The 141605-nt window shown below is 43.7% G+C and overlaps 7 protein-coding genes across 16 annotated transcripts; 4 read left to right on the top strand and 3 right to left on the bottom strand.

Moving 5' to 3' along the window:
* The first annotated feature begins 7178 nt into the window (after positions 1 to 7178).
* Positions 7179 to 19450, top strand: CD160 (CD160 molecule). Its single transcript, XM_032415413.1, has 4 exons — positions 7179 to 7238; positions 14109 to 14253; positions 15159 to 15485; positions 18975 to 19450. Exons 2-4 carry the CDS (start codon positions 14187 to 14189, stop codon positions 19172 to 19174), a joined length of 594 nt encoding a protein of 197 aa, XP_032271304.1. The 5' UTR covers positions 7179 to 7238; positions 14109 to 14186; the 3' UTR covers positions 19175 to 19450.
* Positions 19451 to 29280: 9830 nt separating this feature from the next.
* RNF115 (ring finger protein 115) lies at positions 29281 to 94269 on the bottom strand. 2 transcript variants are annotated; one of them, XM_032419961.1, is made up of 9 exons: positions 94030 to 94269; positions 76232 to 76290; positions 72526 to 72583; positions 56402 to 56613; positions 36789 to 36860; positions 35532 to 35604; positions 34496 to 34589; positions 31461 to 31576; positions 29281 to 30577 (listed from the first exon to the last, which is right to left on the bottom strand). In XM_032419961.1, the coding sequence occupies exons 1-9, from the start codon at positions 94129 to 94131 to the stop codon at positions 30446 to 30448; spliced, it is 918 nt and encodes a 305-aa protein (XP_032275852.1). In that variant the 5' UTR covers positions 94132 to 94269; the 3' UTR covers positions 29281 to 30445. The 2 variants fall into 2 exon arrangements, with proteins under 2 accessions (XP_032275852.1, XP_032275858.1); XM_032419967.1 differs by lacking the exon at positions 94030 to 94269 and adding an exon at positions 75307 to 75358 and having other exon boundaries at positions 76232 to 76282.
* On the top strand, positions 85171 to 87044 carry LOC116641967 (protein S100-A6-like). Its single transcript, XM_032419975.1, has one exon. The coding sequence runs from the start codon at positions 86665 to 86667 to the stop codon at positions 86935 to 86937; it is 273 nt and encodes a 90-aa protein (XP_032275866.1). The 5' UTR covers positions 85171 to 86664; the 3' UTR covers positions 86938 to 87044.
* Positions 94270 to 94373: 104 nt separating the features above from the next.
* On the top strand, positions 94374 to 105372 carry POLR3C (RNA polymerase III subunit C). 3 transcript variants are annotated; one of them, XM_032419951.1, is made up of 15 exons: positions 94374 to 94620; positions 95541 to 95707; positions 96856 to 97111; positions 97222 to 97407; positions 98610 to 98698; positions 99240 to 99344; positions 99477 to 99569; positions 101778 to 101858; positions 102119 to 102170; positions 102520 to 102580; positions 103023 to 103173; positions 103927 to 104028; positions 104156 to 104205; positions 104629 to 104778; positions 105202 to 105372. In XM_032419951.1, exons 2-15 carry the CDS (start codon positions 95561 to 95563, stop codon positions 105281 to 105283), a joined length of 1605 nt encoding a protein of 534 aa, XP_032275842.1. In that variant the 5' UTR covers positions 94374 to 94620; positions 95541 to 95560; the 3' UTR covers positions 105284 to 105372. The 3 variants fall into 3 exon arrangements, with proteins under 3 accessions (XP_032275842.1, XP_032275831.1, XP_032275835.1); XM_032419940.1 differs by having other exon boundaries at positions 94451 to 94620; positions 99459 to 99569; XM_032419944.1 differs by having other exon boundaries at positions 94451 to 95108; positions 99459 to 99569.
* Positions 105373 to 107682: 2310 nt separating this feature from the next.
* Positions 107683 to 112684, top strand: NUDT17 (nudix hydrolase 17). Of its 4 annotated transcripts, XM_032419912.1 has the most exons (8): positions 107683 to 107889; positions 108070 to 108256; positions 108489 to 108514; positions 108670 to 108762; positions 109027 to 109125; positions 109354 to 109490; positions 109883 to 110035; positions 112545 to 112684. In XM_032419912.1, exons 1-8 carry the CDS (start codon positions 107698 to 107700, stop codon positions 112546 to 112548), a joined length of 891 nt encoding a protein of 296 aa, XP_032275803.1. In that variant the 5' UTR covers positions 107683 to 107697; the 3' UTR covers positions 112549 to 112684. The 4 variants fall into 4 exon arrangements, with proteins under 4 accessions (XP_032275803.1, XP_032275808.1, XP_032275822.1 ...); XM_032419917.1 differs by lacking the exon at positions 108670 to 108762 and having other exon boundaries at positions 112545 to 112630; XM_032419931.1 differs by lacking the exon at positions 112545 to 112684 and having other exon boundaries at positions 109260 to 109380; positions 109883 to 109954.
* PIAS3 (protein inhibitor of activated STAT 3) lies at positions 110051 to 124550 on the bottom strand. 4 transcript variants are annotated; one of them, XM_032419894.1, is made up of 14 exons: positions 124487 to 124550; positions 117202 to 117619; positions 116963 to 117047; positions 116707 to 116757; positions 116368 to 116458; positions 115720 to 115854; positions 115415 to 115520; positions 114551 to 114624; positions 114257 to 114417; positions 112781 to 112914; positions 112532 to 112700; positions 112232 to 112365; positions 112009 to 112046; positions 110051 to 111427 (listed from the first exon to the last, which is right to left on the bottom strand). In XM_032419894.1, the coding sequence occupies exons 2-14, from the start codon at positions 117614 to 117616 to the stop codon at positions 111161 to 111163; spliced, it is 1860 nt and encodes a 619-aa protein (XP_032275785.1). In that variant the 5' UTR covers positions 117617 to 117619; positions 124487 to 124550; the 3' UTR covers positions 110051 to 111160. The 4 variants fall into 4 exon arrangements, with proteins under 4 accessions (XP_032275785.1, XP_032275793.1, XP_032275766.1 ...); XM_032419902.1 differs by lacking the exon at positions 124487 to 124550 and adding an exon at positions 120291 to 120318; XM_032419875.1 differs by lacking the exon at positions 124487 to 124550 and adding an exon at positions 119579 to 119693.
* On the bottom strand, positions 123686 to 139926 carry ANKRD35 (ankyrin repeat domain 35). Its single transcript, XM_032419862.1, has 14 exons — positions 139825 to 139926; positions 134635 to 134765; positions 133758 to 133846; positions 133339 to 133403; positions 132456 to 132513; positions 132194 to 132264; positions 131780 to 131886; positions 130918 to 131105; positions 130010 to 130047; positions 127861 to 129843; positions 126204 to 126293; positions 125159 to 125224; positions 124487 to 124587; positions 123686 to 123949 (listed from the first exon to the last, which is right to left on the bottom strand). Exons 1-13 carry the CDS (start codon positions 139861 to 139863, stop codon positions 124525 to 124527), a joined length of 2988 nt encoding a protein of 995 aa, XP_032275753.1. The 5' UTR covers positions 139864 to 139926; the 3' UTR covers positions 123686 to 123949; positions 124487 to 124524.
* Positions 139927 to 141605: the final 1679 nt, after the last annotated feature.

Here is a 141605-nt window from a genome sequence, read left to right as displayed (position 1 = left end):
GGTTTTTTGGTGGAAGTTGACAAGCCAGTTCTGAAAAATAAGACTAAGGAAGCCCTCCTGGGTCATAAGACAGTAGAGTGATGGCAAATACTACAAAATGGCATGGGCACCAGATGGACAAATGGGCCAACGGAATAGACTAGAAACCCCCCAAACAGACCAATACAAATAAAAACAGTTGATTTATGACAAAGAACAGAGGGAAAGGTTGGTCTTTTTCAATAAATTATTCTGATGTATTCCTTCTGGTTCTGGTTTACTTCATTCAGTATAGTTGTGAGATACATCCATATTGCTCTGTGTAGCTAGAGTTCATTTGTTTTCATTCTGGGCTTCCACTTATGTAATGCCCAAATATCAGGCAGGACTTTGGCACCACCACACTATCCTGACTTTTGAGATGCTGGCAATGTTCTAGCTCTTGAGCTGAGTGGTGGTGAATAGGTATTTATGATTAAATACTGAGCTATGTGTTTTAGCTTTATGCATTTTTCTCTATATACTTCACAATAAGGTTAAGAAATAAGAAATTTTAAAAGTTATGATATGTGTAAGGCATACTGGGGTAAACAGAAAAAGCTCTGCAAACCTGAAGGTGACCTACCCTGAGGGTTTCAGCTGCCTGGCCTGTCCAAAATTGGAAGGGATCAATATCTTGGCATTACCTCTGCACCTTGGTCAGGAATATTTGATCTCCCCACCTCAGGGTTGTTGTTTTGTTTTGCTTTGTTTCTTCACTGTAGTAAAATACACAGAACATAAAATTTACCACTTTAACCATTTTTGAGTGTATTAAGTACATTCTCATTGTCATGCCGCCATCACCACTATCCATCTCCAGAACTTGCTCATCTTCCCAAACTAAAACTCCATACCCAGTAAACAACAAATGCTCATTTTCACCTGCCCCCAGGCCCTGGCAACCACCATTCTACTCTCTGTCTTTATGAATTTGATGACTGTATTTATCTTACATAAGTGAAATCATACAGGATCTGTTCTATTGTGATTGGCTTATTTCAGTTAGCAAATGTCTTCAAGGTTCATCCATATTGTAGCATGGGTCAGAACTTCCGGCCTCCCGATAATAGTCATCCTAATGGGTGTGAGGTGACATCTCATTTGAGTTGCATTCCTCTAAGGATTAATGCTGCTGAGCATCCTTTCATGTGCTTATTGATCTTTTGTATATCTTCTTTGGAGAACCGTCTGTTCAAGTCTTTTGCCCATTTTTTTAATCTGCTTGTTCGATTTTTTGTTGTTGACTTGTACTGCCTCAATTTTTTGGCTATGAAACAAAGACCCAGAGAGGTGAAGTGACTTAGCCAAGGTCACCCCTTGTAGGTTCTTAGCTACAACCCAATGCTTTTATTGCCAAGGCCGAGGCCCTTTTCTACTACACCAATCTGCCCGGCTCAGTACAAGATAACAGCCTCCAATCCTCATATTTGAGATCCACCCCTGATATCCCCAAATTTTTACTCCAACTTCAGATCTGATTATCCCTTTCTTACCTTGTCTTTTTTTTTTTTTTTTTTTTTTTAAGATTTTATTTATTTATTTGACAGAGACAGAGATAGCGAGAGCAGGAACACAAGCAGCGGGAGTGGGAGAGGGAGAAGCAGGCTTCCCCTCAAGGAGGGAGCCCAATGTGGGACTCGATCCCAGGACCCTGGGATCATGACCTGAGCCGAAGGCAGACGCTTAACGACTGAGCCACCCAGGCGCCCGTTACCTTGTCTTTTTAATAGCTCATTAACTTGGAGCTTAGCATTTTCAGCTCCAGTGGGTTTCTGTCCCTGTCCTGAGTCAGTGTTTATGACAGTCCCCCCACCCCCGCTTTGACTCCCCATGTTCCTCTGGCCTCATCCACCACCTGAAGAGGCAGTCTGTGTAGTCTGCATACCTGCGGAGGAATTTATTAGGCCAGGGTCCAGATGCAGAACTGAGATAAATGTTTTACAGCAGGTGCAAGGCCACTCTCCTCTGCGGCATTGCACATTGGGGCCCCACAGGATTGCTGATCTGAACTTTCTCATTTTTCTCAGCAACGAGGTGGCAGGTCAGGGGAGGCATGAAGACCCCTAGAGAGCTGTGAATTATTAACACTTGCAAGCTGGTTGCAAATGATACTTTAGCAGTCATTCCCTCCCTCTTTCTTTTCCCAGCTGAGGGGGCAGAATACACACTACTTTTCCACTAAAAGGAAAACTGAGGTGCAGAACAAGAACAGGCCTGGGTTCCTGCCAGAACCAAAGTCTGGGTCCTCTCAGAGTAAGGATTTGGGTCTCCATCTGCCTCTTCCTGAGAAATACAGAAACAGAGGATCAGTAGTCCTTGTCCCCCCCCCCCCCCCCAGAAGGACAAGCTTGGGAACAGGAGAACAGCAAGGAAAGTACCAGGCATCTCAAGGTCACAGCCTCAGCCTGACTCTACCCCTCACAGAGAGACTGGGGATCAGCTTATCCAAGGAAGAAGGGCCAGTGAGAGAGAATCAAGACCAGGAGCAGCCTAGTGACCCCACGCCTGTGGCATGATAGAAAAGACACCCTTGCCTCACTGGCTCAGTCAGTTAGGCGTCCGACTCTTGATTTTAGCTCAGGTCCTGATCTCCAGGTTGTGAGTTGAAGCCCCACGTTGGGCTCCACACCGTGCAGGAGCCTCAGGGCGGAGCTCAGCGCTGGATTCACACAGCTGCCCTGAGGAGGTGAGAGGCAGAGGAGGCCGGGGCATCTGTAGCTGGAGGGCCATGTGCTGTGTGACTTCAGGGTCCAGGAGGCAGTGGGACCGTGAGTTGCAGTGTGAACTGTGTGTTCACACGGCACAGTGTGGATTTGTGGTGGTGCTGAGAGGACGCACCACCCACAGGGCAGACGGAGCTGCGACTGTAGCCATTTCTGCCATCAGGCTGCATGTGTCCCGGGGAAACTCGGGCTACCTCTGTGCAGATCAGTGGGTGGAGCGTTCGGTTCACTGAGCCAGCGGTCCTGCGGGCCTGGTCCCCTGTCAGCACAAGGCCTGGCCTGGCCGGTGTCCTCTATGACCAGGGAGAGACCAGACAGACTCTAGCGCACCATAGTGACCTGAGCAGATTCTCTCCGCCTTCTATTTACAAAGACAGAACTTGGGGCGCCTGGGTGGCTCAGTCGTTAAGGGTCTGCCTTCGGCTCAGGTCATGATCCCAGGGTCCTGGGATCGAGCCCTGCATCGGGCTCCCTGCTCAGCGGGGAGTCTGCTTCTCCCTCTCCCACTCCTCCTGCTTGTGCTCTCTCTCTCTCTCTCTGACAGATAAATAAACAAAATCCTTAAACAAAAATAAAAAGACAGAACTTCAGGTCAATATTCCTGGGGAACCATTCACTACAGACTGGAAGTTAGAATTGAAACTGAGAGACACATTCTTCCCAAGGCTTGTTCTGTCATCTTGATACTCAAACCCCTGAAGCTGCCACCCGATCTCCCCAGTAAAATGCCCTGACTCCCTCCTCATATACTACCAAGGACCCTGGGCAAGAGGCCAGTGGGGACAGTGGCTGGGGATGGGGACTGAAATGCCTACACAGCTTTGCTTTAAGTGCCCTCTGGCCCGGAGGTTTGGTTTCCTTCCAGAGAACTGTTGGCTGCAGCCGAGGGGTCAGTTCACCTTCTCCAGGGGAGATGCTGGGTCTCCCACCAAGCCCCTGGAGCCAGGAGGGGCTGAGGCCAAGGCAGAGAAGGGTATAGATGCTTCAGCCTCTGACGTCCTTCCTCACAGCCACCTGGGCTCCTAACCGTCATACCAGTCATGAAACAGGTGTAAGCCCCAAGTCCGATCAAGGATCAGAGGTGCTCTCCCCAACACCCCCACAAACTCACACACAGTAAGAGCCTTGTGTGGATGCAACCAGGCAAGCTTCAGGGAGAATGTGACAGCATGACAGAATGTTCCCTCTGCGTGCAGATGTTCACCTCTGGCATCCTCATTGCCTGAAAGCCCGAGATGGTCAAGTGAAATGTGGAAATGAGTCACAGAAGCTAATGCGCTCTTTGATTGCAGTGACTAGGCGAGGCTCTGACACTGCTAGGCAAGTGGCCGGTCTGAGCCCCACATGTACTCGACAAGGGGATTTGACCAACTGGACTATGTTCAGAGAGGGTGACGAGACTGAAGGACATACTGACGCTGCACCATAAGGAATAGTTGAAGGAGCCGGGGACACTGAGCCCCGAAAGGAGAAATGTTAGCTGGTATGATGAACTTTCTTCAGAGACATGATGGACTTCCGTGTAGAAAAGGAAACTCGGTAATGACAATAACTAACATTCACTGAGTACTTACTATGTGCCAAGTACCACGCTGTTTTCCATACGTTTTCTCATTGAAACTAGCCATCAGTCCTATGACAAAAGTGCTGTTATCATGCTCATTCCACAGAGGAGGAAATTAAGAAAAGTCGAGTGACTTGCCCAAGGCCATCTCATAAACGGTGGAGTCAGAAGATGAACCTTGCAGTCTGACTCCTGTGCCTGGGACTGAAGCACCATCCAGACTCGTGTTCTCTGTGGGGCCCTCAGCAGAATGGGAAGCGATGGCTGGAAGTTAACGGGAGGCAGATCTGAAGGCAACACAAGGAAGAATTTTTAAGCCGGAGGTGTTCAGACAGAATACTGGATGGGTACTCTGGGTGGTAATGAGCCACACACCACGAGAGAGATGAAAGCAGAGTCTGCAAGAGGTATGGCACAGAGCAGTTTGCAAGGAGCAACTTGGCGACATCAGCACCGAGGAGCTTGGGAGGGACACAAACACGTGCTTGGACCCCCTGCAAACCTACTGAATCAGACACTCCGGGGCAGGGCCTAGCCATCTGCATTTTAACACTTGTCTGGTGACTTTAATACACACTCAAGTTTGAGAATCACTGGCATAGAAATTTCTGCACCCTGCCAGCGACTGGACTAGACCTCACAATTCTACAAAGTAAGATATGACTTAACATCTAACCAGATCTTCTTTTAATGTTGAGCACTTACTAGTAATTCCCAGAACACAATGTATCAGTTGCTACACTGTGTAATTGGCCTCGGGTACCTTAGAGATCCAAAGGCTGACAGGATAAATATTTGGGAGGCTGTGGGCCAGGGGCTGCCCTGGAAGCCTCCCAACAAGAGGCAGCCTACACTCCAGTCACTTCAGTTGCTTCACTGGTTTCCAAACAAGCCCGTCAAGTTATCCCTACACCTTGTTTGTTCCTATTGTTCCTACATCTGAAAAATGCTTACCCCTGCCTTTTGAAATCCTACCTTCTTTCAAAGTTCAATTCAAACATCACTTCGTCCACTAAAGTGCCCAACAGTGTCTGTCCCGGGGGCAGTCTCCATTTCCTCTCCCCCTCCTTCTCTTCTTCTGGGCTTTCTCTCACTTCTGTGGTGCTTACAGCACTGGGCACATTCTGCCTCAGCCTGCACCTTGGCCCTGACCACAAAGCGTGCTCTCCTTGAGAACAGGTCAGCTGGTGCGCAGTCATGTCAACCCCACAGGGCCTAAGACCCAATAACGTTCAGTGAGGAGGGAGCAGAAGCAGCATTTTAAGGGAATCACATACGCAGGTGTTTGCACGGTGGGCAGATGCACCCTGACTGGTGAGAAGGAAGTCCTCTGCCATTCAGTTTCAAGCCTGAGGTCTTTGCAGAATTTTGAGGGTTTTGCAACAACCAGTGTGAACACACGTGTGTCTGCTGGTGCTCAAGGGGCCCCAACCTTGCAGATCCACAGTTTTGTTATCTTCGACTCCTCTTCCTTGTTGCATAGGCTCCGGCTGATGAAAAAGACTGAGGGGTGTCATGGCCAACCTTCTGGGTGTCCCACATAGACAAGTGTGAACAAATCTCCATCTCAAGGAACGGAGAAGTCATAAATCTGACCACCGTTGTAGGGACTGGGATAGCAAATACCAGGCCCCATTCAGCAGCTCATGTCTGTGGGGCTAGGTGTCCTCTGGCTGTTGTGGACTGGTCCTGTGCCCAGGATGATGGTGAGAGACCTGCAGATGGGAGGAGAGACTCCCCTCCCCCACCCCCCAGCAAATGCCCGTCGCTGGTTTCCATCCCCCAGGAATCCACACATTCTGTTGTGAAAGCTGAGCAGTTTAACAGAATAAGGAGATGGAGCTGATGCCTGGCTCACCTGATAACGCCATAATGGCTTTGGTGGGGCCCTTGACAGGACCTCAAATCCCAGAGCACTTTTCTGGTCTAAGGACCACAGAGAACTACAAACCAGGAAATCCCTGTCCACACACGGGTGAGTGACTCTAGATTTGTCATGAAAAATTTCCCCAACCCCCCTTCTTCTGACACCCCTTGGGCTCCTGGGTAGCCTGGCATTGGTTGGCAATCACGCTGGGTATTTGTTTCAGAACCATGGGGCTTCCCGTTGTGCTGGGTCCCCTCTGGTATGGGGCCTGGCCCAGCCTTGCAGAAGTTAGAACCCAAAGCTTCTCACTCTCAGACCGATGCTCTTTCCACCAAAGTGCACGACACTAGAATTCAGGGGTGATCACTGCAATCTCCCCAGCCACCAGTGACCAAGGAGGAACAGAATAGAACAGAATGGAAATGGGTTGAGGGGGTCAGAGATGGGGAAACAAGGTCAGCCATCCACCGGCTCATCCCTCCGTACAGGACCGTTTGGGCTGCCCCTCTCTGTCTCCCATGCCCCCCCCCCAGTCCCCCTCACAGTCCCTCCCTCCTCCCCCTTCAGCCTGGAGCTGCTTCTCTACTCTGTCCTATCCTTTCTCTCAGGAAAAGACTTGATACCCTTCTTTATACTTGAGAGCACATGCTCTAGTCATTCTATCATCAGTCTTATCCTCATTATGAATTACCAAGTGAAAAATCTTTGTCCCCCAAGGTGAAGAAAACAATTTCAAAGAGCGCTTTTTCTCAGCCCCCTCAGCAGATAGAGTCTGTCTCTAACACACACAAAAGGAAGAGGAAAAGGAGAAAGCAGCAGAGGATGAGGTGGAGAAGAAAAAAGTTCACGGTGGGGGTGGATGAGAGAGAGAGGCAGGAAGACCCCCGATTGCTACAAAAACCCATGCTGTGGTTTTCAAAGACCATATATACCAGTAATGAAGGTGTGAGCAATGACGGAAGTGGGAGACAACCAAAGAACAAGTCGGGGCTGAGAGCTCATTCAAAGTGCTTTCACCAGGGCCCCCAGGCTGAGAGCAAGAAAGAAGAACTTCTGTCCCGAGGTAATGAGGCCCACTGGGGAACTGGGGTCTGGGAGCTGGGATGGGACAGTTGACAGAACCACTCAGGTAAGGACAGGCTTCCAGTGAGGTCCCTGAGAACCCCTGATTTTTGCAATGCCCTTTACCCTCAGGACCCTAGAAAGAGAAGTGTTACTGTACCAGCCGGGCCCCCATGCTCGCTCTTCCCCAGTAGGCTTCCAGGGATACAGGCCCCATTCGGACACTTACCTCAACTGGAAAAGAACTGTACTGTGTGTTCATGGGAGGGAAATCCAGGCAAGCTCCTTGAAGTAACATACCTGACCGAGCATAAATCTCTTATGCTGTTCTAAATCCTCCAGGCCACTTTCTTTGTTCAGTGTTCGTGGGGGATGAATGACAAAGGATCATTCTTATCAGTAAAAAAGAGATAGTCACCAGAGGAAAGTTACCAAGTCTTGGATCCACTCTCCTCTGGATCCCTCCAAGCCTGGCCTAGGACCAGCCACTGGGCTCCATGGGGCTTCAGGCTGGTCCTGTGAGGCATCCCTGAGGGAAGTTTACATCCCACATCTATGCTCTGGGGGTGATGCCAACAAGAGAGGCTTCGGGCCAACTGGCATATTTTGGCAGAGTAAACTTGGGAATTCCAGAGTGAAAAGAATGGTTTAGAAATAGTTTTTCATGGGATGCCTGGGTGGTACAGTCAGTTGGGTGTCCGACTCTTGGTTGTGATCTTGGGGTCATGGGATCAGCCCGTGTAGGCTCCACGCTCATCGCAGTCTGCTTAAGACCCTCTCTCCCTCTCCCCCTGCCCCACCCCTCCACCCTCTCTCTCCCCCCGCCTCTCTAAAATGAATGGGTAAATCTTTAAAAAAAAGAAGAAGAAGAAGTAGTTTTCCTTGTGGCACCTGGGTGGCTCAGTCCATTAAGCAACCAACTCTTGATCTCAGCTCAATTCTTGATCTCAGGGTCATGAATTCAGGCCCCGCATTTAAAAAAAAAGAAGAAGAAGAAAGAGTTTTCCTCTAAGTTCCAGAGTTATGCACTTCAGTGGAAGACCTTTCATCTAAAAATCAGGAGATCTGGTTGCCTCAGTTTCCCTAGTTGCAAAACAAGGAGCCTATTCTGCAGGAGTTCTGCACTGGGGGGTCCATTCATGGGATTCGTGAATCTGGGGGAAACATATCTTTACTTCCACCAGTTTCTAGCTGAAAGTTAGCAAGCATTTGCTTCAATTATGAAGGTACACAACAAACCACAATAGAATTTGCCATCAATAGAAATCAAAATATTTTCAAATCTCATTACAGTTGTTACAGGTTTCTCAAAATGTCACATACATTCATCACTACTATGAAGTTACGATCATTACAGATGCTAGGAAGCACTTATACTTCTCTATCACATGTTCTAATGTTTAGACAACTGTTCTGATATAATTTGTTTCCTTTGTTATCCTTTATATTTTATTTTATTAATTTGTAAGTATTATTCTGAGAAGGGGATCCACAGGCTTCACCAGATAACCAAAGGTGCCTCTGGTGCATTAATGCTAAGGTTGAGAAGCTGGGCTCTATGTGTCAAGGGGGTAAGAGCCGCAAGGCTGAGAAAGCAGGCAAGTGCTCCAAGGGCCTCCTGCAGCTAACTTCAATTTACTTACTAATCTGTTTCTACTTTCAGGAAGTTGGGGTTGTGGTGGTTGATGAAATCCCATCTCTGGGTCTGGGGCATCTTTTTCAGCTTGATGGGAGATCTGCAAATGGGTATCTGTAAACAAATATTTGTGAAGCTGATTGTTAGCTTTCCAGCTCCTCTGAGAGGTTAGATCTGGGCTTCAGTAGCAAAGAGAAGAGCGTCTTCCTTACAGTCTTGTACCCACCAGCAGTGGGTCCACTCCGCAGAAAACGTCGGGCACAGATCCATGTGTCATTTAATTATCGCAACATTCATGGGAGGGAGCTTTAAACACAAGAGGAATGTGAGGCTGAGAAAGGTTAGTAACGTGCCCCAGATCACACGAAGCTTGGATCTAAGTCTGAGACTCCAGGTGCCTCCCGCTTCATAAGGTCGGCGAGATGGAGGGTGTTTACCTCCAGAGGCACATCCTCAGAGTCCATAGGTTCCTGGGCACCCAACATAGTTCAGGGGCCCCGGGGAAGGCTGAGAGGTGACGATGCCAACCTAAGCTGGACCTTCATCCTTGCCGACTCCGGGGCCCGCCACGTTTTATGAGGAAGAGGAGACCTGTCTCTAGCTCATGGACCCAGAAAGTCCCCCCACTTCCCTCCCCAACACCTCTTCCCGCTATGGAGGGCCAGTTGCGCCTCTAGTACAAACTACGTCCTCGGGACCCACCAGACCGGATCTTGCACCGCCCACACCTCCAGTACTAGTTCAGGTTTTCCCCAGCTAGCCTGCACGCCCTACCCCGCGCCCCGGCGGCTCACCGTCCATCTCCGGCTTCAACTAGAAGGCAGCGCCCTCTAGTGATCATAATGCAGAAGCGGCTGTGCCTGCTCCACCAAGCCCTGCCTGCATCACACTGGGGTGCATCTTCCTCCAGGCACCAAGGTCACCTACTCCAAGAGCATCCGTTCCCCAGGGCCCCCACCTGCCCCAGGCCTCCTGAACGGCCCACGATAAACTTACACGCTTTGCTCCAGCTCGGCCCTAGGCACCACGAAACTCGGCCACTTGCATCAGCGCCTGTGAGCCTGCCCGCCACTCTGCAGCTCTTTGCTTGGAAGCAATCCCTACCCTGCTCCCTCCCATCCCGCTGCACCAGTCCCTCAGGGAACACGCCTAGAGAAGGGACATGACCTTCTCAACATCCTACAGCTAGCTAATGCACAGCCGGGGCTGGAAGACAAATCTCCCCAGCCCATTCCCCACCTTACCTCACCACATAGTCAGCAAACATCTGTCAAGACCCAACTGCACTCCCGTCCTGCAGCTTTTCCAGACCTCTCATTCAGAATTTCTCCTTTCCTATTCCTTGGTATACTTTATGAACTTATTACTGTTAGCACAGCCCTCCTTGGATTGCAGCTGTTCCTGAATTGCTGGAGAGCTGTGAGAAGAGGCACAAAGGACATGACAGACCTGCATAACTTGGGAGTTATAATCCTAGCTCCTTCACTTAGAAGCTGTGATTTTAAGCTACTCACATGCCTCTCTAAGCTTCCATATGCTTAGTAAAAGTGACAAATTTTTAAATAACTAGAATAGCTGCGCTTTATAAGAACTAAACACAATTGTGGATGTGGATGTGTTTGGGACGTAAATTGCCACAAATATGAGGAAGCATAAAACTAGTCATGGCTAACACTTACTGAGCCCTTACTCTATGCCAGCCACTATACTGGCATTCAACTGTGTAGTAGTTTACATGGGTTGCCTCTTTTAACCCAAAGAACAACCCTGGGAAGAGAATACTATCACCACTTTACAGCTCAGTAAGCTGCTTTTCAGAGAGGGTCAGAAACTTGCCCAACATTATGCAGCTAGTTAGTGCCAAAGCCAGATTATAGACCAGTCCTTCTAACTAGAGGCTGCATAGAATCACTGAGAAGGTCGGCCTCTGTTTTAGTCACCTCTCTGTGCTCTATGGTGCCTGACACATCATAGTTGTTCAGTCTTTGTCAAATATATCCATTTATTAGGGGCTGAGCATTGTTCCTGTCCCAGGAGCCTAAGAAACTTGCCTGTCACACAACTAGTAAGTTTTGAGATACAAGCAGTCTGGCTCCAGAGTCTATGCTTTTAAGCACAAACCTAGGCTAAATGAATAATTGCAATTCTTCTTTATCTTCCTTTTTGAGTTTACCTTTTTTAGTTAAATTCAATTAATTAGCATATAGTGTATTATTAGTTTCGGAGGTAGAGGTCAGTGATTCATCAGTCTAATATAATACCCGGGGTTCATTATATCAGGTGTCCTCCTTAATGCCCATCACCCTGTTACCCCATCCCCCCACTCACCTCCCTCCAGCAACCCTCAGTTTGTTTCCTATGATTAAGAGTCTCTTATGGTTTGTCTTCTTCTCTGATTTCGTCTTGTTTTATTTTTCCTTCCCTTTCCTATGATCCTCTGTTTTGTTTCTTGAATTCCACATGAGTGAGATCATATGATAGTTGTCTTTCTCTGATTGACTTATTTTGCTTAACATAATGCCCTCCATTTCTATCCATGTTGTTGCAAATGGCAAGATTTCATTTCTTTATCTTCCTTTTCAAAGATAATACTTTGTAGCTAGACACAAAAGCATATCACTGAAAGTTCAATGTTTTGTTTCAAGACTCAGCAGGACTTTCTGGTGGAGACATGGAACAGCATGAAAGTAGGACAACATAGGGCTCCTGGGTGGCTCAGTCATTAAGCGTCTGGCTTCAGCTCAGGTCATGATCCCAGAGTCCTGGGATTGAGTCCCACATCGGGCTCCCTGCTCTGCGGGAAGCCTGCTTCTCTCTCTCCCACTCCCTTTGCTTGTGTTCCTGCTCTCGCTGTGTCTCTCTCTGTCAAATAAGTAAATAAAATCTTAAAAAAAAAAAGAGAGAGTAGGACAACACATAGGAGAGGGAACACAAGGTCAAGGCTAGGGCAGCAGCACTGGGGGCCAGACCCACTGGGAGATTTCATTAGGATTGCGACAAATTTAGGGGCGCCTGGGTGGCTCAGTTGGTTAAGCGTCTGCCTTCGGCTCAGGTCATGATCCCAGGGTCCTGGGATCGAGCCCCGCATCAGGCTCCCTGCTCGTCAGGGAGCCTGCTTCTCTCTCTGCCCCTCCCTCTTGCTCATTCTCTCTCTCTCTCTCTCTCTCTCTCTCTCGCAAAAATAAAAATACTTTTAAAAAAAGTAATACATTCATAAGATAAAATTTATCAGGCGAAAGAGTATGCAATGAGAAAAAAAAGCCTCCTTACATTCATCTGCCTCCCAACCCATAGGAACTGCCCTTCCCCCCAAAAGTTCACCACTTTTAATATTTTCCACTTAACTCATGGATACAAAGAACAGAATGGTGGTTGCCAGAGGAGAGGAGCCTGAGGGGTGGGGGAAATGGGTGAAGAGGGCCTGGAGGTACAGACTTCCAGCTGTGAAATGAACAGGTCATGGGGATGTGGTGTACAGCATGGTGACTACAGTGAATGGTACTGTAGTGTGCATTTGAAGGTTGCCGGCAGAGTGAATCTTGAAAGTTCTCATCAAAAGAAAAAAATTGGGGGGTAAATTTTCATGGTGATGAAGGTGACTAGACCTCCTGTGGTGATCATTTCATAGCGTATACAAGTGTCAAATCATGACTTGTACACCTGAAACTCATATCATGTATGTCAATTATACGTCAATAAAAAGATCAGAAATAATCAAAATCCTCACTGGTAGGAATCTATGAGAATAAATTCACATAACTATGATTACTGTGCAGCAATTTTTAAAGAGGGAAAGCTGTTTATGTACTGATATGGAATGGTCTCCACAGGACACACTGGTAAGTGAAAAAAGCAAAATGTAGAACAGAGTGTACCGTATACTATCCTTCATTGTTGTTATTGATGTTTTTTATAAAAGGAAAAATATGGAACCTCTTAAATATGCATAGAATCTATCTCTAGAAGCATCCACAATAAGGCAACATTGGTTGACTCTGGGAAGGGGCAAGAGATCACTGGGGGTGGGAGCAGGAAGGAAAGTTTTAACTGTACACCTCTGACCTTTGAACTCTGTGAATGTAATTACCTATCCAAACAGTTATAAACTACAAAAGTGTTTAAATATATTTTTAAAACACTTATATAAAGAGAGAGGATTTTTAAAAAAATAAAAATATTTATTTTATATGCATAGCCCTGCAATTTGCCTTTTTTGACATAATGGTATATTATTGATCCCCCTTCAGGCTCATATTTAGAGAACTCATTCTTTTTAATAATATATAATATTCTACTGTATGAATGAGTCAAAATTTATTCAACCATTTCCAACTGATGAAAATTCAGGTGTTATCTTGGTTTTGCTTTGGGTTCAGTTTGGGTTTTTTGACATGAGAACAATTTTTCTTAGCTAGGATTAGAAGATATAAACATAAAAAGGTAAAACAATAAAATGTTGGGAAAAAGTGTAACTCTAGCCTGAGGGAAACTTTCTTAAACAATACAGAGTACTACAGATGACTTAAAAGATAGATGCACTGTATTTAACTACAATACAGATGTGAATTTTCCTGATGGAAAGAAACATCATTTCAAGAGACAAACAATGAATTGGGAGAAAATATTTGTTAAAAGAAGAAAAAAAGTCAGGGTAACATCTCTAATATAGAGAAAAACTGATTTTTTAGAAAGTTGACTTGGGAAAAAAATGCAAAGAATATGAACAGGCAATTCAGAGAAGAGGAAATACGAATGACCAATAAATGTATGAAGAGATCCTCACCCTCACTAGTCATGGAAATGCAAAATAAAACAACAGTGAGATCTAATTTTTCATTCATCAAATTGGCAAAAATGTAAAAGACAATATTCAGTGCTGACAAGCACATTCTTGCTGAATATCCGAATCTCAACCATATTTCTGGAAAGCAATCTGATAATACATAGTAGAAAAAAATTTGTGTTCATATTCTTTGACCCAGTAATACAACTTAATTTAGAAAAAAATATTCTGCAAATATAGCCTTTAGTGTCTCTCTCTGTCTCTTCCCTCTTTTCTCCTCTCTTCTCTCCAGTACACCTCACTTGATTAACTGTCTCACTTCCCAGCCAGCTGGACTCTCATGCCCAAGCCTTCCTCCACCTGACTCTAGCCAACTTAAGCTAGTGCCTGGAACATGGAGATGGTCTTGGAGCCCTGGGAGGCCTTGTCTAGGAATCCTCATGTGCTTTCAGGAAAGTGAGGCCAAGGACATCATTGGAGCCAACATTTGCTTCAAGTTCCTGCAGCTGCTGACAACGTGCAGGACACTGATGGCACCTGGCAGAGGCTGCTTGGCCCTGGCCATTCTGCTGGCAATCATGGACATCCAGCTTGGCGGTGAGGACAGCCCCTCCCCAGATCCCCAGAGCAGAGACAGCCATCAGGGAAAATCCTGGACTCATGAGGAGGGATGGATCCCAAGATTTTTTTCTGGTGGGGAAGAAAAGGACCCACTCCCTCTTGACACTAATGAAAGGGTGAAAAACATAGTTTTTCTTTTTCTGTTAAAACTAGTACCCTCCCCATCAGACATTCTGCCTCTCCTATGTGTTACCAAGAACCTGGTAATCTGGCCCTCAATCTAAGATTCTTTCAGGATCTTATACATTCTAAATTTATGAAATCTAGGTTTGAGATTCTGATATTACAACATGTGTCAACTTGGGGTGCCTGGGTGGTTCAGTCAGTTAAGCATCCAACTCTTGATTTCGGCTCAGGTCATGATCTCAGGGTCATGAGATCAAGCCCTACTTCGGGCTCCATGCTGGACGTGGAGCCTGCTTAGGATTCTCTCTCCACCCCCCTCCCTCTGCCCCTCCCCTCCCCACTATCTCTCAAAAAAAAAAAAAATATATATATATATATATATGTATATATATATGACATATGTCAACTTTAGCAACCCATTTAACCACTGTGCACCTCAGTTTATAAAATGGGAACAACAGTACATGGTTCTAGGGCTATACCAAGGATTAGATGTATATAAATGCACTTTAATAAAGGTCCTATACAAGTTCTATTTGGAGTAGAAATAAAATATAAACCATTTCTGAATTAATGAATAACTGGGATTACAGGTCTCCCTCAGATATGGGTATAGCCCATAGACTACTCTTCTAAGAGGTGGTATTTAATGTCTATTGGGCAGCCCCCACCTCTGCCTCAACATTTCTATGTGAGTGAACTTAGTCTGTGTGAGCAAACTTCCCATGGCTAATTCTTCCCCCTTCCCATTCCAGGGTGCATGCACATCCAAAGCTCGTTTCACCAGGAAGGAAAACGACTAAGCTTGATCTGTACTTTGCAGTATAAGAAAGAAGAGGCTGAGGGGGTTATAGTGTTTTTGTGCAAGGACAGGTCTTCGGACTGTTTCCCTGAGACCAGCTTAGAGCAACTGAGACTTAAACGGGATCCTGGGAGAGATGGTGTCAGTGAAAGATCATCTAAGTTGGTGTTCACCATAAACCAAACCACACCATCGGACAGCGGGACCTACCAGTGTTGTGCCACAAGCCAGACGCCAGAAATCCGCCTTCAGGGCCACTTTTTCTCTGTTTTAGTCACAGGTAAGCTCTGATACCCCACATGCCAGCAGATGAGATAATAAGCAGGGTTGACAGCTAGAGACAGAAATAGTTACTTCAGGTCCTGGACAGGCAGTCTTCTTGGGGGAAGAGTCCTTCCCATCACTCAGTCATTTCCCACCAGTCCCACTGCAGTGGCAAATGCTCACAGCATGAATACAAAAGTAATCTCATTTCTTTTATTTTAAAAACCTTACTGAGGTAAACCATTTCATTTTTATTGACACTGAGACTGAGTTACATGGAGGTAAAGCAATTTGTTCAATTTGTCTCACTGACCAGTGCCAGTAAAAGCAGATAAAGGTCTGAAATTCAGGCTTTCTGCTTCTAATTCAGAGAGCTCTCAGAAATGTAGTTCTATTTCTAAATATAGACACTGAGCCTTCACGCTGTGACAGAGATGGATTTGAGATAAAACGGATGGTTGTCTTAATGAACATTTAGTTGTAAGAAACAGAAACCTACTCAAGCTGCCATAGGTTAAAAGGAACAAATAATAAAGCAGGAATAAAGGAATAAAGCCCTCATGAGATCTGGTTTCTGGAATCAGAAACCAGAAAGCCAACAGAACCTAAACAGTTACAGTCTCAATCTCTCTGGGGCAGTAAGGCCTCTCATCCCTGCATATTTCCTTTATTTTGTGCCTACTCCCCTACTCTGTTACTACTTAGACAAAACCTAAATACGGTCAACTCCAGACTCAGCTTTATATATGACTTCCTCATAGGCCCAGCAGAGAGTGACTCTTGTGTTTCTATATTCCCAAAGGAACAAGCCTTCAAAACTGAGAATTATGTTCTAATTGTATTCTATACCCATCCAAACTACCAATCGAATGTGAGGAAAGAATAAAGACAGACATGCAATGACTCCAAAAAAAAAAAAAAAAGATTGCCTTCCATGTGATCTTAAAAAGCCACCAGAGGTGTGCTTCAGAAAAACAGGAAGTGAATAGGTAGAGTGGATAAAATGGGATCCAGGAAAGTAAGGACTCTAATAGGGGAAAGGAAATAAGGAAATTCTAGAATGAAAAATGGCCAAAACAGGCAATTAGTCCAAAAGGAACAAGAGAAAGAGGGCTCTGGAAGATCTTGAGGAGGGGAAAACAGAATTGATAGGTCATCTTTCTGAAGGTCTGTGACAGATTGGATGAAGGATTAAAGATATGGATATGGAAAATTCTGCCTGGTTAAAAAAAAAATAAGGTGATCATCATCTCCAGGGAAAACACCAAATTTTACAAAAGGAAACCTAATCATGGCACACAACTTGGCTCTGTAATACGTAACATTTACAAAATCCAAATTACATAAACATTAATTTAACTACAATGTGTAATATAATGATTTGTAAAAGATGCAGAGAAGGAAAGTGGGTAGAGGTTTATCTATCTATCCTCATCTTCTTTTAACAGAAAATCAATAGATAATGCCTAAATTTTATCATCAAGAAGTGGTAATATAAGCATACTATTTAGGAATACATCTGAGTTGACAGTGGTTGTCCTGGGGAAATAAGCCTAGGAGGAAAAAAAGACACTGCTATTATTCTTTATGAACTTTCAAATACTATATTTTAACTTCAAGAAAACTAGAAATAAATTACACCCCCTCCCAAATAAAAACCTAGCCCAGAGCCTTTTAACAAATATTTTAATCATTTCCTATGGCTAGCAGTTAATCCACGTTTTCTATGTCAGTCTAGATTGATTTATATGTTCTTCCTTGCTTCCTGGTGTCTTCCTCTCTGACCTCGCTACAGCATCTAGCACTTCCATTCTCTCCCATCTCTATTGGCTTCTGCAACTCTCTACTTCCCTGGTTTTCCCACCTTTCTGGCTGTTCTTTCTCTCCTTCTCTGCCTCCATTTTCCCCCTCCCACCTCTCAAACATGAGAATTCATTCCCCAAGACTCACTCCTCACCTCTGATCTTTTCCCTATTGTTTCTCCCAAGTTCTCATTCACCCTCATGATTTTACCTGCACCTTCTTGCAAACTGACCCACAAATCAACTTCTCTAGCTCTAACCTCTTCCTAAGTTTCAATTTAACATTTTCACTGACTGGGCTCCTAGCTTCTGACTGCCCTGCCATCTCCTCACTCAAATCTGAGACCCTGGTTCTGCCCATGATTTAGTCAAAATCTTGATTTTTTCTCTTCTCCATACATTACTAAGTACAAGTAGTTCTTCCCCACTTTTTATTCCTTTCTTTCCAAAGGGGTTTCCCAAGTCTTCATCATCTCACACTTAAAATATTCCCAATAGTCTCCTGGCAAGCCCCTTGAGATCCAACCTCGTCTTATTCATCGTTGTTATCTCCTCCCACACCTACCTCAGGGCCTGGCACTGAGCTGTTACCTAATAAATGATCCATCAACTCTAAATACTATCTCTGCCTCCAAACCAAACAGCCACCTGACCTCTTTCTAAAATGCTAATTTGTACATGCCATACCACCAGTTTTAACGGCTTTTCACTGTCTATGGGACAAAGTCTAAATTACTTTTGCGTCGCACCGGAGGCTCTATAAAATTTCATTCTATTTATGTGAATACTCTGTTCCAGTTGATCTCACTAGGGGAAACTCTTGTCATTCTTCTCACACTTCTCATATTGATTGTGCATCCCACAGACACAATGCTAAGCTTGGAGAAGAGAATGGGGGGAGCAAGAAAGCCCTTACTCCTTATAAACTAATCTATATATAGTCTATAATCTAGTCACATTCTTTTAATATGCCCTAAGCATTTCTACTTGTGATGGCGCTCCATAAGACAAAACGCCTTTCTCATCCTCAGTATATTTAAGTATTAGAGTCAGCACATACGGATACTCACCAAAGGCAGAGATGATAAAAGTTCCTTTTGGAAGGTGAAACTAACAAAGCCAGACAAGTAACATATAGTATCAGTAAACAATGTCTACCATTTACTACTACATTTACTACCATGTGAGCCAAGCATTGTGCTGAATGATGTATCGATTATTTCATTTAATCTTCATGGCCTTTTTGAGGTTGCAGCTGTTGTCATGTGAAAAGTCAGTCTCAAAGGTAATTTGGGGTAATTTTATTCAGCTAGTAAATGGTGAATAAAAATCCAGATCTATTCCAAAGCCCAGATTTTAACTTACGCTAAACTGCTTGACACACTCTGGAAGATGGTTTTTAAGTGAGGGGGCACCCAAGTCCAAGGTGACTAAGCTATTTTAGCTGTCTCTCTAACAAGACTTTAAAGTTCCTGTTCTGTTCTGTTTGCATCCCCAGTGTGACACATAGATTCTGTATCTATTTTTCGCTGTTTAAGTACCTCATCATCACTACCCATAAATGTTAAAAAATACTTATTTGGGCAATAAATTGTGCTGAGCGCTGTCCTTGGAGATCAAAAAAGATGTTCTGAGATGATGCAAAAGGAGGTATTAATGATTTCTGAAACCCTCCCCTGATAATTAATTCTCTTTTGAACCAGAGACAGGGAACTACACGGTGAAAGGATTGAAACAAACAGGATACCCCGAGTTCAGTCACAGTAAAGGCACTCTCAGTTCAGGCTTCCTGCAAGAAAAAGCCTGGGTGATGCTGGTCACCAGCCTGGTGGCCCTTCAAGGTATGTTCAGAAGAGCCTTAAGCACCCCAAGTAGTGAGGGTGCTACACCTTTGACATCTTGATTATCCTCCAAGAGGAGACGTAGAAAGGAAGCCTAGAGTGGGAGAGTGAAGTGCTGCTCAGGCCCTGGCTGTCCACAGGAAAACATCAAACCAACATGAGGGCAAAACTGGTCCAAAGGGACTCAAGACTTTATAATAACCAGAGGAAGATGGATGAAACACCTTTTCCACTGGATAGGAGGTCAGACCTGTTAGGAAAGCAAGCTTGTGGGAGAGGCAAATAAATAAATACAGCTGCCTCTACTCACTGGGCCAACAGAAGACTACAAGTTAAGGCAACAGATATTTGCCTATGAACAAGGCAAGAGTCAGACCAGGTCTGGAGGTGGGTTTTAAAAATGCAGCTCTTGGGGCGCCTGAGTGGCTCAGTTGGTTAAGCGACTGCCTTCGGCTCAGGTCATGATCCTGGAGTCCCAGGATCGAGTCCCGCATCGGGCTCCCTGCTCAGCAGGGAGTCTGCTTCTCCCTCTGACCCTCCCCCTCTCATGTGCTCGCTCTCTCTCAAATAAATAAAATCTTAAATAAAAATGCAGCTCTTTGGCAAAGGCTGATGGGCAGATTGAGTATAGACACTTGTGAGTCCTCTGAGCATCACATCAATATAGATCATGGGTTTCCCTATTAGATAACAGAGATTGAAACTCATGATGATTTGCCATTACATTTTTGCATAATCAGTAACTGATGCAGCTCTTTGCCTGTCCTTGGCATTTTTTTTTTTTTATTTAATATTTTACTTATTTGAGAGGGAGAGAACACAGAAGGAGAGGGAGAGGGAGAAGCAGACTCCTCGATGAGCAGAGAGCCCAATGCGGGACTCGATCCCATGACCTGAGCCAAAGGCAGATACTTAACTGACTGAGCCACCCAGGCGCCCCGCCTGTCCTTGGCATTCTTTTTTTTTTTTTTTTTTAAGATTTTATTTATTTATTTGTCAGAGACAGAGAGGGAGAGCACAAGCAGGGGGAGCAGCAGAGGGAGAAGCAGAATCCCTGCCAAGCAAAGAGCCCGATGCGGGACTCGATCCCAGGACCCTGGGATCATGACCTGAGCCGAAGGCAGACGCTTAGCCGACTGAACCACCCAGGAGTCCCTATCCTTGGCATTCTTAATTCCATTTTTTTTAAAGCTTTCCTCTAATCAATAACTACCACTGTTTGCATGCCACCAGAATATAAGCTCTATAAATGCAGGGGCTTTGTCTCATTTACCCCAACAAAAAGACAGTACCAGGCACATAGTAAGCTCTTAATAAATTTGTTTAAAGAATTTGTATGATGGGTTAGGTTTTACATACGGTGATTCTTACCCCATATAACCCTTCCAGGCAAACATTCCCTGATTACTCATCAGTAAACAGACACAAAGAGCTTAAATGTTGCTCCAGTTCACAGGAATACAGGACCTTCTCATCCCAAAACCATGTGCTCTCAGTAATTACCTACTATATGCTAAGTATCTTCTCTCTCAACTCCTTCACCACCCTCCCCATTCTGAGATTGCCTCCTCCCAAATAGGATCACCTAACACTCCCTTATTCCAGCCTTTTTTTTTTTTTTTTAAGGTTTGTGTGTGTGTGTGTGTGTGTGTGTGTGTGTGTGTGTGTGTTTTCAAGATTTCATTTATTTATTTGACAGAGAGTACAAGCAGGGTAAGTGGCAGGGAGAGGGAGAAGCAGCCTCCCGCTGAGCAGAGAGCCCAACGTGGGGCTCTATCCCAGGACACTGGGATCATGACCTGAGCTGAACGCAGACGCTTAACTGACTGAGCCACCCAGGTGCCCCGTTATTCCAGCCTCTTAACTGCAAACTATCAAAAGAAAACAGACCTTACCTATGATCCTTGGTAAGGACGTGCCATATATAAGCCTATGACAGTTGTGAATATCAAGCAGTCTGACCCTTTAGACCTAATTCTTTATTGAATCTAAATTCCCTCAGATAGTTAGCTACTCTGTTAGTAAAATAAATTATATTTCTTCATACAGAAACAACTACTCTGAAAAGGAAATTGAGTCTAACCATGCAATCTATGACCACTTACTACCTTTGACTCCCAAGTTATGCTAGAGCAAAAACTCTCAGCTCTTTTCCCCTTTCCAATCAGGTAAAGGGAATGAACTTTTGATAGTTGATGCCTTTTATCCTTCTCCCCTCAAATGAAGGCTTAGCAGAACTATGGAAAGGGTAATGTTCAGTAGAATAAAAGGACACACATTTTGTCAGGCCCAGAGAGATCACGTAGATCAAGTTAGGATGCTTATATGTTATCAAAAGGATGAGGAAGGGGCGCCTGGGTGGCTCAGTTGGTTAAGCGTCTGCCTTCAGCTCCGGTCCTGATCTCAAGGTCCTGGGATTGAGTCCCACATCAGGCTCTCTGCTCAGTGGGGAGTTTGCTTCTCCCTTTAATAAATGAATAAAATCTTCAAAAAAAAAAAAAAAAAAGGATGGGAAGTTTCCTGGATCTCTGGGCCTCCCTCAGCTCATGAAACCACCTTCAGTGAGTATCCCTGTCCTATCACTGTGTCAGCCTTCACATGGAAAACCTACCTGGAATTTTTGGGAGGCATCTATTTCTTCTTTGATTGCCCTACCTTCCCGCAAGGAGACACTGAAGGTTGGCTTCCTCCCCACTTCCACCAGCCCAGTCAGATTTGCTAGAGGTCACAACTGCAACTTTAGCAATAAGATACAAATGATTATAGAGAAGGGTCCCTTCCTTCTTTCCTTTCCATTCCCTCCCTAGTCACCAGGGCCAAACAATGAATTATCAGGTATCTAAGTTGTATGACAGTAATACAAACTTTCCTTTTTCTTTCTACAGCTTTGTAAGACTTGTGCCAGAAACTTTAAAAAAACAAGTTACAGCAAGATAAACCTGACTCTCTTTAGCTTGCTACCTTTCACATTACAACATACACAGAGAAGAAAACAGCACAGGGGAAGAGATGCTAAATATGCCAAGAACCTGGGAAATGTAAGGTGGGACAAATAATGTATTCCTTGAGCTCCCCTCCTCACTGCCATAACAAACCTGCCTTTCTTCCCACCTCTGTAACCACTTAAGAAAAAAAAAAAGAACAACTTTTACAAAAGTAGCTGGCGGACAGTTCTCACTCAAACATTGGATAAGTATGTGGTATGTGTGTTTTTGTACTGAAGAAAAAGTTTTCCTCCCCCTTTCCTCCAACACAGTAAAATAAACAAGCAAGCCAAACAAAATGAGAACACCAATTCTTTTTGAAGAAATTTTTATTTAACACTAAAAAGAAGAGAGAAGAAACAAGCAAAGATAGGTAGGATAGGAAAAGAGAGACAGAGCCAGTGACTGACTTGGCATGAAAATGAAGAAATGGAGAGACCCTGGCATTCAACAGCATCCCCACAGCGTGGCTGGAAGAAGCAGCAGCTCTGTGTGCCCAGGTGCACCACAGAGCACAATGCCCAGCTTCAACTGAGTACTTGTCAGTCTCTCTGGTTACATCTCTTTCCTTTGAAATAAATGCCCAGAGCGATATTTGCAGCCTTTTCTTTTCTCCTAAATTCACAAATCCTCTTGTCTTTCTCTTTGGACAGATGACCTCTTGTCATAGTTAAATGGGGGCAGGGTGAGGAGAGGAGGAGGACGACGACAGGATTTACCTTGATAGGAGGAACTACATGAATAACGAGGTTAAGAACACAGACAATTTAACTGGAGCTAAACGGCAAGCCATCAAAAGGAAACAGACACCTTACCTGTGATCCTTGGCCAGGACCTGCCAAATGTGGGAGCGAAGGTTTGTGGGAAGAGAGAGAGAGAAAAGGCTGAAAAAGATGGGTTAGACCCTTATTAGTGATGGCGTAGACCCTCAACCTAAGGACTTTGGATTTTGTGCCTTATGGAGGTAAAAAAGACGAGGCATGGAGTCAAAACACCTGGATTCAAATTCTGGCTCTTCAGTGTACCAGCTGTGTCCTTAGGCAAATGAAGTTTTGAGATGCGATTTCTGTTTACTTATCTCTAAATGGGATCTTGCCTACTCTATCTTCTATTTCTATAGCATTGCTCTGAGGATCAAATCTGAGACTCTAGATTTTAAACCCACAACCATTTGAATTCTGACTCCAAAGTCTCCAAAGCTTTCTCCATTAAATTATGTTCACTTAAATCTTTCTCTACCTGTTTTATGTAGGTTTTGTTTCTAACTAAATTTTAAGCTCATATGGGTGGAGATGTCTTCTGCTTTTTACTATTCAAAGAATCTTCTGAAATTTCCCAACATTACACAATCACTGGAAGTCTCATGAAGAAGCCACATCCTACTACAGAAAACGTTTCATCCATTGTGCTATACTAATTACAGTCCACACATAAAAAACTGCAAAAGGATACATGACCGCTGTCCAAGCTTGTTAAGACATTCAAGAGCACTGGACTATTAGCTCTAAGTAGAATAAACAAAGCAACAGCAAGTCAGAAGTCCCATTTCTAAAGAATTCACATTTTAGGGGCGCCTGGGTGGCTCAGTCGTTAAGCGTCTGCCTTCGGCTCAGGTCATGATCCCAGGGTCCTAGGATCGAGCCCCGCATCAGGCTCCCTGCTCCACGGGAAGCCTGCTTCTCTCTCTCCCACTCCCCCTGCTTGTGTTCCCTCTCTCGCTGTGTCTCTCTCTGTCAAATAAATAAATAAAATCTTAAAAAAAAAAAAAAAAAAGAATTCACATTTTATGTATTCTGCTTATCTCAAGACTTGGTCAAACAGAAATGTGAAATATTTATAGCCTGGCTTTAAAAATTATTGATATCACTGACTTCAAATAAGCCTACAAATTTCCATGCATGAATAGGTAGTTTTCTGACACACATCTTAACCTCAATCAATAGGAGTGATTCACAACCCATGCATGGAATCTGAACCTCTGTGGGGCCATGGAGCTATTATAAGGAATCTGTATAAGCACAATCTTCTGTCTGAATAAATAATATATCTTACAAATATTTATATACTACATTTCAACTGGATGTAGATTATGGTGTTACTAATAAAGACAAACTGATTTAAAAGCATTACTGATGGGTGCCTGACTGGCTCAGTTGGAAGAACATATGACTCTTGATCTCGGGGTCATGAGTTTGAGCCCCACATGGGGTGTAGAGATTACTTTAAAAAAAAAAATTTTAAGGGCGCCTGGGTGGCTCAGTTGGTTAAGCGACTGCCTTCGGCTCAGGTCATGATCCTGAAGTCCCTGGATCGAGTCCCGCATCGGGCTCCCTGCTCGGCAGAGAGTCTGCTTCTCCCTCTGACCCTAACCCCTCTCATGTGCTCTCTCTCATTCTCTCTCAAATAAATAAATAAAATCTTTAAAAAAAAAAAATTTTTTTTAAAGCATCATTGAAATCACAGCAGCTTTTTGTTATGTATTTTTTCATAAAAAGATACTAAAAATACAACTATCATCTTGTTGTGAGGAGTCTAATAATTTTTGGACCTTAAAAACAGTACACCTTATTAGAAAAGGTAAAGAAACACAAGCCTACATCCCATGAATCACAGATATCCAGCTGAAAGAGGAAAGGCAACAAACATAGACTCCACTTCTGTGGACACCAACTAAGTGCAATCTGGCAAAACTTCATAAGGTTTATATGTATATAATCTTAGAGCTGAATGCCTGTAATTCCATATCTGGCAGGTATGAGAGATCAAAACCTCATGTCCTTTGGTTAAGACAAGGGCTCTACTTGGATCCTAGAAAGTATCTCCAGTTGTACACATTGTATTCTACACATTCTACTTTAAACCCTTGGAGGAGCCCTGTGGTTCCTGGCCTAAGTGCTAAGACACTGACATTACTGTTTGCTACAATTTCCCCCCACAAGGTGGCCACTTGTGATATGTTCTCTCAACTTCCTGCCTCAGAACTTATATGAGACTCATTCTGGAAACTTTTTTTTTTTTTAAAGATTTTATTTATTTATGTATTAGAGAGAGAGAGAGAGAGAAACAGCATGAGAGGGGAGAAGGTCAGAGGGAGAAGCAGGCTCGCCGCTGAGCTGGGAACCCCTGGGACTCGATCCCAGGACTCCAGGATCATGACCTGAGCCGAAGGCAGTCGCTTAACCAACTGAGCCACCCAGGTGCCCTCATTCTGGAAACTCTTAAAAAGAGTCTGCTCTCCAAACTCCCAAATCCCTGTTGGTTTGTTCTGATGAACAGCACTCTTAATCTTCCCACCTCCCTACCTCAGAAGCCAAAGAGGGCTTTCCCTCTCATGCTACTATTTATTCATCAGCCCTGTTCCTCCTCCTAAAATCTGTCTTCCTTCACAGACTGTCACTGGCCTGCCTAGACCAGCTCTAACACCCAACTCTAAGGAACTCCCTCTTCCAAAAGCCCAAAAGGCTATTCTATTGTTGTTTAAAACATACAAACTAGGGTTCCCTCCCAATTAGTTTTTGTTAAGACTGATATCATTTGTATTCCTTGAGGAAAGAGCACGTGGATACCACAGAGTGAAAGAAACTGAAGCATGCAGAGGTCAAGAGAAAAGTCAATTTGGTAACAGTAATTTCTAAAAAAATAAAAAATAAAAATAAAAAGCAACAGATAATTGCATTTGTGTTCAACTAATTATACTACAGAAACAGAGGATAATAGCTATCCTCAAAGCCATTTTTTTCCTCAATCCTTAGAAATGACTAGGCTTTTACCTCCAGTGAATCCCTTAGCCACACACTATATAGCACGGTGTCTGGTTGGCAGCCAACCCAACAATGCCCCTAGTTCTCAGGAGAGAACTATGGAAACACAAGGGCCTAAGGTATGTACAGTGAGAGAATCGGACTGAGGCTCCAGCCCTCTGCTGTACCTGCTAACTTTACCCCAGGAGCCACCACATCCCTTTCTTCCTCTACTGTGAAATGTGCATATATGAACACACACACACACATTCTCTCTCACACACACACACACAAATGTGGAACACAAAGACATAAACAAGGAATTTTTTCTATTAGCTATTAAACCAAAGTGAGAGCTGTTGGGAAAAAAAACAAATTCTTCCCCAGAAAACTTCCTTCAAACTTGAGAACTAATGGACCAGAGAGAGTATTGCTCAAAGAAAACATCTAATAAGCACTTGCTCAACTGTTGCAAATGTTGACAACTAAAATTTATAATAAGCTAAGGAAGCTATTTAATTTATAGCCATCTCCACATCTCCTACCTAGAGTAATTCCCTTTTCTTATAAATTAGAACACTGTAAGGAAAAGTCCAGGAGCTACAGCAACAGGGACAAAATGCCATTCTGGATTTTCCATGTTTCCCAGCTTTTCAGAGAACTGGCAGTAGGAACTTTGAGGGAAAATGAATTTTTAAGGCCAGAGTTATTCTTTCTTCCTGCTCCCAACTCATTAGCTTAGAAATTGTAAAGATGTTGGAGATCTCAGCTAAATGTTCACCACTCTGCCCTTCCCACCAAACTTCCCAGTTCTATCCAGCCAGATAACACATATGAACCTGAGTTAGACTAATCCCCCTGTGTGTGCACTCTCTCTTTCTCTAAAAAAAAAGGAAACAATCTGTTTAGCTCTGCATGGAATCCACAGGCCATTTAATATGAATATAAAGGCCTCAAGTATAAGGGTTCAAGATCTGAAATTGCAATTGTTTCCTATTCTCTGTGACAATCAGCAAGAGTTAAATCATCTCTCCTTTGACTCCTCTAAAGGCTCCAGATTCCTGAGTCTGTAAATCTTCCAAATGTAAAGGAATGAAGTTATAAAAGTCGGGGTTATGTAGCCCTCTGCCTTGGGCACTATATCTAAAACTGTTTGAAACATTTAAGAGCAAGGCATTCCTAGAAACTAACCCTTAGCCCCAGCCATGTTTCGGTGTTAGATCAATGTATCTACAATGTTTCTTCCTAGAATGGGAGGCATCTCAGACTTCCAGGTTAATTTACATTAAGGAAGAAAAATAGGTATGTTGCACACAGCAAATTGGCCCTCATCCCATATATATTTCTTCTACTTTTTAACCCTATTACTGAGGTCTCCAAGCAAAGCAGACATTTCTCATAGAGACACACTGTTTATCTGGCAAACTTAAGTGGGATGGGTATCACTCTGCTGTGTGCATTTCTTTTTTTTTATTTAAATTCAATTAATTAACATAATGTATTATTTATTTCAGGGGTACAGGTCTGTGATTCATTAGTCTTATATAATACCCAGTGCTCATTACAACACATACCCTCACCAATGTCCATCACCCAGTTACCCCATCCCCAGTTATCCCAACCCCTCACCCCCCCTGCCCTCCAGCAACCCTCAGTTTGTTTCCTAAGATTTAGAGTCTCTTATGGTTTGTCTCCCTGTGTGCATTTCTGTTTTCCCTCCTGTGATGGTTAATTTTATGTCAACTTGGCTGAGCCAAGGAGTAACTGAATATTTGGTCACAGATTATTCTGGGTGTGTCTGTGAGGGTATGTCTGGTAAGATTAACATTTGAATAGGTAGACTAATTAGAGCAGACTGCTCTCCTCAATGTCAGTGGGCCTCCTCCAATCAGTTAAAGGCCCAACTAGAACAAAATGTCTTGATACTCCAGCTAGCAAGGGAGAACTCCTCTTGCCTGTCTGAATTAGGACATCAGTCTTTTCCTGCCTTTGGACTCAAACTAAAACACTGGCTTTTCAGGGCACCTGGGTAGCTCAGTCAGTTAAGTATCTGCCTCTGGCTCAGGTCATGATCTGAGGGTCCTGGGATCAAGCCCTGCACCAGGCTCCCTGCTCAGCAGGGAGTCTGCTTCTCCCACTCTCTCCCCTGCTCTCTGGCTCTCTCTCAAATAAAATGTTAAAAACAAAAACAAAAACTGGCTTTTCTTGGGTCTCAAAACTTCCACCAGCTTTTGCATTGGAATTTATACCACTGGCACTCCTAGTGCTCAGGCCTTTGGAATCAGACTAGAACTACACCGTAAGATCTACTGACTGGCTGACTGGAGATCTTGAAACTTCTTAGCCTCCATAATCATGCAAGCTAATTCCTTATAATAAATCTCTTTACACAGACACACACAGACACACAGACACACACACCCTTATTGCCTTATTGATTCTGCTTCTCGGGAGAACCCTAGTACACTCCTTAACCTAAATTAACCTGGAATTCCAAGATACCTCCGAGGAAGAAACACTACAGAATCATTAAGTGGAAAAGGTACAGGAAACAGCAAAAGGAGCCTCATGTCCTCTATCAGAGCAAAAAAAGTGAAGAAAATTTCAGATAACTGAGACTGACACTATTTGCTATTCTGTGTTTTGAAAAGGTAACTCCCTATCCAGTACTTTCTTTCTGACCTTTTGTGAGCTACTCAGATCCTTTCTGGTTCTCTAGCTTTCTATTTGTAGTAAAAACACAACTGTTTGTCTGGCATCTCCAGGCTCTAACAGGGAAACAGTAATTTCTGGCTGTCACAATTTTTCTGAGACAGTGGACACTGTTCTACTTGAAAACTACAATGTGTTCCAACTTCAGCATGGCCTTTCTCCATCTATGCAGTGCCAATTAAATATTCAGAATATACCTCTCACCCCTCCCCCCCACCTAAGCTTCTTGACCCCAGTGCCCCCCACCCTCAAAACCAATGTGTAGTTTCAGGCTACACATCGATACCCATAGTAAATAGCTCACATTCTCCAAAGAAATGATCTCTGCAGAGGTATAACGTGAGAGGCAGAGGAGAAAACATCTTTTATTTCCTCTGGGCCTAACATGAATCATACCTTATGGTCACAATTTTAGAGGCAGGCTGTTAATTCAGCAAGCCACTCTCCCACTGTCTCTCTTCCCTCCCCTACTTCTTTATCCTCTGCCAAAGTACAAAGATATCTCTAACCCCCTTCCCTCGCCCCCAAAACCAGTGTATGATAGTCAATAAAAACCGGGAAAAGACTCCTAGCCAAGAAAGACACTCATAAAGAGTGGCCTTCTTGTTTGAATCATTCCAAACTATGAAGGGCTGATGTGACCAGACAAATGGAGCCCCCGTCACCCTCTATGGTGCGCTAACAGTGGTTACATGCCCCCATCATTTCCTTTTGAGACTCTAAAGTTCCAACAACATTCTTGATCTTCTTCATTTATTCAACTTTAAACACTTAAATGCTTCAAAGAGCATGTGCATGTGCAATGAGACACTGTTAGGCTGAAAATAGAAGGCCCACCTCTCCAAGGCCAAGCTGTTTCGGGCATGATCACAACAATCAGTTTGATACCAAGTACAACCAGAACCAAGCAGAACAGAAAGATTTCAGAGATGATAAAAGGGCTTAAAAAATTAAAATGAGACAATGTGAAATCTCAATTCCTGAAGACCAATGAATTACTAAAAACAGTGAATTGGCTGTAGAAGCAGTAATAAAGTAATTCTATTTCTGAGGGAAATTATTTTAAGGTCCCCATGACAAAAGGCAGTAAACAATGAGTTGGGGGTCATTAAAGAAACCTCAGAACCAAAGATTTCAAATACCTGTCCTTCTGTGCCTGTATGCTGCCCAACTCATTTCCAAAAGGGAACCAGAATCAGATTCCCAACAACGTAAGATTCCTAAGATATGTCATGTTGGCTTCTGCAGAAACTGCACCTTGTGAAGTAGTCTTTAAAAATTAAAATGAGAAAATCAAAGAATACAATGATCAGCCACTTTCTCCTCCCCACTGTAATTTTTCTTTGATTTTCTGAGGATTCAAAACAAAACAAAATCATTAGTCTCAGATTCCTGAATTAATCTGATCTTGCTTTGTGGCTTATGTGGCCAAGAGTAGATGCTTTTGTACAATTAAAACAGAAAGACTTTATATCAGCAGGACTTTAGGACTGTGGTTCCACTGCATCTACTATAATTAAATACACTAATGGTAGGGTGGGAGTTAGAGAAGGAGGTGGAAACATCCACTACAAGAGAACATGACAGATAGTGGGACCCTAGCTAGACTTTAAGGTAAAGTGATTCTATTCTGGCAGGGGAAACCCACATAATCAAGTTTCACACTTATAAAAGTATCACTCTGAATTCAGGAATAAGAGGCATTTGGTTGTAGATACAATTCCATCTGCAGATACTAGCTTTAAATTTAGAGAAGAAAAACACTCACTGCATTAATATTATGGGTTGGGGTTTCTTATGCAATTCCTAAATCCACCTACTATTTTTTTGTTTTGATACAATTGACAGCTGTGATAAGAAGACTACCACAGCCCTGGCTCAGATGCAGGCTTTAGCTTCAGAAAGTCCATCGGTCATGTAGTTGGCTGTCACTGCTGTATCTGTTGCTTGCAGAGGCTTCAGAGCTCTGGGTTTGCCGAGTAGAGTCCTCACCATTTAAGCTCTTCCTACATACAGGACACGTGTCATGCTGAAACAGAAAGATGTCCATGTAAATAGCCTGACCTGAGAAGCTGGAAGTGCTAAACACTTAAGAAACCCTGAGAGCTGGCAGTAGAAAAACAGAAAGGGCGTGTATTCTCACACAGTGCACGCTGGACTCAAAGGTATAACCCAGGACATCTCCCAAACAGAACTTTAAACAGAAATGACAGAATTCTAGGCCAGCAATTTAACAACAGCTACCACACATCACCAAACAGAACTAACCAGAAACAGTATCTGGGGGCGCCTGGGCGGCTCAGTCACTTAAGGGTCTGCCTTCAGCTCAGGTCATGATCTCAGGGTCCTGGGATGGAGCCCCACGTCCAGGCTCCCTGCTCAGTGGGGAGTCTGCTTTTCCCTCTCCCTCTGCCCCTCCCAACAACCCCCTCCTCCCACTTATGTGCTCTCTCTCTCTCAAATAAATAAAATCCTTAAAAAAGAAAGAAAGAAACAGTGACCTGATACGGTCTAGAGCAGGGGTCAGCAAACTTTCTGTGAAGGGACTGGTAGTAAATATTTTAGACTTCACAGGCCATACTACCTGTGTCACAACCACTCAACTCTGCTGACACGGCACAAAAGTAGCCACAGACAACTGTAAACAAATGAGCGTAGTTGTGTTCCAAGAAAACTTCATTTACAAAAACAGGTGGCAGGCCCAAGACCTGTGGGCTGTAGTCTGGTAACCTCTGGTCAGAGAAGTTCCAAACACGTAGTGATCTAAAAAACGGTAATGGCGCCAGTAGGAATTAGCCAGCGACTAAAATCTGCTCTGCTTGGCTCTCTATGAACTCCAAACCATCCCCCCACCCCGAGGAGATGTGACTGGCAGAGATGGCCCAAAACACACGACAGCTGTCTGTACTCACCAGTTCTAACCACGGTACAATACAACTGCTGTGGAAGAAGTGGTTGCAGGGTAACTGCCGGACTTCCTCTTCAACTGTGTAATCTTCTTTGCACACTGGACACTCTAAACCCGTATCTGTTGGAGGAGGAAATGCCTTCTAAAGTAAGTGAGCAAAAAGAAAGAAGAAAAAACTAGCCCACTGTCTTTTAACCAAAGGAATGTCTACAGAAAAGATACAATTAAGTGCATCCTAGGTGGAGGAGGTAGGAAGCAGGAATTTTATTTCAAAATGGGGGAGGAGGTGGTAGTAGACAGGGACATGAATGGGCTTAAGTAAGGCCTACAGAGAAACTATGTAAGGTCTACTTTTCAATGTCAAGACTTGGAAAAAAATAAACCGGGGCTTAGATTATCTGTTAAGTAAAACAGGAAAAACATCTTCCCAGACCTTCTGGCAGTTTCTACTTAGTAAACACAGGCAGTCTGTTCACCACAACCAAGGGATGCATCTCGGCAATCTTAGCAGCTCCCAGTCAGTGTCTCAAGCCACTTTTACCCTGCTATTTTCCACACTTCGCATCCTCTTTCAGAGTGGTTGTCCTAAAGCCCTCTGTACAGGTTGGTAATTAAAAGCTGTACCAGGAGGTGGTGCTGCAGAATTGCAAAGCCCAAGGATAGCTCAGGTTCCAAGTCAAGACAAGAAACACTCTTTATGAGGAAATGCCTACAAGCTAAATTGGGAGTACGAGGCAGCAAAGTCAGAGTTTCCCAAGTCTGGCTAACGATACCAGCTAGTGCCTCTCTCCAGTGGCCAGGGCGTGCTACGTGCCCACAGCAATCAAGGACCTGGAGTGAGTACCACCTAACAGATTTACTCCTTCCTCTCCACTCTTCCCTAACATCTTTACCTCAATTCTAGCTTTAATAAAATTTAGGCTGTCTATTGGAACAGCCTCCCAGGTAGTATCCTTGATCCTAGCCTTCAACCCTCCAAATTTACCTAAGGTTTGCAACCAGCTAATCTTCCCTAATACTAGCCTCATAGCAATTCCCAGCTCGTCTTTACTTGGGATTCCCAGCTGGTACCTCAAAATCAACAAGTTCAAAATTAAAAATATCACATCACTTCCATACCCAAACCAGGGCCTGCTCACCATTCTCCCACCCCTGATAGATGGCAGCACCAGCTCTGCAGTTCCCAAGCTGCAAAACCTTGAGTCCTCTTTGACCCTTTTCCCTTCTTTATCCTATTATGCAATCAGTGATAAAAGCCTTTCTTCAAAGCGATATTGAGTCTACCCTTCCATATTCAGTCTACCCTTCCGTCAGCACTGCCACCATTACCTGCACCCCACCTAGATGTTGCAGCAGCCCCTTAAATCCCTGCTTCTGCTTTCTTGGCCTTCCAATCTATCTGAGATACTACCTCCAAACTAATCTTCCCTAAAGACCACCTAAATTCCTTCAATCCTCCCTTTGGGGAACTACGAAACTTGCCTATCTAAAATATCCAGCCCTTGGGGTGCCCGGGTGGCTCAGTAGTTAAGCATCTGCCTTCGGCTCAGGTCCTGATCCCAGGATCCTGGGATCCTAGGATCGGGCCCCGCATCGGGCTCCCTGCTCCGTGGAAAGCCTGCTTCTCCCTCTCCCACCCCCCCCCCGCTTGTGTTCCCTCTCTTGCTCTGTCAAATAAATAAATAAAATCTTTTAAAAAATAAAATAAAGTAAAATAAAATATCCAGCCCTAACTACTCTGCCAGTTTCAAGGTCTACACAGACAAGGCCCCTTCCTAACCAGTCATGCCTCTCACTACCCCCAAACCAGATTCTATTTCAGGGCTAATAAAGTCACTCTCCTTATACCTGATTCTGACACTATGCCCATGCTGACATTCTCACATTGGTTCATACTTTTCCTTGAACAGAATGACCTCTCTAAGATGGCCTATCCTGTCTTTAAAAATCTTCTCCAACTTAAACTGGAATTTGTGGGGAAAGAAACTCTTAGTTCAAAATAATGCTCCTTGTCACTAAATTCCTTCAGTGCTTAAAAATAATATCTATGTCTCAAGTACCTAACTGTATCTGACAGAGTAAATATGAAACAAATTCCCAGCCTCCCATTTTTTTTCTTTCTCTGTATCATCTGCTCAATACTGTTTTTTATACTGTTTTCTAATCATTTAGTTGAGTTTTGCTTCCCCTGGTAAGCTCTTCAAGAAATCAAGTCTTATCTTGTACCTCTTTGTTTCCTGCAAGGCACCTAGAAAAAGGACATGGTGGCTGTTGAGGAAATACTTGCTGGCTGATAAAAGAAATTCTCAGCTTTCAACATTTGCAGGCCCTGCTCCTGGGCCCCAGGGAATCTATATACTTGAACATTTACTAAGGTCAAAATGACTCCACAAAACCTCAAAGCATGGGTTCTACTTCTGCCCTGAGCACACACTGTATATCTACTTTGTTAAAAAAAAATAGTAATAACCAAAAAGGAGCATTCCAAACATAAAGATAAGAAAAACAAAAAAAACCTCCCTCATCTCCGTAAGATTAAAGTCATATAGATTTGCACGTACTAAAAACATAAGATGAAGTCTGTAACTTTCTGGACTGTCCTTTGTCATAATAATTTGCAACTATATTAAAAACAGGGGCGCCTGGCTGGCTCAGTCTTGATCTCAGGGTCACGAGTTCAAGCCCCACACTGGGCATGGAGCCTACCTCAAAACAAACAAAAAACATATAACCCTTCACCAAATGGTTTTTCCCTGGAGCTCTCTCTTCTTCATGAAAGACAGTGCAACCCCAGCAACTGTCCTAACTTAGACTTGAATAAAACTCTCTTCCTTTCTCTTTATAATTTAAAAAAAAGGTTTGTCCACTCTGCATCGACATGACTAATCCTAATGAAAAGGTAGGCATCTTCCATATATGACACCCCAGTAGGAATTTTAGGAGTGCTATAGCTTTAACTGAAGATCCTTAGTATAGGAAGGTGCTGGGATTTTGAACAGAGATCAGAAGCTGACAGAATAAGTATAGAACTGAACCTACCAACTTGTTCCTGAGTTACTGTCACTGTTGGAAGAGATGTGATCTTTTCCTTGTCAGCTGGGGGAGGCCCTGTGTTTTCCAGTTGTCCTAAAAGCTACAAAAAAAGGAAAAAGAAAAAGAAGAAGAAGTGGCAGATATCCCACTATCCCTGGGGAGGGAGCTGCTCCAGCTGAGAACAAACAGTGCATATATTAGAAATGTTAGTTGCTCTTATTTCTGCAGGGCTCTGAGAGGCTTGGGTTTCCCCTTTCCTGCTGCCAGAACACTCATAATTCCTTTACAATTTCAGAGTGACATTAGTATAAGTCTACAGACAAACCTATCATTGCAAGGTCCACCTCCAGGCATAAAGCAACTTCAGAGGCAGCATAAGCGTTGTGATGTCAGGAATAAAACTACAACTGAACAAAAAGTAATACTTAACTGGTCTAAAAATTTCATTCTGCTGGAAGAAAAAAAAGGGTGGGAGTATGGAAAGTAGCATAAAGTACGCCAAGAAATAGGTAAATTACTGCCTATGAGAAGACTTGGATATAAATGACATGCTTTCTATTCTCAGCAATCCACAAGGGAAATGAAAAACCAATTAAATTAAAATAAACATAAATAAGTGGAAGCAATTACACATGGCATGGGAATACCTTTTTCTCTGCTTCCTTCCCCTACTTTGCTCCATCTAGCAGAAATCCCTGCTTCAACATGTGAGGAGACCCTCCTTTTTTGTGAAGCACCTGTTAATAGGTTCCTCATAGGACTGAACAAGAGGCCAAAAATACAAAATACTGTTTGTTATAGAAGTCTTTTCTTCCTATGGAGGTGAAGCCATCTTCTAGAAAGTCCCTAGGACCTAGAAGGTACATGGATGCTAAACTAAACCCATAAGCCATTTACCCCTTCAGTAAAATGAAAACCCACAAGCTCAAAATATTAGGGAAAGCAGAGTGACTGCCATTTCAGAAAGTAGCAGAAGGAAAGCAGGAAGCCTGTGGAACCATGAGACACACTGAACAGACACCCTCAAAAGGCAGCTCCTCACCTGGGTTACAATGGCATCAAGCCCTGTCTGACCCCAGGCATAGTCCCCAGGGTTGGAGTGCAGCATCCCGCTCCTATACATGAGATGAGACAGACAGCATTAGATGGAGTGACCAGGCTCTGCCTTACACCACAGAAAAAACTGGCAGATCCTGATCTCTCTCAGAGCTGGAAAGTCACTACTTCTCTAAAATCAAGTGGCAAAGAATTTCTCAATATTTTTAAGGTCAAACAGATTATCTGGAAGTAGTCTCTTATTCTCTTAAGTAAGGAATTTTTACTTAATCAAAAAGAACATAAAATGTGAAGCCACCTAAAATACCACATGACACACCAGAGCAAAAAGAGTGACTCCTTGCCTATTGGCTAAGAAAAGTTTGTCTTCTAACTGTGCCCATTTACAGTAAACATAGATGGAGCTGCTTTTTAAGGAGCGTTTTCCCTTTGTGACTGGCAAAATCTATAGCAGACTTCCTTCATTCTAAGAGGCTGCCCATGGTCCTCGACAATGAGGAGCTTTCAAGTAGAAAAACAGCCACAGCAGTCTCTCTGAATCACAACTTAGAGCAATTACAAAAGGGACTTGGCAGCACCTCTTTCTGGAGCTGCCGGTGCACTACCCCGGATGACAGATGTCCAGACTCTTTGGCTAGAACATGTTAAAAAGAAACGAGAGGCTGGAAAATAGGGTAACTGTGTGGAAGGACTGAGGTCCCTCTGAGCAAAGGAGCCTTCTGGGGCAGAGTCAGAAGTGGCATGTAATTGTCCAGAAGAGAGGAAATTCCATCTTAACCCCTACCGTACTTAAGCGTCACTCTGATACTGAATTACAGCCTTTGTTTCTTCTGACAAACCTTCTTACTTTGAGAAAAGGAAGTTAAGCAACATGTTTTTAATTTCAGAAATTCTGAAGGAATAACATCTTCCCGTATGATCTAGAAAAGAAACCTGTAAGTCCAGATACCAGGCCTGGCGGGGACCATCTCATTTCCCTCTCAACACAACTCTGAGACCAGAAAATGAACCAAAACCGACACATCCAGTGCCTGCACACCCTGGGGGACCAGGAGACCTCAGGAGACTGAGCAATAAAAACTAAGTTCTGATTAAGTTTGGGCTCAGCAAATAAAAGCAATCTAACAGTCTGTGAATCAAATCTTTATACTCACCTATGCAGCTCCTACTTTGTCGCAGTGGTACAGATACCTAACATGCTGCAACTCCAGCAAAGTAAGACAGAGGGCAATTAGTTACTTACCAGGAAAAAGGATGTGAGGATCCAGGAACTGCAGAATTTGCAAAGAATCCTGTAAAGATCTGTTGTATTATTCTGTTGAAGGAAAAAACAATTCGGTAAGACAACAGACTAATGAAAAGTATTCTACAGATCTGTGGCTGACCAATCATCGACTACTTCTTCAAACCACCATGGGTTTTCACTAACCATTATACAGTAGATAATACCAGAAATCAGTCTGCTACCTGGTAAAGTGCTATTTTGCTATTATGGCTATCTTGCTGAGCTCTACAATCTTATGTATTTTTTTTTTTTTTTAAAGATTTTATTTATTTGACAGAGAGAGACACAGTGAGAGGAAACACAAGCAGGGGGAGTGGGAGAGGGAGAAGCAGACTCCCCGCTGAGCAGGGAGCCCGATGCGGGACTTGATCCCAGGACCCCAGGATCACGACCTGAGCCGAAGGCAGACGCTTAACAACTGAGCCACCCAGGTGCCCTACAATCTTATGTATTAATCGATTTTTTGTGAATTAGGCTCGAAAGGGACTGATTACATGGTGTAGTTTTCACACTATGTTCCCTGGATCCCTGGCAGCAACATGAGGCCGAAAGGGATGCTAAATCAGTGGGATTCGGGCCCATCCTTTAACAACAGTAGTTCCATTTTTATGTTTTACCCATTGGTTTCTGTGTAAGATATTATTCAAAGAGCCCTGTAAAAAATTTTTTTGAGATTAATCCCAGGGGCGCCTGGGTGGCTCAGTCGTTAAGCGTCTGCCTTCGGCTCAGGTCATGACCTCAGGGTCCTGGGATCGAGCCCCGCATCGGGCTCCCTGCTCTGCAGGAAGCCTGCTTCTCCCTCTCCCACTCCCGCTGCTTGTGTTCCCTCTCTCTCTGTGTTTCTCTCTGTCAAATAAATAAATAAATAATCTTTAAAAAAAAAAAGAGAGAGAATAATCCCATTTTACCAACATTTATCAACATGCTATATTAGCCCTCAAAAGGTGTTCCAATTGCCTATAACACAAACACATTCAAACACACACACACACACACACACACACACACACACACCTGACACTTGTCATTCTGAACACTTAGGATGGCACATCTACCCAGTCCTTTTATTAGTGAGTTGATCTTTGTTACCCAAAGAGATAACAGGCAAAAGAAAAAGACTGAAGAAATTTTTCTCCTAGATCTCTTGTTTTGTGAATGATAACGCACTTTTTTTCTCCAGCTTTGCTGAGATAAAATTGATATGATACGTACTTTTAACCCCCTGGTTCCCACTTTATTTATTAGGCCAATCAATATAACAATGGCAGTAGCCAATATTAGACTCTCCCTATTCCTCAAGTTCAACAATAGCTAACTACACTATGTGTTTTGAAATATGTCCACAAAAAAATGTCCACAAATTATTTTATGATCCTATGAGTGTAGGCTTAGTGACTTAATTCTTCTTTTTTTTTTAATTGAGGTATAATTCACATGAGCATTCTATTAGTTTCAGGTTACAACATAATGATTCGTTGTTCGTATATATTGTAAATGACCACCACAGTAAGACTAGTTAACATTCATCACCATACATAGTTACAGAATTTTTATTTTCTTGTGATTACAACTTTTAAGATCTACTTTCTTAGCAACTTGCAAATATGTAATATATTATTAACTATAATACTGTAGTTACCTATAATTAACTGTAATAAACTATAATATCTTTACAGTTTTGATTTGCATTTTCCTGATGATACAGTCACCATGCTGTACATTACATCCCCACTATTTATTTTATAACTAGAAGTTTGTACCTTTGGACCCCCTTCTATTTTGCTCACACCCTAACCCCTACCTCTGGCAACCACCAATCTATTCTATCAATAAGCTTTTTTTTTTTAATTAAAATTCTACATATAAGTGAGATCATATGATACTTGTCTTTCTCCATCTGACATATTTCACTTGTCACAATGTCCTTAAGGTCCATCCATGTTGTTGCAAATGGCAGGATTTCTTTTTTTTTTTTTTTTGCCAAGTAATATTCCAGTGTGTGTGTGTTTGGTGTATATTTATACAAATCACATTGTCTTTATCCACTATCCATCAGTGAACCCTTAGGTTGTCCCCACGTCTTGGCTATTATAAGTAATACTGTAATGAACATAGGGGTGTATATATCTTTTTGAATTAAGGTTTTCATCTTCTTTAGATAAATACCCAGAAGTGGAATTGCTGGGTCATATGGTAGTTCTATTTTTATTTCTTGAGGAACCTCCATACTGTTTCCCATAGTGGGGGCACCAATTTACATTCCCACCAACAGTTCACGAGGGTTTCCTTTTCTTCACATCCTCGCCAACACTTGTTACTTCTTGTCTTTTTGATAACAGCCATTCTAACAGGTGTGAGGTGACATTTCATTGTGGTTTTGATTTATATTTCCCTGCACAGTTTCATGTACATTTTGGCCATCTGTGTATCTTCTTCAGAAAAACTGCTATTCAGATCTTCTGATCCATTTTTTAATCAAATTGGTTTTCTTTTTTTGGTATTGCATTACATGAGTCCTTTCTATATTTTGGCTATTAACCCCTTACCAGATTTGCAAATTCTCCCATTCAATGGGTTGCCTTTTCATTCTGTTGACAGTTTCCTTTGTTGTGCAGAAGCTCTTTAGTTTGTTAGCTTGTCTATTTTTGCTTTTGTTGCCTTTACTTTTGAAGTCAGATCCAAAAAATCATTACGACAGATGTCAAAGAGGTTATCGCTTATGTTCCCCTCTAAAAGGCTTATGGTTTCAGGTCTTATATTCAATTCATTTTGAGTTAATTTTTATGTATGGTGTAAGACAGTGGTCCAGTTTCCCCAACATCATTTGTTGAAGAAACTGCCCTTTCCCCATTGTATATTCTTGGCTCCTTTGAGTTTATTTCTAAGCTCTCTATTCTGTTCCATTGATTTAGGTGTCTGTTTTAAGCCAATACCATACTGTGACTTACTTCTTAACAATGGAATATGGCAGGATAATCTGTGACTTCCACGATTAGGCCATAAAGAGCACTGTGCTCTCTCGAATCACTTTCTTTGGAAAAGTGCCATGTCAAGCAGTCCAGTAAAAGCCCACATGATAAGGAACTGAAGCCTCCTCCCAACAGCCAGAACAAACTTGCCAGAATATGAGTAATTCTCAGTTAATCCTTCAGATGACTTCAATAATAGCCAGTATCTTGACTAAAAGCTCATAAGACACTGGGCCAGAACCACCCAGCTAAACTGCCCCAAATTCCTGACCCAGTGAACTTATGAGATAATTAACGTTTGTTATTTTCAGCCACTAAGCTCTAGTGTAACCTGTTACAGAGCAATAGATAACTAATTCAGATTTTGATACCTGGAAGTGTGTTCTGTTACAATAAAAACCTAAAATGTGGAAGAAGATTTAGAACCCAATAGAGGGTAAAAGTTGGAAGGACTCTGAGAAGAGTATCAGTGAAAGTTTGAAGAGCCTTGAAGAAATAGTAGAAGTATGATCGCCTTTGAGGAATTTATGATTGAGAACTTAAGTGAGAAAAATCTTGTTGGAAACTGGAGGGAAAGGGATCCTTGTTATGTAGTAGCAAAAGCTGTTGCCTGTCATAACACGTAAAGTTGAAGTTGTGGCTCATGAACTGGGGTAACAGTCTAGCTAACAAGATGTCCAGACAAGAATGCTAAAGGTACCTCTTAGCTGCTTCTTGCTGCTTACATTAAAATGCAAGAAGAGAAGAATAAATTAAAGGAAAGGATAAAGTTTATTTTTTTAAAATTTTTAAAAGTAATTTCTATACCCAACACAGGGCTCAAACTCACACCCTGAGATCAAGGGTCACATGCCCTTCCGACTGAGCCAGCCAGACACCCCTATGGGGAAGGATAGTTAAACAAAAAGGGAGTCAAGACTAAATAATTCTGAAAATTCCCTGCCGCTCCAGATGGTAAATGATACTAAAATTAAGAAATGGCTTCCAAGGAAAGATCAAATCCATGGCACTGCCAAAAGAAAATGGTTAACGAGGAAGCCTAGAATGCGGCTATAAAAATTCTTTGTTAAGACCTCAGAAAGATCTATATAGGCTAAAGAACTACTCAGTTAAACAAATGGGCTTCCAAGAAGCGTAAGGGTATTATTAGTCCCCAAGGGCTGCCATAACAAATTCCCACAAACTATATGGTTTAAAAAGAAAGGAATTTAAGAAGTTTTAGAAGCCAGACTCTAAAATCAAGATGTTGTTAGGGTTAGTTCCTTCTGGAGGCTCTGAGGGAAAATCTGTTCCATGCCCCTCTTCTCGTTTGTGGTGGTTCCTAGCAATCTTTCCTGTTTCTTGGCTTGCATGCACATTACTCTAATCTCTGCCTTGGTCTTCAGGTGACTTTCTTTCCTGTATCTTCTGTGTCCAAATTTCTCTCTTCTAAGAATACCAGCCATTGCAGTTGGGCCCACTCTAACCCAATATGATCTCACCTTAACTTGATTACATCTGTAAAGACCTTATGCCAAATAAAGTCACATTCACAGGTAGTGGGGGTTAGGACCCGAACATATCTTTTTGGAGGATAAAATTCTATCCACTGCAAATATTGTCCCTCAGCAATCCCAGCAGAAGCCCAAGGGAGAAAGGAGATTATCTGGAAGAGATCTGTGGGTGTGGCTTTTGTTTATGGCAGGAATCTCAGTAACATTCACAGGAGACCCTAAGTTTTAAAAAGAAACACTGCCGGGGGCGCCTGGGTGGCAAAAAAATAAAAAGAAACACTGCCAGGTTACACTGAAAGGTATAGAGGCAAAACAAAATGAAAAGAAGCCTCTTGGGCCCTCAAAATTCTACTGGCAAGAAGGAGACTAAGAAAACTATGCAGCTGCAAATCTGGACTACTTTTCATGGAAAAGAAAAGATAACTCAGAGGCTGAAACCAAGAGCCTAGGAGGAGGAAACATGAGCCACCAGAGCAGCATTCCTGCGCAAAAGAAGAACTAAGTCCTAATCAAGAAACTTCCATTTATCCAGATAAAATCAGAATTGCTATGAATCAGTATGACTTCTTTGTGCCTCCCATTTTCTCCCTTTTTAAATAGGAATCTCTATACCTGTTTAGTACATGCCTGTCCCATCACTGTATGTTGGGTGCATGAAGGGCAGAAAACTTGTTTCTTTAATTCATAGGTGTTCACATCATAAGAAGTTGTACTTGTGGAACTGTAACCAAGGAGCCTCATCCACACTTGGACCCAACAACCTGGATTTCAAGTTGATGCTATAAAGGGACAAGGCTTTAGGTGGGTGTTGAGAGGATGCGAGTATATTTTGCACATGAGAGAATCGTAAGTAATTTGTGGCCAGAGGGTGAAATATGGTAGTTTTAAAATATGTCTACAAGTTCTTTAATACTCCTCCCTTCAAGAGGTGGAGTTTAATTCTTCTCCCCTTGAATGTGGGCTGGACCTAGAGACTCACTTCCTACAGATAAAATATGGCCGAAATGACAGTATTCAGCTTCCAAGATCAGGATATAAAAGGCATTATGGTTTCTTTCCTTTTCCTTTCTCTCTCAGAGCACTTTACTCTGGGGAAGCCAGCTATCAAGTCACGGGGACACCGAAGGAGCCCTATGCAGAGGTCCACATGGTAAGGAATTACGGCCTCCTGCCAATAGCCATGTGAGTGACTTATCATGGAAGCAGATCCTCCAGCCCCAGTTGAATGTTCGGATGCCTGCAGCCACAGCTGACATTTTGATTATAATCTCATGAAACCCTTTACCAGAACCACCTAGCTAAGCTGCTCCCAAATTTCTGACCCTCAGAAACTGTAAGAAAATAAATGTCTGTTGCTATATGCTGCTAAATTCCAGGGTAATGTGTTACACAGCAATAAATAATACACCCTCCTTGCTTGCTACTAGCTAGAAGAGCAAATTACCAAATGCTTGAACTAACCAATAAGTAATGGCAATAATTAACTTTGAGAAAGAGCCTAGTTCCCGGCTCTAAAGCTGACCCTACATAAATGCTTGGAGTTGCCTTGCCAGGGACGCCTCAGCTGATGAGATGCTGATTCCCCTCTTTTGGCTGCTTACTCCCTGGAAGTCAGATGCTGGTTCCACATCTCTGTAGCAGAAACAAAGAGAGGCTGCTCAGGGTGGACTCAGTATGTGTAAGAGTTATTGTGAGGAGATTATCTTCAGCTGATACATGCAGTACTTACAATGAATTTTCTTGTTAGAAACATAAAATCTTGGGGCGCCTGGGTGGCTCAGTGGTTAAGCATCTGTCTTCAGCTCAGGTCATGATCCCGGGGTCCTGGGATCGAGCCCCGCATCGGGCTCCCTGCAGAGATCGGGCTCCCTGCTCTGCAGGAAGCCTGCTTCTCCCTCTCCCACTCCCCCTGTTTGTGTTCCCTCTCTCGCTGTCTCTCTCTGTCACATAAATAAATAAAATCTTTACAAAAAAAAATAAAATAAAATCTTGTCTTGTTAAAGTAATAGGTAGATAAAATAGGGTTGGGTGGGAGGGTGGTGTGCGTATTTAACCCACAGAAGAGAAAAATCAATCCACACAGTCTGGAGGGGAAGACATATGCTAAGACCAGATGAAGAGTCTTCATCCAGTTTCCAGAATTGTACTCTCTCTAGGTTTTCCTCCTTGTCCCTTGGTTGTCCTTTCTGTCTTCTGTTTATTCCTCTTTACCTTCCAAACTTCTAATCAATCAGGGCCTAGGGCTCAATTCTCTGAGCTCTTCTATTTTCTTTCTTGACTCTTGGCAATTTCACCCAGTCTTTTTTTTTTTTTTTAATTTATTTATTTGACAGAGAGATAGAGCCAGAGAGCACAAGTGGAGTGAATGGCAGAGGGAGAGGGAGAAGCAGGCTCCCCATTGAGCAAGGAGTCCGATGCAGGGCTCAATCCCAGGACTCTGGGATCATGACCTGAGCCGAAGGCAGATGCTTAACCATCTGAGCCACCCAGGTGCCCCAATTTCATCCAGTCTTATATACAAGCCACATTTCCAAATTTTATCTCCACCCGAGACCTCTGCCTACTCAACCTCAATGCCTGAATGTGTAATAAGCACCTCACACTTATTGTGTCCCAAACTGAACTCTTAAATCTTCTCCCCCATATCTGTTCCTCCTAGTGTTCCCCATTTCAGTTGATGGTGACTCCATTTTTCAAGCTGCTCAGACCAAAACCTTAGTGCATCCTTAACTCTTTTTTTTTCATCCACAACTCTTCTTTGTGTTACACCTCATATCCAATCTGTCAGCAAATCCTATTATGCCCATTGTCAAACTATATGTAGAATCCAACCATTTTTCATTACCTTTATCCAAGCCACTAGCATCTCTAGCTTAGATTAATGCAACAGCCTCTTAAATGGTTTCTCTGCTTCTGCCCTTGCCCCGTACTCCCTGCAGCCCCCCATTCTATTCTCAACATAGCAGTTAGAATGATCATTTTAAGACTGAAGTGAGACCATGTCATTTCTCTGCCCTAAACTTTCTACTGGGTTTCCACTGCACTCAGAATAAAAGCTCTTTCAGTAGTCTACCAGGCTCTACATGATCTAATACTCTCCTCTCCATCCCCACACCCAGCCAACTTCTCTGTGACCTTATCTCCTACTATTCCCCCTCACTTACTCTGCTCTAACTGGCCTCTCCTTGTTGGCACATTCCTAGCTCATTCCCTCACTTCGTTTATGTCTATTCAAATGCCTTCTCAATAAGGTCTTAGCTGACTATACTTTTTGAAACTTCACTTCTCCCATACTCCCTAATCTCCCTTCTCTGCCTTTTTTTCCCCATAGCATTTACTACTGCTTAACAGCCTACTGATTTAACTTATTTTGGTTGTCTGATTTCCCCTTATTAAGCTCCACAAGGGCAATCAACTTTTGACTGTTTTGTTCACTACTGTACAGTCAATACCTGGAATAATACCTGGCAAAGTAAAATACAAATGTTTGTTGAATTAATTAAAAGACCCCAAGAGGGGGCCCAGAAATACACTGAAAGACACATATAATCTATTAAGATAAAAAAGGGGGATGATAAAGTAGGTACAGTACAATTCCCATTTCAATTATATAGATGTAGGTATCATATTTAAAAAGTTCCACAAGATTATGCATCAGGGTATAACTGTGGCTATTTCTGGGTAATGTTGCCTTTTTAATACAAAACAAAACAAAACAAAATACCCTAATATTTTTAAATAACCAAAAAAGTCAATTCTCAAAATGTGAGTAGCAATCAGTGGTCAGAAAACTATGGTCTCATGGACACCTAGGTGGCTCAGTCGGTTAAGCGTCTGCCTTCCGCTCAGGTCATGATCCCAGGGTCCTGGGATCGAGTCCCACATCGGGCTCCTTTCTCAGCAGGGAGCCTGCTTCTCCCTCTGCCTGCCACTCTCCCTGCTTGTGCCCGCTCTCCATCTCTCTGTCTCTGACAAATAAATAATTAAAATCTTAAAAAAAAAAAAAGGGAAAGAAAACTATGGTCTCAGAATCTCCTTCAGGGGAACGTATTTTTAAGGAAGCAAACCTTCGTAGTAATCTGCCCTACAAAGTGACTCAGAGACAGCTGATCAAAACACCAGGCTAAAATGTAGCAATAAAAAACAAATGTTAAAGGAGTACAACACACTAAAATAAAGACAGGTCTTAATATAATAAGTGCAAAGTAATGGGTAGTAACCTCTATGAAGCCTGGAAAGTATGACTGTGTTAGTGTTGATCTAATAGAGACAAGGAAAAAGAACTGACAACTATAAATATTCTGCCATCCTAAAAAAAATTCTTTAAGGTGAAATATGAATAATTCCTTAGACTTGTCACAATCCAAATGAAATTTCTCCTAAAGACTATGCAATCTCTTTTGTTTATTCTATACACACCAAGAAACCATCTGATTGCTTTTGATTTCTTGTTATCTGGGAAATTCAAAGACAGCATTATGCTAACAAGCAGAAATGAGTTTTCCAGTCCCTGAAATAGAATACCCCTCGCTGCAAATTAATAAATTAGTCTTCTGGCACAGGTCAGATTCACTGAAGGTTAGATAAGATGAGCTAGTCTATTCAGGACCCGATTTACTGCTGGATAAACTATCATTTGAAAGCTGCAGATTAGAGGACATACTTTAGACACTCTCACAAGTATTTGCAGAATGAATGAACAGGGGAGCCTGGGTGGCTCAGTCATTAAGCGTCTGCCTTTGGCTCACGTCTTGATCCCAGGGAAGCCCTGCATCAGGCTCCCTGCTTGGCAGGAAGCCTGCTTCTCCCTCTCCCAGTCCCCTGCTTGTGTTCCCTCTCTCGTTGTCTCTCTGTGTCAAATAAATAAATAAAATCTTTAAAAAAAAAAAAGAATGAACACTGTGAGACTTACCCATCTTTACATGTGCAAAGAGGTTTCACTCATGTCATTGAAAAAGCCAAAGAAAATAGATCTCATTTCAGGGTAACTCCCTAAATTGGTGTAAGGAACACATTAATAATCCCACAAAGGCTAATTAATCTCTGACATCTGATTTTTTAAATGACAAAGCACTCTGTCTATAGTGGAATCAGTGGAATGAACAGGAGTAGCCTGCGATGTAGCCCACAGAAACCACCAGCTGAAAACCTGATGAGCAGAATAAAACGTTATACTCCCTCTCAAATCAACAGGAAAAACCATCATTAGGAAGAAGCCACGCTAAAATCTAATCAAAAAGAAATCTATAAAATATGAAATGGTAATGTACTTTCAAAACACTGGGTGAGGGGATGCCTGGGTGGTTCAGTCGGTTAAGTGTCGGCATTCAGCTCAGGTCACGATCCTAGGATCCTGGGATGGAATCCTGTATCAGGCTCCTTGCTCAGCAGGGAGCCTACTTCTCCCTCTCCCTGCCACTCTACCTGCTTGTGTTCCCATTCACTCTCTCACAAATAAATAAAATCTTAAAAAAACAAAACAAAACACGGGGTGACATATAATGACAACTACTGTAAAGGAGAAACAATCATTGTAGGAGAAACAATCATTGTAGATGAAACAGGGTAGACCTGCTTAGCAGGGAGAATATGACCCATAAAAATATGACCAAAAAGATATGTTGTGTTCCATTTACATAAAGGAGAAGAAAAAAGAAAGTGAACTAAAAACTTGCAGGTACTACTTCCTGACATATTGGTATTTGTGCTTTGGAGCTTGTTTGGAGATTCTAGCAGGGGAGCGCAGCTACTCAAATACCCTTAATGGAAGAAGGGTCCTCCTCTATCGGGGAAGGTCCTCCTCTTCTAGCGCACAGCTTGGGGAGGGAGGCACATGGAGCAGTGAGGGAGGAATGGGACACCCGCCTAGCCCACCAGATCCGCTGAATGAACCCTGGAGATCAATGGGGTGACAGATGTTGCAGCCAGATCACCCTCACAGCCAGTATGTGTGCTTTGGAAGGAAAGTTTCTGAGAAAGGGAAATGCTTAATTCTTTTTTTCTTTTTTAATTGGGAAGACTATATGATACTATTAGATTTGTTTAAAGTACTTTTTAAACATATATAATCCTGCCAAATACAAATATCATCACTTGTATAATATCCTGGCTCCAATATTTAACTGGCTTTATAATTTCAGGCAATTTACCTAACCACTCTGTGCCTCAATTTCTACTGTAAAATGGAGATTCACAGTAACTTCTCCATAGGGTTATAGTGAAGATTAAACAAATTACTATTTGTAATGCACTCAGACTAGGGCCTGGCACAAACTCTTAGCTATAATTACCACTAATGCATATATTCCATATACCTCTTAGGAACATAATTACAATTATCCATTCATTCAACACAAATATATTTAGTATCCACTATAAAACAGACACTATTCTAGAAGCTGGGAGTAGAAATGAAAACAACACCACCCCAGACCATTAACCCCAGAAGTAACTTCAAAGGTTGTAAGAGATTTGGTCCCTCAAAAGATGCCAGACCCAGACAGAATTATAGGTAATTTTTATCAAATCTTTAAGGAATAGGTAATTTCTATGTTATTTAAACTATTCCTAAGGATAAAAAAATAAAGATTTTCCAGTTCATTTTATCAAACTAACAATCCTGATACCAAATGTGATAAAGTAAACACAAAAAAATTACCACCCTCCTTATGAACAGATGCAAAAACATTCTTTTAAACTTTTCTCCTTTCAGAAGCAACAGTTACATAAATGAAGTACTGGATTAAATTTTTAAAAAAGTGGGCTCTAGTCAACTTTCATTATTTTTCTGCATATGAACATGACAAAGGGTTAGGATATCCTCCTCCCATCCTACACACTGCCAAGCAGAATGCAATTTTAAAAGTTTGTCCTTGCTGAACTCCAAAAAAACAAACAAAAACTCCCACAAAAACCAAAAAGACAAAAAAAAACAGCCTCTTTTTTTTTTTTTTTTTTTAAGATTTTATTTATTTATTTGACACAGAGAGACACAGTGAGAGCAGGGGGAGTCGGGGAGGGAGAAGCAGGCTTCCCGCTGAGCAGGGAGCCTGATGCGGGGCTCGATCCCAGGACCCTGAGCAACCCAGGCGCCCTCCAGCCTCTTGACAGTAAACCTGCAGAATGCTCCATCCCCCCAAAAAAGCTGTGGATTTCAGCACATGCACCAACAAATATACAGGGCTAGTTTCTGTACTCCTCTTTTTTAAAGAGTTTATTTTACAATTATACCACACAGCATTTTAAGCCCTGACATATAACTCCCTAATAAGTAAGCAAAGATAAAAGTATTTATCTTACTAGAAACAAGAGAAACCATCGCTTATAGACTTCAGACATTACTGCACTTCAACTTTCATAACATTCATGAAACAATCTTCAGACAACTACTTTTAACAAAGAATACTTTTTAAAATTTGATATTTGTATGTATTGTGAAATGATCACCACAATAAATCTAGTTCACATCCATCACCATACATAATTAGAATTTCTTTTTCTTGTGTTAAGAACTTTTAAGATTACTCTCTTAGCAATTTCCAAATATAAAATACAGTATTATTAACTATAGCCACTCTGCTGTACATTATACCCCCAACTTATTTATATTATAACTGGAAGTTTGTACCTTTTGACCCCCACCCCTTCACGCATTTTGCTCACCTCCCATGCCCCACTCCCTTTCCCCACCCCGCCCTGGCAACCATAAATCTGTTCTCTGTATCTATAAACTTGGTTTTGGAATTTGGGGTTTTTTTTAGATTCCACATGTAAGTGAGATCATATATTTGTCTTTTTCTGACTGACTTATTTCACTTACCATAATGCCCTCAAGGTCCAGCCACACTGTTACAAATGGCAAGATTTCATTCTTTTTTATGGCTGAATAATATTCTATTATATATCTATACCATGTTTTCTTTATCCATTTATCTATTGATAGACATTCAGGTTGTTTCTACATCTTAGCTATTGTAAATAATGCTGCAATAAACATGGGGGGATGTGCATGTATCTTTTCAAATTAGTGTTTTCATTTTTATCGGATTAATATCCAGAAGTGGACCTGCTGGATCATATGGTAGTTCTATTTTTCTTGAGGAATCTCCATACTGTCTTCCATACTGGCTGCACCAATTTACATTCCCACCAACAGTGCACAAGGGTTCATTCCCTTTTCTCCACATCCTCACCAACACTAGTTATTTTGTGTCTTTTTGATAACGGCCATTCTAACAGGTTTGAGGTGATATCTCGCTGTGATTTTGACTTGCATTTCCCTGACAATTACTGATGTTGAACATCTTTTCATGTACCTGTTGGCCATCTATATATGTCTTTTTTGGAAAAATGTCTATTCAGATCCCCTGCCCATTTAGTCAAATTATTTGGAGTTTTTTGATGTTCAGCTGTGTAAGTTCTTTATGTACTTTGATATTAATCCCTTAGAAGATAATGTTGCTTCATTTTTAATGTATTTACATATATAGTTACTTTCTCCTAATGGCAAATGTTTTTGTCATCTACATATTTAGTCAATAATGTTTACACAGGTAATAACATGAAACTTCTTTTCACAGTGTGTCTAAATAAGGTAAAAAACGGGTAGGTTTATTTAATGAAAACTTTAAATGATAGGGGCACCTGAGTGGTGCAGTCAGTTAAGCGTCAGACTCTTGGTTTCAGCTCGGGTGGTGAACTAATGGTGGTAAGATCGAGCCCCACGTTGGGCTCAACACTCAGCACAGAGTCTGCTTGGGTTTCTCTCCCACTCCCTCTTGCCCCCCCAACCCCCAGACACACTCTCTCTCTCTAAAATAAATAAATAAATCTTTTAAAAACCTTTAAATTATAATGATAGAAAGGGGAAAAATCAACAAGAGTTAAATGACTTTCTCCCTCTGCCTCTCACCCCACTCTCATAATCTCTTTCATTCTCTCTCAAATAAATAAAATCTTAAAAAAAAAAAAGCTAAATGACTAAAGTATACAAAATGCTGATTCAGAGCCAAAAATCACTAAGTTTATGACACTCACCACCCCCCCAAAAAAAGGTGTGTGTGGGAGGGTGCACGTGGTTAACATATCTTACAAGATAAGATCAAAATCTTCAGAAGACTGCTAAAACATTATTTAATGTAAAATAAATGTTAATCCTATGCTACAATTAATCTGAAGTAACGTGTTACTTTTTCTATTAGCTAAAATAGCTAATAAAATATCTAATTAGCAGACACTGGCTGTCTGACCCCAAATCCATTCTCAACACCATTCTCCCTTGCCACCTCTCACTACAAAGGATTCAAAAGCTAAATCCATGCTCTCCCAGCTTTCTTTACAGCTGGGGATGGGGAACATGTAACAAAGTGCCCAGTGAGTGGAATTTTCTTCCTAAGGAATATAGAGGTGGGAGTGGGGCAATGGAAAAGATTTTCCTTTCCTTAAAAAAAAAGGGGGGGGGGGGACAAATAAGCTGATGCTATCCCTTTTCCCTTTCTTCTTTCCTGAGGCTCTAAGGCAGTAAGCATGAGAGAAAGACCAAGAGAACCACAGAGATTCAACCCTAACATGGTTAAGATATAGAAATATCCTACTGCCACCCAGCTATAGACATCTTGTTATGTGTAAGAAAAACAAATTCCTATGGAAAAACGTTCCATGCTCATGGATTGGAAGAACAAATATTGTGAAGATGTCAATGCTACCTAGAGCAATCTACACATTCAATGCAATCCCCATCAGAAAAACAAATTCTTAAGCCATCATTAAGTTCAGGTTATATGTTACTCAGGTAATACGATTGTCTGTAAAGGACACATGAGAAAAGGAGGCTTATATCTTTCTCCCACTCTGCTATTAGTTAAAAAGACAATGTAGTAACAGAGTAGACCACAATTCCAATGGAATAAATAAGCAAAGCAACCAAGGAGGACTGGATCAAGCTAATGTGTTCACACTGATATTTTATTAATCTGGCAAGGAATTTCTGAGCAAAAGATACTAAAATTTGACCACTGCCTACTTTAGCTGTTCATGGCCCAGCTCCAGGGCTCTGTGAGAAGAGTGTATATAGCCTAGTGCCTGAAAAATTCTAGGCATTTGATTAAGTGTTAGTTACCTTCTCGTCTCAGATTGCAGAAAAAATACAAGGCTGCCAAAGGGCATTCATACTGTTTTTAAGCATTCATACAGTAGGTAGAACAAGTTAGAATAATTCTCCCCATTCCTATTAGCAACTAAAAAAATCTTCTTGAAAGAATTTTATTTCCTTTACAAGACTCCTAGCAGAAACTGTGTTTGTCCAGTAGGCCAGAAATTATCCAGCTAATAATCAAGAGAAACACAAGCTGATCACTTTACTCTGACACCCCAACTCTCTTATTAATTTAAGGGCTATGAACAAGGGTTACTGCTTAAAATGCTTAGATCCAATTACTCTGGTCAAACTGGGATTATGAGCATCAAAATGAATAATGATTAAAATAAAATCCATGAGTCCATGCTAAAATAAATAAGTGGACTGAAAAGATAGGGCAAGGAGAAGAAAAAAGCTCATTTACAGAAGATTGGTATCTGTAGAAGGAATCATAGAAATAGAAAAATCATTATTTTACAGCCATTATAGTAATAATTCAGGCAAGAATCATCATGTAAAAAACTACTAGGGAACCAGATGTTCATTCAATATCCAAGTATCACCACAGATTATTTATTAATTACAGAGGAGAAAATGTACCTTTATAAGAAAAGTTTGGCAGACAAGGCCTTAACCAAATGGTCAAACTTAACACTACCCATGATGGGGAAAGCTAACAATGTGCCCCTCTGCTGCAATACGCTGAAAAGGATACATCATTTATCTAGTACTCTTGCCCAGATACTTAATCTGAATGAAGAAACAATCAGACAAATTCAAATTAGCGGACATCTTAAAAAAAAAAAAACCCTAGACTTGACTTAAAACTAAGGAAGGTCATGTGTGGGTTTTCCCTGATAGCATGAACTAAACGCCCAGCCACCAGCTAGCACTACCACCAGACATGTACACAAATAAGCCTACAGATGATTTCAGCCCTCAGGCTTTATGTGTTCTAGCTGTGGTCCTAGACATCACACAGCACAGAGAAACTATCTCCTACCCTATCTGAATTCCTCACTCAAAGAACTGTGAGCGGTAATACATAATTATTACTGTTTCAAGTCACCAAGTTTTAGGATAATTTGTTATGCAACAACAGATAACTAATATACACTCTAATAAGGCAGAATCTCAATTTTCCTCAGTAGTGTCTACCTCACAGTAGGTACTTCATAGTACCTACTATGCCATAGTACTATGGTAGGGGAGTGCATGAGGTGCTTTGGGAGAGCACAAAGAAGGGCCTCTGACACAGTCCTGAGGTCACAGGAGGCTTCCTAAATTCAACAAAGGATTAATTGGGTTAAGAAAGCAGCAGAGGGGGCACCTGGGTGGCTCAGTCGGTTAAGCGTCTGCCTTCGGCTCAGGTCATGATCCCAGGGTCCTGGGATCAAGTCCCGCATCGGGCTCCCTGCTCTGTGGGGAGCCTGCTTCTCCCTCTCCTCCCCACTTGTGCTGTCTCTCTCACTATCTCTGTCTTTCTCTCTCAAATAAATTAAAAAAAAAAAAATCTAAAAAAAAAAAAAAGCAGCAGAGGTATTTCTGCCAAAGGAAACAGATTAAGCAAAGGTAAACAAGCTAGAAACACCATGGTGTATGTAGAGAATAAGTTTTATATTGGTGGAATAAAAGGAGGAAGTGACAGGAAACAAGGTTGCAGAGTTCAGAAACACAGAGGCCCTTGTATATGAAGTTATGGACCCTATGACAATGGATTTTATACAGAGAAGTGACAGAGATTTGAAAATTTAGGTAGATAATCCTGTAAGGGTAATACGGGAGCAAATTTAAGAATGGTAATGCTTTGAAGGAGATATGGACGTGAACTACAAGGGAAATGGTTGGACAAAACAGGAGTTGAGAAATAGGAAAGAAAAATCAGGAAGAATTCATAACTAACTGGCTAAGTATATATTGGAGAGTTGAGCAGGACAAAGAAAAGATTCTATGTTAATACTTCAGTTTCTAAACTGGGTAGAGTGGTACCCCCTATCAAAATCAGATAAAGAAAAAGGATTGGGTTTGGAAGAAAAGAGTTTAGCTTTCATCTTGGTGAGTTTGGAGTATCTATGGAACATCCAGATGGAAATGTCTAACAAGAGGATATAAATTCAAGTCTCAAATTAGGGGGAAAGGTCAAAATAGAAATATAGATCTGGGAGTCTTTAGTATATAGGTAATTATTAGAATTGTGAGATAACCTAAGAATGGCCAGAGAGAACTTACAGAGTAGTGGTTCTCAACCAGGGACAATTTTGCTCCCTCAGGGGACATTTGGCAATATCTGAAGACAGTTCTGGTTATCATAACTGGGAGGATAAGGGGGGTTTACTACAGGTAGTAGACAAAAGCCAGGGACACTGCTAAACGTCCTATAATGTACAGGAGAGCCTCCCACACAACAAGGAATTATCTAGCCCCAAAATGTCACTGAGTTCCAAAGTTAACCCTATTGCAGACTAAGGAAAAGTCAGAGAAGAGGTAAATCAAGAAAACTTACTGTCATGGAAATCAGAGAAGCAGAGAATTTCACAAGGGGGGAGAAAATGTTGAATTCAGTACATTAGACTCATACAATAAAGATTTTGAAATACACACTGGGTCTTCACCCCTGCAACACAGGGATTTTAGTGAAAGGAGAACCAGATTATAGTAGTAGAGGAATAATGAGAGATGAGAAAGTACAAAAAGTAAAAGCAACTCCTCGGGAAATTTTATTGGAAAAGGAAAGAAATACGATTGGGCAGTAACTAAAACAATGGTTCTCAACTCTGGCTACAATCAGAATAACCTCAAAAGCTTTTAAAAATTACCAGTGCTTAGGGGTGCCTGGATGGCTCGGATGGTTAAGCGTCTGCCTTCTGCCTTCGGCTCAGGTCATGATCCCAGGGTCCTGGGATAGAGCCTCACGTCAGGCTCCCTGCTCAGTGGGGAGCCTACTTCTCCCTCTCCCTCTGCCTGCTGCTCCCCCTGTTTACACTCTCTCTCTCTCCCTGTCAAATAAATAAAATCTTTAAAAAAAAAAAAATTACCAGTGCTTAGATCTCACCCAGAATACTTAAATCGGAATCCTTGGGGACAGGGACCAGGTATCAGGATTTTTAAAAATACCTCAGTGACACTAATGTACAGCCAGAGTTGAAAACCATGCTGCTAAAGTGTGGGGGGGCAGGGCAGCAAAGGGGAAAAAGGGAGCAGGGAGATGAAAATGGATGAAACTAAATCTCAGAGGAAATAGGTAAAGAATGAGTCAGAAACATGGGCTGATGGAGTTACTTTGAAAACAAAGGCAGGATACCTCATCTTAGGAGACTGGAAGGAGAAATAAATATTAATGTAGAAAAATGTGACCCAGGGTTTTTGGGAGTTCATGTCTGAGGCCCCAATTTTCAAAATGAAGAATACAATCAGCTGCTGAGAATCAGCTACCAGACAGGAAATTTGGAGTGAGATTTGGCCGAAGTTCAAAATATTTCCTAAGGGGAATGCAAATTAAAAGACTAATCAAAAGCATTGACAGTCTAATGGAGATTAAATACACTTTGCCAGCTGCAGGGGCACCAATGGGCACATTAATGATTTTCCTCCAGCAGTACTCAGCCATTCCCTTAGGGGAGGAACAAGGTAAAAGCAGACCACAGCACCGATCCAAAATTGGCAGTTTAGTGGGTAGGAGAAAATAAGTGCACAAGAGGTAAAACTGTAGATGAACTGTAGCTGAGGAGTTGAAAAATGGGGTCCATACCAGGTAGAGAAAGGAAAGTAAACTACATGCAGTTTAAAGGGCACAGATTTGCCTCTCAGCACCATATGTTATTACAATGGTCTAAGATTTTTTGGCTTTTGTCCTTGACAATCCCATTAAATCAGATTTCCTATATCTTATTATTGTCCTAAGAAGAAATGTCTACAACTAACTTTGAAATTCATAAGATATAATATGAACTAATGGACAAATAGGTGGATAGATATGTGATAAAGCAAGTATAGTAAACTATTAATAGTAAAATCTAGAAGGTATATATATGTAAGGGAGTGTAGGCTCTAGAACAGCACTGTCCAATAGCACTTTCTGAGATAACGGAAATGTTCTATAATCTGTGCTGTAAAATATGGTAACTACCAGCAATCTGTAGCTACTGAACCCTTGAAATGTGGCTACTGTGACTGAAGAATTTTGAGTTTTATTAACTTTTAATTAATTTAAATCGATATAACCCCATGTGGCTAGTGGCTGCCATGCAGCACTAGATTCATACATCCCTGGATTCAAGTAAATCCTGGATCTACCACTGATCCAGGTTATTTTATTTCTCTGAGTCTTATTCTTATATAAAATAAGAATAGCAACAGCACCTACTAATTCATATGGATTAAATAAGCAGATAAAGCATGAAGTACAATCCTAAGCATATGGCAAACACTTTTAAAATTTTATGTTTATTATTCCTACAAAATGGGCTCTATGAGATCAAAGGTCAGCACCTGTTCTGCTCACCACTGTATCCCCAATATCTAATTAGCAGAAGTGTTCCAGCATAAAAGACATTCAATAAACATTTGTTGCATGAATGTTTTTACAGTCACAAGACTATATTTCTATTAAATTTCATATTAAGTCCATTGCTCCAATCTGTTGAGGTCTTTTTGAATCCTAATGTTGTCCAATATATTGGATATCCCTTTCAGTATTTTCTGATAAACAAATATTATCACCTATATATTAATCTAAGACATTAATAAAATTAACCAGAGACCTATATCATTACTTTTAGCATCCTTTAATTTATCATCATTTGTTAACTGGTAGCAGTTGAGAAGAGACATTCAGTTTAACTTCACCTTCACTCTGTTTATATCTCCATCTTGTCCATAAAGGTAAGAAGTATGAGAACCTTATAAAGATTAGATTATGCCAATACATCCTTCATTGAAACTACCCTTAAAGAGAACTTTAAAGAAAAAACTCACCCTTCAATAGCTGGGGATCTATCAGGACGAGTACTTCCTCGTGATCTGTATCTTCGAGTCATTGGCAGCCGTGGAGGACGACTTGGTCCCCAGAAGTCAGTGTGAGTTTGGTGACCCCTCTCATTGGCTCTATTATCTTGGTCCAGTGGATTGCTACTTAGAAATGGTCTAAAATCTGGGAAAAACATCGTGTGGTCCAAATGCTCCCAGAGCTAGTAAAAACCAGAAATAAACAACACGTTACTGGTTTCAAGATCAGAGGAAAGAGGAAATGGTTAAGAATAAATACTGAAAAAGGAGGAAAAAAAATTTTTTTGGAATAGTTTTTAACACTTCAAAATTCAGCAGTTCCAAACTAAAGAAGTGTATATTTCCCTAATTTCACAGAGGAGAAAAGAAATGTCTTTCAAGTGCATACATGGTGTGTGTGTACGGGGGGGGGGCACTTACATACTGAGAAACTTAATTTCCCTCATACAGAAACAAGCCAACAGCTGGACCCTTTCCTTAATACTGAGCTCATATTCACATGCCTCTGGCCAGTTTCCCCTTCTGAAGTAAAAATGTAAGCCAGACATGACCATGGACTTCTGTCCTAAGCACAACCATTTAGATCATCATATTCCTGTGCCTTGTCACAAATAACATCCACATTTCTACTATATAATAACCTAAGATTTAAATAAAATGGATGTAGTTACACATTTTTTTACAGATCATCATTACCACAAAGTGGAGACGAGGACTACAAAATACTTCTATTATCTAGAAACTGCATCAGAAAGGGACATTGTCAAAGCTGTGCCAAAGCAGTGCAGGAATGTTTGGTAAGACTATTCTGTTGTACATATTTTATCACTCAAAGGGTGTTGCTGGGGATGTGGGGACAGGAGTAGGGGGGGATGTGTGTTTGGAATTATTCAACAAAGAGTGAATGGAAAAAACAAACCACCACTGAAATAATTTAAATTTTATTTACCTGTACACCAGATATTTTAGAGTTCCAGAGAATACTACCTATTTCACTCCATCCAACCAAGCACATAACTCTGGTTACATCCTGGTCTTTTCATTTTGTTTCAAAGTTTTAAGTCAAACAGAAAAACTTACTATTTAATGCATATATAATAACAGGGACACAAAACTGCTCAGCACATGACCTTAGGTCTTAAAATCCTCACAGCCCTCCTGCTCCAGACTGATCATTTCTTCCAGAGACCCATACTAACAATAGCCTCCTCTAGAAACATTCAGAGAACAGATTAGCAGCCCAGCCGCATGTTAAAGCTGATCTGATTTCAGACCCCACTCTAGTCTCAACCTAACATCCAATAACTTGTCAAATCGATTCTTGAAATTAAGGAGTTTGTTTAGGTTTGTCAAAAATGTTATTTTTGCCATTTTTTCCGGTTTACATTTTGCTTCTTGATTTTCAAAGATGTTTCCTCCTCCTTTAAAAAATACACAATAAATATAGTACAAAAATGTGAACGCACAATATAAAATATGAAGTGCAATACAGTCTCCATTCATTCAGCCATGACCAATCCCTACCCCTAATTCCTACTCAGAGGTTAATTTGGTGTGTAGAATTCCAATCTTTAAATATCTTTGTGTTAACACACACACACACACACACACACACACACACTCTTTCATTCAACAAATGAAACATTTAGCATGTACTCTGTCCCAATCACTTTCTGGGAACTATTTAAGATATGGCAGTGAATAAGATGTTAAAAAAAAAGAACCTCTGCCCCAATGGATTTCATTTTTAAGTGGGAAGAGATACTATCCCTCCCCACAAATGGAAGGCAAAAGAAACTGTAGATATTAGACAGGGATAAAAGCCATGGAGGAAAAAGAGGCTTGCACTGACTCAGAACACACAAAGTCCTATCATTATTTTCAACAGCACCATACCATGGACGTTTTATATTTTATGTAGTCTTTAACATTTTTATTATGATATCTAGTATCTGATACATGTAAAATGTAATGAGGTATAAGAAAGTAAAATATAGGGGCGCCTGGGTGGCCCAGTCGTTAAGCGTCTGCCTTCGGCTCAGGTCATAATCCCAGGGTCCTGGGATCGAGCCCCGCATCGGGCTCCTTGCTCGGTGGGAAGCCTGCTTCTCCCTCTCCCACTCCCCCTGCTTGTGTTCCCTCTCTCGCTATCTCTCTCTGTCAAATAAATAAATAAAAATCTTAAAAAAAAAAAAAAAAAAAGAAAATATATACCCATATAACCATCTCTTAGTTCACATCCTAAAGCCACTGAAACCCTCTGTGTGTCCCTCCCTGCCCCAACCTCCAGTAACCACAACCCATAATTTTTTGTTTATTATCCCCTTGCTTTTCTTTACAGTTTTACTAGGAATGTATATATCCCTAATAAAATGTGACTTATGAATTATAAAAGTGCCTTATGAAAGCACTTGCTTTTTTGGCTGTACATATTGGTGCATTCATTTTCACACACATTTTATACCACACTTTTTAAAATCTTTTCTCCTCAATAAACATCTAGATTGTTTCCAGGTTTTTGCTATTACAAACAGCCAGTGTGAACATTCATATATGTGTCGTCTGCTGCAGAGATAGAAAAGTCTCTCCATTTAGCAGTTTGTACAACTTTGTATGTTCTATATATCTTCAATTTTACTTGGTAATGCCAAATTGTTTTGCACAGTAACTATCAATTCACACATCCACCAAGAGTTTCCACTGTACCAAATCCTGGCAAGCACTAGATATCACAGGGCTTTTGTTTTTGTTTTTAGTTTTTACCAATCTGCTAGACAGAAAATGATATCTCATTGTAAGGTTTTTGTTTGTTTTTTTTGTTTCTGGTGTATAAGAATAAATAGGAGAGTTTATTTAAAATGCATATTCTTTGGCCCTACTCCAAAAAGTAAATTCAATAGGTCTACAGTGAGTCTGAAAGACTCCCTTTAGCCTTTCTTGTATGGAAGGTCTATTAGCAATGAAATCCCTCAAATGTTGTTTATCTGGGAATGTCTTAATTTCTCCTTCATTCTTGAAAGACACTTTTGCCAGAGTTTGTTTTTTTTCTAATTAAAGGATTTTATTTATTTGAGAGAAAGAGTGCACAAGCAGGGGGAGGGGGGGAGGGCAGAAGGAGAGGGAGAAGCAGACTCCCTACTGAGCAGAGAGTACTCCAAGGGGCTGGATCTTGGGACCCCGAGATCAGGACCCGAGCCTAACGAAGGCAGACGCTTAACCAACTGAGTCACCCAGGTGCCCCACTTTTGCCAGATTTTGAATTCTTGGTTGGCAGTTTTTTCTTTCAGCACTTTATTTTTTATTTTTTTAATTTTTTATTGTTATGTTAATCCCCATACATTACATCATTAGTTTTAGATTTAGTGTTCCATGATTCATTGTTTGTGCATAACACCCAGTGCTCCATGCAGAACGTGCCCTCCTCAATACCCATCACCAGGCTAACCCATCCTCCCAACCCCCTCCCCTCTAGAACCCTCAGTTTGTTTTTCAGAGTCCATCGTCTCTCATGGTTCTTCTCCCCCTCCGATTTCCCCCCCTTCATTCTTCCCCTCCTGCTACATTCTTCTTCTTCTTTTTTTCTTTCTTAACATATATTGCATTATTTGTTTCAGAGGTACAGATCTGAGATTCAACAGTCTTGCACAATTCACAGCGCTTACCAGAACACATACCCTCCCCAGTGTCCATCCCACCCAGTCACCCCATCCCTCCCACCCCACCCCCCACTCCAGCAACCCTCAGTTTGTTTCCTGAGATTAAGAATTCCTCATATCAGTGAGGTCATATGATACATGTCTTTCTCTGTTTGACTTATTTCGCTCAGCATAATACCCTCCAGTTCCATCCATGTCGTTGCAAATGGCAAGATCTTATTCCTTTTGATGGCTGAATATTCCATTGTATATATATACCACATCTTCTTTATCCACTCATCTGTTGATGGACATCTTGGCTCTTTCCACAGTTTGGCTATTGTGGACATTGCTGCTATAAACATCGGGGTGCACGTAGCCTTTCGGGTCCCTACTTTTGTATCTTTGGGGTAAATACCCAGTAGTGCAATTGCTGGATCATATGGTAGCTTTATTTTCAACTTTTTGAGGAACCTCCGTTCTTTCAGCACTTTAAAATGTCATCACTGCCTTCTAGCCCTCAATATTAACTCAACCTTGAATTCTTTTTTTTAAGATTTTATTTATTTATGTGACAGAGAAAGAGAGAGAGCACAAGCAGGGGGAGCGGCAGGCAGAGGGAGAGGGAGAAGCAGGCTCCCCGCCGATCAGGGAGCTCAAGGCAGGGCTTGATCCCAGGACCCTGGGATCATGACCTGAGCTGAAGGCTCAACCTACTGAGCCACCCAGGCACCACGCCCCCAACCTTGAATTCTTAGGATGAACACAAGCTGGCTTATAATACATTGCTGCATTCTATTTCTGGGGTTTGGGTGAATTTCTGCATCTATGTTCATGACAGAATTGGCCTCTAATTTTCCTTTTGTGTACTATCCTTGTCTGATTTTGCTATCAAGTTATCTTAGCCCCATAAAATACATTAGGAAGCATTCTTTTTCATATGGCCATCCTGTAGCATAGAAATAGAATTACTGGGTATAAGCATTTCAAATTTTGTTAGATAATACCAAGCTACCCTCCAAAGGTCTATACCAATTTATACTCCCACCAGAGTACAAGAGCTTACATTCTTCCATACTCTTGCCAACACTGTTTTTTAATAACTTTTAAAAACTTCTGATGTCCAATTGGATGAACAAAAAATAATATGCACACTAAAAACATTAATAAGATTTCTCTAAATACTAGTGAAATAAAGCACCTTTTCAGTTTAACTGCCATTTTTACTTCTTATCATCAGACTTATTTTCCTCTCTAGGGACAGTCCCACCTCTGGTAAAGATAGCTGGTTTCTAGTCTGAAAAGTGGTCCACAACACAAAGTTTTGCTTGACCCCCAATTCCAAAGTAAATGCAACATTTAAATATCCAAAACTGTACTTGCCTTTAATAAGTGAAAAAGTATTATCCCCTCCACTTTTTCCATCATCCAACTCACTAACATAAACTATAGGAAATGTACAATTCCCTTACTATATGAATAAAGTTCCAAAAAGTTTGCTCACAGAAAAGAACTCTCAAAGCAATCATTATAATTAACATAAAAACTAAGTATTTGAGAATTTTGACTAGAAGAAAAATCAAGTACCAAGATTCTAATATCAATAATCTGCACTGATAATTATACAACTTGTTATCACATCTAATACATGTAAAAATTCTGAAGGAATTCGAGATTAGAAGCAGCTGCAACAACAGCATGAGGCATTTTGCTACTTGTTTGGAAACTGAAAATTAGCGTAAACAAATAATAACAATCAATGTATTTGTCCCAAATAGTGCACGCTGGCCACAGAACACAACATAAAAAGTGCACGACACAAATTTATACCAAATCAACACCAAGGATAAGAACAGCTTCAGGTCATTTGCTTCTGAGTAGACTTAAACAAGCATAAGAGAAAAAAAAATAACTCTTCTATAAAACTGGGTGTTCAGGACATGGCTTACGTGTAAGTAAAACCAGAGACCACTATTACAAAGTTTTGGTGAAACATCCAAAAGATCCACAGAGACCGTTTATTTGACAAGTTTTGCTTGAAAAACTGAAATGTTACTGTGAATGGAGGTAAAAAGACAATGCTTCTGAAAATACCTGTGCTGAAATATTTACAATATAAAAAACAGGATGGACAATACTTTCCATTTAGCAGAATTTGCTATTAGCTAACCATGATCATATCAGCATCTCTTAAAATATTATGGTCTGTTCCTCAGAAGTTAAAGTTACCATAGGACCCAGCAATTTCACACCTAGTTATATATCTAAGAAAACATACGTTCACACAAAAATTTATACACAAATATTCCTTATTCCTAACAGCTGAATAGTGTAAACAACCAAATGTCCACCAACTGATGAGTGAATAAAGTGTAGTACTGTATACATACAACTGAAATATTATGTAGCCATAAAAAAAAAGAATAAAGTACTGATACATGCTACAATATGGATGAACCTTGAAAATAATATGGTAAGTGAAGGAAATCAGTCACAAAGGTCACATAATGTATGATTTATATAAAATGTCCCAAAGAGGCAAATCCAGAGAAAACAGATTGGTGGTTACCTACAGCTGAGGGAACTGGGAAGAAAAAAGGAGTGACTACTAATGGATACAGGGTTACTTTTTGGGGTGAAAAAGAAGTCTTAGAATTAGTGGGGACGGTTATACACTGTGAATATACTAAAACCACTGAACTGTACACTTTAAAGGTTAAATTACAGGGTGTGTGAATTATATCTTTTAAAAACACTATAGTCTCGGGTGGCTCAGTTGGTTAAGCGTCTGCCTTCGGCTCAGGTCATGATCTCAGGGTCCTGGGATCTAGCCCCGCATAGGGCTCTCTGGGCTCTCTACTCAGCGGGGAGTCTGCCTCTCCCTCTGTGCTTTCCCTCTCTCTCTCAAATAAAGAAATAAAATCTTAAGAAAAAACAAACTACAGTCTCACAGAGATAAATTGAGAGTACAACTTTGAAAAAGTTCACAAGCAACCTTATGAAAACATTAAAGATAAAGAACACACCCATCACCTCCAAATGTTTTCTAGTGCCCCTAGGTAATCCCTTCCTCCTGCCCCTAAGCAACCACTGATCTTCCTGTGGTTTGCATTTTCTAGAATTTTATATTTTCTAGAATTTCATGTAAAAACGATCATATTGTATGTACTCTGGCTTCCTTCACTCGATTATTTTGACATTCATCCATATTTTACCAATGGTTTATGCTGAGTAGTATTCCATAATATGACTATACCACAATTCGTCTACCCACCTACCTGTTGATGGGTTGATTTGGGTTATTTCTAATTTTTAGCTATTAGAAATAAAGTTGCTGTGAACATCTGTATACATATTTATATGTGCAGATTCGTCTTTTTTATAAAAAAAAAAAACAAAACAGCTAGTATGTTTTAAGTGGTTGTACCATTTTTACATTCAATTTGTTGTTTCACAGCCTCACCAGCAGTTCGTATGCTCAGTCTTTCAAATTTTAGCCATTCAGATAGTTGTATAATGGTATTTCATTGTGGTTTTAACTTGCATTTCCCTAATGATTAATGATGTTGAGCATTTTTTTTTGATGTTGAGCATTTTTTTTTGCATGCTTATCTGCCATCTGTGTATTTTTTTTGATGAAGCAAATTGTTTAAATCTTTTGTCATTTTCGAAAAATGGGTTCTTTTCTTATTATTCCATTTTAAGAGTTCTCTATGTAGTCTGGATACAAGTCCTTTATGAGATAAATGATCTGAAAACATTTTCCACCAGACTGTGGCTTGTCCCTTCATTCTTATGAAGACGAGTAAAAGTTTTTAATTTTGATGAAGTCCAATTTATCAATTTTTCCTTTTATGAGTCACACTTTTGGTGTCATATCTAAGAAATCTTTGCCTAACCCAAGGTTATAAAGATTTTCTCCCGTGTTTTCTTCTTCAAGGTATAAAAAGTTTTACATTTAGGTCTACTATCCATCTTGAACTAATTTTTATATATGGTTTAAAGCATGTATCTAAGCTCATATTGTTGGTACTGTGAATATCCAAATGTTTCAGCACATTTAAAAGGCCATCCTTTTTCTCCTGGACTGCCTTTGTACCTTTGTCAAAATCAGTTGTAAATAGTGTGTGTCTGTTTCTGGACTTTGGGTATTCTGTTCTTTTGATCTATCTTTTTGACAATACCACAGTCTTGATTACTGTAGCTTTATAATAAGCTCTGAAATCAGGTATTATTAGTCCTCCAATTTTTTTCTTCTTTTTCTGAGAAGTTTTAGCTATTCTACACACCTTGCATTTCCATGTGAATTTTAAAATCTGCTTGTCAATTTCTAAGTTGACTGGGATCTTTATGGGAATTACACTGAATTATAAATGATATCCCAACAATATTAAGTTGATCCTGAGTGGGACATATTTCTCCATTTATTTAGGTGTTCTTCAATTTCTCTAAGTAACATTTTGTAGTTCTCCATGTTCAGATCTTATACATCTTTTCTGAAAAAGTATTTCATATTTGTATACTACTGCAAATTATTATTTTTTTAAATTTTATTTATTTATTTTGAGAGAGAGAATGAGAGAGAGAGAGTACATGAGAGTGGGGAGGGTCAGAGGGAGAAGCAGACTCCCTGCTGAGCAGGGAGTCCGATGAGGAACTCGATCCCGGAACTCCAGGATCATGACCTGAGCCGAAGGCAGTCGCTTAACCAACTGAGCCACCAGGCGCCCTGTAAATTATTTTTTAAATTCGATTTCCAACTGTTGCTAATATCTAAATATATAATTGATTTTTGTATGTTTTTCTCCTGTAACTTTGCTAAATTCACTAGTTCTAATAGCTTTCTTACAGATTCCATCAGGTTTTCAACATAAAAGATCATGCCAACTGTGAATAGACAGTTTTACGTCTTCCTTTCCAATCTGGATACCACTTACACATCTGTCTGTCTCTACCTATCTTACCTTATTACACTGGCTAGAACCTCCAAAACAATGTTGAACACAAGTGATGAGAAAAGACATCCTGGTCTTGTTCCTGATCTTAGTTAGAAAACAATGTGTTTCACCATTATGATGTAAGTTGTAAGATTTTAGTAGATGTACTTTGTCAGATAAAGGCTGTTCCCGTCTATTTTAGTTTGCTCAGAGTTTTTATGTGTCTGATGATGTCAGATGGTTAAGTGTCTGCCTTCAGCTCAGGTCATGATCCCAGGGTCCTGGGATCGAGCCCCACGTGGGGCTCCTGGCTCAGCAGGGAGCCTGCTTCTCCCTCTCCCTCCCTCTACCTCTCTCCCTGCTCATGATCTCTCTATCTCTGTGTCTCAAATGAATAAATAAAATCTTTAAAAAAAAAAAATTGATGTTAGGGATGTGAGGGTGATCTGGCTGCGACATCTGTCACCCCATTGATAGCCAGGGTTGATTCGGCTGATCTGGCTGGCTAGGCAGGGGTCCCCTTCCTCCCTCACCGCTCCACGTGCATCCCTCCTGAAGCTGCGCGCTCGGTCGAAGAGGACGACCTTCCCCGACAGAGAAGGACCGTTCTTCGGTCAAGGGTATATGAGTAGCTGCGCTCCCATTAGAACCTCCAAAAACTGATGTTAGGGGCACCTGGGTGGCTCAGTCAGTTAAGCGTCTGGCTCTTGATTTTGTCTCAGGGCATGATCTCAGGGTTGTGAGCTCGAGCCCCAAGCTGGGCTCTGTGCTGGGCATGGAGCCTGCTTAAGATTCTCTCCCTCTCCCTCTGCACCCCCAGACAAACATGTGCACGCTCTCTCTTAAAAAAAAACTCATGTTAGATTTTGTCAAATGTTTTATCTGCATCCATTGAGATGACTGTATGGTTTTTACTTTGTAGTGTACTATGAGTTACGTTGTTTGATGTTGAACTAACATTCAAATTATGAACTAACCTTCCACTCCTGAAATAAATCCCATTTGAGCTTGATGTCAAACCCTTCTTAGATACTGTTGGGTTCTATTTGCCAAAATTTTGTTTAGGATTTTCACATCTATGTTCATGAGTGGATACCGGCCTACAGTTTTCTGTTCTTGTAATATCTCTAAAAAATATTTTTTAAGTTTATTTATTTATCTATTTAAGTAATCTCTACACCCAACATGGGGCTCAAACTCACAACCCCTAGATCAAGAGTCACATGCTCTTCCGACTGAGCCAGCCAGGTCCCTGCTAGAATTTTATTTTCAAAAAATGTTTGAACACAATTTCTTAACAAGTCCATCAAGATAACTAAACCAGGTTTTGGCCAATAAATAAATTTCCAAAAAATTATATAATTTTTATTATTTTTATTTTCAAATTTTATTATTTTATATAATTTTTATTTTACTATTAATTATATAATTTTATTATTTTAATATTTATAATTTTATTATTTATTTTTATTATTTTTATGTAAATTTTCACAAAGTATACCATTTTGGAAGATAATTATATGGTTACTATATGGTTATAATGGCTGTAGAAGCATTCTACCTTTAATCTGCCATTGGTAGCAGAGTTAAATGGGATTAGATTAGCAGCTCCAACCACCTCTTTATCTTATTTTGAGGTGTGTGTGAACCCAAAAGGAGGATAACTCTTGATCCTTGGTTTTTAGATACTGGAGACCGACCTTAAACTATATCTTCATCCTGAGAAAGGCAGTAGCATTTATTGGCAAACAGGCAAAGAAGTGCAGGGGTCCCATTTACCATGGAAACAAAGCTTCTACTTAGAGGTAAATGGAAAGTTGAGTAAAATTATTGCTAAGAGGACAATTTAAAAGACCTATACTTTAAAAGGTCTGTCTCCAGGAAATAGATTTGTTCAATAAATTAAGGAAAAATTAGAATAATTTTTTAAGAAGAATAATAAACTTCAGAATGATTTCGAGGAGCAGAGAGGATAACTGAAAGAGAAGTAAAAAAACATGCTCATCCTCAAATCAACTCAGGGTGCTTGGAATATAAGACTTAAAAGTAAATGGAGGGATACCTGGATGGCTCAGTTGGTTAAGCATCTGCCTTTGGCTCAGGTCATGATCCTAGGGTCCTGGGATCGAGTCCTGCATCGCCTCTCCCTCTGCCCGCCACTCCCCCTATTTGTACACACTCTCGCTCGCGCTCTCTGACAAATAAAATCTTTTTAAAAAAATAAAAATAAAACCTTATTAAAAAATAATAATAAAAGTAAATGGAAATGCAAAGGTTTATAATATACAGCCTAGGCAAGAAAAGGGCCCTGAAAAAGAAATCTCAAGACTATAGTTGCAACCATGGCAAATTCCTAAATTTTACCAAAATATAGAGCTCAAATGCCATTCACAAAGAAAAAATATGACGTACACCCCGATTCCCCCAGTAATATAAACACTGAGCCATTAACAATCTCTTGAAAGGCACCTTTTCCCAAATGAGTTTAAATTTACAGCCCATGGACTCTGGGCAACTGCACTCGCTGAACAGAAACCGGCAAGGCTGACACCAAGAATATTTTGTTTTATCCTTTTTCTTTCAGTTACCATTAAGTTTGTGGTCTTTGCTAATTTGTGGTTATTGGTGTGAACCTATATGCACTCAATTATGGAAACAGAGTTATTTTTTCAACAACTGCGAAAAGCTCAGGAGTTCTACTTGACATTTCCAAACGGACTGGATGTGAAGCAGGTACCATGAAATGAACTCTTTTAAGTCTTCACACTAAAAAATGAGACACACGAAAGATCTGGTTGAATTTTTCAATCCAGGTTGCAACTGCTCAAAGAAGCCAAACTCTACCTGGCATCTGAGTGCAAGCCCTCTGGCTGAGACTGAGAATAGCAAACAGGTAAAGGATGGTTAACCTGGGTAAGGACGGTTTAAAATCTTTAACTTCTTTTTACTAGATTGAATCATTTAAAATTGCCATTTTTGGGGGATGCCTGGGTGGCTCAGTTGGTTGAGTGTCAGACTCTTGATTTAGGCTCAGGTCATGATCTCAGGGTTGTGAGATCAAGCCCCACGTCAGGCTCTGTGCTCAGTGGGGAATCTGCTGGAGATTCTCTCCCTCAGCCCATCTGTGCTCGCTTGCCCAAGTGCACTCTCTCTAAAATAAATAAATCTCTTAAAAAAAAACATAATAAAATTGCCATTTCTGTAGGTCAAAAATAGAATATCAACAATTTTGTTTAGTTTAATGTAATTTACTTTATATTGTTCTTTACCATTTCAGAGTCTTCTCCACAGGTCCCAGGAGCACACAAAAAAGAACAGAGCTGGTACTGGAGACAGTCCTTCTTTATGAAGGTAAAGGCAAAACTGTTCTTACATATTACTGATCTCCCCCAGCTGTGACAGTCACTATTCCCACACCCCTGCTAACTTCAGGCTTAAATTACTAAACCCAAAGTGAAAAGGGAAGAATCAGATCTCTCATTTCCATCTCTGACCTCTTCATTCATTCCTCATTACTCTTCTCTACCAGAGGAGTGATGTATCTGATTGGTGAGTGGCAAGAGCCTGACATCTGCTGATTCACCATTCATTCATTCATTTCTCCAATGGATGGGGTTCACGTATTAGGAAGCTACACAAATTCAAAAGAAACAGTTCTGAGTATGAATGCCTGCTCCGCAACCTCTAATTCTTAGGTGAGTCATCCTATATAGACTTAGGATGTCCATTTGGCCACAGATCAATTATGTTCTCCAATATGGTTGAATAAAGCTAAATTTTTATTTCCATCTGGCTTCTATATTTCTCAATGTGTTCTAGATTCAGAGGTGGAGGAAAGAGATACAATCAACAATGAACTATCACATATAACCAGACATGTTTAACATAGGATAACAGTTTAATAAGTACAGTACAGACATGAAACAATATGAACTCATAAAATTTATAATTCTTTTAATAAAAAGAAACAAAAAAAGATTTTTTACATAATCCTAAATAAATGTTAAAAAGCAGAAATACAATATGGTATACTGTGAATATCTCAAAAAAGTAATGAATCATGCAGGCAAAAAATGTAAAGTATTATGCAAAGAAATAAAGCTAAAATAATGAGAAAACAGATTTTTCATTTTTTAAAAAAATCTGCTTAATATCGTTATAGTATCTTTTGGTACCAATGACTCAAGACAAAACCTGAAAGGAAATGTGTAGAGAAAAGGAGCTCCTGGAATACTGCGACTCCAGATGTTTTTAGTACCTTTTTATTGTCATTATAATGCTACATCATGTACCAAAAGAAATTTTAAATCAATAAATCTAAATCAGACTGCTTCGAGCACCCTACCCTCCTGTGTATACTGGGAGTTCTGGGTCCAGGAAGCCATCTATCTTATTTTCTGCTCATCGGAGGCAGCAGCCGCAAGCCACTCTTACACTGAAGTGATCCATTTAGGTAAGCTGAGAAGCAGATCAGAGGTCTCACTGGCTCCAGGTCATGGTCAGAAGCTTTCAAGTAATCAATGAAACCCTCAGGTAGCCACGGGCTCAATTCCCCAGGTTACCACCAGGAGCCTCAATACAGCAATGTCCTTCCTCTCTACAAACTGCTAGCAACATTTTTAGATTCATTCTCCACTGGCCCTCACACAATACTCAAACAAAACTCCCATTTAACTGGAAACCCTCCTCCCACCCTCAAACAGCTTCACCCACTCTCTCTCTCCGAGACCCACTTAATAAAAAAATTTTAAAAATACTGATTTTGTTAAAAGTTTTGCTTGGACTAAGCCTCTTCTAACACATCTAGTATTTTAAGAATTCAGCTATTAGTAAACAGAAAATAACCTTTTCTCTGTACAAGGAACTCTGGCTGAAGAAAAACAGAACAAAATTCAGCATAAGCTTTTGCTGAAATTATAAACTAAAATATGGAAAAGGAAAATAACTTCGGTTCCTATTTATAATTTTTTAAGTGTTTTATCCAGAGACATGAATATAAAACCTTATAGCTTATGAATATTATTGAGATAGTTTTCCTCACCTCATTGCGTATCTGAATTCCATCTACCCTGTAAGGCTCCAATACGTGATGCCTTGTTTTAACTTCCCCATGAGGGAGTTTTACCTTTTCCATGAAGTTTAAATAATGGCTAAAAATGTATTAAAACTCACTGCATGGCAGGCACATTGGCCTACATACCTAGGATGTGTTAATTCATTTAATCCACACAATCCTATGAGGTAGATATTATTTTCCCCAATTTACAGACAAAGAAACAGAAGCACAAAGAGATTCTAAGTAATTCTGCCCAGGTTACATAGCCAGTTAAGTGGTGGACCCAGGATTTGAATTCAGGCAATCTTGTTCCAGGCATACTACTATGTCATTTGACCTCTCTCCCCTCCTAAACACTCCAGTCTTCCCAGAGGCCGCAGCCTACCAATCTCTCCCTTCTACTGTACTTGTTACATACGCCCCACAATAAGCTTATCACATTCTCTGTATACTCTGTTGTTTTATTTGCTTCATATGTGTTTGCACTTGTTGCCCATCTAAATTATAAGATCCTTGCAGGCCAGGCAACCATGACATTTGCTTCTTGTCCCTACTTCAGCAGAATGCTGTGTATAAAACATTCAGCTAAGAAGCTGACTGATTTAAATCCCTGGCAATTTCTGTATCATAAAGACAGGGTTTTTTTCTATCATTTAAATGCAAAATATAATTTAAAAAGGAGCAAACTGACATACTCAGGCATGATGACAAGGGAATTCTACAGAGTGAAAACTGGGCATAATCCTGCCCTTGCTATAAACCCTAAGGGTAATGAAGCCACAGGCTATGATTCAGCAAAATTAACACCTGAAGGATAGCTCATGCCACCAGTGACAGATTTAGCAATACTAAAGTTAGGAAAATGACTACCTATATTTATTTTTCTTAATGCATCTCCCCCGATGAGTCATATCTATAAAACTGACAGACCAATGTTTTTCCATTTCCTAAGAGACTTACATTTAAAGAAAATCAGATGAAGTTTCTTCAGCATATGCATAATCAGTAAGCAACAATCTGTGTTATCAGGAATAGCACACACGGGGAAACACATACTAAAATCAAAAAGGCTTCCAGGCCTGGCAAGCATAATAAATTTTAAATAATGTTTTTCAATCCATCAAAACAAGAAAAATAGGAGTTCAAAGACATGAAAAGTCTTGCAAAGCACACTCTGATCGGCCCATGTACTAAGGCACTTCAGAGTTAACCAAAAAACTTAAAACTGGATATTAAGAAGTACACAGACTATAAGTAAAAGAAAATATCCTTAGTAAAACAGGAATTTTACTCAAACATTTCATCAAGCTTCCTGACTATAATTCTAACAACATAAAAATCTGGGGGACTACAGGTCTTAAGATAATTTTCAGAGGATAAAGGAGAGAGGATTAGGGTTTTATGGGCTTCTTACTGAACACCAATTGTCCAATGCACTGCTAATAGTTTTACTTTACCCACAAATAAATAAATATCAAAAAATTTTGCTAGCTTTCTAGGCAGCTGAGATTTCTCTGGAAAAGGCTAATGTGATCATGAAACACACACACACACACAAATCATGATTATGGGATTTAATATTTTTTTCTTTTAGCATCTGTTAGCTTTCTAAAGCCAACCAAGTTGTGTGGCAATAGAAGCAAAAGCAAACCAGTGTTTCTTGTAGGATGAGATAGATGGTCTGTCTTTTTTATGGGCTCGAAATGATTAAAAACAGCATTTAATGCCACTTACTTGTACACTTAAAAATGGTTAAAATGGTCCAAAAAAAAACTAAACAAGAGATTTTGAGTCAATGAATGAAATGAAAAAAAAAAAAATTATTCTGAATTTAATGTAAAATGGTATTCCAAGATGCAAACTAATGCCTTATTTTCAAATCATAGTTAAGATTTTTTTCCCAAAACTGTGAATGCTACATTACATACAGAATTGGAAATTAATTATAGGTCCCACCTTGAGATCTGGAAGGCAAGTAAATACCATATCCTTAACCTGGCCCCCAATTCCAATCATACCAAACCACCATGTTTGTTAGAGGCCATCTCTAAAAACCAGTACCTCTGTGTAAAGCTGAATGGTGACTTCAATTACAACTCATTCTGGCCTGCTCTTTACTTGGCTGTCACACCACCAAAGCAGTCTATAGCACTGTTATTTCACAAACAACACAAGCTTTTTTTCTTCTCTCACACAATATACACAATTAAGGAAGTAGAAAACAGAACTGAAAACACCACCAGGTTTAAAACAACACAGATCAAGGAGTTTCGTCTCTCTTTTGGTTTACCAAAAGTAACATGCCAAAGGCCCAACTACTAAAAACACAAATCTTTCTAAGGGCTACTCTTGCCCACATTTTTCTTATACATTCTGATGTTTTGCTGCACTGGGAGGTGAAAATCTGTCATGGTTTTAACATCCACCTACTACATACAGAATCCCTACAGCCAAAGGAAAACTTACCTCTGCAAAATGTGTTGATGTGCTATTGTCTATCCGGCTGCCACCACCACCTAAAAAACTGAAGAGAAAAAGGAATGAGTACTGATTCTATTCCTAGGAACAAGCTTCCCTCCCAGAAGCTAAATATAGAATGGTATAATGAGAACAAGGCCCAATAAGGAAAAATAACTCATCCCAACGTGACACCTACGAAGGAAATTATGAAGAACTGGCATGTGGATTAATCTATGAAAAATATTGTAACAAACTACAAAATCAAGTACAAATCAAGTGAAAAATTGGAAAGATGGGCCACCACAGAGTAGGAAGAAGGAACTACAGCCAGCAATGCAATTCAAATTTGACCTAGCAAAAGAAGAAAAACATTTATTCTCAAGGAGGCAAAGAAATAAAACAAGATTCTCAAAATAATGTTTGCTAAAAAATCATTCAACCACCAGGTGAACACAACATTTGAGCCTACTTGGGAATGATTAAATATAGTACTATAAGGGGTCTGGTACTATAGTTAGCACATTATAAAAGATCTCAATAAATATTTTTTTCTTGATAGTTTATCCTATTCTTTCATTATCCTACCCATCCTTCAGGGCCCATCTCAAATGCTACCTCCTCCTTTTCTGAACTCACCAACCAAATGAGGATCCACACCCCTCTGCACTCTGACTCTGATTCTAAATTCCACCTTATTATAAATATCTAGAATTTATCTCATCCACTTCTAACCCTTTCCCTCCTTTCGTAAATATAAATTCAGGGCGCCTTGGTGGCTCAGTCGGTTAAGCGTCTGCCTTCAGCTCAGGTCATGATCCCAGGGTCCTGGAATGGAGTCTTGCATCCGTCTACCTCTCCCTCTGTCCCTCCCTCTGCTCATTCTCTCTCTCTCTCAAATTAATAAATAAAATCTTAAAAACATATATATAAATAAAAAACATATATATGTATCTATAAATTCAGAGGGTAAAGACTATGTTAATACCACAAATATATGTAAAGTGTTTATTGTGTGTCAGACATTATACAGAGCACTCATCACTTTTGAAAAACCCTGCAACGTCACACCATATATCGATAACTTGAAAATAAAAGTTGTTGAGTTAATACTGAATGTGTAAATAGGGGCGCCTGGCTGACTCTTGTCAGTAGAGCATGTGACTCTTGATCTCAGGGTTGTAAGTTCAAGCCCCACGTTGGGTGTAGAGATTACTTAAAAAAAAAAAAAAATGTGTAAACAATAAAATAACTACTCCTAAAGACTAGGGAGAAATATTAGATCCCATTGTTCCCATGAAATCTGCAAAAAAAGAGAGTAAAATGGCTAACATTTTGTGGGGACAGGAATGAGAAGAATCACAAGAACTACTAGTTATCACTTTTACTTCAAGAAACACAAGCCTATGAACAAACATGTACACACACTCACCCCAAATACAAGTCTACAAACTACTACAGATAGCTTTCATTTTCAGAACACCAATCCAGGCATTGCGCTCAGCTAATTGAGGAAACAAACACACTTTGGTTAGTCTGAAACCAAAAGTGAAAAAGCAAAGCTAATGCCATTTTCTATGTAGTGATGCTCAGGCCTTATTCACTAATTAGAAACCATTAAACACTTGCATTTGTTTCAGAAGTTAAAAACATTCAAATGTAGAACAAGCCCAGATGTACTGGTACATTTATGCTAAATAAGTAAATAATTCAACTACCACTGTGTACCCATTTTATTGCTCAAGCCTAGACAGGCTTCCCAGGCTCCTTCCTGCCTTTACTACATTGTTTCAGGGATTCAAATATCCTTGGTAATTAAAGCTATCAACTCTATCTTTATAGTTCTGCTCCCCTTGAAACTTCCTCAGCATTCCCTTTCCTTCAAATTCCTCCATATTTTAAGAGTGACAGGGCTAATCATAGAGGAGGGATAATAAAAACAACCACATTGTTCCGAGAGATGTGACAAAACTTAAGAAAACTTACAAGATGCCCTTCTGATCAATGTCTAGTAGCATATGGAGCCCATTATCCAACATTTACCTGTAAGGACCTCCTATCAGTAATTTTTACCATCCACTACTTACCATTGTAATCGCTAAGTATTCAAAAATCAGCAAATGTTTATGAACTTAATAGAAAGTGAATACCATGCTACCTCTAAGATACTGATTCTAAGAAAGATTTCTTCAACCATTTAAAACATCGATCTTTCAAAAGACATAAAATCTGTACATTTGAGCATTTGCTACTAATAGCACCTGTACAGGTCAATCTTTGGCCTACAAAGGCACAAATAAAAGAATTAAATCAAGTGAAAGCAGGATCCATAAAATTCATAGTTCCTTTCTAAAAAAAGATTCATCCTGCAGGTAATCACTATCTGCATTTATAACCATACTTTGTACACAGGGCTAAAGAAACCAGGATTACTACTTAAAAAACTTAGGAAAAAAAAAAAAAGTCCATTAACTGCCTCCCAACAACCAATATGCTCTTTATTTAACACATGCAGAACACAAGGGTTTGCAGTAAGTATTTGATGCCATTATAACAGCATACATAAAAAGCTGCCCCAAGTTAGCATGCTATTCACACAAAATTTCTCATTTCACTGTCATGCTAATCTTACAGGTTTAGAGCTGGTATTGTTATTTAAAACCAAGATTATTAGATCACCATGTAAGTGTTCCAAACTTGATCCCATGCCATATACTGCCCCAGAAGCTCCAGTTCATTTATATATATATAATTACCACTCATTAATAAAGTTAAACTAATAGTACATACTGTAAAATGTGTAGTTTTTCCTGGTTGTGGAAGCGACCTTCAACTTTAGAGTCTGCCAACAGCAACAGTAAAGGAATTATTTACGTCCATTAAAATCTCCAAAGTCCCTCCAAGATTAAAAGAAGCTTCAGATTACAGGTTCTTTTAATCCAGTCAGATTTCTTCAATTGTCCAACCAAATTATCTAATCACATAGCCACAAAAGAACAAATGTGCCAAAAAAGGCCATCCTACCAATGCTATTCTACTTTTTATTAAGTTTTTATAGTTTTATTCATATTAACCAAGAAGTATTATAAAATACTGTCACCTTCAGAAATAGTTCCCCCTTTTATGGGTTTTATATCTTTAGTAAGACCAATGAGAGCCAATCTCAAGCATTATGAACCCAATTAATATTACAGCAATAAGATGGCGTAAGTATGACTGCAATAATTTTATTAAGAATAAGGATCCTAAGGCTTCCTCAAAGCAGAGTACTAACTCAGTTTCCCTGGCTAGACCAGCCTGTTTACCTTATTAGATAGATATCTTTGTCAGAAGTCACTCCCGAGCCAACCAAAGAGGTATAACAGCGATTTACCTTTAGGCAACAGAGTGGTCACTAAAAACCACCCAATAATCTAAAGGGACACCAAAGACTCAGAAAATAAATGAAAATTTACCAGATTTACTCTGATATGGATATAGAGGTTTCAAAGGAATGCCACACACAATCAGAAGCAGTGGATCTCATCACACCCACTATCAGATCACATCCCAAATTTTCCCATTTTTTTATTACCCTTCCCTCTTCTTCCCTCTCTCCCTCTTATGCAGAGAGCATAAGTTTTAAGACAAATTTCTTTCTATTCATTCAGCTGATGCTGATAGAAAATAATTTGGTTAACAGAACGCCTGATTTATTCATGAGCTTGTACAATACCTGGAATCATCTGTCACTTCTTCAATAAAGCCTGATTCACATCTGGGACAAATATATTCCTATAAAAGAAAGGAAGAAATAAAAGTCTTTCATTAGAAAGCTAAGCATACGGTTTCAGAGTAATATGCAGCATACAAGCTGATGCGAAGAAATGTTACATGTACTTGCTGATTCCAAGGACAGTTTTTTTTATTACACTCTGGCAAATAAAGAATTCGATAAGAAGTTCGCAGAATGGCTTCCTAAGCAGTTCCCCCCTGGAGATCTCCCACTGAGAGGAAGAATGTCAGATTTTTGTTTTTTCATTTGGGTTGATTTTTTAAAAACTGGAATAAATTCATGATCTAATTTTCTCTTCAAATCTAATGAAAAATCTCCACTAGTTATCAGAACAGTTTAAGATTATAAAACTGATGGGTACAAAAACTGTTATTTTTTTACTATATACATGTAGAAGACACAAACTGAATCACAGTATAAATCAACTGGCAGACTAGGAATTTACAATGAAGTTTTACAGTATTTCTTTTTTTTTTTTAAAGATTTTATTTATTTGACAGAGAGAGACACAGCGAGAGAGGGAACACAAGCAGGGGGAGTGGGAGAGGGAGAAGCAGGCTTCCCGCTGAGCAGGGAGCCTAATGTGGGACTCGATCCCAGAACCCTAGGATCATGACCTGAGCCGAAGGCAGACGCTTAACGACTGAGCCACCCAGGTGCCCCAGTTTTACAGTATTTCTAATCTATTTTTTGACTACCAATGGTTCCAAATAAAAGTTAATATTCCCAGGCATTTAACAGAAATATTAATTCGAATAACTGGAACAATTCCATTAAATCAGCTTCTATTTCCTTCAGTACCATGAATCTTTCTTTTAAATAAATATCAAGCATTGGCAGTGATAAGAAAGAATACACTTAGGGGCACTTGGGTGGCTCAGTCGGTTAAGTGTCTGCCATAAGCTCAAGTCATGATCCCAGGGTCCTGGGATAGATGTCGGGCTCACTGCTCAGCTCAGCAGGGAGTCTGTTTCTCCCTCTGCCCTCCCCCCACTCATGCTCTCTCTCTCTCTCTCACTCTATCAAATAAATAAATAAAATATTAAAAAAGAAAAAGAAAGAATACACTTTAAGGGTGCCTAGGTGGCTCAGTCAGTTAAGCATCTAACTCTTGATTTCAGCTCAAGTCATGATCTCAGGGTGGTGAGATCAAGCCCCCAGCTGGGCTCCACATTCTGCATGGAGTCTGAGTTTCTCTCCCTCTGCCCCTCCCCCAGCTCATGCACTCGCTCCTGTGCTCTCTCTCTCAAATAAGTAAATCTTAAAATAATAATAATAGTAATAATATACTTTAGAGATTGCCTTATCATACTTTTATTTTTTTTACCATCCTAAAGTATTTTATTTATCATCCACTTATCGTACTTCTTAAAAATATATTTTAACTACCTATTAAAATAGACATTTTCAACTATTTTCTTGCTCCCTGTATTCTCTAAACCCTAAATAAACTTTGTCTTATCAGAAAGTGATGTAAGCCGTATTTGGCTAGTCAAAGACAGTCAGAATGGTAACTTAAATATTCAGATGCTTTCTTAAAAAAGATCTAAAGAGAGGTGCCTGGGTGGCGCAGTCGGTTAAGTGTCTGACTCTTGGGTCTCAGCTCTGGTCGTGATCTCAGGATCTTGGGATCAAAACCCAAGTCAGTGCTGACCCCATGTCATATAAGAAAGCAGCAATGGGTGGTATGATACGGAAGAAGGAAAAGGAGGTGTTTATCATAGCTTGGGCACATATCACTCTATCAAAAAACAGTAGTCTGTCACAATGTAGATTCAGTTTCCCCTATGATTAATAATTTCTTAATAAAATAAATGCTTTAAAATATAAGGCCAGGGGTGCCTGGGTGGCTCAGATGGTTAAGCGTCTGCCTTCAGCTCAGGTCATGATCCCAGGGTCCTGGGATTGAGCCCCACATCAGGCTCCTGGCTCAGCGGGAAGCCCGCTTCTCCCTCTCCCTCTGCCTCTCCCCCTGCTCATGCTCTCTCTCTCTCTGTACCTCTGTGTCTCAAATGAATAAAAAAAATAAATAAATAAAAATAAAAAATAAAAAATAAAATATAAGGCCATAAACTCAAATTTCTGTCAGGACCAGGTAAACAATGTGGGGATGACATGGGTTGGGTAAAGCAAAAGATTTGGCACCACTGATGGTCAGTGTCATCCTGAGGGACAGTAGGAAAGAGCAGTTTGATGGAACTGTTAAGAGTATGCCTTACTCATTTATTCATTCATTCATTCACCCATCCATCCATCCATCCATCTATTCATTTTTTTAAAGATTTTATTTATATATTCATGAGAGAGAGAGAGGCAGAGGGAGAAGCAGACTCCCTGCTGAGCAGGGAGCCCGATACGGGACCGCATCCCAGGACCCTGGGATCACGACCTGAGCTGAAGGCAGACGCTTAACTGACTGAGCCACCCAGGCGCCCAAGAGTATGCCTTATTTAAAGGGACTGTTTGCTATGCAATTACAGTGCATTGTTCAGGCAGGAATGTGGGAGACTGGAGTTCTGCACTTTTATGTAAATGTCCTTTTTAAAAATGTTGGTAGCTAATTCAGAGTTACATTTTAGGAGCCAATAAAACAATAAGACAAATTCTAAAAAAAAAAGAAAAAACCCAAGTCAGGGTCCGAGCTCAGCAGGGAGCCTGCTTAAGATTCTCTCTACTGGGGGCACCTGGGTGGCTCAGTTGGTTGAGCATCTGCGTTTGGCTCAGGTCATGATCCCACGGTCCTGGGATTGAGCCCCGAGTCGAGCTCCCTGCTCAGTGGAAAGTCTGCTTCTGACTTCTCCTTCTGCCCAGCATCCCCCCCTCCCCCCCCCCCCCCCCCCGCCCCGCTCATGCTCTCTGGCACTCTCTCTCTCACTCGTTCTTGCTGTATCTCAAATAAATAAAATCTTTAAAAAATAAAGTTTCTTAAAAAAAAATTCTCTCTCCCTCTGCCCCTCCCCCTTGTTCTCTCTCTAAAAAAGGAAATAAATAAATCTTTAAAAAAAGAAAACCAGGGGCGCCTGGGTGGCTCAGTCATTAAGCATCTGCCTTTGGCTCAGGTCATGATGCCAGGATCCTGGGATCCAGCCCCGCATCCGGCTCCCTGCTCAGCGGGAAGCTTGCTTCTTCCTCTCCCACTCCCCCCCACTCCCCCTGCTTGTGTTCACTCTCTTGCTGTCTCTCTGTCACATAAATAAATAAAATTAAAAAAAAAAAGAAAGAAAGAAAGGAGGAGGGGCAAACGAAGGATAATGACCCATATATGTCTGGCACTATGGAAATCTCTCCTCTGCTTCAACATTAACACATCAAATCATCACACTAACCCCCCCACCACCAAAATACTGGCAACATATATAGTCCCCACTGTCACAAAGTCTTATCAAAAAAATTCATTAGGTCATTTCTATCATTTCATCTGTAAAAGAGAAGTAAAACAAACCTAGGTTAATTACCCAGAATCTTTGGAAATTGGAACCTTGTTGTTTGCACCAAACTAAGCTGCTTTCCCCCGGAGGGTCTAAAAGTTTATTGTATAAAACTCTAGTGAAGATACTCAGTAGCAGGTACACTTGAATGAACTGCTTCAGATGTTCCACTGCCTGTTCCATCTAAAAATACCCATAAACAGAAATATTTTTCACCGCTAATCGTCTGAATCAGGAACAACTCCCTAAGTATAGCCTAGCCCTGATGCTTACCCACTTAGAAGAATAGCACAAGAGTGCACTTGTAATACTTGAAGAGAAAGGGAAAGGGTGGTTTTAATGCATTATTTTCTTTTCCTTAAAATTCAAGGGATCAATTATCAAAATATGTGAGGTTTTAGCAGGACAATGAGCTACAAGCCAAGACTTATTTATATTAAGTCCCACACTGAAATGTGGATACTCTTGAACTTTATGCAAATTTGTATCCAATATTTATTCAGAACATGAAACAGACTTTTTACTTATTTCCTAATTCCCACAGCTTTGCTTTTCTACATGTTCACTGTCAGCACCTAAGTAGTTTTTTTATTTTATCTAAAACAGAAGCCTATTTACCCCAAAGATACAAATGTAGTAATCCAAAAGTGATCCCCAATGTTTATAGCAGCAATGTCCACAATAGCCAAACTATAGAAAAGAGCCCAGATGTCCATCGACAGATGAATGGATAAAGATGTGGCGTATATATATACACAATGGCATACTACTCAGCCATCAAAAAAATTGAAATCTTGCCATTTGCAATGATGTGGATGGAACTAGAGGGTATTATGCTAAGCGAAATAAGTCAGATCAAGACAATTATCATATGATCTCACTCATACGTGGAATTTAAGAAACAAAACAGAGGATCACAGAGGAAGGGAGGGAAAAATAAAACAAGACAAAATCAGAGGAGACAAACCATAACATACTCTTAATCATAGGAAACAAACTGAGGGTTGCTGGAGGGGAGGAGAGTGGGGAGGGGGTGAGGTAACTGGGTGATGGATGTTAAGGAGGGCACGTGATGTGATGAACACTGGGTATTATGTAAGACTGATGAATCGCTGAACTCTAACTCTGAAACTAATAATACATTATATGTTAATTAATTGAATTTAAATTAAAAAAAATAAAACAGAAGCCTATTTTCTGTCTTGTCTGACAGTCAAAAACTAAGATCACAATATTTAGTCCTATCCTCTTGTTCATATTCTCTTTGAGTATCACCTCGCAAAACCATTCAGAAATTCCTAATTGGAAGAATTAGGAACATGCACTGTTTGAAACACGTCACAGCTCCTACACCAGAACCCACCACACCCTGAATTTCATGCCAGCTCACATCTGTAGGTCAAAGACACTGCTTTTTTCTAGAGACGTTTTCCATAAATCCCCTATGATCATTTCTTTTCAAACCAAGGTATGCTTCATCCCTTTTCAAAAGCATCGAGTGTACCCCAAAACAAAGATAACAGAACTCTAGAGTTCTGTTTCCAGTTCCAGCATTACCTTCATGGTCTTTGTGAAGACCTATTTCTCCATCTGTAAAACTAGAGCACAAATGCCGTCCTTTTACTTGTCTCCCCCAACTCTACTTCAGGAAAACAAGAAAGTCTCACTCATTCATGTGGCCGACTACTCATTTAAAAGGAAGATGAAAGTTTCCAGTTTAAGCATTTGAACTCCAAAAATCTTAAGTGATTGTTCCCTTGGCTATTAATCAGAAAGAAAACCAGTTTACAAAAAAAAGAAGAAAGAAGAAAGAAGAAAGAAGAAAGAAGAAAGGAAAGGAAAGGAAAGGAAAGGAAAGGAAAGGAAAGGAAAGGAAAGGAAAGGAAAGGAAAAAAGAAAGAAAGAAAGAAAGAAAGAAAGAAAGAAAGAAAGAAAGAAAGAACATCCAGCTACATACAGTTTAAGTGTTATACAAAGATACCTATACAATTTAAATACTGTTTGAAGAGCTGTGATTCAGTTCCAGGCCAATAAAACTGCTTTGATTTATGGTCTCACTCCCTAAGAATAGTAACATATACAACCTTCATCATTTTGTTCCTTCATTCCAGGCCATGACTGAACATTGACTGTATCAGGGACTCCAAACAGGAGTGTGTATCAACCAACCTTCTTCAGCACATTGTGAAACAAGGCAGAAAATTAGGTCACATGGGACCAAACATCCTTGATACAAGCTTGATCAGATGAATAAGCAGCCAAATTTTCTAAGAAAAAAAAAACAGACTAAACTACAAAAATTATCAGAGAAAAAGTTAACTTCATGTAACACAATATGGCCAGAACAGATTTAGTTATAATGTTCTGTGCTTGCTCCCACTAAAGGCAGCAAGAAGGAGGACAACCCAGTGGCACAGATATAAAATGGTAAATGATACAAAAAGTTTGCCTTTAGCTCTGATGTGTTCCACTGGTTTGGAAGAAAACTTTTATCTTCTTACATTCAGCTGAGGCTGACAGAATCTTCTTACATAAACTGACAACATTCATTCTCCCAGAAAACATATTTGAAGCTCTCCATTCCAAGCACTGTGGAGAAAGAAAAGCATGCTTGGTAGGGAAAGAAAAATAACTTGGGATTAAAAGTCACTGAAATCATGTACAAAGTATACGTTTTAATGAAATCACTTAAGGAAGTAAAGCTTCATAAAACAAACTTCTCTGAATATCCTAATCTTAGGTACTTAGCCTCGAAATAAGAACTGAACAATGTTTCAGAAGAGCCTAAGTGGTTAAAAGTAGTGAATCTTAAGTTTAAACAAAACTGGACTGGAAGCACAGAGAAACAAACCAACTGTGAAGTCACACTTCATCAATGAAATAGGGCCTGGAACATAAAGTTTTCAACAAATTGTAGATTCTAATAAACTCCTCTGAGCAATTTTAATGTGGAGCATTTCTTAAACCATGTTCCACAAGATATTAAATCAGTGGTCTGTTAAAAGAAAAAACAAATCTGGAAAAGGTTGGATTAAACAATATTATTAAGTATGTTGCTTTACTGAATGATTTTTCAGAACCATTAATATGCCATTCTGTGTGGTAAAGGGGGAAATGGAGGAATGGAGACAAGAAGATTTAGTATGTAGCATTCTACCATGATTCTGAATTCATAGTTAAGTCTCCTGGCACACAGTTTTGAGAAACACCAATTTAGACTGATCTCCTGATTTTTAGATTCCATAAAGCAGTTCAATTTTAAAGCTTTTATTTATTTAAGTAATCTCTACATCCAACATGGGGTTCAAATTCATGACCCTAAGGTCAAGAGTCACATGCTCTTCCGACTGAGCCAGCCAGGCACCCCAAAGCAGTTCAATTTTAAAATTTAAAAATTAAGAACCCACACAAGATTGTCAACTTTTCTATTCTGCCAAGTAAAAACATTTTTTTTTTTTAAATCATCAACTACTATCACCGTCATTTCATTTTAAAAGTATTAGTTTAGGGATGCCTGGGTGGCTCAGTCGGGTAAGCGTCTGCCTTGGCTCAGGTCATGATCCCAGGGCCCTGGGATAGAGTCCTGCATCAGGCTCCTCGCTCAGGAGGGAGCCTGCTTCTCCCTCTGCCAGCCACTCCCCCTGCCTGTGGCCTCTCTCTCTCTGACAAATAAATAAACAAAAAATATATATATATATATCAGTTTAAAACCAAAAAGGTAGGAATAAAGACCTTTAGATTACATTAAGTAACAGCCTTTGAAATAAAATAATTTAGCACCATTCTCCTTTCTATCATGTGCCCACAAGAGCAATCCCTGAACCTCTGATGTATACCTCTTCATCTAAATACAATAGTACAGACATTCCATCAATGAGATAAGAGAACTTTATAAATATTATCTAATTCACTTCAGGGACTCTCAGGTCAGTAAAGATCACATACAAACTGGTTGATCAAAGTAGTCATTGAGCTTTACAAAGTAAGAAAATAATGAGTTAACTGAAGAACTTTAAAAATTAAAAGAAACAAAGATTTTATAAGAATAGTCCTGGGAGCGCCTGGGTGGCTCAGTCGTTAAGCATCTGCCTTCCGCTCAGGTCATGATCCCAGGGTCCTGGGATCGAGCCCCGCATCGGGCTCCCTGCTCAGCGGGAAGCCTGCTTCTCCCTCTCCCACTCCCCCTGCTTGTGTTCCCTCTCTCACTGTGTCTCTCTCTGTCAAATAAATAAATAAAATCTTTAAAAAAAAAAACCTTGGGAACTCTCAATCTGCTCATCTAATACTGACTGTATGTTAAAAAGAATGCCAGTACAGGGGCGCCTGGGTGGCTCAGTTGGTTAAGCGACTGCCTTCGGCTCAGGTCATGATCCTCGAGTCCCGGGATCGAGTCCCGCATCGGGCTCCCTGCTCGGCAGGGAGTCTGCTTCTCTCTCTGACCCTCCCCCCTCTCATGTGCTCTCTCTCTCAAATAAATAAATAAAATCTTAAAAAAAAAAAAAGAATGCCAGTATAATATTAAAACAAGTCTCCCTCATTGAATCAGCACCTACATTTGGCACAGAATAATACACCAGTAATTTTAGTGACTGATAAGATTGAAAAATTTAGGGAATTCAACACTTTTACGATTCTCACTTATTAATATTACTTTCAACCACTTTTTTTTTTTTAAGATTTTATTTATTTATTTGACAGAGAGAGACACAGCGAGAGAGGGAACACAAGCAAGGGGAGTGGCAGAGGGAGGCGGAGAAGCTGGCTTCCCGCCGAGCAGGGAGCCCAATGTGGGGCTCGATCCCAGGACCCCAGGATCATGACCTGAGCCGAAGGCAGACGCTTAACCATCTGAGCCACCCAGGTGCCCCATACTTTCAACCACTTTTTAATCTAAAACATGCAAATTAAGACTAGCAGTGAAAATTAATTTGCTGAATTTTTTTATGTTATTAAACAAAAGTAACTGTACCATTATAAATAACTTTTCACACTACATCAGCAATTGAAATTAACAGCAATTTTTTCAAACCAACAGGCTTAACATACAAAATTTCCATTCCTCAACCTAACTTAACTGGGAACACTAATGCCTCTGAAGATTCAACACTGACCATATTACAAGATCAAACCTAACAGCTGGCACTCAAGATTACAATCTAAGAACCAACAATTAAGTCTGTCTGAGAATAAAGTACCTCACCACCACTTAAATTACAGAAGATTCACCAGAAGCAGCTAAGTTCCATTCAACAAATTCAGTTACAAATGATTACTTTGCATAAAAAGCCAATGAGGTGTGGGGCGCCTGGGTGGCTCAGTCAGTTAAGCATCTGACTTGTCTCAGGTCATGATCTCAGGGTCCTCCCCGCTCAGCAGGGAGTCAGCTTGTCTCTCTGCCCCTCCCCCTGCTCACGCTCGTGCGTGCGCTCATGCTCGCTCGCGCGCGCTCTCTCTCTCTCTCTCTCTCATTAAATAAATAATAAATTTTAAAAGCCAATCAGCTGTTCAGATAGAGGGCAGGTAACTATGAAAAGCTCTTCTACTTATAAGCTGTCAGATATACAAACAAAGCTACATTCAAAAAAACAAGAGGCTCAACTCTGGCCCCTAACTAATAAGTGGTCCATCAGACCCCTGCTTTGAGCCAAACTTTTATTCAGTAGTCTACAGGTTTGTGCTCTGTTTTAGGGTGTTTTACGAACACTAGTACCCCCATGATTTTCAACATGTATAAAAGCAGAAAGTGGTAAGAAGAAAAGGCCTACAATTACAATTCCTTCACTCAACAAATACTTAATGAATACTATGCACCAGGCACCATTCTATCCACTGATGAAGGAAGTAGCAATAAAAAGAGTGGTGAGGAAATAAGAAATTTAAAGGTATACAGGAGGAACTGTCTAAAAGAAAAGTAAAACAAATCTAAAGGACAAACTCTGAATCTTTCAACATGTGGAAAGTATTGCACTAACGTAGGAAATAATAAGCAAGAGAAAAGAAGAGTAAATGATAAAATGGGAAAATGTTTTCCTGTATAACTAGAAGGCATTCTTAATGAAGAAAATACAATCATCTAGGGGACATTTTGGATATCCACTGGGACATTTTGGATATCTGTTGAACTGTTTTGGCTATCACAGCAATTTAAAAATGCTACTGATATTTAATGGACAGAGGCAAGAACACATAGAAAATTGCAGCACAAATAAATGTTTCTATTCTCAAATGTCATATGGATAAGTTAAGTAGATTAAAAAACACCTTTCTCAAAGCCTAGGTCCTACCTTCATTCTATATATAAACACCAAGTCTTTCTGCACAATTTTAATCTACACTAACTGTCCAGAAAAACAACTACTGAGTAAAAAAAGATAAAATTATACTTTATTTGTACCTTTTCCAAAAATTGTTCACCATTCTGATGGTTTGCTTCTCATGGCATTAAAGTTGCAAATACCGTTATAACAGTCTACTCAGGTAGCTGTTACATAAATGTTTGGTGCCAATATCTACTACATTATACATGTAGTATAATATGTTACGGACAACTGAGTGTTTACAGGCTGAAATGTGTACCATTGCGTCATGAATTATTTATTTATTCTTTATCTCACAGCTACAGAATTATTTTATTTAAAAAAAACTGTATGTGTAGGGAAGTTGTACTATGTGAATTTCATTTCATTAAAAGGAACATTTCGAAATATTTATTATAAAAAGAAGGCACTGGGTCTAATAGGTCTGAGAACCACGAGGCTAGAAGATCAGCATCACTACAGGATACCTGCAGGTCTCAGTTAATCCAGAAAAAGGCATTAAAGGGCATGTAACTATGGGATTTTCTCTTTATTTTGACAATATAAATTCTAAGCATGGTGAAAAGTAAACATGATGGCAGTCCCTGGACGCTCTCCCGGCCAAGCGCTCTGAGCCCAGTGCCCAGCCATGGCGTGCCCCCTGGATCAGGCCACTGGCCTCCTCGTGGCCATCTTCCATAAATACCCGGGCAGGGAAGGTGACAAGAACACTCTGAGCAAGAAGGAGCTGAAGGAGCTGATCCAGAAAGAGCTCACCATTGGTGCGAAGCTGCAGGATGCTGACATTGCAAAGCTGATGGACGACCTGTACCGGAACAAGGACCAGGTGGTGAACTTCCAGGAATATGTCACCTTCCTGGGAGCCTTGGCTTTGATCTACAATGATGCCCTCAAGGGCTGAAAATAAATCAGGAAGGTGGAGACACCCTCCATCGGGCCTGCCTAAGTCAACTCCAGTGGTGGGTAACTGTTCAATAAATATCTCTTTTTGGTCAAAAAAAAAAAAAAGTAAACATGATGAAACCTTTACTGGAAGATGGTTCTCTAGATTTAAAGTCTGTTCAAATCTAAGCAATATCAAGGAAAATGACAAAGAGGTAAATATAGGATACCTTGTCTATAAGAACTTCTCTGTGACACTTGCTGAAATTGTCAAGGACAGAGATTACCTACCTTAACAGATTTTCAAGAAAAAAAAACTAACTGGCCTATTTGGGAAAAGAGGCTGGACAATCTATTTAACATACAAGAAAAGTGTGCTCGGCTAAAAATCATGAGAACCAATTCACTTCTGTTTGATACACATGCACCTCGACACCTCAAAGGAATTCTGACTTGCTAACAATTGAACTTAAGAATTAAAAAAAATTTTCAGAATCTAACCTACACTTCTGCACATGAAACTATAAGAAGAACTACCTAAAATGTTTCTACTATGGCAAAGGTCCTATTTCTCCACCAAATAAGTATTTGCTCGTTCCTACACTACCTTTTAATCCAAGACTACATAGCTCCATTTCTCTGAATGCTCATTCAGGCTTCCAAGAGGTATACCTCAATATTATTTTACAGTAGTATATACTAAGGTAAACACAGAGGGCCAGGTGACTCAGCTCTAGTCATCTGAAGTATCAGAACAAGGATTGATCATTCAATTCACCCTCTCAGCCAAGAGTTTAAAGAAACTGAAAGTTTAAACACAAAATCTCCTGAGTTCATGACACTTCTAAGAGAGCTGTAAGAGAAAGAGAGAAAGTAAAACCTGATTAATGCTAAGATGAACTATAAAGAAACTAAGTTAGGCTTGTTGTCTGCTTTTTGCCTTGTTTTCAAACTGGAATTTCCAGATGTCTTACTAAGTTACAAGTGGTGTTACTACCTCAATTAATTCCCAAATGACAAAAAATTTGGATACTTTTCTTTTAGAAGTTGCCCTACAGTGTGTAACTTGAGAGAAGTGATCCAATTCCTCTGGTCTCAGTAACCACAAGTAGAGAAAGTGACCCCAACAGATACAGCTATAATGGAATAGCAGCCACTAACTACTGTTCTAAATAATCCCTCCCATCAGGGCTTTGGCTAAAATTATATGGTCTCAATTATCTTACTGAAAATTCTCATCAGTATCCCAAAATTAGAAATCAAAGCCACATCAGAACAAAACCTTACACACCACGGACACAAGAGGACGATCTCTTTATCCTTCTACACTAGGATTCTTCAACCTCAGCTCTCTTACCATTTTGGGCCCAATAATTCTTTGTTGTGGGGAGCTGTCCTGTGTATTGTAGCATGTTAGCAGCATCCCTGGCCTCTCCCCCCCCCCCACCCCCTGCAATCAGAACAACCAAAAATGACTACAGACATTACCAAAGGTTCTCCTGGGGAGAACACTGCTTCCAGTTGAGAACCACTGTTTTACGCTATCTCCTTTATTGCTCATTATTAGGCTGTGAAGAGATTTTTTTAAAAAGTCAGCATCCACAGGCTTATTCTTAGACCCCTTCTGACTATAGAGAATTAGAAGCAATCCACATCTTCTTTCCTCTTCTAATAAGATGGATGTTGAAAGACCTTAGCATTTCCTCCCTGAATGTATGTAAAGGTCATAAAAAGCCAAGTAAACATAAAGAAACACAAAGTGTTAGCATTCAGTTGGTACTTCCCAAAAAAGTACAAGGGATTTTATCTGCAGTGAGTTTAAGAATTTTGTTCTTCCTCATACTGAAAAAAATCCCCCAAATTTCCCCAGTATATACATGTCTATATATCAGTAGAATTTCAAGGCCAGAACTAGCCTTCTACTTATAAGAATACGTATTTCTTATTTCTAGATCCTTGCAGGAAATATATTTACTGACACCATATATTCAAACTTCACATGGTAGTACCTATATTTTGTACCACTGGAACCATTTTGATAAAGATCTCACAACACTAAAGCCACTGCTTTTAAATATAACTCATCACATCATTCAAGCAATATCTAATAAACAACTGCTACACAGTACCAGATAGATGCTAATCAAGCAGACTTTTTAGCTGGTGAGTCACCAATAGGAGAATATAAGATATCTAATAAGGAAAACCTCTCCAGCCCAGCTCAAAACACTAAATTCCTTCCCCAAGTTCAATAAACTACTAACATTACTTGGACACTGCTCTGTGATCTTCCTATGAATCATGCAACTTAAAAAGCGAGGTCAGTAAGCTTAGAGTTTTAAGAATCACGAAATTTTTAAGAAATGTACTTAAAAAAATTTTTCTAATTAAAAAAAATGAGATGTACTTTTTAGCTACTCTTACTATGGGATGGTTAGAAAGTTTTCCTGTATTTGGGGCACCTGGGTGGCTCAGCTGGTTAAGTGTCTGACTCTTGGTTTTGGCTCAGGTCATGATCTCAGGGTCTTGAGATCCAGCCCTACCTCAGGCTCTCCACTGAGATTCTCTGCCTCTCCCTCTGCCCCTCCACCCATTCGCAAGTGCGTGCTCTGTCTCAAATAAATAAAATCTTTTTTTAAAAAAAGTTTTCCTGTATTAGAGTCATTACAAGCATAGCACAATGATAATCACTTGTATAGCACCTGGTAAAGAACCAAAGCAGGTAACATTACTGATTGACAAGGATGACATTTTATTAGATCAAAGGTGATATAACAAGGAGATGTGAAAGAGAGAAACAAGCCTGTTAGTTCCTTCAGGCAGAGCCTCAGAGGTGAGTAATACCTTGGCAGTCCTTAATTACACTGGTCTCTTGTCTGGATTTGGATACTCTGATCTCCATAAAACACTTAAGAATCACCCTAGTCTCATCAACATCAAAAGTAGTTTGCCCTGCATATGATTTATCTCACGCATTTAATGAACACTCTACCAGATGCAATCTCAGGTAATATTCTCTGGCCTTGATTTAAAAGGGGGGTAGGGTAGTGTGGGGATGGAATGACACCTTTACATCGCATGACACAGCCTTCTATGGTACTACTCAGTCATCCCTCAATGTAGCATAGTATCTCCAGCAGTCTTGGCTTCACATTGTCTCTCAACAGGACAGTCAGGTGAGGTAGAAGCTTCTGCTGTGTTTTGAAAATAATTTTAAGTTACCCAAAAATACACAATGCCATTTACCCAACACATGTAAACTTGAAACCCTACGCGTTTTAAAGCATATAATCAAATTCTCTTATTTTAAAATTCAAATTTTACTAAAATTATTTTCACTGTAAATAGGAAAACACTTTTCATAAGAGAAATTCCTAAATCTATAGCCACTTCTAGAATAGAGATTCTTTTTTTTTTTTTTTAGATTTTTATGGATTTGAGAGAGAAAGAGGGGGCGGTGGGGGGGGGGGGCGGGGGGCAGACTCCCTGCTGAGCAGGGAGCCAACACAGGGCTCAATCCCAGGACCCCGAGATCATGACCTGAGTCGAAGGCAGATGCTTAACCGACTGAGCCACCCAGGCACCCCAACAGAGATTCTTTTCTGATGTCCAATGATAACAGTACCACTGAATGTATTTTCATTCTAAAATTATCTTGATTTCTCCTCATTTCTTTGTATCTTTCTCTTTTTTTGTTTTTAAAGATTTTATTTATTTATTTGACAGAGACACAGCGAGAGAGGAAACACAAGCAGGGAACACAAGCAGGGGGAGTGGGAGAGGGAGAAGCAGGCTTCCCGCAGAGCAGAGAGCCTGATGCGGGGCTCGATCCCAGGACCCCGGGATCATGACCCGAGCCTAAGGCAGACGCCCAAGGACTGAGCCACCCAGGCGCCCCGATCTTTGTCTCTTTCTAAATAAACCTTTTGTTCTCTTATCTAGGAGGATCCAAACTAAAGACACACAAAGTAAAATGGATAGATCAGGATTAGCAGTAAGACGTGTTATTTCACCAAATTAATTCAACTGAATTTGGCTTAACCTACATAGCATTAGGCATATTCCATTCTCTCTCAGGAGTTATAACCAAAATTATTTCTTTTAATACAGACATTAAAGTTAGTTGGGCCCGTGAATCTTTCAGAGTAGTAGGACCGACAGGAAAAACAATCAACAAAAACAAAAACCTAAGGGGAGTTTCGGGGCTGAACCACTGGGTAAGCTATTGCTATTACCTGCACTCACTTCCGAATGTATCAAGAAGTGCTATACCCTAGAAATCGGGGAAGGGAGAAGAAATAAGAGTTCCAAAACCCTGCAACTTAACTCCACTGAACACCATTATGATTCTACGGCGGGGAGGGGGGGGATAAAATGGCAAGAGATGAGATGGCTCTGAAGCGAGCAGTCCTTTCCACCAACTGGGTCAAGAAACCCACCTAGCAATATAGCTCATTAAAAGCTGACAGTAAACTCGATACTCCACCTCTGGTTTTCAGAGAGGACAGCACTCAGGAATGACCGTTCTTGTGATCCAACTAGCACAAGAGGAAGCACCCTTTTGAGATGCAAATTAAATCAACACAAAGAAAAAGTTTATTCCAGAAAACCTGGGTCTGGCTACCCTCAAAAAGACATTTGGTTTCCAATCACATTTGTCCAATTCAAGAAACAATGCATGCCTACTTATGCTGAGTACTTATAGTGAAGGAATCTCAAGTTCACATAAAAAAATTACTTTTATAAAACTCTTCAATGTTCTCCTATATATATGAAAATCGTATTACTGACTTACCAGTGTTGAGTTGGTTTTTCAGTAGCAGAGTCAGATTTGTACCGAACCAGATACTTATCTAATCTGATCATTCTTACAACCAACATGTTCAAGGTGACAGCTTAAGCTTAAAGATCCATGAAACAAGATGAAATTGGCTCATGCATGAATCAAAACTATAACCCTGACCTCATTGCACCTTTTCCTAGAAATGCATGACAACAATGATTTACTAAATGTTCCTTCCTTCTCTTTTCTACAGTCTATGCTATTCTCCTCAATCTGAATTCTACCTATCCTTCAAAACTCAATTTAAATCCTATCTCAACTGTCACTTCCCTGACTTCACATCACCAATGCTATCATATCCCCCTCTCACTGAATTCTAAACCACATACTATCCACCCTCATTCACCTATGTTGTTACTTTTTCCATGTTTGTCTTGTCTTTCCAATAGCATAGTGAGGTCCTGAAGGGCAGGAACCACATATTCCTTGGTATTGCCTCCAGAACATTCAGCTGAGAACTCTGTATGTATGCAGAAAGTATTCAATCTACACATCAGGCATGACAGATAATAAATGAGACTAAAAAGGTCAAGAACTTCTCCTTCAGGCATCAAACAAAGGCTTATAAAAACACCTACCAAGTCTTTCAACCTATCCCTTTTCAAGAGCACGAAGTGGGGACTTGAGATGTTAAGAGAAGATATAATAAGTTCTGGGAAGTTAGACTGTTTTCTCACTCTTAAAGGCAAACAGTGAACAGCACTTAAAGATCAGAAGACTCCAATGTTCAACAGGGCATCACATTCAGCGTGGCACTGGTCACACACATACTGGCTGAATTCCAGACTCCCTCTCTGTGGTTAGAGAGTTCCGGAGGCTCTGGTGTCCGCTGGCAAAACAAAAACAAAAACAAAAAAACCAAAGCACCTGCTCTTCTTAGCACTGAAATATAGCAAAAGGCATACACACACACACAGCTGAATCAGCAAGCAAAAGTAAAATAGCACATAGATGAAACTATGACCCTGGAGGGTGTGGGGCAAACAGAGGAAAGAAAATGCCATAAAATCCTGAAAAAAACACAACTTTTGGGTGAAAAGGCTAAAATACCCTTGAGACACTTAATCACTAGGCTCCATTTGTGTTTCTAAGGAACAAGACATGTACGCAGACACACTCTAGGAGGATTTCTCACAGACTGTATCTGAGACAGTAAATAACGGAGGCAGAGTTATGTAGCCACCCTGTCTTAAGGTTGAACCTGGATACTTCCAAGGAAAACAACAACCATAACTAATTCTCAGGATGGTCGGCCAAGGGTAGATTTACAATTCACCCTTGTGGGTCTCCCTGCAGTAGCTTATAACCCAACCCAAAAGAGCTGGGTTTGGAGTGTTGCAGCTGGCTCGCCTGCTGCAGAAGCACATTCTTCACACCCGTAGCACCACCTCTCCAGGGGCTAACAGACAATCAGGCAGAAACTGGTAAAAACCAATTTTATGTCAAAGGACGCAGTCCCCAGCATTCTGTCCTGGATCTTTTTATTAAGTGAAGAGACAGAATCGGGGAAGGGGCGGGGAAGGGAGGTGATGCTAAAGACACTGGCAGCAGGACAACCAAAATAACCAAGTTGCAACAATATGTCCTGCCTTCTTCCTAAAGCCATTTCCTTCAATAGTGACAGGGAGCATAGGCAGTCTGCAAGTCATTAGTATACTTGTTTTCACTTTCACAAGAGCCTTGGAAACCACTGAAGAGCAAAATCCTCCTCACCTCCCCACAGTTACCTGCCACCCCTCTCTTTCTCTTCGTGCTTTCTTCCTTCCTTCCCTAGAGACAACCGAATAGGGACAATCTTCAGCAATCCGCTATTTGGCTCCACTGGGGATGGGGGAGGGGGATCCGGTTAAAAGTGGAAAAGGCCACAGAGAAAAGTGAGAAGCAACTGCAGAAAAAGTATCGAGAGGGGGAAAGAGAGGTCAACGTGGGAAGGAGACAAGGTGAAAAAGAGTGAAAGAAAACTGAGGGGAGAGTTGTCAGAGAACTTGCTAAGAAAGACAAAAAGATGGAGGGGGACAGGTAAAGGGCAGAGAGGGAGTGAGGGGCAGGTGGAATATCCGAGGGGGAAACGGGCTGGGCGGGAGTTCCGGAGCCAGGGCCGGGACGCCCGGGATTTGGGGCCAGCGACCAGAAAACAGTGAGCAGAGCGTATTTGTGAGACTGGTGTCAGAGAAATCAGGGTTGTGCGAGAAGCTGAAGACCCATTCGGGGACTTCGAGGCGAAGGATCCACGCGGATGCCCAAGCGCAGAGGGTACGGGGCTCTTACCGGTAGTTTGGGGCTGACCTCGCCCTTGCAAAAGTGGCAGAAAAACCGGTGCGCGGCGACAGCGGCGCCTGCGCCCGCCCCGGCCGCCGAGGCCTCCGCCATCTTTCTCTTCCGCCGCGGCTGTCCGAGAGGGCAGCGGCCCGTCCCTTGCCAGGCCGCTACCTCCCGGCTGCGGTCGCCGCCTCCGCCGCTGCCGCTTCCTCAGTGCGGCCGGCCGCTCCAGAGCCCGCGTCGGTCACGTGAGTCCGCCGGGCCCAGCGAGCCGGCGGCGCGGACGGCGACCCCGCGGCCCGCCTCCCAGCACCAAAGAGGCGCAGGAAGGAGAGTCCGCCCGCCGCAGCCCGCCCGCCGGCTCCTCAGACAGCGGCTCGCAGGTCCTCCAGCCTTCCAGCGAGAAGAAAGAAAGAGCGTCACCGGAAACCACCGAAACTCTGGGGTAGAGCGGCACGCGTTGTTCCCCTTTCGCTCCTCCTGGCTGTCCGTCCTCTTGCGAGAAAGGGCCGTGGGCTCCCCCTCTGCCCCGGCGGCCAGCGGGAGCCGCAAGAAGCCGCCGTGGACAGCTCGGCGGCGTTAGATTGCATTGACCCAGAGGTTAGTGGAAAAAGCTCCCTGGACGAAGCGGCCCGGTCTCTGGACGAGGGCACCAAGTCTGAAACGGGAGCCTGCGTGAAGGGAATGAAGAGCCAGGAGCTAAGCTCCTTGGAAGTCCTTTTCCGGGATGGCACAGGGTCTGGGGATGCTGCCCCAAAGACGTGTGGACAAACTATGTCTGTTTCTGTTTGTATCTACTTTGTTAAGGAGTAGAAATTTTAGAATTAAATACTGCCTTTCAGACAACATACTTCATCTCCTATTTGAAACACCCAGTTGAGAAGCTTTCCTTTACCTCATTTTCTTTTTCTAAGTTGTCATTTTCTTTATGGACTGGGAATGACAGTACCTGTTCATTCCCAATGGGCTGTGAACAGTGGCCTTAATTCTTCCAATCAATGAAGTATAGAATCTAAAGTCTGTGACATCGCAAAACCATCTACACCCAATTTTTAAGGAAAATTAGAATCACATATAATCCCATAAAGGTAAATTTGACATATAGTCTTCCATTTTTTTTTTCTATGCATACATATTTTTCTTTTTTGTTTTTCATAATTGAATTTTCCTCTACATTTTGCTTTCTAACCTGCTTCTTTCACTTAATGAACAATTTTCTGTGCTCATACGTATTATACTTTGTTTTAAATGGTGGCTAGTATTCCATTGTATGGGTATGCCATCATTTATTGAATTAACTCCCTATTGTTAGACATTAGGTTGTTCCCAGTATATCAGTATAATAAGGAGAATAACAGTGACATTTTTATTATTTTCTTGAGACAGAGGATCTAAAACGAAATTTTTTTAATATGTAATGTCAAAATTGCCCTCCAGAAAGTACATGAATTTACACTCAGCAGCTCTACTTCTACCATAAGAGAAAAATTTTCCATCATATGGCCTTTATTTCCCCCTAGCTCTGAGACTCCTCAGTACAATGACTCAAGCAGAAATTAAACTTTGCTCTTTGTTGCTGCAAGAGCATTTTGGAGAGATTGTAGAAAAAATTGGAGTCCACCTAATCAGAACTGGCAGCCAGCCACTGAGAGTAATTGCCCACGACACAGGAACATCACTGGATCAGGTATGTGTGGATGACATTAATTTGCTTTCATTCTTTTTCTTTTTTTTTTAAGATTTTATTTATTTCAGGGTACCTGGGTGGCTCAGTCATTAAGCATCTGCCTTCGGCTCAGGTCCTGATCCCAGGGTTCCGGGATTGAGCCCCACATCGGGCTCCCTGCTCAGCGGGGAGCCTGCTTCTCCCTCTCCCACTCCCCCTGCTTGTGTTCCCTCTCTTGCTGTGTCTCTCTCTCTCTAATAAATAAAATCTTAGAAAAAAAAAAAGATTTTATTTATTTATTTGAGAGAGAGAAGGGGAGTGAGAGGGAAAAGCAGACTCCCCGCTGAGCAGAGAGCCCGATGTGGGACTCAATCCCAGGACCCTGGGATCATGACCTGAGCCGAAGACAGATACTTAACTGACTGAGCCACCCAGGCATCCCAAATTTGCTTTCATTCTTTTACCTACCTTTGAATATTGTTCCTCCCCACACCACAAAATAAAAAAAGGAGAAAGTCTGCCCTAGGAACAGAACAGTGTTATGGGGGCGGGGTGCTTGGGGGGAGATGTAGGCCTTAAGGTTCTGCTTCTCAAGGTATTCCTGGTTCATCATGGCTTCTTAGGCAAATCTTTGCTCCTATTATGCCACACCTCGTTTATTCATAAGAAGTCTATTAATCTCAGTGCTACCTTTAAGGAATGAGAATAATGGAGGGGAAGTACATTGTGCTTTGGGGTTTTTTTGTTTTGTTTTGTTTTTAGAGAGCACACACACACACACACATATACGCCCGCAAGGGTGAAGGAGAGGCAGAATCTTAAGCAGGCTCCACACCCAGCCTTGCCGGTTGTGAAAGCTCAATCTCAAAACCCTGAGATCATGACCTGAGCCGAAATCAAGAGTCAGATGCTTAACCCAACTGAGCCACCCAGGTGCCCCACGTTGTACTTTGAATGATCAGAGGAAAAATGAGCATCATAGGGAGGAATCTTACTGATTTCTTCCATTGACATGTGATTCTTAATAATTTATCCAGTGGAGGGAGGGAAGAAGCACAGAGATCCTTAGCCAGCCATCTCCTAATACTTAGTAAATTGTTAGACAAAAATGGGCAACAAAAATGAGCCGTGTCATCAGATCTTTCCTCTTTCTTTTGGGTCCTGTCTAGGTGAAAAAAGCCCTCTGTGTACTCATCCAACATAACCTGGTGATATATCAAGTGCACAAACGTGGTGTAGTGGAGTATGAAGCCCAGTGCAGCCGGGTGTTGCGAATGCTTAGGTATCCCCGGTACATCTATACTGCCAAAACACTGTATAGTGACACTGGAGAGCTCATTGTGGAGGAGCTGCTACTGAATGGCAAAATGACAATGTCAGCTGTTGTGAAGAAAGTGGCAGACCGACTCACGGAGACTATGGAAGGTCAGTACTGTATCCATGGCTGTTAGCAAAAGCATAGATTGGCTGGCTGCAGGACTGCACCCTCAGCTAACTTAGGCCATCTCGTCTGCCTCTTTCCTCCTGTTGTACAGATGGCAAGACCATGGACTATGCTGAGGTATCAAACACATTTGTGCGGCTAGCAGACACACACTTTGTACAGCGTTGCCCCTGGGTGCCTGCCACTGAGAATTCAGACCCGGGGCCACCGCCACCTGCCCCCATTCTTGTCATAAGTGAAAAGGACATGTACCTGGTTCCTAAACTGAGCTTGATCGGTAAGGAATTTTGACCGCTGGGACTGTGGATTCTTCCTCAATGATTGTTAAATGAATGAATGAATCAATCAAGCAGTTACCGTGAATTTACCCTGTGCCAGAACTGTGGTGTAAAATGATGGGGAAAAAAAAAAAAAACAAGTCCCTGACCTTTTGGGGCTTAAACCTAATGTAATCTAATTAACTTACATTAATCAAATAACCGCATAGATATATAACTAATAAACTGTGATTAGTACTATGAAGGAAAAGTATGAGGTGTTTTTTTTTTCTTTTAAGATTTTCTTTATTTATTCATGAGAGGCAGGCGGGGGGAGGCAGAGGCAAAGGGAGAAGCAGGCTCCTCATGGAGCAGGGAGCCCCATGGGGGACCCTGGGATCAGAACCTGAGCTGAAGGCAGACGCTTAACTGACTGAGCCACCCAGGCACCCGAAAAGTATGAGATGTTATTAAAATATATAACAGGGGACCAGACTTATCAGGGTTTAGAGCATATGCTTCTTTGAGAAAGTGGCATTTAAGCTAAGATTTGAAACAGAGGTAGGAACTAACCAGTGAAGTAATGTATGAAGGGGTACAGAGGATAAACATTTTTGGCAAAAGGAATAGTGTGCAGTGAGAAAAAAATAGGATATTTGGGGAAGTAAATATGGGTCAGTGTAGTTAAGGCATGGTGAGCGAAGAGAGCCATGCAATAAGGATAGAAAGGCAGGGGCTAGATCATGCAAGACCTCATACAGCATCTGTTCTTTATCCTAAGAGCAAAGGAAAACCACTAAAGGATTTAAAGAACGTGACATGATCTAATTTGCATTTTTAAAAGATTTTTCTGCTTGCAGAAAGGATGGGGCAAAGGTAAAATGTAGACAAACCCGGTGAAAAATTAGATACAGAAAGGGTGAAGGAGACAGGGATACCAAGAATGACTGTGTGTCTGACTTGCATGTTGGGGAGGGTGATGGTCCCACTCACTGAAAGGAAGCATTTGGAGCAGGAGCAGTTTGAGGGAGAAAGATTAGAACTTTCTTTTTTGAATATGTTGAGCTTCAAATGATTTCATCATTGCCTTGGAATTTCTTGTAGCTCCTCGGCAATTTTAACCTAGAGGCAGCTGGAGATGTCTTGGGATGGAGGGACACCTGCTCTGAGGTTCAGTGATCTCCTGTCTTCATATGAGATGTAACCTAGCTTTATTTGGCAGGGAAAGGTAAAAGGAGAAGATCATCTGATGAAGATGCTGCTGGGGAGCCCAAAGCCAAGAGACCAAAATATAGCACAGATAACAAAGAGGTAATGGGACTAGGAGTCCTCATCCTGAGGCAAGGCAGAAAGAGCACTAAGATAACAAGCCCCAAGAGAGTTTACAAGGTTGAGAAGTAGTAGGATTATGAACTTCATTAAATATTGACCAAGAATAAACAAAGTGTGAACTCCATTGCTGTCTCCCTTCTGAGGCTTAACTTACTTCAGTCATTGGACAGACGTAATGGCTTATGCCAAAAAAAAAAAGGCCTTCTGTTTTCTCCCTCTGAAATAAGAGGCAAGGTCATGTGCTGAGAGCAAGAAGAGAGGGTAAGTGGGAGACTTAAGGATACTGGAGAAGAGTTCAGATAAAGATTAGATGTGAGTTTAGAGAATCTGAAGTTGGGTATTATGAATTTGTCTTGTCAAGGCACTAATCCACATGATTGAATGATTTTTTTTCTACCCCATGTAGTTGCTACTGAATAAGAAAAGGAATAGTGAACAGTTAAATCCAAGCTCCTCACCAGAAAACTCACCATATTCCCTGTATCTAAATGTTTCTCTCTAATCCTTTTCCCCTCCCCAGCCCATTCCAGATGATGGGATTTATTGGCAGGCCAACCTTGACAGATTCCACCAGCACTTCCGTGACCAAGCCATTGTCAGCGCAGTTGCCAACAGGATGGACCAGGTGATATCTAAGTGGGTGGGATGGTGGCCTGAATCAGGAACATTCACTTATTTGCCAGATGTAGCCATTGGCATATAGCCAGAGCCAGCCAGCAGAGTGAATTCTGAATTGCAGTTCACTTTTCAAACCCAGACCAGCAGCGAGGTTGTGCGGACCATGCTTCGGATGAGTGAGATTACCACTCCCTCTACTGACCCCTTCACCCAGCCACTGTCTTCCAATGAGGTGATTTTCATGTTCGTGTACTACTTTTGTGACAGACTGTTGGATATTTTAATTCTTATACACAGAGCCTGGGTTTAGGTTGAGGTCTGAGCCTTTGAAAGAGTTTTTATTATTTGAGGTGGGACAGGGATTCTCTTCAGATGGTAGGTACTGAAATATTTGGTCTCTGGGGATCCATCCCTTAAGAACCTAAACCAAAAAAGTGCTCAACATCGCTCGGCATCAGGGAAATCCAAATCAAAACCTCAATGAGATACCACCTCACACCAGTCAGAATGGCTAAAATTAACAAGCCAGGATATGACAGATGTTGGCGGGGATGCGGAGAAAGGGGAACCCTCCTACACTGTTGGTGGGAATGCAAGCTGGTGCAGCCACTCTGGAAAACAGTATGGAGGTTCTTTAAAAAGTTGAAAATAGAGCTACCATACGATCCAGCAATTGCACTACTGGGTATTTACCCCAAAGATACAAATGTAGGGATCCGAGGGGTACGTGCACCCCGATGTTTATAGCAGCAATGTCCACAATAGCCAAACTGTGGAAAGAGCCAAGATGTCCATCGACAGATGAGTGGATAAAGAAGATGTGGTATATATATACAATGGAATATTATGCAGCCATCCAAAAGAATGAAATCTTGCCATTTGCAATGACGTGGATGGAACTGGAGGGTATTATGCTGAGCGAAATAAGTCAATCAGAGAAAGACATGTATCACATGACCTCACTGATATGAGGAGTTCTTAATCTCAGGAAACAAACTGAGGGTTGCTGGAATGGTGGGGGGTGGGAGGGATGGGGTGGCTGGGTGATAGGTATTGGGGAGCGTTTGTGCTATAGTGAGTGCTGTGAAGTGTGCAAGACTGTTGAATCACAGATCTGTATCTCTGAAACAAATAATACATTATATGTTAAAAAAAAAAGAAAGAAGAAGAAGAATATAGCAGGAGGGGAAGAATGAGGGGGGGAAATCGGAGGGGGAGACGAACCATGAGAGACTATGGACTCTGAAAAACAAACTGAGGGTTCTAGAGGGGAGGGGGGTGGGAGGATGGGTTAGCCTGGTGATGGGTATTAAAGAGGGCAGGGTATCAAGAGTTGCATGTTATATGCAAACAATGAATCATGGAACACTACATCAAAAACTAATGATGTAATGTATGGTGATTAACATAACATAATAAAAAAAATATATACCCCCCCAAAAAAAGAACCTAAACCATTTTCTTAGTCAAAGTACAAGCTATTCCTAATTGTTCTAAGAATCCACTATTTGTAATCTGAGAACCTTTTTTGGTGCTCAAAACATTATTTGGCCCCTTATATTTGTTTTGTTCAGTATACTAATTTTGTGTATTTTAAATTTGTTTTTAATATACCTGTTTCTTAAAACATGAATATTTAATGTATCAAATACATTTTATTTATATTTCATAATTATATTTATCCATATTAGATATAGTTATATTTTCATTTTATATTATTTTAAAAATTTTAAACTTATTATATAACAAAAATTTCAGGGTTTTTTTCTTTCAACAGAAGTAATTACATGACCTATATTCAAACAATAGAAAAGTATAATTTTTCTAAGTTGTAGCCCCCTAAACTTTTAGGAATGGTGGGCATGTTCTATATCTTATTGTGGGTGGTAGTTACATGGGTATATGTAATTGTCAACACTCATCAAACTGAACCTCTAAAATCCGGGTTTGTTATTGTATGTAACATACCTTAGCATAAATATTTATATAGTTTTGTGTGATCCCAGCTCAGCCCCAAGGATTCTTGTTCATAGTTTGATACCTCTATTTATTCAGACCTTTTTTTATGTATAGTCTCACATTTATGTAGATATAGGTATATTTTTTTAGCAAAAAAAAAAATAGGATTATACTCTACATACTGTTCTAAAGTTACTTTTTTCATATGACAGTATATCTAAGCCTTTTTCATGTCAGTATATATAGATCTCATTTTTTATGGCAGTTTCATGTTCCATTTAGTAGCCATGCTGTACTTTATTTTAATCAGTTCCTTATTATTGTACATTTGGATTGTTTCTAGTTTTTTACTCTTACAATGTTGCTGTATATTTGGACATAGTTATACTTATGATATCTGAAATTAAAACATCTTTATTTCAATAATGTTAGCTATTCTAAGTTCCCAAACCCATTTTCACCATCTCTTTTTGCTCCATAGATCTTCAGATCCCTACCTGTTGGCTATAACATCTCTAAACAAGTTCTCGATCAGTATCTCACTCTACTGGCAGATGATCCAGTAAGTCTGTTTTTTCTTTTTTGTTTTTTCTTTTTCTTTTCTTCTGCTGTGTTTACGATTTATTTCTGCCACTGAAACCTGGTATCCTTCTTCTGTAGCCTCATTTTCTACTTAGCCAGCTCAGACAGTTTCTCTACCATCATCTGATAGGAGGGCTACCTGCTGCAGACTCTTGGCCAGATTTGCTCCTTTGGAAATGGAATCACTGGACTTCCCATTCAGTTAACACACTCTCTCTGTCTCTCTGTTTCTTTTAATAGCTAGAGTTTGTTGGAAAGTCTGGCGACAGTGGTGGAGGAATGTATGTCATCAGTATCCTTAGCAGTTATTTCCTTACAGTCAGGCAGCCTGAACTATGAAGAAGAATGGTGACTTACGGAAAAAAAATTGGATAATATTTAGTAGACTAAATAAGTCAGAAAATTGAACTAATACATTGATGATAAAAAAGTAAAAAGGACTTTTAATTAACTGAATTTTAGTTAAGCAAAACCCTGACTTAAATCCTAGTAAATTGAGTTATTGAAATACTTACAAACCATAAATGAGACCAATGTGAAAAACAAAACAGCATTTCAATTTTGAATTAGAGACGTAGGATTAAAACTAAGATCACAGTGACCAGGCCAAAACATTACTGACCTTAACGCTCTACACGAAGACCTGCATAAAGCTCTAGGATCCCTAGCCACAGCCACTCTGGAGTCTGTCGTACAGGAGAGGTAAGAGGGTCAAGGGTCACCCTGCTCAGGGTTGGGGTCCACACTTTATTTGAATAAGCAATTTGATCATTATGTAAGCACCCAGTGTACATGCATCTTGGTGCATCTTGCCCATTTTTCCACTGGACTGCTACAGATCCCATCCACTACTGCTCTTCACCCTAAATACCCTAACGCTTAATTCCCAAAGATGCCAATTAACCAGGCTTCCTAAAGCCTTTACTTACAAATGCAGGAACTCAGGTACTCAGGTAAGTCAGTGGGCGGTGACTCCTTTATGATTAGCAGTACCATCATCAATCTGTGGAGTTGTGAAAGAAATCCCTGACCACTGTTCCTCTCTCTGGTCCTTCCTCCTTACATGGAAATAGCAACCGCCATTTGTGACTAGGAGCTAAAACTAATCTATGTTATGCCATTTGTTCTCTTTATTCCTTTCCAGGTTTGGGTCTCGCTGTGCCAGAATATTCCGTCTAGTTTTGCAAAAGAAACACCTGGAACAGAAGCAGGTAGAAGACTTTGCAATGATTCCAGCAAAGGAGGCAAAGGATATGCTTTACAAGATGCTCTCAGGAAATTTCATATCACTCCAGGTAACCAGTGGCATAACAGTCACCAAGCAGTGGAGCTGGCCGAGGGTGAAAGAAACTTCCGAGGCAAACATCCTGAACCCCAAGCAAACTCTCTCTCCAGCTCTGAGACAGAAAAAAAAAGATTAACAGAGACATAGCAAGCACTTGAAAGAGAATTGGGAAGCTTTAAATGGCCTAGTTAAAAAGAGGCACAGCCAAGAAATCACCCCAGAATTGCCCTTTTTCCGGAGCTCCTAGTCCTTGTGATTTGTCCTTTCCTCAGGCCTGAAGTCTATTATAGATTAAATCTGCCAACAGTATCTATTGGGTCCTCACTGTGTGCACAGCCATGTGGTATGCCCTATGAGGAAACAGACAGAATGGATTAGGACATCAGAATCACGGTTCTGCCTCTGACCCAGTTACACTGAGCAAATTACCTACTATCATTTTTCTCATCAATAAAATGGTGATGGATGGTGGTAATAAAAGTAATATGGTTTGCCCTAAAGATCAAATACAATCTACATGGCACATAAGCGTTGCTCAGAAAATGTTAATTGCCTTCTCTTTCTTCCCCACTGAGGATGCCTACAGTCAAATAGAAAAAGCTCTCCATGTGGCTGATTTTGCTGTAAACACAGATGCTGAATGACTGGGGAAGAGGAAAATATTAAGTGAGAGAGCTGAGTCATTCTGGATGGGACAGGTGTTTACTTGGCATTTCTGAAGAATAGTATGATTTCTTTTCTCTTTCTTTCTATGGACAAATAGGAAATTCCCAAAACGCCAGACCATGCCCCATCCAGGACCTTCTATTTATATACTGTGAACATCCTGTCAGCTGCCCGAATGTTGCTGCACAGGTGCTACAAGGTAATTTCTGTGGACCTTCTCCCCACTCCCTCCACACAGACAAATCTCACCCTCATGTCCCCTTTAGCCATTTTACTTGAGCTACTTAAGTAGAACCATGTGCATTTCTTGTCTTCTCTCCCCTCAGAGCATAGCCAACTTGATAGAAAGGAGACAGTTTGAAACCAAAGAGAACAAGTGAGTAGCATTTTCATTTGAGTAATTACATTTTTCAAGGTCAAAGTCTTGAAGGGAAATTTCCTGTAGAAATAACCAGTAGAGACAATAACTTGTCTAGTTGCATTGAATTATTGGCTTAGGTTGACCTAAATCGTACATTAGTCTAAACTGTTCTGATATACCCCCAGTGAAATAATTTTGCAGATTAAATTTATCAGAAATGTACAAACTGGCATTAAACTTTACGTGCAGATGAGAGGCAGTGAGAGCTTCAGGGGTGAAGTCATATTTCTAGTTAAACTTGTAAAAACTGTCTTTGGAAGGTGGCAATATCCACTTTGACCAGGAACATGGGAGAAGAGGGAGTTATGCCATAGGGCTAACGGGTGAAAGAATCACCAAGGCTAGGGGACATGCCTCAGAGTTGTGTTTGCCTGACAGGCGTCTACTAGAAAAGTCTCAGAGGGTGGAAGCCATCATTGCATCTATGCAGGCTACAGGTGCAGAGGAGGTACAGCTCCAAGAAATAGAGGAGATGATCACAGCCCCCGAACGCCAGCAGCTAGAAACCCTGAAGCGCAATGTCAACAAGTAAGCATCAAATCTCAAACCTATGTTTCAAAATACCTTCCAGACAAGTCCACCTCAATACCCTGCTACCCCTCCAGCCTCACCCAAGCAAACCTAAACTCACTCTCTTCTTCCCCAGCTCAATTGGCAGAACTTAATCCACCTGTTTTCCTAAGCTTAAAAACTCTGAAAGCATTTCAGCTTCTACTGCCTTACTACACACTCTTGTTCACCGAGTCTGTTGATTTAACTTAAGTAATGTGTCTCAAATCGGGCCTTTCATCTTGGTCCTCATGCAGGCCTTCATCACTTCGTTCCTAGACCTTTGCAGTCATCTCCCCCTTCACACCATCTCTTACAATGCTCTCAATGCCATTCTCCATGGCCTCTAATCTCAAATAATGAATGTTCCGTCTGGGCAAATGCTTTCACTTTTTCACTCAGGTTGGATGCCAGTGAGATCCAGGTGGATGAAACCATCTTCCTGTTGGAGTCATATATTGAGAGCACCATGAAGAGACAATGACCCAGAAGAAGAGCCTTTCTCAAAAACTCTGGGGAGATTGGAAGGAAAAATAAAGGAGGCGCCTGATGCAGTCTTTGCAGTGAGATACATTGCCGATTCTTTTTTTTTTTTTTTAGATTCTATTTATTTGAGAGAGAAAGTGAGCAAGTGTGTGCACGAGAGAGAGAGAGCAGGAATGAGCAGGGAGAGAGGGAGAAGCAGACTTCCCACTGAGCAGGGAACCCGACGTGGGGCTCCAGCCGAGGGTCCTGGGATCATGACCTGAGCCAAAAGCAGACGCCCAACCGACCGAGCCACCCAGGTGCACCCATTGCCAATTCTTATACTGAAATGCCCTCTCTATCCCTACTGCCCAGAATACACCAGAGTTTGACGTGTTTTTTATTTTTATTTTTTATTTATTTATTTTTTTTTTTAAAGATTTTATTTATTTATTTGACAGAGAGACAGCGAGAGAGGGAACACAAGCAGGGGGGAGCGGGAGAGGGAGAAGCAGGCTTCCTGCCGAGCAGCGAGCCCGATGTGGGGCTCGATCCCAGGACCCTGGGATCATGACCTGAGCCGAAGGCAGACGCTTAACCAACTGAGCCACCCAGGTGCCCTGACATGTTTTTTAAAGTTTGCTGATCCCGTCTTATCCCCATCACTGTATTCTCCCCTCATCAGATCTCAGTGGGGGAAAGGACCTTAAATCAACTAGATTAATCATCTATCAGATGCATCATTTCCCACTAAGAAGTCAGCCAGGCCTGTGTTTGAATATCCGTGTCAGTGGAAGAAATTTCTTCCTAAGCAGATTCCATTCTCAAAAGGCTACACCTGTTCTTTATTTTGCTAAGTTGTAATCTCTCTCTCTCTCTCTCTCTCACACACACACACACACAGTGTAGGGAATGTGAAAGACAACCACACAGAGGGGAATAAAAGCTATTTTCAGGACTAGCAGGTGGACTGGCCCCAGCATTCACACTAGAATCTATGGCTAGAAGACATTTGCCAGCTCCAGGCTTCTAGCACATCTGAAACTGTGTATGTAAGCCACTTAGCACAATGCCTGGCATATGGTAAGCACTCAAGAAATCATTGCCTTCCTCTTCTCCATGGTTTCTTAAAAGCAGCAATTCTAAGTTTTCTCTTTCAGTGGCATGATGTAATTTGTCCCAGCAGCTTCAGTTTATTTAAAGCAGGTAGGTGCTGTTATAATCTCTTCAGTTTCCTCTTGCCAATGTCCATTCTCTCTAAATCATTAAGATTAATGAATTAATCTAATTCATCAATCAAGTGCCAATTAATTGCTAGCCATTATACTGGATATAATATATCAAGATAAATAAGTTGCGGTCTCTGCTTTCAAGCCACTCACCATTCTTTACTGAGCATCTGTTAATGTGCCCAGGACTGGGCTAGGCTTTAGGGATACAAAGATGAATAAGCCTTGCACACATAGCCTAGTGGGAGGAGACAAATAAATACAAGGAAATACTTGGGGGCTGTAGCAGAAAAGTATTATATACAGAGAGGCAAGAGGGAGAAGGGTCAGGCAGGAAAGGGAGTGCAGAGAAAGTGACAATCTGTCTTTTGAAAGATGAGGATTTGCCAGGTATAAGGGGAAAGGGATCCCAGAAGCAAGCAGAGCCTGGTTCCAGGAAGAACTGCAAATAGGATGTGACTAGAAAATAGGGCTTAAGTCCTGCCAGCACTGAGGCTAGACAGCCGGCAGGAGCAAGGGGGGGCGGGCGTCCTCACTATACTGTGCTTATTAGTAGCTTATCTTCTCCTGAGCAGTGGGAAGCAAGATGATGAGATTTGTGTTTGAGAAAGATCACTCTGGAAGAACCCTAGGGAATGAACTGGTAGGGGAAGGACTATATGGAGACTTGCAATGATATCTCAGGCAGAATATGAGGAAGGCTAGGACTAGGAACAGTGGAGGCTAGAGAGCAAGACATGCGAGAAAGTTTAAGGAGGTAGAATCTGCCGCACTGAGTTGCCATCTGAGTGAGAAGAAAGACAAGGGAGGGGTCAAGAATGTTTCCTGGGTGTCTGGCGAAGAGACGTAATCAATTCCAGGTGATACCTACTAGAGCCGATAGGCGTGGAGTGCTACAGTGGGGTGCTTATATAGTACACGGCCCGTGGCTGGCGGGAGGTGACATGTGAGTTGAGAAATCATCCAGTCTGAATCACTCTCCTAAACAGAGAAGAGGGGAAAAAAGAGGAGCTGAGGATTTCAAGGTTTTCTTCTCTGTCATTTACTAACATTGCTCCTCCGGCTCATCCCCAAGTGTTCCGCCTAAATTTGCCGCGGCCGATCGCGGAAGCCCGGCTTCCCTCCGACCCCGCCGAACGCTCCGAGGGGCGGCGCCGCTGGGCCAGCAGAGGGCGCCAGCGGGCCGCGGGCCCCGAGCCGCGTCATGGCCGCCGCGCGGGTGCTGCTGATCCTGGCCGGGCACCCCGTGTCGCCGAGGTTCGTGCAGAGTGTGTGTCGCCTCCTGGGCGCCGGGCCAGGGCTCGGGCCGTGGCCCACTCACTGCGGCTTGAAGCGAGGACGACTAGTCCTCTCGGACGGGCCGTTCCCAGGCGCTTCGACCAGGCTTCCACTCCAGGTCGGAAGAAGGGGGACCAGGGGTCGGGGGCAGGAGTGGGGTCGGGTGGGAGCTGGCGCGAGAGGCCTGGGGGCAAGGATCGACCAGACTCGACCTCCTACCCCACCGCGCGGCGTTGCCCGACTTTTGCCCGGCTTCTGAAGCCTTAACCCAAAACGGCTACCCCCCCACCCCCGCCAGCGACCCCCTTTCTGCCCTTTTGTGGCACTGGACCAGCAGCAGCTCAGGGCTCCGGGGGCTGAGCTGCCCACGAATCGAGGTGTGGATCTGGGTGTGGCCGTCATGCTGCAGTCCAGCGACCAGACTGTCTTGTTAACCCGAAGGACACGCACCCTCAGCGTTTCTCCCAACCTCTGGGTACCCCCAGGTGAGTGCCCTGAGAACAAGATCCCAAGTCCAGGGAGGAAAGGGGCCCTTCACCAACAGTGCTATTCCCAGTCTCAGGAGGACAGAGAGGCAGGCCCAGAAATGTGGTAGGTCCCCTTTTCACAAGGAGTTGCAATGGCATCTGTTCCCCCGGAGGGCGTAGTATAAATAGTGCACAGGGTTTCCTGACCAAGAACACCACCACTTATCGCTTGGTCCCACTGTTGTTGCAGGTGGGCACGTGGAACTTGATGAAGAGGTAACCAGTCTGCTAACCCAACCTTCACCCTGCCCTGAAACCAGAGACCTCTGTCTGGGGCTGCCTTGGGTGTGGGCTGAGGGAGGGACAAAGGACTTGGGACATGTTTCTCTTATTGAGAGAAATGTCTGGGACCTGTGCTGTCTCGTTCCCAGCTGTTGGACGGAGGGCTTCGAGAGCTTTGGGAGGAGAGTGGACTACAGCTGCCCCAGGGCCAGTTCTCTTGGGTCCCTCTGGGGTTATGGGAGGTGAGACAGGAACCTGGAAAAGGTCCCTTCCTTATTTAACCAAAAGCCCTCAACAACTTCAAACCCACCAAAGCCTATAGAAGAGCCCTACCTGCCTTGGCCGCAGGAGAAACGATTAACAGTGGGTGGGAGTTTGGAGTCCCCAAACCCACAATCCCCACCTGTGTGCCTCCTGCACCATCTCTACCCTCCACTTCCTCAGCTGTGTTTACAAAGTCTCGACAAGAGATAGGAAGTTCTCATCTTTGCTGTATTCTCTCTTAGTCTGCCTACCCTCCTAGGCTGAGCTGGGGTCTCCCCAAATACCATCACATCATTCTCTATCTACTCGTGGTCTCCCAGGAATCACAGCAGCAGCTGCAGGTAGGGCTGGCAGTGTAGGAAGGAAATGCGGGTTGAGACCCAAGCAGACTGGTTCTGTGACTAGGGTGGAGGGTGGGGGGCAGTCAGAGATAACGAAGAAATCCAATAGCCTCTCCCCTTGCCCTTGCCCCAAGTCTCTCTCCATTCCACCTGTGGGTAGGCTGCGGTCAAGAACAGGCCTCCTAAGAGAGGCCATGGCTAAAGGATCTACCTACCTATCTGGCCCAGGCCCGGATCCAACCAAACCCAAGTGAGGTGAGCGCCTTTATGTGGCTGGGACCAGATGTAGCAGCTGCAGTGGCTGCCACAGAGGATGGGACAGAGACACACAGACATCTCCCCCAGGAGCTACCACCCTCCGTCCTGTAAGAGCTTTTGCCTGACCCTCCAACACACCAACACACCAACACATAGTCATTGGGAAGTTCCGCTTCTCTCCCCTCCCCAGGGGGGAGTTTTGGGTCATGGGGGACATTTAGAGAGTGAGTTGGTCAGCTGATGATGAAAGGGGCACATGAGATCAAGGACACTGTCCATCCAACTCCAAGGGTTCCTGCTCCAAGCTGGTTAGCACTGACCACCTGGGTTCGAGTCCCACTCCCCCAAAGGGACAAGTTATTTAACCCTTCTTGAACCTGTTCCTCTCTGTAAAATGAGGGCATCATCCACCCATCGCTCTCCTGCCGTGGCTGGGAGGGCTCCGTGGAAGAGGGCTAAGCCACAAGGCACAGCCCAGACAGGAGCTGTCGTCATGCAGTACGGCAGAACTAGAGGAGGACGGAGGAGCTCGACCCCTGGCCATGCCCGTGTCCATGCTGCTGCGGACGACCCCAACAACAGATGAAGGCAAAGAGAGGGTCAGCTCTGGGACCAAGTTTGCCCTTGGGCTCTGGCTGCGACATCTGCGCAGGTAAGGGTAAAGGACTTGAGGGCCCTGCAACATTGGGCTGAACGTTCTATGAGGGAGAGGAAGGAAGAGCAAATGGCCCTGGAGCTCCTCAGTGGGACACCCCTCCCACGTGAAAGTGGGCCCAGGGCCTGCAAGGAGGAACAGAACATGGGCCCCTCCCCCCAAACCAGGGCTCTGGAAAGGGAAGTGCATAATTCCCTCCCCAGCCCCCCTCTGAAACACTCACACACATTCACAACTTTTATTATGGGTAAGAACTTTGCTACAACTTTGAGAATAAAAAGTAAAATTACAACATAGTTACTAGGCCCTGGAGGAACCTAAAAAAGGAGAATGGGGAGAGCATGAGGTCTTCCCACCTCCCAGAAAAGGTGCAGAATGAGCCAGACCTAACCATGGGGCCATGGGCCTCTCGAAGCTCATGCCCCAAGCTGGTCAGCGTATGAAACATTGTGAACTTAAATATATAAATAGAGATCCAGGCAATAGGCCAGGCCCTGCTCCCAAACCCCTGGGGATCAGGGCTAAGGCCTTATCTCCTCCTCAGTCATACTGGGAAGTAGGAAGCAGGGGAAATCATCTTTGGAGTATTTTGGTTTTTCTTGTTTATGTACAAAAAAATCTGCAACCCAAAATAGAGTTCTTTGTCCATATGTCTGCCTGTCTCAGCTTCTCCACCTGTCTGGCCAAAGAGAACGGAATGGACATGAAGAGACAATGGATGTGGGGAAGGAACAGAACCATAGTTTGGGGAAGAGAGGGCATCTAGGGGACAAGAGGAAGGCCCTTTCCCCATGAGGCTCTAGCCAATTCGGCCCTTCCCCCAACTCACACCCCATCCCGTGTGCCTCCCACTGCCTAGGTTAACATACCCAAAGGAATGTGCCAGCCATCTAAAGAACATTTCCAAAAATAGAACCCAAATGTCCTTAAAAAGAGGTTAAATATTAACCCTTTGGGTGCTGGCCTTGTTAGGCAGAGAGAAGGCCAAACACAGGATACCATGAAGGTCTTTCTTTGACCTTGGCCAAAGCCCCCTGAGGGGTCAGAGTGGCCAGGAGTCTGGACTCCACAGCATACTTGCTCAGTGGTGGGAGGCAGTGAAGTTTCCATCATCCAGGGGACTCAGTCCAGGGAAATGATGTCTGACCGGCAGCCAGTCAAAGAGGGACCTGAGGACAGGGGTCCTCCAGGCCCCTCCCTCAAGGCCCCCCCAGGGGCCACAATGCTACTGACGCGGCCAGGAGGGGGTGCTGGAGTGGTGCTGCGGTGAGAGCTCCCCAATGTGGGGGCTAGTGGGCCCAGGAAGTGGGAAGGGGTCCCTCGGTACTGGAAGAAGTGGCCAAGGGCATCCTGTTCATCTATCGAGGTGATGACGGAGGGACCATAGTGCTGGGAGGAATCAAGGGCACAGTTTAAGATTTTCTCCTGACTTCACCCACTTCCCAGTCAGTCATCTCAGAAATATCCTGGGATAAATCAAACCCTCTGGATCCCCAGATACCCTCTGAGAAGCAGGGGAGACTCTTTTTTTCCCCTACTTCCCCACCCCACCCCACCCCTACCCTACCCCTATCCGCTGCCTTGAGACAGTCCCTCCAGCTTGCTAGGTTCTTGGCCTTGTGGGCGTCTGAAATGCACGGAATGTCTGGCTGGGGCAGGCACAGTGCTCAAGTGCACATGGGTGTGTGTGGGGGGTGGGGGGGCTAAGTGGAGAGCAGTCAGGGCAGAATTCTAAAAACTTGAGACAGAACAGTAACAGGGTATCAAAGAAGACATGGGTGAGAATCTGAAGAAGCACCAGTAGGGTCTAGTAGGGAAATAAACTGCCCATACCCCCTCTGTCCCTCAGCCCCTGCCTTCCCTCACAGAGAAGCAGATTTAGGTCTTAGGGGAAAAGGAGGGGGGGGCATCAGTGCCTAGAAAGGAAGCTTCAGGGATCTGATAGCTTCATGGGAGAAGGAACCACTTACCTGACTCTCAGTCTGGAGGAAAGAAAATAAATCTAAACCTGGTAAGAAAAGAAAAATCAGAATCAATCTCCTGTCTGAACCCTTTATGGCCAAAAAAACCCAAAGTCCCTTGGATTGTAGCCTTTGCAAGAGAGCCAGAAGGCTTTGAAAAGGAACAGGGGTTCTGATCTGGTTTGGGGGCAGATGTGGCAGGGAACAGCCCACCTTGTGATCAGTGTCCTACCTTGGATATCGGCCCCCAGTGGGAAAGCAGGTGGGTACTCATGTAGCGGGAGACTGGACAGGAAATCCCCGCCCAGCGTGCCCATAGCAGGGCTCCGCAGCACCGAAGATGGCTGGTGACCAGATGTCAGGACTCTGTGAGGAGAGAGGAGGAACTGGGGCAGCCAGCGAACGACAGATGCCCTCACCCAGCTCAGCCTCCTGAGCCCCTCTCTGCCCCAGGGTTTGTCCAGTGAACTGAGAGCATTCCTGACGTCTTCCTCTGCCCCTTCTGGCGTGGACTCAGCCTATTTCCTCATACCCTTTGCTTCCAGGTAGAGCCGGGATGGCAGCTGAGGTGACAGGACAGTGCTTTTTGGTCGGGGGCAGGTCCTCCTCATCTGATGAACTCTCTATTGTCAAGTCAATAACTTCAACCTTCTTCTTATTCTCTGATGGATTGCCCTCTTGGACTGGGCTGTACTGGAGGCCTGCGGGTGGTAAGAGGACTGTGTCTCAGAGACCAGGTCATCTGAGATGTAGTTCAGCTCGGGGACGGGGAGTCACTCACCATCCAGCCCATACCCTGGCGGGGGGCAAACCTCAGATGCCTCCTTCTTGGGTTTCATTGGGCACCAGGATCCATCTTCCATGAACTGGATCTCATCACAATCCGAACAGGAATTAAGTATCTCCATGAACAAGCTGGGGGAAGGGGAGAGATGGGAACTCATGGGGCTGGGAGATGGCTGGGAACAGTAGCCGGGGAGTTCTGGGACTCACCTCTTTGAACCTGTTTCCTCGTCTGTAAAATAGGGACATTATTCACTCTACTCAACTCTCTTGAGTTGTCGGAATCAAATAAAGTAAGGTAATATAAAAGAGATTTGCCAACTTTAAATGCTAAGTTTTCCAAAAAATACATTCTAAGCACATGTTTCATGTAGTACTTGTGACAAGACAAAAGGAACACAGATACAGAACTCCATAAACCATCTCAAAGAGGGCACTGGGAACAAGGACCGTAATTTAGGCTCCGGATGGGGGTTAGGACTAGCTAGATCAGTACATCCAGACCCTCAGAAGAACTTTTCCTTACCATGGTCAGTGAGAGGTCAGGTATCTAGGAGATACATTGTATCAGTTCAATACATTGATTCTGCCACTTACTAACAATTACAACTTTGAGCAAGATCATCTCTCTAGGTCTCAGCTTCCTCACCTGTAATGACCATACCCATCTCACAAGGTTAATTATGAGGATTCAGTGAGATGAGGCGTGCAAAGTGCACAGCATGATGCCTAATGCAGTAAATCCTCAATGTTGGAAATATATACAATTGACCGTGAACAACATGACGGTTAAGAGCACCTCACACAACCAAAAATCCATGGATGGGGCGCCTGGGTGGCGCAGTCAGTTGAGCATCCGATTCTTGGTTTCGGCTCTGGTCTGGATCGAGCCCCATGTCAGGCTCCACTCTGGGCATAGAGCCTGCTTAATGTCCTCTCCCTCTCCCTCTGCCCCTCACCCCCCCACCCCACACTCTCTCCCTCTTTCTCTAAAGTAAATAAATAAATCTTTTTTTAAAAAAGTCTTTACTGTTTAAAAAAAAATCCATGGATAACTTTTGACTTCCCCCAAAACTTAACTAACAATAGCCTACTGTTGACCGGAAGCAGCCTTACCAATAACATCAACAGTCAATTAACACATATTTTGTATGTGTATTATATACTGTATTCTTATAATACAGTAAGCTAGACAAAAGAAAAATATTAGAAAAATCATAAAGAAGAGAAAATACATTTATATTTACTGTACTGTATTGAAAAAAATCTGTGTATAAGTGGACCCATATTGTTCAAGGGTCAACTGTATATTATAAAGGTGAAAAATTATATATATACATATACATATAAAGGGATTGATAGGTTAAGAATTGGGGTTCCTGGGAGGGCAAGGAAGGTCTCTCAATATACAGATGGGGGGGTGTCCCTAGTGGATATCCTAGGTAAGAGGAAGCAGAATGCAGAGTGGCCCTACCCATCAATGATAAGAGATTCATAGGGAGCCTTCTTGTCACACACAGGACATGTCCACGTTGGCTTCTTCTCATTCATCTGTAGATAAAGGGCAGCATCGAAGCTCTGCAGGTGGGCGCAGGTGAGGGCACGACAAGGGACTGTCAGGCGCATCTTCCCTAGCTGAGAAGAGACGAGTTCTCTGGTCAGAGTCCCTATATCCCAGGAAGCCTCACTCTGGTAGCCCTAGGAGCCCTCATCTGGGTCCAGAGTTTAACCCAACCCTCCTCCCCCTTCTCATCTCCCCTGTACCCACCGGGCACATGAGTGACACCCGGAGACTTGTAGTGGCCACCTCACTGTCCGGGTCAGCGGTCAATTTCTCCTTGACTGAAACAAGAATGAGGCCAGAGCCATGGGGTCAGCAAATCTGGAGATGAAGCCCAGGAGGCGGTGAGGCCAGAAGCAGACGGCTCTGGCTGAGAGGCAGCTGGGCAGAGTGCCGTTGGGGGCCAGTGGGATGTCACGTTGAGGATGGTCTTTGGGGGCCAGTGGGATATCACATGAAGACTGGGTGTGAGGGAGAGATTTCCCCATCCCTGAAGATACTTAAATACAGCTGGGTGACATTTTGGCAGAGATGACTTAGAGGGAACTGAAGCATCACAAGAGGGTTAGATTAGATGATCCTTAAGACTCTTTCCAGTCTAGGGGCGCCTGGGTGGCTCAGTCGGTTAAGCATCTGCCTTTGGCTCAGGTCATGATCCTGGAGTCCCAGGATCAAGCCCCACATCAGGCTCCCTGCTCGGCGGGGAGTCTGCTTCTCCCTCTGCCCCTCACCCCACTCGTACTCTCTCTCTCTCAAATAAATAAATAAAATCTTAAAAAAAAAAAGACTCTTTCCAGTCTAAAGAAGCCATACTCCAGCAGGGCTGGAGGCAGGGTCTGTGAGGCGCAAAGCAGATGTATAATTGAGAATGCAAGGGTGTCACTCAGTGCCTGGGAGGGGGCTGACTTCTCAACCATGAAGACTGGTACGGGGATAGGGGGAGGGTTGGAGTCCATGTGTGACATGAGGTATACTGTCATGAGATGGGGATGGGTTTGATTATAAAGGCTTGAGGACCAGGAAGACTTGGATCCAAATCAGAGTGGGAAAGGGGGGCAGGATGTTACTCACTCAGTGCCCGAGAGTGGTCTGGGTTCCGGATACCCTTTGCTCTGAGTTTTTGTAGAAGGGTCCCTGCAGTCAACTGTCTCACCAGGTACACAGACAAGGAGTAGTTCTACTTGGAGGGAGGGGGAGGCAGTTAGCCTCTGCCCTGCACATCACCACCCCAACCCTTTGTCCCATGAGGACCACAGACAGCAGGTTAAGGCAGAAAGACCCATAAAGAGGAAGATGTTTCCCCAACCCAGGACACGGGATAATGCCCCCTCACACCCTGCAGGCTTCTCTAGGTTCCCTGCCCCAGCCCTGCTCACCCGTCCAAACTCAGATGACCAGTTGACCACGATGGTGTTGGGAACAGTGGCCGAGAGACGAGCCAGAGGTGTGATGTTGATGGGGCGGCTAGGCCTCTTGGGCTCAGCCCCATTCTTGGTAGGGGGAAGGTAACCCTGGGGAAGGGAGGGAATGGTCAAGACATCTTGTCTCAGGTTACTCACTTGCTGGAGGGAAGACCAGCTCACTCACCGACCAAGGACATGGGGGGCCCATTCAGTGACTCACAAAACTAAAGCATTATCTAGGGTTGTATGTGGGGTACATTCCTGGGGACAAAGGACAGCTTATTCGTTGACCAGGGAAATAAAAACCTACTCCCTGGGTTCCTGAGGAGGAAGAATAGGGATGCCCCACTTCTTCCAACTCTCAGCTCTGAGGTCATCACTTCAGAGAAGTCTTCCCTGAACCTTTGGGTTGAACTAATGTCCCTCCTCTGGGTTCTGATAGAACTTGTGCATCAGCCCTATCTTAGTATTCTCTAGGTTGTACTAATCCCTCAGTAAACTGAGTACCTACTCTGTCCAGGCACTGTGCTAGGCATGTCTCTTTCATAATAGGTTTGTATTTAACATTTAAGAACTGAAAGAGGAAAGGGGTCACTGCCAGAAAAAGGGAAGAGCATTTACCGGCAGGGGGCACAGTTTCCCATTGACCTTGACAAAGAGGTTGGGGGGAAAATAATCCTCCTGGGGGCAGCTGGTCTCACAGAGACAGAACCTGGTAAGAGAGGAGAAAAGATGAAAGAGTGGGGAAGGTAGTCTCTTGAGCTGAAGCTGGCAGAAAAGCAGGGCATCTCAGTCCGTCACAGATGTCTGCAGCTGTAGCCCTCAGCAGCCAACGAGAGCCCCAAGGTTGGGGTGGACAGGGCAGAGCAGGGCTATCTCCTAGCCGTGTCCGTCATACCCTGATTTCGTTCCCACCCCCAACAGGAGCCCAGCCGGGAAGGAGGAGGAGGATCGACTCACCTTAGCTGCACTTGTATAGTATAGTCACATTTGGCTCCTGGTAGAACCTCTCTGTGACAGGGAAGGAGAGGGAAACATGTCAGGATGTGGCCCCCAGAGGGCAGGGCTGAAGAGTCAGGGACGCACAAGACAATGAGACAAAGCAGGTGCAGGAAGATGGACAGGCAGGAGAGCAGGACAGAAGAGAAGAAAGTCAGAGAGCAGAGTCCAGGGGTAACCATCCCAAGATGAGGTGCGAGGGCTGGGAGAGATGTACCTGGATGTGAGAATCTGCTGCACTTGCTGGGGTGTGAGGGCAAAGGTAAAGTGCGCCTCTTCGAAACGCTGGCTAGAAGTGGACGCTGAGGACACAAAGGGGCGGTTATTCCTGAGCCCATGACAGGCAGCCACAGACGCTGCCCCCATCCCAGGCTGCTGATCCCACAGGACTAAAGCCTAAAGAAAGCCTTGGGCAAGAGGTATGGATCAGGAAGACTGAGGAAGACGGAGCCGTACCGAGGGTGGTGGGCCGGATGAGCTCCCCATAGACTTCATAGAAGGGCAATGGTTTCATGGTGACATCAGGGTGCACGGGCTGGGGCAGAGGGGGGTGCATGTCCACTTCACGCTTGGGGCCCAGCAGGGTGCCAGGGGCCAAGAGGGCCGGGGGAATGGGAGCCAGAGGACCAGGGGAGCCGACAGGAGGGGTGCCAGGGGGCAGAGAGAGCAGGGAGAGATCAGAGGGCCCCAGGGTCTTCCGGGGAAAGCGCCGGCGGTAAAGCTCCTTGATCTTCATCTGGACACTGGGGGCACAGCTGGACTTGAGGAGGTGCAGGGCCTTGGCCAGGAGCTCGTGCTTCCGTCCACTCTTGTTCCGGCCAGCAAAGCCGAGCAGCACCTGAAGCTCAGACACCCGGAAGCTCATCACCATGTGCTGCGGAGAAGAGAGACACTCGAGAATACTGCCAAGGGTGCTGGGGCTGAGCTACCAAGTAGCCAATGCCCCTCCCCCCTACCCAGCACTCATCAGAAAGATGCTCTGCAGCCAGTGGATGACTGTCAGACAGCCAATCTAGCCAAAGGGACATCTCAGGCCCATTCAGCAACCCTCAGGTCAACCTTACCACTAACCCCCAGAGCTTGAGTAACCCTATTTCCCCATGCCTGTAAGTCGGCCAGGTGGGGCAGGGTGCAGACAGCAAGCCATCCACAGGCACACCGATGAGTCCACTTCGGCCTCCTACCTCCATCCCTGCCTTGAGCCTAGACGCTCCTTTAAGCTGCTTATCTCCTCTCCTGCTCTTTCTCAGACTCTCAGACCCATCCCAGCCTCCTGGGAAGAGGCTAGGAGACAGGGAGAAGGAGGGGGAGAAGAGGATTCAGGCCAGACAGCCCCAAGGGGGAAGAAAGGGGGCAGGTGGCTGGAGGATTGTGCCCGAGGCACACCCCTCCCAACACTTCAAGCCACCTCAGCTATTTTCCCCAAGCCTCTGTAGCGTTTCTGGCCAGGGTTTTCAGGTCAGGGTTCAATGCTTGTAACTCCCCCAAATCCTTTCTAAGCATCATTTACATAAACACCCCTCCCTCGGTCCTATTTTTCTGGAAGGCAAAAACGACCAAAACGGTGCAAAGGGGTTAATAGTAAATCACCGAGTCCAGGTTACCTTCTTGTTTATCCGTTTACTCCATCTGCCAGGAACTAATATCCTGTTTCTCCCCTACATAGAGAAAATGAGTGATCCTCCCCCTCCATAGCGGTGAAAGAGGAGAGGGCAAAGCTCTAAGCAGAGGCCCTGGGAGGATGAGGAGAAGGCGTGGGGCCCCTGAGCCAGGGTGCAGAACTGCAAGTTCTCCTAAAGGCAGCTGGGCCCAGTGACTAGACCTCAAGCCCGCCAAGGACTATGGCTCCATTTCAAAAGGCAGAACAAAGCCAGGAGGCAGGGGGATGAACCCAGTGGCTTTTTAAGGTTCTGTGAGAAGTCCTCGGATACGGTTACCCTCAAGACTGTGTGGCAGTAGGAGGGCACCAAAAGCTCTCTCCTAAAAGGACACCCTTCTGTGAATCTCTGGGAGACCCTGTCATGGGCAGGCCTTGCTAGCCCTCCACAATTCGCCCCCTCCCAGAAGGCTTTATGGCTTTGGGCCCCTTTTGAGGAATGTGATGAAAAACTTGTTCTTCTATCTTTCTCCCACCCTTATTTCCTCTGTCCTGTTTTTATTTCTCCATTAGCTTTGTCAAGAACCTCCCCCTTCCCATCCCATAGTTTCACACTCCTCTGTCTCTGCCCAAAGACACGGGCTCACTAAGGCAGCGCCTTCCTCTGAGCCTCCTGGATGCTTCTGCCCCACCCCTCGATCCAACCGCCCGCACAGCCCCGCCCCCTAGATCTCAGCCGCCTACTGGTACTTCCCAAGGCTCGGATCCCAACAGCAGCCCCAAAGCTTCCATCCTCTCTGCTGCATCTCCCCAGGAGCCTCCCATACATCTGCCCCCCAGTCCCATCCCCACATCTGCCCCCTACTGTCGCATCTCTTGGCCTCGATCAATTCGCCCCCTACGCCTCTGTAGCAGCTTTTACCCCTGGCCCTCCTCCTACATCTGCCCCAACTACCAAATCCGACTTCTACCCCTGCGTCCCCGCCCCCTGCGCCTCGGCCCCCAACAGCTGCAATTCCCCTCGGCCCCACCCCTACATCTGCCCCGCGGCCCCGCCCCCGGAGCCCGGCCGCAGCCCGGTCCTCGCCCACAGCCACTTCGCTCCCACCCCCAGCAGCCAGTCTCCGCCACGTCTCCAGCCCCCACCCGAGCCCTCAGCACCCAGTCTCGGTCGCTTCCCTGACTCGGCGTACCGCCGGGCTCAGTCCAGATGGGGATGGGGGAGGGGGCCGGTACCTTTAATTCGCCCAGCTCCGCCATCTTGAGACATCGCAGGCGCCCGAGCCCGAGCCCGAGCTCAGGCCCAGGGACCGGCGCACAACTCTCCACCCCAGCGCCGGCCGCAAATGCCGCCTGCTCCGCCCCGTCCGGCCCCCTACACCTCCCCTTCCCGGCCCCGCCCGCCGGGCTCCGGACAGGCCCCAGCCTCAGCCCCTCCCTCGACCGCCGGACCCGGCCCCTGCACGTCTTTGGCCCGGGTGCAAGACCGGAGGGAGTGTAGCCCGAAAGATCGCGGGGTTCCCGGGGGTAATGAAGAGGAGGCGGACCCGAAGTGCCTGGGGGAGGGGGCTTTGCCACGCCAGAGCTGGGAGGGGATGAGCTTTTAGGGAGCCAAAGATACTTGAAATATGGAGGGAAAGTATCGAGAACTGCTAAATCTAAGAGAAATGGGGGAGGGGTGGCGAAGTTGGAGCGAATACAGTCATCTCCTCTACAAGTTTAACCAGCTAAAGTCAAGAGTTCTACCAACTCGGGAAATGGGTGAGATCTGATCCATTTCAGAGAAGCTATGGAGTTGTGAATAGTTCATTTCAAGACGGCTATTCTCAATCCTTCGCCCCCATCCCCACCCGCCACCCCCCACCAACCAACTATAGTGTTGCTCGTGGTCCCGCGGTAGGACTCAAACTCGGCAGCAAAAAAGTTTGGTGCGATGAGCGGGACTTACCAGCACGGTTGCAGGGAGCGGGGAAGGGGCTCGGGAGGCTCGGAGGGTGGGCTGGGGAGGTGGGGCGAGGGGGCCGGCGCCGCTCCCGCCGTCTACAAGGCTGGAGCTCGGTCCGGCAGCTGGACGCTGCAGCCGCAGCTCCGCCCGGACGGGAGCTCCGCCCGGCCCCGCGCTGGGGCTGGGGCCGCCCCCTCCGGGGTGAGCCCGCCAGGACCGCCGCCACTGAGGGAGGGGGCGGAGTCTGAGGCGGGAGGGGGAGGGACTCGGAGCCCGGCGCTGAGCGATTAACTCCTCCAGTGAGCGGGTCAGAAGGGAGGACGTTCTTGGATCTCATCATTCTCGCTATTGCTCTGACCCCTTGAGCTGGTGTATCGGCCTGGGGTGGAGTCATGCTGCAAATAAGGCCGGATGGACAGGCATCTGCCTGCATAAAGAAGTTCCTACTTGGAATGAGACTCTTCTCCCTGGGGGAAAGCCTGGGCTGCCAGAATCCAAAGTGTACCTAAGCCCCAACTCTACCCGTGGTCCCTCACCCCCTACCCCAAATAGACCATCAACAGAGACCGCACGTCTTTGGTGTAGCTGAAGGTGGACGGAGGAGAGGTTTTCTTACCTCCAAGAGTCATCTTTCTGCCCCTCTCTGAACTGCCTACTACTCTTCTTCCAAAGCCTTTGACCTTCCAGAAACCCCATTCTCAACCAAGCTAATCACTCACATGCAGGTACCATGAAAGCACCAATTTTAGTTTACCCAAACTACATACTGGAAAAACTCGTAGCATTTTATAGTTAGTTGTCTGGGACTTAAGCAATAATGTCATTTGTTCAACAAACATTTGAATGCTGTTCAGAGATTGTTAGGTGCTGAGGACATAAAAAGCCTTGCAGGAGCTCTCAGTCTAGCAGTGGCAGCAAGACAGTTAAACCTATAATTGGCATAAGAATAATTAATAATAAGTAGTATGAATAACCCTCTCATTTAGCTTAAACCTTCAGTATAATCCTTCCCAAGAGACCCCATCCAAGCCACAAGAATGAAGGTACCAGCCTGGCATTATCCCCACGTACCTGCTGACTTGGACCATGCCCAACTACTTTGTGGATTGTGTCCCTGGGGAAGATGTGCACCTCTCCTGACACTCAGGTTCTTTCCCTGATGCTTTCCTGCCAGCAATAGTGGGACCTCAAGCTAAACTCAAGCTCAAGTATTCGGTTCTAAATCCCAACTGCCCCCACCAACGCTTGAGTCTTCATCAGGCCCCGAGCTCATTTTTTTGTTCTGTTCAGCCCTCTGGGTCAAAAGTTACTATGGATTAGTTTGTATCTTCTAGAATTTTCAGTGATTTGGAGGGAAGGAGGATAGAGAGGATTAAAAAAAAAAAGAAGAAGGGGGGGGATACTCTGGGAGTGATAGACATGTTCATTATCTTGTGTGATGGTTTTATGGGTATATACATATGTCAAAACTTATCAAAGTACATGCAGTTTATTGAATGTCAATTATTATAACTCATTAAAGCTGTAAAAATGTAAAAGAAGAAAAGAAAGTCAACCTCACCTTGAATCCTAGTGGTTTCATAAAGGAGGGATCTCCTTTAATAGTTAATTTGAGGTTGTAAGTTCCAGCATCCCTACAGGATAACTGAAAAGTAGGAGGCAGGGTGCCTGAATTTGATCCTGTATCCCAGCTCAGCAAGGACAAGAATCTTTTCTGTGATGCTCACTCTCTATCCCCAGTGCCTGGCCCATAGTAGACTCGTTCAATATCAGTTTAATGAATTAATATTATCAGACGAAGGAGGGAAACTACAAATCAAGACCAAGTTCTGATTGAAGGCATTCAAAGACATAGTCTGACCCCATCGTGGCGACCAAGCTTCACTTACTCTCACCCATATACTCCTACATCTGAAGCCTGAAGAACAAGGGGGAAGAGAAACATGAGTAGGGAATCCCTACCTAAGTCCCATTAGACGGACAGCCTAGGAGGAATAGGGAGAAGAGTAGGACTAGACTTACTTTAGGAAATAAAGATTTATGAAATCGAGGAAAATTTCAGGGCTTGGGGTTGTTGGGGTAAGCGTTTATGGGGTTGTATAGAGGGAGACTGTTTGGAAAGACCAGGGGCTGGGTAACGTTCCATCCTGTGTTAGCATTCACATCACTGAGCATTCCCGTAGCTCAGTCATCCTGGGATCAGCTTCCACTACCAGAGCTGCCTCCTGACTCACACTTGAACTTAGCCAAACAATCTCCCCCTGTGTGGACCCCTCTCTCTCAGCAGTTTTTTCATTCTTCCCACCCCACACTCCATAAATAATAAGGATTGCAACAGTCCTTTTATATTCTTTGGTAACTCGAAGAACAAGAAGGAAAAGAGAGGTTCTGTTCCCCTTCATGGAAATGACTTGGATCTTTCTGATGCCCTTCCTCTGGCAGCTGTACCCTCTCTTTCGCCATCAACCCCTCCGGTCTCCATTCTTCCTGCCTTAAAGCAGTCTTAGGCCTGTCCACACAAATCCCAAAGCTGACCCTCGTCTTCTCTAGGACGTGATCTACACAGCTGCTCTCTTCTGGGCCAAACCCCCCTGCAGCCCTGGGGTGGCCCGCTGTCTTCCGCGGCAGCCCCTCCCCACTCTCCTCTCAACCCAGTCTGGCTCTTTACCGCCAAACCGTGGCCGACCCAGCAAAACCCAGCAGGGGCGGGCTGGGAGAAGGAACCAGGAGGGATCTAAACTGCAGTTCCAGATTGGGGAGGAATTCGCTTCCTCTCTCTCACCTAGCAGTCTGGCTGGTAGAGGGACAGGAAGGGGAGGAGACCCATGGGAAGTGGCCAAGAGAGATACATTTTTTTCAGTCTAACAGAACTGGAGACAGGAAGCCGTCTGAGTATCCTTTCCTCCCTTTCCCAAGAATCCGACTTTTCACCCCACTTTGTACCTGGGCAAAGAACACGGACCATGTGAGCCCTTGTGCCTCAGATCTAGATGCATGGTTTGACATACGATCAAATATTTTAGATTGTACAGCTTGAAGGAAATCCAGGCCTCTCAATTTCTCTTCCTTAAAAAAGATTGTGGACGCAGGAATCGCAAGATAGAGAAAAAAGATTAGAGACAGATTTGAGAAAGAGACAGAGTGTCAATCTCCATTTTCACAGAGAGCTGTTTTTCAAACGTGGGTCTTGGCCCATTAGTGGGTGTATTGTGAGCGATATTTTTTCGGTGGAGTAAAACAGCAGAGAATATCATCGAATGAAAATAGTAAGGGTAAATATCATTTCAGGTATATGCACTACGATATAAAGTGTATTTCTTACTGTGAATCATAAAGTTTGAAAGCTGCTGACTTTGGGGGCCATTTGTGATCAAAAAGGAATGAGAATGAAAAAGATTCTTTCCCTCCCTCCCCTTTAAGCAGAGAAAACCATGACACCCAACACCACACTGCCTCCTGCTTTATTTTCCATAGAGCTGGCCTCCATGTGCACCTCCTCTGGTCTCATCAGTGCTGATTCCAGGCTTCAGGTTATCAGGTCTGGGGTCCATAATGTCAGGTGAAACCCCACGCCCCCATCCCCACCACCTGCACCCCCCGCCCCGCCCCGCCCTCCTCCACAGCCTGGTGGAGCCTCTGGCAACCAGGGACGCTCTTACTCCCTGAAAGAAGAAATTTAAGGGTGAAATGCACACACTTCCATCTCCTCGGCGTCCTCCCGCCCATGCCAAGCCACGAAAGGGGATGTCATCCAGCTGGACAGGAAAAGACAGCCACGTGCACAGGGGCAGCAAGAAGAGCCAGGGGTGACTACCCTCTGAATGAATGGTGTGCGAATGAAGGAGAGAGTCTGGGCTTCATAGAGTCCCACCCTGGCAAACAACTTCTTACCACTCTGCCACCATGGCTGCCTCTAGCCTGGGCCTTAGGAGAGCCGCTCAGCAAGTCTTTTCAGTCCCCATCATCCCACGTCAGCCCCCTTCAGTCTGCCTGCTCCCTGATTCCTGCCTCCACCCAGGGAATCCCCAGACTGTGTCTTCTCAACCGACCTCCCTTCAAATGCTTCACGCCCCACAGGGCTCTCCAGGGTCAGCCCCCACTGCATGGGGCAAAAGGAGGCTCCAAGTCCCGTCCCTAAGCCTATTTTCCCAAGTCCTTTCTCCGGGCTCCTTCCCTCATCACCCTGACCCACAACTCACCACAGAGAACTCGCACGTCCCTCAGGGCACCAGCTGCCTCACTCCGCCTGGATGCTGAGGATGCGCAGCAAGATATTGTACACATCTTGTTCCATGTAGCCCTGTAAGTGGGAGGAAGGAAAGAAAGGGAGATGAAGAACAGGAAATGAGGAGAGAAGGCAAGGGAACCTTCTGTGGTTTAGTGGAATGCTATTTCCTCTGTGCCCTGGTTTACGGTGTATGACTTCTCTACGGCTGTCTCCTAGTCTTTACAAGGAAGATAATGATGTCTACTTGCCAGGACTGCTGTGAGCGTTAAAAAAACAATGAATATGAAGCAGAGCACCTGATAGACAACAAGTGTTCGATTCTTTGTAGTTATCATTCTTCCTAATAAAGGAGCAAGCCACCCATCTCTTCTTCCTTGGTGAGGGATAATTTGGCTCAGGATGAAACAGTAAAGGCATAAGGGACAGGAAAAGGCCTTCCAGTGGACCAGGGAATTGACAAGGAGGGGCAAACACCTCTCCCCCCTCACATTCATTGATCTATTGAATGAGATCCAGAGACCTGGCATTGGGACATCTAAAGTTCAGGTTTCCATGAAATGACAGGTATATTCAGGTAAGAGGAGGGATCCCAAACGCAACACCCCCCGCCCAGTGCACTGTCTCTACCTCCTTCCGTGCTCACCTGAGCAGCATTCAGCAGATGGTTCCTATAGGTGGAGATGATCTCTTCGTGGTTCTTCTGGGAATCCTGGGAGCGAGCATCAATGAGAGATCATGTACCCACCCTAGCACACCTACCCTGACACCCCCCCCCCACAACCCCACAGCATGAGGAACAATAGAATGAAGTGGTCAGCTGTTGGTGGGGATGCAAACTGGTGCAGACACTCTGGAAAACAGTATGGAGGTTCCTGGAAAAGTTAAAACAGAACCACCCTAGGACCCAGCAATCACACTACTAGGTATTTATCCAAAGGATACAAACATAGTGATTCAAAGAGCCACCTGCACCCCAATGTTTATAGCAGCTATGTCCACAATAGCCAAACTATGGAAAGAGCCCAGATGTCCATCCATCTACAGATGAATGGATAAAGATGTGGTATATATATATATAACGGAATATTACTCAGCCATCAAAAAGAATGAAATATTGCCATTTGTGACAATGTGGATGGAACTAGAGGGTATTATATTAATCAAAATAAGTCAGTCAGACAAAGATAAATACCATATGATTTCACTCATATGTGGAATTTAAGAAACAAAACAGATGAACATAGGGGAAGGGAAGGAAAAATAAGATAAATACAGAGAGGGAGGCAAAACATAAGAGACCCTTAACTATAGGAAACAAACTGAGGGTTGCTGGAGGGGAGGGGGGTGGGGGGATGGGGTAACTGGGTGATGGGCGTTAAGGAGGGCACTTGATGGAATGAGCACTGGGTGTTCTATGCAACTGATGAATCACTAAATTCTACTCCTGAAACTAATAATACACTATATGTTAACTAAATTGAATTTAAATAAAAATAAAAAAAAAAAAAAAGAAGAAGAATGAAGTGGTCAGCTATGCCATGTGGGCTCCCTTGGCCCACCTCTGGCCCAGCCTGGACCACTGCCTGGCCAGGCCTCTACAATTCCCAGAATCTTTCCCACACATACATCACTTCCATTGGCCACCCTCTTCTCTAGCCGTGTCTATTTCCCCGAGGGCCAGAACATACCTGCAGCTGCAGGGCAAGGCGAGCATTTTCTCCCCGAACCGCTAAGACCTCCGCTGAAAGTTGCTCCAGCTTCTTCAACAATTCCTTGATCTGACACCACAAGGAAAGAAAGGGAACCGATGAGGCCCAAGGCTTTTCCCACCCCAATACCACCCAGGGTCAAGGTCAGCTTCCTTTTAGTGGGTAATATATATGCCATACATATATACATATATGTAATATATGCGAGATATTTTTACACACATTGTCTCAATTAATACTCAAGACAGCTCTTCTTCTGTTCTGAGAAGAACGATACTTCACTGAGGGAAGTATTAGTATCCACATTTTGTAGATAAGGAGACTGAGTTAAGTAACTTGTCAAAATCATGCAGCTAATAAGTAATGAAATAATGATCTGAACCAAGGTCTCTTTGAATTCATGGTCCACGCTCTTAAGTCTGTACTGGATCCTGACCTACTTGTGGCTCTGCTGACCGCTGAGAAATAGAGATGGGTTTTGTTTTTGTGGTTTGTGAGGCTGAGGCACAAACCTGATTAATGATAACCAGCAGTAATAGGAATGGGGGCAGTTGGAATTATAAAACTAGCTAACTTTTATTTATTGAGTGCTTACCATTTACCAAAAATCAATTTGAGTATTTTAAATATAATGTCTTATTAACGTAATCTTCCTGACCAACCTATCATTATCCCCATATTATAGATGAGAAAACTGAGGCTTAGATGAGACTTGGAGGCTTTAGAGAACTCACCCAAGATCAAGCAGTAAGTTTTGAAACTGAATTTCAAACCCAAACAATGTCAGACTACACTATTTTCTTTTGCCCATTTGTCTACCTCATCTTTTCCTTCAACACCAACACAAAATTCCTCCTTTCTTTAATTAGCCCCACCCCACACTGATTGCTACTCTGTATAACATTCCTGCTATTTGCCTGCCCTCTATATTATGCAAAACATATACTCCCGATATTTTTAAATCATTCTACATTTGACCATGTACACAACTTTTAATAAGACATCTGATTTCATTCGTTTTATAGGTGGTTCTAAAATTACTAAATTCATTCGTAAATGGACTTCTGGAGCAATCATTGGGAAGCTCAGGTTTCTAACACAGTGGTTTTCAAATGTTTTTATTTGCTTTGGGGTTCTCTTTGCCAATGGAAATCTTCTGTAGGACTCGCTCTGATTGGAGTGGGAGGGGAGAAGGGGAGCTACAGGCTAGTCTACTTTTCTAACCCCATCAGCCCCCCCCCCTCCTTACCTCCCCAGAACCCTAGCAAAACCCCAGCAACCCACCACATTATCAGGCCTCTTCCTGGGCTAATCTACTTTGTAAGTGAACGTGCTAATAAACCACAGTACTCCAGGGCAGTAGCTAGCTAGCTCGGACCGCACTGCTTCTGAACCCTGAATCCCAAATCGTAGTACTTAAGCCCCCTTCTCTCTTCTGTTTACTCCCTAGCCTCACCTCCGATCTCAACCCCAAATCCCTGAGACCGGGGAGTGGTGATGGTCCTTGCACACAGTGGTCCTCGCCAATGACTGCTGCTCTGTTAAAGGTATTAAGCTGACTAAACGAACATCGATGCAGGTGAGCAACGCCCTAAACGCCCGGACACTTTCCCCGCTGGCTGCCTGGCCGGCTCACCTTGGCCTCCTTGTCCCGGCAAGCCCCGATGAGGTGGTCCACCTTGTCTTTGAACTGCTCGGCGGTCTTCTCAAACTGCTGGGAGCGCGCGCGCATCTCGGCGGCCTGGCGCTCCTGCTCGGCCGCGCGCGCCGCCAGGTCCTCGCTGCGGCGGCGCTCCTCAGCCACCGCCTCGCGCAGCTCCCCCATCTCCCGGCACGCCGCGTTGTACTTCTCCAGCAGAGCCTTCAGCTCCTGGCCCCAAGCCTGGGCCTGGGCCACCAGCGACGCCCGAGTTTTCTCGTGCTGCCGCAGGCCGGCCGCCTCCCGGGCGCGCAGCTCGGCCACTTCCTCGGTGGCCTGGTAGAGCAGCTGCTTCAGCTTCGCGATCTCCTGGCTCTTCCCGCTCATCGTGGCCTGGACGGCCCGCAGCTCTTCCTCCAGCTTCCCCAGGTCCTGCTCCAGAGCGGCCACCTGGAGGAGTGCTGGGGCCTCCGACAAGGTGCCCGGCTGCCCGCGTGGGGCGGGGGGCCCCCGCAGCTGCTGGTTCTCCTCCTCCAGGCGAGCCAGCGCCTCCCCGGCCTCGCGGTGCCGCTCCACCAGGGCGCCGATGCCGGCCTGCAGCTCCTCCAGGCGCTCCGCCGCCGCGCGCCCCGCGCCCGCCTTGCCCACCAGGTCTGGCGGCAGGGAGTCCCACAGCCCTTGGAGGCCACTGCTCTGGGAGGCCAGGCGCTTCCGCAGCTTCTCGGTGGCCTCCTTCTCCATGGCCAGTTCATCCGTCAGCAGCCCCACACTCCGCCGCAGCTGCTGCAGCTGGACCTGCGCCTCTGGCTTGGGAACGAAATCCCGCTGTAGCCGCTGGCTCAGGGACTGCAGCTCCCCCTGCAACCGCTGCCTCTCCTGCCCCAGCTCCCCCAGCTCCTCTAGCAAGTCACCGTTGCTCCGTCTCAGGGCTGCGACCTCCCTCTCCAGCTGTCCCTTTGCCAGACCTCCTCCGGGCATCCGTTCCCCTCCAGGGGCCCCCAGAGGCTCTCCGCGGGCCCCAGGAGACCTCTTCTCCCTCCCTTCATTCTCTTTGGGGATGGTCGCTGGGCCTGCCTTTGGGGCTCCCTGTCTGGGCTCCTGGGCAGGGGCCTGTAATCCTGCCTTTGCCCGATCCAGCCTCACCAGCACCTGCTCCAGCCTGGCCTCCATCTTCTCCCAGGCAGCTGCTGCCGCCTCAGCCCGCGGCGTCCCCAGAGCCCCCTCCAGGACGGGTCTGGACAGAGCCCCCCAGGCAGCATCCTTTTCTCGCCACACGGCAGCCAGCTCCTCACGCAGTTGTAGCAGGAGCCGGGTCATGGCTGCCCCAGGCTCGGGCACTGTGCCTGTTGGGTCCGCCCCGGGCGCCTGGGGCCTCTCTTTCCGACCGGCTGGTGGCTTGTCAGTATGCTCAGGCCCTGGGGCCTGTCCCCCGTTGCTGCTCAGCTGCTGTCCTGTGGCTCTCACAGCGGTCTCACACCTTGGGCTCTGGGGCGCCTCTTGGTCTTCTGGCTGGAACCTTCCGTGGTCTTCACCCTGAGTCGCCCCTGAGGCTGGATCCTCAGCCTTCTTAGACGCTGATACCAGCCTGGCTGCCCACTGCTGCTTCCTTAGGTCTTGAATGCGCTCGGCCAGCAGGCCCAAGGGACAGCCCTGCTCCATGCCGTCTCCCCGGGGCCGGGCCCTAGAGCCCTGCCCTCCCGGAGCTCCAGGCTCTTGAGACAGGAGGAGCCCCAGCTCCCGCGCCTGCTCTCGAATCCGGTTCTCCAGGCCCAGGTAGGCTGCAGCTTGAGCCTTCGCCTCTTCAGTCCGTCGCATTAGCTCTTGCTCCAGCTGAGAAACCTTCCTCTGCTCCTCTTCATACCTCCACTTCCACTCATCTGAGCATGGGTCTTCCTCTTCCTCTTCGTCCTGCTCCTCCCGGGGCTCGGCTCTCCCCGGGCTCTTAGGTGGAGAACCCTCCTGAGGCCCACATGGAGAGGCCTACGGAGAAAAAGGAACAGTGAACAAAAGACAGGCAGCTAGCCTAGCCCCAGGGAGGCCTTTCTTCTCTCAGACTATCTCGATGCCCGCAAGGATCACTACCTGGGGGAGACCCCGGTGGGACAGCCTGGGGTGGGGCAGAAGCAAAAGGCACACAGGGGCTTACCTGGGAGACAGGATCTGGATGTTGAACAAGCCCCTGACCTATATGAAAAAAACATGGGGAAAATGAGAGTGGAGACAGGCCCTTTTGAGCCCACACTTTATCTTCAGACTTTTTCTGAGAGGAACAGTCCCCCAGTGTGATGACTCTTCCCACACATGTCTTTGTGGCGCCGGGAGCCACCCCTGATGAATGGGTCCCCAAGTATCTAGCATCCTTGGTTCCCTTATCCCAGAGATGGGCCAGCTCATTCATGTTGTTTGCTCACTCATTTGTTGGACATTGTGCCAGGCATTGATGGGCACCAGGACCTCAGTGGTGAGCAAAACAGCAGTAGCCTGTCATCTGAGGGGTTTCCAGTCTAGTAGGGGAGATGGAGAGTGACCAGCAAACCACACAAATAGAAATACAATTACAGCTCGCAAATGCTAGCTAGCAGTAGTACGAGCCACAGTGGCCTTCAGGGGGAGACAAGGCTGCTTTAAGGCATTTTGTGACCAGGCTTTTGGGAATTGGGGGCCATTTCACAGTAGCAGCAATAAATAAGTTAAACTCTCAGGGCACCTGGGTGGCTCAGTCGTTAAGCATCTGCCTTCGGCTCAGGTCATGATCCCAGGGTCCTGGGATGGAGCCCCGCCTCGGGCTCCCTGCTCAGTGGGAAGCCTGCTTCTCCCTCTCCCACTCCCCCTGCTTGTGTTCCCTCTCGCGCTGTGTCTCTCTCTATCAAATAAATAAATAAAATCTTTAAAAGATAAAATAAATAAAAAATAAATAAGTTAAACTCTCAACTAAAGTGACAATTATTCGTCAGAGGGATTATTTTTATGGGAATAAAAGGCATTCTAAGAAGCTTCTTGGATCCTAAGGCTATCAAGGAGAATTTTGAAGTCACAGAAGGGACTGGGCTTTACCTCCCTGCTGCCCCCGCCGGTTCAGAGCCTGCCGCAGTAGCCGGCACAGCGCCCCGTCTTGTGTGCGGAGAGCATAATGCAGAGCGTCGTGCCCCATGCTGTCCGCTGCCCCTGCATCCGCTCCGTGGCTCAGGAGCAGTTCGGCCACCTCCGCGCTGCCTTTCTCACAGGCCAGGATCAGAGCCGATCTGTGGGTTGGGACAAATCTGGGCATAGGCTTTCCCCCCAGAAATCTAGCAGTCCTGCTTCCAGAAATCCCACTCACAGAGCCAGATCTCACTCCATGTGCCAAGGAGAACCGCAGACCCACGCCAGCCAACGGCAGAGCATTAGATCAGACCAGAACTTTTCAAATGCCCCGCCTTGGAGCTGCAACATCAGAAAGCCGGGAGCCAAGTAAAAGGGCTCTCTTTTCATCTTTTATATATTGAGGTTCTGCATAAATTCTTTATTGGAAAAAGGATTCCATTGCTTAGAAGATAGTTTGAAAACCAGTAAACTGAACTAATGGATCCAGAAGTATTGATTCTACTTCCAGAGTCATCTATGCCAGGAAGATGGTGGTGGTAGCAGCCGAATAGGAAAGTCTAAGGAAAACTTTCTCAACTCCCCGAGAGGAAAAGTGCAAAGTAGCAGGCAGCTCTTCCAAACAACTGCTCGGAAGGAAGGAGGTTCCCAAGAAAACAGAAACCAATCTTTCTTCCGCAAAACACACACACACACACACACACACACACACACACACACGTGCACGCCCATACACATGCACACACATGCCCATACGCACGCACACACTTGCCCAGTGGCTCATTTCTAGAGTGGTCAGTGTCTGGCTGTGGGCTGGGGAGATGGGAAGGCTCACTTGTCGTCCTTGTCCGTGACATTAACTCGGGCACCTCTCTGCAGTAGCTGTGAGCAGATAGCTGCGTGACCACCCAGCGAGGCAATCATCAGGGGTGTCCTTCCGTCCTGCACAGAGTGTGGGAAGGGAGTTCATGAGGAGCCAGGGGGAGCCAGGGGCTTGACAATTCTACCCACTGCCCTTTTCTAACACCTCTCCAGAAAAAAAGCCCAGATGCAGGGGCTAAATGCTGTTTTCTGAAAGGTTCGAAGCTCTCCAGAAGATAAGGCCTGACCTCTCTGTGAGGAAAAGGAGGAGGAGCAGGGGGGAGAAGGAAGCGGGGCTGTGCACAAGCCCCGGTCCCAGAGCTTAGCCAGGCAAGCTCAGAGAGAGCAACAGCCTCCCCGTGCGGGGCCCCGCCCAGCTGACACTCACGTTATCTTGGACGTCCAGGAAGGCTTCATGGTCACACAGCAGGAGCACACTTGAAGCACAGCCAGAGGAGGCTGGGAGGGTTGAGGGGTGATAGGGTGAAGGACAAGCAAGAAGGACACCTAGTCAGACTATGACCCAGCATTCCCTCCAACCATTTCAGCAGTCAGCCCTGGCTTGCCCTGCTCTCCAAACGTCGTCCTCCCCTCCCTTTCTGCCCTGTGGTCCCTGCAGCCCTGTGTCCCAGCGGTCCCCTGGCACACACCTGCCCAGTGCAACGGACTACGATTTTCTGCATCCACAGCATCTTCATTGGCACCATGCTGCAAACAGCCACAAAGGGAAGCAGCATGGGGCATGTCGGTACCGTCCTTATCCCATCTGCCCCCCCCCCCCCCCCCCCCCCCGCTGGCTCACCAACTTCCATAGTACTATGGGGAGGGGAAGGAGGACCGTGGCTCTGGCCAACTACTAGGCAAGCCCAGTCCACTCCTTGCAGATGACAGGCAGCCTTGAATTTCAGCCCCTGTTCTTAAACCTAGGGCCTAAGAAAAATCAGATTATAGACAAATAAGCATGTTAGGGAAAGTGACACCTGAGGCCATGCGTGGTACTTTAGGATACGAATTGGGGAACTTGGAAAGCTCCGGGAAGAACAAAAGCAGAACAGCCCTTTGCCCAGTGGCCTGTTGAACTGTGCCTTTGTGCGTTTGGAGACCGGTTTATAGATTGCCTGTGTGTCATTTCACATATATATTTCTCTTAGTGCTCCTAGACTGCAAGCTCCTTAAAAGCAGGCAGTGGAAGTTTGCATTCATTTGAACCCCTCTGGCCTCCTTCCACCTGCCCAGCCTCTCAGCACTTGGTCCGCGCAGGGGCTCTGCCGAAGGCATACGGATGACTGGCCAGCAGTCCCCGGGGACTCTGCTTTAGGACCTGCCCTCAAGGGCCGCCTTAAGCGTGGTATCTGCACATAGTAGGTGTCACATAAATGTTTGTGAATTGATGAGTACAGGATTACCACCTCTCTTACTGGGGATGAGAGCGGTCCATTTGACCAAAGATTGCATGTGACTACAAGACCAAGTTAGAAGATTCTGGGCCCCCTTCTTCCCTTCACGAAAGCAGTATTGCGAGGTTGCTCTTACCTGCAGCAGGACTTTGACACATTGTGGCTGGCAAGAGATGGTGGCCAGGTGCAGGGCAGTGCTGCCTGGAAAGAGAAAGAGGGGGAGATGGAAGGTGGGAGGCCCCCTGCATGCCGGTGACTCACAGGGAGGGAAGGCAAGAGACGCACAGATAATCAGGGGAAGATTAGAGAGAGAAGCTCTCAGCGCCACGGGGCCAGAAATTCCTGTTCCCCGAGTGCCTGGTACCTGCGGTGGAGGTGGGAGCGGAGGTGAGGTCAAGCCAGCTTGCAGGGAGGGGAGCCCTGGAAGGATGCTGGCCAGACCTGACGAGGAGAGCAGTGGGGGGGCTACAGCTGGAACCTCCAGGAGCGGGCCCCCACCACGGCTGCTATAAAGGGAGAGGCCCGCCGCGGGGCCCAGCGCACGGGCTAACTCACCGTCCTCATTCTTGCTGTTGATGTCAGCCCCGTTCGCAAGCAGTATGGTTAGACATTCTGTCAGGCCTTTGGAGGCTGCCAGATGGAACCTGCCAGAATCAAGGCCAAGGAGCAGAAGGATGAGGGGACCAGGGGATGAGGGATACGAGACTCTTCCTAAGCACTGCCTGCCATGCTCCTTCACCCCAAAGCCAATCCCCAAAGCAGACAAGGAAGTTCCCCCAGTCTGACTTCCTGAGGAGAAGGCCCTGTGGCTTACTGTCACAGAGCCAGAGGCAGCTGGAAGCGAAGGCAGAAGTAAGAGCTACACAGGCCTCAAGCAACCCAGACTATTGCACGGGCGTCCACGGAACACATAACTACCTGTTGCTCTCACCACACGACCCTTAACAGACTGGACTGTCATAGGAGGAGGCAGCCAGAGCAGAGCAGAGGGCTGGACATTGGAAGGGACAAGGGATAATATCCGTCTCGTCCGAATCACTCCGTCTAGCCCTGTGATGCTCGTGGCCACTACCACTTTGTTCCTAACTTCCCAAACTACACACCCTCCTACTTGTGCAATAAATAAACACTGTATTTAATGAATGTACCAGTTTTCTGTTTGTTTCATGGGCTTTGTGTCCTTTTTTTTTTTTTTTTTCTGCCAGTTTTGTCAATCTGGGCTGTGAGACGGGTCAGACTCAGAGACAATATCTCTTCCCTCACTGTGTGCAGCACTTGATACGTAGCAAACACTGATGGATACGCTTGCTGATTAAGACAAAAAGGGCTCTGGGGTTGTAGGCCTTCCTGGTCCTACCTCATACTGGGATTTAAGGCTTTTAATGGGAACCACATATCAAGGCGGGGGGGCAGCTTGGGAGGGCTCACTTACGGGGACTGGCCGTTCAAGTTCAGCTTGGTGGGTCGGGCCGACTTCCTCGAGGCCAGGGCCGCCACGCGCCCCACATCGCCCCGCTGCACCGCGTCCAGCAGCTTCTGATCACGGCGGTTCCATCTCTCCACCTGGTCCGGGGCCACAGGTTGTGTGAACACAGGCGGCGGGGTTGGGGTGGGAAAAGGAAGGAAGGAGATGGTTAGGAAGCCCGGCAGGGGAAAGGGGACATCCGTATGCCACTGAGAAACTACCGCTGGTTATTGTCAGTCCTGGATCAAAAGGTGCTTGGACTCCTGGATTAAAAATCTTGTTCTAGTACTGAATGCATGGTATTTTAGATGTCCTTTTTTTTTTTTTAAATCATCATGTGATTATTGTTGTTAGGTGCACAAGCTCAGAGCAATCCTAGCCATGACGCCGTTCCCTTTTGCTCTCTAGGTCTTGCTGGAGCAAACTGAGCCACACTGACCACTCCCGGTTGGGCTCACATTACCTCTCACCTCCCCAGGCTGCTCTGCTTCTTGTCCTCGGATTTATGAGAAATCAAGGCACCTAGCTTCGCATTACAGCTAGGAGTCCAAATACCCAGCCATACCATCTCTGCTGTTTGGCTTTGGGCCCCAAAACTAGGCGGGGAAGCAGAGTTTCTGTTTTCCCATCTCGTTTCTATGCCCTTTAGCTGGTTGGCCTTCCCCTTCCTAGGCACAACCACCTAAAGGCAAAGATAGGTCTCTAGCTAGGCCTGCAGACGCAGAAAGAGGCAGCTCCCCTGCTCCTCCCTCCCCTGCCCTCCCTCCTCTTTTCTCTGCCAGGGAGCAGCTGTCCCAGGCAAAAGCCACACCTAGGCATGCATTGTTCTATCATTCCAGCTTGACTTCCGCAGGGGGTGGTGGGGTAATTACAATAATTGAGGTATCACAGGGCGTGAAAGAGAGCCGTGTAAAAACACCCAGGGCTGAAAGTACAGAACGGCCTGGTTGGCTCCAGAGAGGGAAAGGGAAAGGAAGAAGGGATGCAAAAGTCTGTAGGATGGTGAAAAGGGTCCTGAATGAATATTATGTCAGCAGGCCTGAGTTCAGGGCCTGGGTCAGCTACTTTCTCAGCTATGTGACCCGGGGTAAGCGATTGAACACCTCTGTGTCCTCATCTCTAACATGTGGGAAATAATAACTACCTCGTCACGTTGTGAGCATTAAATGAGCTAACCTCATATAAGGTATATAAACTCTCTTTGTAAACTGGAAAAAGCCATGCAAGTGTGTGGTATTCTTATAACCAAACAGGAAGTGGTGAAGGATTGGTGGTGGCACTTTACATTTTATGAGGTGTAATCTCAACAAGAAAGAGGCTTTGGGAGGAGGTGGGAAAAAATAGGGTCTACGGAAAAATAGGGTCAAATAACTAATTTTCAAATACTGTTTACCTAGCCAGGGCAAATTATGTAGCAAAAACAGGGAAGATTTGAAATGTCCAAGCCATAAAATGATCTGGGGCTAGATGGATTCTAAGGTAATACTTGTAATTCTTCACAGCCGTTTCCAGGGCTATTTCAATTAGCCTCTCAACATCCCTGGAAAGGAGTTGGGGCTGATATTATTGGATCTATTTGAAAGCAGAAGAAACTGAAGCACACTGAGGTTGAATAACTGTCTGGGGTCACACCACAAAATGGGGGCAAAATTGAGATTAGAACCCCGGCAACGGGGCGCCCAGTCCCAGTTCGCACCACCAGACCACACACACTACTACAGAGCTCTGGAAGAAGGTTTACTTATTACCATGTAAACAGTCTAAGAATGCCTCCAGGCCAAAGCCACCCACCCCCAGACGCTACTCCCCGCACAGAGAAGAGTCTCCAAACAGGTTAACTCTCAAAGCACAAAATAAGCCAGATGACTGCTCCATAAACCAAACAGACTCTGGGATCTAGGAACATGTCATCCCATGTCCCTTGGGGACCAGTTACCCTCAGAAAAAGCAGGAAGCTACAATTATGCCTCCACCACAGGACACTGCCATCAGTTGACTTCAGTCTGAAGTTCTCTGTTCAAAATCCGGATTCTATCACTTCCTACCCTTGTGAATTTCCGCATGTAACAACTTCTCGGAACCTCAGTTCCCTAATGATGTAACAGGCCACAAAGCACCTAACATTGTCTGCCACATAGTCAGTGCACAATCCCCATCCTTCTCAGCCTTGCTGGGCACATTTTGGATGTGCCAGCAATTCTGGGTTCAGAATTCTCCATACAGGGGCGTGAGAGGAAGGGATCTTGCTCGTATCAGCCAACGTATAACAGCCAGGCTGTAGAGACGGTAAAGGTGCTTCCTAGCAATGTAGATACTTTTCTTTCCAGCTAGACAGCTCTAAATCCACCTGATGTATTTCCCATAATCTTGTTCTACTAAGAGGAATTTAGAATAGGTGGAAATTCGTCATGGCCACACCTCTGCAGAGCTAGGGTGAAGAAGGACAGAGGGATGCTTCCAAACTCGAAGATCCATCCATTGCTCATCCCAGCACCTCAGAAAAGAGGCGCTGGATTACCATCACAGCCTCGGGGAGCAATCACCACATCAATCAGCAGACTCAAAAACAAGGATAAGCTTTGTATTTCTGTAGCCAAGACTAGGGGGCTTTTGTAGAACTAATTGCAGCCTCTCCTAATCTCTGGCTGTGTGCCTATAAGCATCCTATTGAGATGGAACACACCAACAGTAGAGAGAGAAAGAGTGGCTACACTTGTAGGACAGGTGAGTGGAAACGGAAAGGCTGCCTAGAGGAACCAGGAGCTGACTCTCAGGTTTTTAGTTTTTCGGTTTTTTTTTTAACGCAACTGACATTCCTCTAAGCTGATTCAAGTGCCAAATATTTAAAGCTATTTTCTGGTCCACTTCCTACGTAGGTAGAGTAAGCTAATATGTAAGACACCCTCAAAGGCATCCTCTGTTTGACTAAAATAAAATGAGATCATAAGAGCTGTGTGTGTGTGTGTGTGTGTGTGTGTGTAGCTTCCTATATTCTGGATAACTTAGATTAATTTGAAAATGATCACTGACCTGTCAGTCCTGATCTCAATCGAAGGACGCAGGGCTCTGGCCCTGGACACAGGGGTGGGAGTGGAGACAGGCAGGGGCAATCGTCTGGCATGACTGGGAAGCCAGGCTTTGGGAGTGGCCAAGAAGGCTGTCGCACTATTTCTCTGACAAACGGGTTCAGAGTGGTTAGCCGCCCAGGGAGTGGAGGAATTTATCGTAAGGGTGAGGAAGTTTCAGGAGGAAACAATTTGCAGCTGACACTGGCCTATTTTTAAGTTCTTTTTGATCCCATCCTGACTGAGAAAACAGTTTTCTTTCCAACTAGATAGTTCTAAATCCACCTGATTTACTTCCTATAAGCTTGTTACACTAAAGAGAGTTTCGAACGGGTGGAAATTCCTCATGGCCAAAACTCTGTAGAGCTGGGGTGAAGAACAGAGGGAGGGATATTTCCAAATTCCAACATTCAGTCCATTGCTCACTCCAGAACTTTGGAAAGACTGGAGACCAAGGATTGGAGAATCAGGAAAAATGAAAAAATCTCCCCATCCCTAAGGGCAGGCAGACTCCACAGACCTGAAAGGGAAGGGCAATGCAGAGGACTTTCAGTCACTAGGGAAGGATCCGTGTGAATAAGAAAATCATTATCAGTTAAGACAGAGTCTGCATTGCCTCATTTTCTGGTACCTATACTAATCATCCAGTAAATGCATTTTGATTGGTTGAGCTGTGTGTGTGGAGACTACGTGAAGAAGCAATCACAAGTGGGACAAGGACAGGCCTCAACAGAGTTCCTACTCTTGCCTCATAGCTCGCTCACTTCCAAGCTTCTGTGGCCTGCCCTTGAAGAGTGTGAGCTGAGCATTTCTCATGTTTGCTTATGAATGACACCAGTAAATCGGGTTAGGCTACGTAATATTCCCACAGGTCGTTGGCTACCTCACTTCTAAATGAGCCATAATCCCAATCTCCACAGAAAATGCCATCCCCAGATAGGAGGTCTCTCTATAAGAGATCTGCAGGGAAAAGAGCTACACTCTCTCTCTGTGCCCCACCTTCTGTAATTGGCCTTGCATTGGGTTCTGGGAGAACGTGGGGAGTAGAGTGACTTCTACTGGGAACTCTGAGTGCATCCACTCTATCCTCTTCTCCTACTGTCGCCTTTCCCCTCAACTCAGCCCAAGGAGGCAGAGTACAAGCCCTAAGCAACTGGGTGAGGGTTTAGAATGAAGGAAGATTCTGGGGAGAAGCAGGCAGAAGGCCTTGACTGGCCCAAGAGCCAGTCTGATAACCAGACACTGCAGTGAGCTGGCCAGGGTGGATTCTGCAGGCAACTTACCCAGTTCCTTGGGGAGCAGCCAGCCAACTATGCCTCCTCTGCCAGGGCCTGTCAGGATGGTGGACTGCAAGATTAACCCACAGAGAGCAGGCAGGAGGAGATCGGGGGGAAGGGGGGAAAGTGGTGTGGGACAACCACCGAGAAGAGAGGCGCAGAGGTTGATGGGGGGGCAGGCGGAGGCTGCTGGTGTGGGAGCACCAGTTGGAAAGAGGGTTGGAGTGATGTCAGCCAGTGGTGCTGATGAGAGAACAGGAGTGGAAGGGGCATGGGGCGAGATGGGGGCAGGGACAGAGTAGACTATGAACCAGGGCTAGGGGAAGGCACGGGCCTGGGAGTTTGCTGGGCCGAGAGGAAACAGCAAGGATAGAGCCCTATGGGAGGGCAGAATTGTGAGGACAGGTCAGGGCTGAAAATGGGGCCGTGGGGCAGGACTTGGGGCATAGAGCAGAACTTGGGGCTGAGCAGGGGCTGGGGATAGGGCAGATGCTTGGAGGTGTTCAGTACTGGGAGAGAGCAGAAGTAGACAGGGGCTGCAGGAAACATCTCAGGAGTTGGGGGTGTACATGCTAGTAGGACAAGAAAGGGCCAACGGAAAGGAACGTGGGGAGGGCAGAGGTTAGGAAGGCAAGTCAGAGGCCAGGGCACAGGGCCTTGAGGAAGGCAGGGCCGGCAGGCTGCATTGCAGGAGTGGAAGCACTGGAAAGACCCAGAAAGAGAAAAGGCGATGGTGCATGAAGACGGGATTCAAGACTTCTGTCACCGCAGGGCTCGGACCCCAGCCCCGTCCTCCCAAACATTTTGGCACCTACCGCCACCTGTGAGCTGGAGCAGGAGAAGAAGCGCTTCATGGCCGGGGCCGGGGCCACGGGGGGCCGGGGACGCCCGGAGAGCGGGGCTACAGTTTCCCAAACCCACGGGACTCGGCTGCGGCTTTGCGAGAGAGAGCTGTCAAAAGCCAAGTGGGACCCGCCCCAGGACCCGCCCCAGGACCCGCTGGGTTCAATCAGAAACAAGAGCCCGAGAACGGGGCTTAAAACTCCGCCCCTGGCCCTACCCTAACTCTGACGTTGCAGAAGCAGAAAACCTGCAGTCTTTGGCTGCGACTTGGGCATGGTCTGAAACCTCGCCCTCCCAAACCAAACCCGCCTCCAACTCCAACCCACTCAGCAGGAGAAGGAACCGTTGGGGCTCGGGCTAAAACTCCTCCCCCAGCCCCGCCCCTCCACGCGCGTTCAGACTGCGGCCCCGCCCCCAGGCCCCGCTGGTCCTCCAGGCGCCGCTACAGGAGGCGGGATTCGCTGGGTGCGCTGTGGTCTTACCAACTGTCATTTTTAACCGCTGGTGACGACACTTTTATTATATCCAGAGACTTCTGGCCCGCTTAGTTACCTCTGCTTCCTTCCCCCATTCCCGGACCAAAAACCCAAGCACAAAAGAGGCTTTGAAGAGAGCTGTTTGGACACTAGGGGAGATTGTGGTGCAGAGCAGAGGACTGACCACGAATGATGCATGACCCTTCGCAATCTGGGGAAACAAAAATCTGAGGGAAAGGGGGATCGGGCTTAATATTGTAACGCAAACCTCTAAGTTAGAAAATAGCAGAGGGGGAGGAGAGAATTCTTATTTTAAGCAGTCCCCATCTGAAGTAAACCCCACAAAATTGTCTTCGCTATTTCCACTGCCCTTAAAATTCAGATTCTCAGCAATTCTTGCTTAACAGTCAGTTTCAGCTAACTGGTCTGCCTGTCTGTCCTTTTGATGCGGGATAGAGGCAGAAAAATGTTCACCTTTAGCCTGAAAGACTTACCTATAGCCTGCATAGTTTCAATAAGGATCAAATATGTGATGGTGGCTACATTCTTAAAGGGTCTCATGACTGCCTGTAAATCTCACTGATAGTTAATATGGAAATGAATGATAATCACCAGAGAAATCTTGTGAATGTAGAAATTCAAAGAAGACATTTATAATCTAATACTCCCTGTACACCCGCTCCCCCTTGAGCACTAAGCATATAACCACCAGCTTCATGCAGCAAAAGTTCAGCACTTTCTGCCCACTGGTCCTATCTCTGTGCTACTTAAATAAACTTAGCAAGTTGCACCATACAACATCTCAAGAATTCTTTCTTGACCATCACTCAATGATCCCACAACATTTTTGGTGGCCCGTACGGGGACAATGGAGTGAATCCAAGAGTGTCGATGCAACTTAGTAAATCTTCGTTACCCCCAGTGTTTGTTTATTACCTGTTCTTTTTCTTTTTCAGAGATGTTCTGAATAATATGACCCTTTGGAATGTGTCTTGACCAAGTGCTCAGGACAGGACCTCTCGCACATGGCTACGCAACAGGGAGGGAGGGACTCTTGCTGCCTGGCTGGACATTATTACCTCGGCCCTAAAGGCATTGGGCTCAGAAATCACTCTCCTATTTTTCCTGTTCTTTTAATGCATATGTTATTGTCAGGCATGGGGTGGCCACATATGTCTTTAAGACAGCCGCCAATCTCAAGACTCCCATGTAAGGTTTCCCCTAAATAACCAGGCGTGATCCCTTGATGAGCACAAAATCCAAGATAGGTCTGACTG

This window comes from Phoca vitulina, unplaced genomic scaffold (genome assembly GCF_004348235.1).
Source record: "Phoca vitulina isolate PV1807 unplaced genomic scaffold, GSC_HSeal_1.0 scaffold2, whole genome shotgun sequence".
In the NCBI taxonomy this organism is placed as follows: Eukaryota; Metazoa; Chordata; class Mammalia; order Carnivora; family Phocidae; genus Phoca; species Phoca vitulina.
This window is presented reverse-complemented; position numbering and strand designations above follow the sequence as displayed.

What these genes read in the sequence shown, in the direction of transcription:
- RNF115 (XM_032419961.1), bottom strand. Translation starts at nt 94,131, where the DNA reads ATGGCGGAGGCCTCGGCGGCCGGGGCGGGCGCAGGCGCCGCTGTCGCC. An exon ending in AGGTCAGCCCCAAACTACCG is followed by an intron (nt 76,291 to 94,029) that starts GTAAGAGCCCCG and finishes TTTCTTTTATAG; the next exon opens with GAATATATTTGTCCCAGATG. An exon ending in TTGATGCCATTGTAACCCAG is followed by an intron (nt 34,590 to 35,531) that starts GTGAGGAGCTGC and finishes CTTTTTTTGTAG; the next exon opens with CTTTTAGGACAACTGGAAAA.
- POLR3C (XM_032419940.1), top strand. Translation starts at nt 95,561, where the DNA reads ATGACTCAAGCAGAAATTAAACTTTGCTCTTTGTTGCTGCAAGAGCAT. An exon ending in TCCTAAACTGAGCTTGATCG is followed by an intron (nt 97,408 to 98,609) that starts GTAAGGAATTTT and finishes TTTATTTGGCAG; the next exon opens with GGAAAGGTAAAAGGAGAAGA. An exon ending in GAGTCTGTCGTACAGGAGAG is followed by an intron (nt 102,581 to 103,022) that starts GTAAGAGGGTCA and finishes ATTCCTTTCCAG; the next exon opens with GTTTGGGTCTCGCTGTGCCA.
- LOC116641967 (XM_032419975.1), top strand. Translation starts at nt 86,665, where the DNA reads ATGGCGTGCCCCCTGGATCAGGCCACTGGCCTCCTCGTGGCCATCTTC.
- CD160 (XM_032415413.1), top strand. Translation starts at nt 14,187, where the DNA reads ATGGCACCTGGCAGAGGCTGCTTGGCCCTGGCCATTCTGCTGGCAATC. An exon ending in CATGGACATCCAGCTTGGCG is followed by an intron (nt 14,254 to 15,158) that starts GTGAGGACAGCC and finishes TTCCCATTCCAG; the next exon opens with GGTGCATGCACATCCAAAGC. An exon ending in TTTCTCTGTTTTAGTCACAG is followed by an intron (nt 15,486 to 18,974) that starts GTAAGCTCTGAT and finishes CTTTTGAACCAG; the next exon opens with AGACAGGGAACTACACGGTG.
- NUDT17 (XM_032419912.1), top strand. Translation starts at nt 107,698, where the DNA reads ATGGCCGCCGCGCGGGTGCTGCTGATCCTGGCCGGGCACCCCGTGTCG. An exon ending in TCCCTCTGGGGTTATGGGAG is followed by an intron (nt 108,763 to 109,026) that starts GTGAGACAGGAA and finishes ATTCTCTCTTAG; the next exon opens with TCTGCCTACCCTCCTAGGCT. An exon ending in GAGCTACCACCCTCCGTCCT is followed by an intron (nt 109,491 to 109,882) that starts GTAAGAGCTTTT and finishes GTCGTCATGCAG; the next exon opens with TACGGCAGAACTAGAGGAGG.
- ANKRD35 (XM_032419862.1), bottom strand. Translation starts at nt 139,863, where the DNA reads ATGAAGCGCTTCTTCTCCTGCTCCAGCTCACAGGTGGCG. An exon ending in TCCTGGACGTCCAAGATAAC is followed by an intron (nt 131,887 to 132,193) that starts GTGAGTGTCAGC and finishes CACTCTGTGCAG; the next exon opens with GACGGAAGGACACCCCTGAT. An exon ending in GCCGGGACAAGGAGGCCAAG is followed by an intron (nt 126,294 to 127,860) that starts GTGAGCCGGCCA and finishes TTGTGGTGTCAG; the next exon opens with ATCAAGGAATTGTTGAAGAA.
- PIAS3 (XM_032419875.1), bottom strand. Translation starts at nt 119,602, where the DNA reads ATGGCGGAGCTGGGCGAATTAAAG. An exon ending in CGGAGCTGGGCGAATTAAAG is followed by an intron (nt 117,620 to 119,578) that starts GTACCGGCCCCC and finishes TCTTCTCCGCAG; the next exon opens with CACATGGTGATGAGCTTCCG. An exon ending in ACTATACAAGTGCAGCTAAG is followed by an intron (nt 116,459 to 116,706) that starts GTGAGTCGATCC and finishes CTCTCTTACCAG; the next exon opens with GTTCTGTCTCTGTGAGACCA.